At 39.6% G+C, this 144,179-nt stretch overlaps 1 protein-coding gene and 2 long non-coding RNA genes across 4 annotated transcripts; all 3 read right to left on the bottom strand.

The window, feature by feature from the left end:
- Window positions 1–8,524: 8,524 nt before the first annotated feature.
- LOC131239923 (uncharacterized) lies at window positions 8,525–11,062 on the bottom strand. Its single transcript, XR_009168488.1, has 2 exons — window positions 10,709–11,062; window positions 8,525–8,781 (listed from the first exon to the last, which is right to left on the bottom strand). It is a non-coding gene; the product is annotated as an uncharacterized LOC131239923 (long non-coding RNA).
- A 14,103-nt stretch (window positions 11,063–25,165) lies between these two features.
- Window positions 25,166–137,946, bottom strand: LOC131239921 (regulator of G-protein signaling 1). 2 transcript variants are annotated; one of them, XM_058237856.1, is made up of 11 exons: window positions 137,765–137,946; window positions 113,711–113,831; window positions 113,572–113,635; window positions 113,126–113,210; window positions 109,504–109,577; window positions 74,117–74,308; window positions 35,519–35,607; window positions 28,258–28,496; window positions 27,729–27,853; window positions 26,023–26,144; window positions 25,166–25,671 (listed from the first exon to the last, which is right to left on the bottom strand). In XM_058237856.1, the coding sequence occupies exons 1-11, from the start codon at window positions 137,836–137,838 to the stop codon at window positions 25,450–25,452; spliced, it is 1,407 nt and encodes a 468-aa protein (XP_058093839.1). In that variant the 5' UTR covers window positions 137,839–137,946; the 3' UTR covers window positions 25,166–25,449. The 2 variants fall into 2 exon arrangements, with proteins under 2 accessions (XP_058093839.1, XP_058093840.1); XM_058237857.1 differs by having other exon boundaries at window positions 25,549–25,685.
- Window positions 54,040–54,710, bottom strand: LOC131239922 (uncharacterized). The gene is made up of 2 exons (XR_009168487.1): window positions 54,426–54,710; window positions 54,040–54,088 (listed from the first exon to the last, which is right to left on the bottom strand). It is a non-coding gene; the product is annotated as an uncharacterized LOC131239922 (long non-coding RNA).
- Window positions 137,947–144,179: the final 6,233 nt, after the last annotated feature.

Below are 144,179 nucleotides of genomic sequence, written 5' to 3'. Positions count from 1 at the left end.
CAAGTGGAGAAACTCGTCCACTGATAGCTCGAGCTACTCAACTCAGCCCATAAGACAGGTTAGAAGACGCCGAACAATTCCCTGAAGTGGGAATCGTAAGCCACATTGTAGATCGACCTGAAAAATTGCCACTGCCCCCTCAAGAGATCCGTCCAAGAGTTCATCCTCCAAAGGAAGCCTGAGAATCATAGACTTGGGAATGTGATACCTGAGCTTGATCCGGACTAGCTCCTCCTCAGTTAAAGTCAAGGGCACTGGCCCCCTCGGATCCTCCTCGTCCGCTCCATCCTCGTCAGGTGGATCACGCGCTTCAGCGACTTGGTCGGTCATCGAAGGCACGTTCAATTCCTCCGTCTTAGGCATTGTCTCGTGCCTAGGAGATAGATCTAACACCCTGGTGGTAGGTGCCGGTCTCTATGCTGGGGACTGTTCCAATACTCTCTTTGATGACAAATACCGGAAAGCGACATTCACCATTACCACCAATGGCAAAGCTGGGTTCGACATCACCCTAAGGCAACTACTCACCCCACTTTCGCCACCGAAAACCCCCTCCCGCGAGCTCATAGAACCAGACATGATTGGATGGAAAAATGAAAGGAGGAGGGGGAAAGGAGGCTCACCAAAGTTGAAATCGACTGGATTTCGATTGGATTACGACGAGAACAGTCATCGGAACATACGTAACGGAGCAGGAGAGCAGAAAGGGGGAAGAAGATGAAATGCAGAAGAGAGGAGCCCTAAGCGTTAGGACTCTCCTTATATAGGCAGGCCACGTGGCAATCATTTAATATGTTCCTTAACTCTGCACCATACAACGCCCCATCAGCTACCTTGACTCTACACGTGTCACAACCCGACACGCTGTTCGCCCCTAACATCAAGTACAACACCACATGTCACAACCTCCTTGGACTGTCACTAAAGCGATGGCTTGACGCCTCACGTGACCTCAAGCCATGCAACGACACATCATGATTATGGGCTGACAATGCTTTGATTGCCATATTGGTTGTTATTCCTGGCATTAATAATAACGCAACTCGACCTAGCTAGCATTAATGATAACGCAACTTGACCTGGTCCATGCATAACCCGACCTAACGACAGCCGAGCTTACTTTCTGAACTTCATTCAAAAAGTAAGGGGGGCTTACTGTTGGGGAAAAATCTACAAGTCCATAAGTCGGCTTATGGAATGGACCAACTCTACTGAACCAGCCTGGGCCCATGGAGACTCGAGCCTGATGAGGTCTCTATATCCAGAAACAGAGCAATCTCCCGGGAGAGCGATGCAATTGTAAGGACATACAAAGAGCTTACGAGCTCACACAAGTGGTTGAAATACCGACCTAATTTATAGGTCGACTAAAGGACGATTATGGATCACCTATAAATCAGTCACATGTTGATTATGGATCGACCCTAGATCGATCATAGACCGGTCACAGACCGGCCATAGCTCAGTTATAGATCGGTCATACATCAATCACAAATCAGTCATAGATTGGCCATAGCTCAATCATAGATCGATTATACAATGATCACAAAGTGGTCATAAATCAGCCATAGCTCGATCATATATCGATCATAGATCAAGGATATCCCTGGCAAGACCTAAAAGTCTCAACACTTGGGTAAAGGAAACACCAACCTTCATTTGGATCCGACCTATAGCTGATCTACCAATTTATAGAATCCTCATGATATTCAAAGATCTCTCCTTAGATCTTTGGAGATAAGATCAAATCCCAATAATCTCAGGATATTACAATCTCGGGAAAATCCTGGATCATAGAAAATCTTCAAGATATTAGGAAAGAATCTCCATACTACGGGATCCTCTCTCTCCTATAAATATACAAGCACCTCCCACCATTAGAGGTACGATCACACAAATCCTAATATTTGACTGGTCTCTTTTCTAGAGATCCTACCCTATTCTAAAAGACCTCAAGCCTAAGTTAGGCATCAGAGAGTCCCCTGAGAAAACCAGGGCCTCCTTTGTCTCTCACCTTCACCTGTGCAGGTTCAAGAAGGTGTGCTGCAGAGGGTCTGTCAGAAAACTGCATCAACAATGCTTAATTAAATCAATTAAGCACCATCATGTTTATGAAACCAAGGTTTAGTTAAGTAGGGTTCCATTTTAAGTGACTTACGATGTCATAAGTCACCTCAGTGATTAGATGGACTTTGTTATGCAATGTTTCACCCCCAGCCTTCCTTTGCGCTGTTATGAAACCCTGCTTTCTTGAAGGACTTGCTACCTTCTTCCCTGAGCATAATGTAACCACCACCATTTTTCGGGCACTTTTTGGTGTAGAACTAAGTAGCTTTGTTACTGGTTTTATAATAGTTACATTACAACTTTCATAGGATCGTCTGACCAATACCCTTAACAAATTTTGGAGCGTTTCTAGAAACTCTATGCACCTCTGGAGCAATTCATACTTGAGGGTGGTTGCTTGGATACATTCTTTCACTACAGCCACCTCATATACAAGTAATGAGAGATAGTAGAATCATACATCCCACCACTGTCGAATGAAATCTAATACGTCTTCTTCATGGTACTGGGTAGTTCGTCTCAACCGTGTTTTTGGAATCCGAATGTTGTACGTGTAAAATCATAGGACGAAGGCTTCTTTAATTTATTCCCTAGATTAAAAGACTCCCACTAGCAAGGCCAAGTACCGTGCCATAGCCTCACCTGTTACTGCCAGTAAATATACAAAATTTCTTAATATGTAATCGTTTAACACATTTACTTGGAAATAAGTTACTTTCTCATAGGAGATCAAGTGTTCCAACGGTGACCGTGTACCTATTTATATAACATGAATTCTAAAAACTCGAGAATCTACCTGATTCTAGTAGACTATATCATCCTAAATGACTGAGATGATGTTGCGGTCACTACATGATGCACTTATTTCGCATGTGTTTCACCGAAGAAATAATCAACAAGTAGTATTTTATAAGATTTTAATTCTATAGTTGATGCTTCTTTCATCAAACTGAAAAAGTGTGTGAGGTTCATGTCTTTCCTCCATGTGCAACCCTACACTCTTTGCGCATGATTCAGCCATATGAATCTCGAGATATTCGAACGGTTTATACAAACCGCTAATAACATTTCTCCATTTTAATACATACCGATAAGGACACTCTTCTACATTGGTTTTCCATGTGATCAATTTGCTAAGGTTATAACTCTTATGGGCATAAAAAACTGGAGCAGGAACAAATCATAGGCTTGTTTCCAACTAACAACTCCTTCTAGTGCTCTTGATTCGAACCACAGTTTTACCAAACCCACTAGGAATTCGCCAAATCATTGCATCAAATGATTTTCACTGAAGTCTCATCATTTTTTCAATCTTACATACTGTATCAAATGCTCTATAGGAGATTGTTCCTAGAGAGCAAGATATTCTTAGAATGTGACTTTTATAGCCTTGCAACGCCTTAACGAGTGACTAGCTCTAACCTCCAAAACTACTTATATTCTACTTTGAAGACCGCGGCTATAGTCATGCTATTTTCTATGACCCTTCTAGCCAATGTCTTTATTATTCTTTCTTTTCCTTTCTCCTCCTTATGAGAAGTCCTTAAACTTCTATTCAACTTTATATTCATGTCTTCAACCTCTTCACTATGTACTGCTTGAATTACATGCATGTGAGATGTCTTCCACATGAACACCATGTTTTCCATAGCCTTCTTGTTCCACTCCTTATCCTTTTCTATTGCGATTTTGCCTCAATTCATCATCTTTTGGAGTATATTCTTAATAGTATAACAATTTTTGGTTGGGTGACCAAGTATATGGTGGTAATGACAATAATTCTTTTCTTTTCTTTTTCTCACCTCTTCTGGGTGTTTCATTGCGGCAATTTGATCATCCCTACAGCTAATAACTGGTTTATCACGGGGAGTACATCTTCCTTTTCAAACACATACCCCTCATGGTCGTCATATCGTCTAGGACGTTTATCAGCCATCCTACCTGCATAATGGCTTTGCCATCTTCCCTCTTTCTCTCTTTGGGGATCTTCTCTCTTTCGTCTAGGTCGTCATATCGTCTAGGACGTTTATCAGCCATCCTACACTTTGGGGATCTTCTCTCTTTCTCTCTTTGTTAGTGACATTTGATGATATCTTACAAGGGCCCTATCATGTTGTCTCTGTCTGAAAGGCATGCATTTTTCTAGTCATGATTTCAAGGGTGTGGACTTTGGTGGCAAGGTCATGGAAAGTTTGTATTCAGTACTTGTCAAGCCGAATGCCACCCTTGGTTCCATGGAACACAAACACATCTTCACCTTCTCGGACTCTCCCGGGAGCTGTTGGCATGACGCTCTTAAGGTCTTCCATCAGTCGATAAACTTCTCAACTATTTCACCTTCTCATTGCCAGACAGAAGCCAATTTAGTTAGGCTAATGTCTCTATCGGGTGAGAAAAAGCTCACCATGAAGGCATCTTGCATCTGATCCCACATACATATGGATTTTCCATAGTTGAATACCATCTAAATGCCTTTCCTGTCAGGGACGAGCCAAATAGCTGCAAACAGTATTGTGGAACTGCAGAGAAATTTCCCATGGTAATGATGAAATGCATTAGGTGTTCCTCTAGTGATCTGTCTCCATTAAAATTTTGGAAATCCGGATATTTGAAGTTCGCCATAAATGGTACGTCTTCAATCTCATAGGTATATGGCGTTTGGAATTGAAATTTTCCTATATGCTCTCTATCTCGTTTCATATGAACAACTTCAGCCACTACCTATCAGATTTCATCTTACATCATAGTGTGAGGGGAAGGTATTAACCAGTGTGACCCTACCCTCTACAACTGTGACCCTTCTGCTTGTTGTTCATTGTCATTTATTGTAGTCATCATTGGAGAGCCAGTAACCTGAGCTACATTGCAGATTAGTGTTACCAACGCCTCTCTAAGGTTTTTATATTCTTCTATTAAATTGTCTGCGTGCGTATCATCTTGGCTAAATGCTTATTTATGGACAACGACTAGGTTTGACTAGTTCCTGCCATAAAAACTATTGCCTTCTCACTTCTTTACTGCCCTGATGTTGAAGGGGAGAGGGAATAGGTTGTCATAGGGAATCTCAGAGAAAATTACCCGACGCTTGACTCAATATAGGGGTTTTATCGGTCCTAAATGGGATATGTCTAGTGTCGATGCTTATGGCGGAGTCGTCGCAACATACCTAGAGGAAGATGACCTATCTGTTAGGGTAGCTTTTCCCTTCTCTTTTTAGGTTTACAGCGAAGCTACGACTGGTAGGACGGGGAAGTCTTGTGGAGTAAAGAGAGTTATTTTGGCCTCTGGGATAGAGTAAGGGTAGAGATAAAGTGGAATTGCATTTAGAAATATTGCATGTAATCGGCCCTCTTACTGTTTGCAATGGAATCAAAACTCTTTCTAGAGGAGATCGAGACTTTCGTCTCCTAGATGTCACTACTGTCCATTCCTCATCATCTTTTTATGTTGCAGGTGAGGCAGAGATCACCCTAGACATTACTTGTTATTGTCTGTTCCCGGTTACAACCAACTTGGCCTTCCGATACCCTTTCAGGATGCGGTTAAACATTGCTAGCATACTCTACAACAAACTCATTGGGCGTGAAATAGATGATTACGTTGATCAGAAAAGAAGTCATTACGATTATATAAAAATGAAGTACCTGAATTCCAAAACAAGCTATTAGTTATTTGGATCGAATCGAACTACACTTTGTTTGGAGATGAAAGGGGGAATGTTCTTGTCAAGAGTTGCCATTTTGGCACCATTATAGTGCCTTTCGATGATTAGTATCCTTTAATTTTCTATTGTTAGTATTAAACATAGATATTCTAACCAAAGATTTTGAGTTTGATCCCCAACAGAGTCATCATTTTGTTTCGATCAAAAACATGCCTCGAAGATTGGAATATATATATATTCAATAATAACAAAAGAAATTCAATCAAAGGATACTCATCATCATTTTATTTCATTAATTTGAGTTCTTATTATATTCCTCACATTGTCATTAATTCTAAAATGAAGTACACTTAATTAATATAATAACTATTAACCAATGATGATTTTGGCAACATTTCAACTTATAAAACATCCGTAAAAATGATAAAAGAAGTGTGTGGGTTTGAAACCCTTACTTCACATCAGCATGCATATTCCATGCATAGGATGGTGAATGTATGATGAATCTACATGAAATACAAAACATATTGGTCACCTCTATTGCGTGGTTGCACAATCAGACTCTGTTGCACGGTCGTGCAACATGCTCTTCTTGTAGCTTTATTCATCTTACTCCTCTCATCTTCCCACACTATGATCTGTGAGATACCTTAATTTTATACCTCTTAATTCCTGTGCTATGACTGAAGCTCTCGAATGTTTCTTTGGTGATCAAATGAGAGGGAAAAGGGGTATTTATAGGCTTTCACATATGTGAAACCATAGATCCGCATAACAAGGTATGGTTGCGCGGGCACGTAATACATCCCTATGATGCGGTCAAGCAACATGTTGTTGTTATATGACTTGATTGTGTCATTGATCTTTTCCTTGTCATTCTCTTTCATAGCTTCATACAGAAAACATTTTCTTCAGTTGCATGATCGTGTAATGCAATATTGTTGCGTGTCCACACAACATATTCTTATTGCAGGAGTGCACAATGAATTTTGTGCTCCAACAAGCATGCCACTACTTAGGAGCCTATTTAAGACCATACAATGATTTAACTAATCTAAATACCTTTAAAGGTTGAGCAAGATCTACAAGCCCTTTGGGGTCTCCATGTAGATCTCCTCATCAATATCTCCATGTAAAAAGGCAGTTTTGACATCCATTTGGTGTATAATCAAACTATGTAACGAAGCAATAACTATCAACACTCTAATAGATACAGACCTAGATACATGAGAATCGGTATCAAATAAATCTATTTCTTCTTTCTATCTAAATTCCTTAGGTACTAGTCTAACTTTGTATTTATCTAGAGAACCATTGGGTCATAGCTTCTTTTCAAAAACCCACTTATAACCGAATGGTTTTTGACCATCGGATAAGTTAATTAGAATCCATGTATGATTAGCCATAATGGAGTCCATCTCTATGTCTATAGCCTCCTTCCAAAAGGAGGCATCATGAGAAGACTTTGCCTCGTTGAATGTAACTAGATCACTCTCTACATTGTAAGTAAGGAAATTAGATCCAAAATCCTTTGCTATTCTAGCTCTCTTATTAGATTTGAGTAACACATTAGGTTCATTAGAACTATAGGATTTGGTTATATCAACATATATAGTCTTAGAGTCTAAAGACTCACTCCCACTAAATTCCAACTTATAAGGAAATGTATCCTTAAAAAGTAAGCATTCCTTGATTCTATTATATAAGAATCACTTAACGTTAAGAACATATAGGCTTTATTGTTAAGTGCATATCCAACAAATACATAGCTAACAATTTTATCTCCTAACTTCGGTCTCTTAGGATCAACCAATCTTACATTGACTAGACATCCCAAAGTCCTAAAGTAATTCAAGTTAGGAGCTCTACCTTTCTATAACTCGTATGGAGTTTTATCTTATTTGCTAAATTGAATCCTATTTAAGACACAAGCTGCAGTTAGAATAGCCTCGCCCCAAAGATTATGAGGTAAACCTGAAGATCAGCTAAGCATTGCATTCACTAAATATATTAGGGTCCTATTTTTCTCTCAGTGACTCCATTTTGCTGAGGTGTATATGGTGTAATATACTAATGTATAGTCCCCTGGGATTCACAAAAGTCACTGAAGACTTGAGAAGTAAATTCTCCTCCCCTATCACATCTAAGAATTTTGACCTTACGAGTAAGTTGATTTTCTAGCTCGGCCTTATAAACTTCAAACATATTTAAAGCTTCAACTTTGGACATAATAAGATATATGTGACAAAACTTAGAATGATCATCTATAAATATAATCAAATACCTTTTACCACCTTTAATCTAGGTTTCTTTTAGGTCACAAATATCTGAGTGAACCAGGCCTAATAGTTCAAAATTCATTTCAACTTATTTGAAAGGTTTTCTTGCACTTTTAGTTTTACTATAGTGCACATTTTTCCTAATAGACCGCTATCATTTAGTTTAGGAATGAGTTTTAAAGAACTCATGCATTTCACATATTTTGTATTGATATGACACAACTTACCATGCCAAACATTCTCATAGCACATGTTAACGATGTAAGCAAAAGAAGAAAAAGCTTTATTACAGTCAACACAAAGTTTATACATCCCATCTACTTTATAAGTCTTCCCCACAATGTTTTTACTCTTGGTAAACACCACTTGTTTACACTCAATTACAACCTTAATGCCAATTTCAGAAGCAAGTGATGAGATACAAGATTTTTCCTAAGATCTAGGACGTGCAGAACATCCTTTAGAACCAGTTCTCGTCTATATGTGAACTTTAGAATCACAATTCTTTTTCTAGAGCCACATTCGTAGTTGCTGAACTAACAAGATGAATAACTTGGTGATGCTAGAAAGGTTTGCATGTTTTGAACCATATTCGGTCCAACCCTATGTGCCTCGTTGCTCCTGAGTTGAACCACCAGCTTTCAGTCACTTTGACTTCATAATTCTTTGTGATCATAGCCACCAATTGTTCCTCTTCCTTAGCTTTGTTAACTTCTGTCATATTGGCTTGATTTCTCCTTTTACAATGTCTGCAATTTCGAGTGCAATGGCCTGTAAAACCACATACAAAACATCCTGACTTAGCATTTGATTTCTTGAACTTTTTGTGTGGTTTTTTATGTCATGGTTGGGTTTGGCCTTTTGGTTAGATAGAGTAGTTTTCTTAAAGTCTGAATTTTTTGTCATTGTGGACCTTAGTACGATTGTCTTCTTTATGATCTTGCAGTCATGTCTCTTCTTCAATTCAAATGTCCACTATTAGCCTCTCCATTATGAGTTCATTTGTCTTACGTCTAAGGTATTTGTAAAATTCCTTCTCGAGGTAGCTTATCAATAACATAGACTATAAGATATTGTTCATCTACCTTTATACCTTCTTATAATGTCTCATTCAAGAGAAGTTGGACTTCTTTAGTTTGAGATATAACTGATTTCACTGTCTACCATCATGTAGCAGTTAAAGTGACTAACCGTATATTTTTTTTACATCCAATCTCTTCAGTATGGTACTTTTTTATTAAGGTTTTTTAGAGGTCCTTAGATGACTTGAAGTCAAAATATATGTTAAACATTGGATTGGTCATATAGTTAAGGATGTGATCTTTACATAATTTGTTATCCTCTTTTCATTTATTCAACTTCCAACTACAATACAGTTCCTACATATTCAAGTCAAGTTCCTCTTCTTTTAGTATATAAAAAAAATTTTCTTCCATTTTTAGGGTTTTGAGAGTTCGGTTATGGTCCAAAGTCTTTTAGTCATCTAAGGCTTGTTTATGCATTTAGAAGTTATCATCTTATAGTTTCAACTAAGATGATTAAGCCAAATAAGATAGATTAAAGAAAGGCTCTTATTATATTGAAATAAACAAGGAATTGAGCAAGATGATATGAAACGATAATTTAAACAGCAACATATTTGTTTTGCGGGAATTTTCAATAATCTGTGCTCCAAACAAATCTTAAATTTGTGCTAAAGATAGACGATATATGAAGCAGATAGATGTATTTACAGCATAGATGATGAAATATGTTATTACTACTAAACAACCCTTATTCCACTAATATAAATATATCAATAGATATTGAATATGGGGCATATCTAAATTAATATAAACAAAATCGTCAGGATGTATAGATCTAAAATTCAAACAGATATGAAAAATTAGATAGAGCTAAAAATCAGATGAATCTGAAAATAATATAAAGATATGATAGATTGCAATTAAATCAAGCACATCTATTTAATCAGATTCAAATAAGTAAACTGATATATCTAAATAAGCACAATATTTAACAGATCTAATTAGATAGACGAATCTGATAAATAATTGCTAACCAATTAACATATGTGATTAAATAGTTGGGTCATAATCCTTGCTTCAGTGGTAGACTCCCAAGAGTTTCAACACGAGGTCTGGGGTTTAAGTATCCATAGGTGGTGAAATTCCACTACAGTGTGTGTGTGTGCGCCTGTGTTTAAAAAAAAAAAAAAAGAAGATGTGATTAAATAATCGAATCTAATAAATATATGTAAAGTAATTAATAGTTATAATTCGCAGATCTAGATTAATATCATAATTTGAATTAAATTAGTAAACATATTCGAATTATCAAATAATTGGCATGCATATATGAATTGAATTAGATCGGAAACAAATTTGAATTAGGAATTAAATTTGTACGCAAATCTGAATTAAATCAGATATAAAATATATTCAAATTAAGATAGATCTAGAACGACAGTGGATTACAAAAGAAATTATACATAATAAATGTTTGTCTTCAGCTTGTTGTTCAAGTGCCTAAAGTATCAACAATTAATGTAATCCAAAGTAGAAAGCAAATTAAGATTTAATGGTGAAATAATAAGTAGGAAAGTGTGCACTTGATTTCTCCAGCAAAATAAAAAGGATAAGAGAAATGAAGAACCAGTGGAGGCATAGATCTAGGTCACTCTCTTGTAGATAATTCACACCTTATTTTGGAAGTAGATCAATCCAGACTCTTTGCCATTATTGCTTTCGGGATACAACCACTGATCGGATGAAATGGCTGACTCCAACACCACAGCGGCTTGATGCTCACTATATGATGGTAAAAAAGAATAATCGAAGAAGACATAGAGAAGAGAGCTTGCGGCTAAGGAGACAAGGAGGAGAGAGTTTGCGGCTAGAAGGTTTCTTGCTTTTTAATCACTTAGGTTTTCTCTCGCCAAGAGAGTTTATATGGCAATAACCAATGCCCAAGTGGTAGACACCTAGCCTTGAGGTGGTTGTCAACGTTATAATGAACGATCACTACACTGCTGTTGTAACATGACTAGCATTTGTAAGACTTGGTCAAAAGCCCAAAACAAAAAAAAAAAAAAACAAAAAAAAAAAAGGAGAAAAAAAATTCTCATATAGACAAGCCCAAGACCGACATGCTACGACACTACTTGACGAGCACGCATGCTCATGGTCGCAAGCATACCATACCCAAAAGAGATTTTTTTTAAAAAAAAAAAAGAAGTTATCCTCATAAACACTAATATAAAGGAGAAAAAAAAATCATAATTTCTATCCGATATGGAACTATTCCCACAAGCTACTTTTCAAAGACCACAAAGAAAACTTTTTCTCCCTTCTCTCTTTTGGTTTTTAAAAACAACAACCAAAACCAATAAATTTTACTTGTAGTAGAGTGATTCCACTCAAAATTTCCATACAAATAATAGTTATAAACCTCTTTTCAACTAAAGGATTTTATAGACATACAGCTAACCCATTAGCACTATTTTCTAACCTCAAGGGTAGCTCCTTTTGAAGAAAGCAATATTGGGTTGCTTTATGGCAATGCTACTAGCAAAAAGTCTATTTGTCTTTCTTCTTTTTAAGCTTTCAAAATGAAGGTTTCACTTGTATCATGCACACTCGCCATGTTCTTCATTTGGATTTGGATGGGGACTAACGAGTTACATTCCTAGATGAAGGGGCAAATAACATTTGTGCACATAGTTGAGAAACCCAATCACAACTTGATATTTGATTATTATAAAATTGAAAATATTAGGAATGTTGATAGATATTTAAAATTGTCAAATTTTACAAAGTAAGATAGAACTTATCACAGTAAAAACATTACATATTCCTTACACCAGTTAAGGCCGTTGTCTACTTGGTGGATGTTTAGGGGTTTAAATCTCTCCCAACTTTTTTATTTTTAATAAAATCATACCTCATGAATCAAGTGACTTGGTTAAGAGTCATGTCCTATCCACCCATTGAGCCATTGAGTCTCTCAGACTCCCAACTCAAATCAAGCCCAGTATAAAGTTTCCAAGTGACTTGGCTTGAAAATCTTGCTTGAGTTTTGAGATAAGAGTCAACGAGTCATAGAACTATGCACCTGGGCAGGCATGGTCCAAATTGATTGCCCTTTTTCTTCTTCTTCTTGTGGTGGCATTTAAATGGTTTCACCCTAACCACACAAGTAGGCAAGCTAACTACGAAATGGGTTGTCCTATACTTGGATCCTTCTGGACCAGAAACAGATCGCATGGACCACTTTCTCAATGTGGGGTTGAAGTTGGCAGTTGAAATTATTAAGATATCAGCCATTAGTATATGAGGATTCTTATTTTTATGTGCATGTTTCCCTCGAGCACTACTTGATAAATGATGATAAACCCTGTTGTGATTAGTAGAGCCCCACAAGATGAGCGAAACATCCTGACTTTCACCCCAAATCATCATCACGATGTTGTCAGTTTAAAAAAAAAACGAAACAAAACGAAACTAAAAAAAAAAAAACCAAATGTGTAATGAAAAGTTGACATTCAGTGCCTAATGTGGGATCATTTGTAACACCCTTAAAATTGGGGGTCGAGCAGAAGCTCAACTCCCGAGTTCCAACGCATCACTTATGCAACATAGATAATGATATTTAAATGTTGTCCATATTAGAGTATTAAACATGAGTGGGATTATACTAAAACAGCATATCATACTCCAGAGATAATTAAGTTAAACAAGCGGAAGACTGAGATAGGTATATAATGTATAGAGGTGTTTCTCAATCCCCAGAGTATGAGTATAATTCCAGGCTGAATATATACATGTATTGTCCCAAAATTTACAAAATACGAAAATGTAAATGTCTAACTAATCCTTATAGCCCCTGTAATCCTGTTGATCAGAACATGGTCTACATAGACCCGCCTGATAGATGAACATAGGAGAATTCCTCCTCGTCGATGAAATTCAAATCAGCAGCGTAGACATTGTCGCCACCTGCATCTACAACAGAGTCTGGTTGGTGTTTTAAAACACCATCCCAGGTGGGAATGAGTAGCTAATTCAGTGGAACTATAAAGCAAAGGCTAACATGTTATCAACTCAGTCAAGCAATAATGATAAAGCTGTACAATAATCATGTCCTAAGTACTCTTGTTAATGCATGGATGATATGCTATAATGATGCATGCCCTCGCCTACACTCCCTCAGCGACATTATCTCACGGTCGCACATGCAACACTCCCTTTGTGCTCAACTCCATCGCCAAAGGCACATGCAATGCGGTGCATGTGCGAGTTAGCCAAGTTCTTAATTAGAATTATTCATACAACAGGTTTGAGAAGCTAAGGTACCTCCCTTTATATCATTTACCCAAACAATGATCCATCTAGGGTCGTCAATCCTAGTTAATCACATACGATAAGCAAGTTCAAGAGTTTACACTCTAGGTCGCTACGAGAGGCTCGTCACCATCAGCGTAGGCCTATTTTGTACTCGAGGTCACACCACCAACGCTCTACCAACTGGCAATCTATTTTTGAAGGCTCGTCACCAACCCGACTAGGGACCACAGCCAGGCTACAACGGGGTAGGCCGACAGCTCGAATACATTGTCCCATACCACCGTATTCGGCTCATGAGTTTGGGTTGCTCATTGGTCACTACGGGGAGGATCGTTACCCCAGCGTAGGCCGACAACTCGACCATGATGTCCCATACCACCATACCCGGCTCATGAGTCTTAGCGGATCGTGGTACTTGAAACGGGTTTTACATTAGTAAGCGGTACCTTAGATTCAAGAAGTAGCGTCCAAACATGGTGAACATACATTAGGCCAATCGGGTTACTTGGATAAGTTCGACTGGTACGAGCGCATGTTGACTTAATCGACATGGAGCGCATAAGCACTCCGCATGGCCTAACCACTATCTACAAATAGCATACGACTCGGATTCATCGAATGTGTCTTGTGTGGTGAAACGATCTCGGTCACTAATTCAGGAATCATTACTGATTTCCTAGACTACGCAGTAGTCCCAATCATATTTATACACAATAGGCATTCATGTGTGATAGTCAAACAACATGTGACAACTAATTTTAGTATAAATCTCATTTGAGCATTTTTAACAAACACATTATACACATATTGTCATACATAGACATTTCATCCATAAAGCATGTAGTAGTAAGATAGGTTACATGAAGGAAACTATAACTATAGATAAGGTAATTGAGAATCCTATCTCAACACCCTCATTAAATACATTTTCACAAGAATTTTCTCATTCAGGCATTTTATCAAACACTTAGACTACACATATCAATATACATGTAATAAATTAGTTATAATGTATATTATAGCAAATCCTTTCACAAGGGAGTTGCCACACGTATAACAATCATATATTCTCAAACAACAATCATAGCAAGCACAAATCATAACCCCATATTCATACAAACATTTCAATAAATGCATGGAATGCATTAATTTCAACATAGTTCATATAATGATGTAATACGCGGAAAACATCGCATCTAAGCATATGTGATAGCAATCAAGTCAGTTATAAATCATTAACTGACATTGAAAGCCTTGAAAACCATAACCTAAATGTTTACAGTCCGCACCTTTCGTCAGTAAACTCATATCGTACTCAGTTTGAACACTACGTCTTTGTCTACGACACAACGGCAACCTATAACATGAAATAGGTTAGCAATTTCACCATTTACTCTATTTGAATACCTAACACAGATTAGGGTTAGAATTTCTTACCCAAGAACGGAGTCAAAATCGCCAGTATAGCGATACAGGTAGGATGATTCGGCACGTGGAGCGATGGGGTTGAATCTCGGCAACTATCCCTCACTTTCTCTCACTTCTCCTCACTCATTCCTTCTCTTTTCTCTCTTCTCTCTCCTAGGGTTTAGGGAATTCGTATGGAATGAGAGAGGGGTGGGTTAAGGCCCTTATATAGGCCCAGAACTGATGTCAATGGCCCCAGGGCCATGGTATACTTAGGTTATAGCCAAAGAGTGGCTGTTTCGGGCCAACGGAGCTCATTTGGAGGTCCATTTCCTGCATACGGTCCGGTGAAAGTCCCTTGACAATGGATCTATGTCAGGTTAAGTTTTTAGTCCGATCGGGTTTGTGGATCGACCACGGAGGACCAGTTTTAGTTCAACGGTCATCATCTCTCGATCAGGGCCACAAGTGCACTAACATGTGTAGGAAAATTTCCTTGATCCAAGGGTGTAGTTGGGTCAGAATCTGACGGTCTGAAACCTTAAATTTGGCCTGCAAGTGAACGGCTCAAATCACTTAAGTTTGAGTTCATTTTCTAAATATATTCGCATTTCTCACACACTTCACTCTGGGCTCAAGTTGTGCATTTTTTTATACTATTTGGACTTGATTTCCGAGATGATTTTCAAGCCCAGTAAGGCGGTCATAACTGTATAATTTCATGGTAATCGGACTTTTGACATGCAGTTCAGGTCCGATACGGAGTTTCGGTGTGCTCCCGAGAGCAACTGGGTTTTGATATTGATCCTAGGTTTTTAGGTAATGTAGAGTTAGCGATTCTACTGGTTTTGGGTCTTACAGTTCGTATAGAAAGTGATTCGAGCTAATTCGCTGATTAATTCAGTTTAGTACTTAATTAATTTTTGTCTAATTTCTAAAGGATTCGATCCTTAGTGATTTTTGCCTGAGGTGATACTTGGGTCTTTGTACGAATTTTTTCGAGATGTTACAATCTACCCCCCTTAAAGAAAAATTTCATCCTTGAAATTGCTGAAAGGTAATAAGTAAAGGTTTTATTATTTTATTTGCTCAATTCTGTTGGTTTTAGGTTTAAATACATGTTAGGGTATATAATGACTACACTAGCCTAGCTCATAATGGTCTACCCCCTTAAAAGTTTCTACCTTTGAGGTTTGAAAACAAATGTCCAAATCATTATTATCGTGCTAAGTGTTTGATGATAAAGTTCACCTAAGGGTGGTATAATCTACTCTTTATGATTGGGCTAATACGGAAAGACAATTGTGGTAGACTCAAATCCGATATGTCGATTGCTCGCCTGACTAGGGCAGACAACACGTTGTATCACTTTCTAATCCTCATGGATCTTGGTCTTGTGCTTGGTCAAAGCAGTGAGTCCTTTCGTAATCACCCAGGATTGAGAATTGAGTTAAGCCGCAAATGCCTTGTAGGGATATGGTTCTGAAATTCTGAAATCTGATCATCCTAAGTATTTAAGGAGTATTATAATTCATTAGGAGGTTCAAGTCTCATGTTTATAAGGTTGTCCTTCAGGTCTTGTTCAACAAGAGTTCTTGTTTAACCTATCTTTAACTTAGTGGATAATAAGTTCTTTCATGCTGCTCATAGTCAAAAGACTATACTAGAAGGGTTTTCAATCTACTAAATTTATATATGTATGTCACCGTTTCAATCATACGGCTAAGGGGTTATGGGCAGATTGCACTTCGGTTTCATTAACTTCGAGAAGGAAGGAAGAGTCAAGAGTTCTAAAATATTTCAGAAGTTTAGAATGTTAGTAACATAAGGTCGTGGGAAAGGATAGAAGAGGAACATCCCCTCGACGCGGTATGATCCTTGAATTTATAAGGGGATAAGAAACTTATAATATTTTACTGTAGTCCGCCTCTAACATGAGCTTACGGAGTATTAGACTATGAAACTCAATCCTACTCAAGGGCCCTAATTTAATTGCACAAAAACAACTAATATACACACACACACACACACACACACATACATATATATATATATATATATATGTATATATATGTATAATTTAAATTTAATCACAGGATGATTCCTAGTATGATTATAAATAATTCCTAAATAGACACCAAACACTAAACTTTAATATGAAAAGATATGACCAGTCTATTGGTAACTTGAAGTTGTAGATTTTTATTTTTTTTACCCTTCTATTATTTATAACATCTTTGTCATAGCTAGTTACCATATCATTTTTATAATTTTTATAGTAATCCATTGTTAGGCCTATTCTTTCATATGAATTGATTTAATACTTGAACCCTAATTGTTTTCCTTCGACGGCTTCATTATTAACCTTCTAAGGAAGATCCAGCTCCTATTTAGTGACCTAACCTCACGTATAACCTAGATCAATTTCCTTCGATCTTAGGCCAGTGGGCTATTAGTCCACCAAGCTTCCGTTGCGCTTATGAGTGGGTAGACGTGTATACCTACTTAACCCGACCGAGTTCATAACTTTTCTACCCCCCTTAAAATTGTTTCTACTCTCAGGGTTCAAGAATTTGTGTATCGATCTGTACGTCAGAACGAGTTGAAATTCGAGACCTATCCTTGATATGAAATGGGGAGCGATCTCTTAATACATTGGTCTTATTTTCCATCAATGATGTGTACTATGGCATTGGTACCTTGAATGTAGGCAGTGACTTCGGAGGCTAAGGGCGCCGCAACTGCTTTCCCAGATGCTCTAGTCGCTAGCGCATGTACACGTACTTGTTGAGGGCGATTTGGTTGCGCTGTCATAGGTCGTTGAGGTGGAGTTACTATAACACGTGACGGCTGACGGTCAATCCTTGGAGGTGGAGTGAGACTGTTGTCTTCCATCTTAGTAAAACAGAAGGGGTCAGTGTGTCCCCCTTTATTGCAATATGTACACCAATGGCCTGTTTACCTCTGCTAGGTTGGCGGAGCCATGGGCCTGGGAGGCGAGTTTACATGTGGCCTCTTACCTAGGATTGGGCGATGCCATAATTCGGGCTGAGGCCTCGGGCCCATTAATATACGTGCTTGAGAAACTCTGTCTCCATCTTGTTCAGTTCGTAGAGACATGTTGACTAGCTCGGTGTAATTGGCAATGCGAGCGCAATACATCTTAGTGCGGATATCTGGCCACAGTCCATCTAAAAAACGCCGCATTTTCATCAGTTCATCTGCCAGTATCGAAGGAGCGTATCTGGCTAACTCTGTAAATTTGTTCTCGTACTCTGACACGGTCATTCCTCTCTGTCAAAGGCAGAGAAACTCACCCTCCTTTTCATCACGGTAAGTGAGGGGAAAATACTTCCCATGAAAGTGAGCCTCAAAAGTTTCCCATGTCCATACATGCCCTATGGGAACTGTCTGCAGGATGTTATCCCACCACAAACTGGCCTCCATCTCGAACATGTAGGTGACCAATTCAACCTACTCCGATTCAGTGTAGTGCAGCGGCTTCAGCATCTTAGAGATACGGTCAAGCCAATATTCGGCCTCCTCGGGTCTGTGAGTATCCGCAAAAATGGGAGGTCGGAAGCACTGGAATCGCTCGAATAAGCCATTGGCACTCGTGTTTCCAGCAGGGTGCACAGGTGGTGCAGACGGGGCCACGCTCATATTCTAGGCAAAGGTCCTTGCTATGGTGGTCCAAATCTGTTGCTGCTGCTACATAAGGAGCATCATCTGTTCCAACCTATCAGGAGGAGAAGTCGCCTGAGGCATATGAGGCGTCGATGTAGACGCACGATTCTGCTCTGGAACCGGTGGTGCAAAAGGTGTTGGCCCATTAGTGGAGCCAGTGGCCAGCTATGAATCCGGCATCAACTCAAGGTCCGGGCCCAAGTTAGGGTCCGCATGGTTATTATTCAGGGGAGATGCCCCGTCAATCGATCCGCCAAGTACAAGACGTGTCATACTCCGAGTGATTTTTTGAGGCGTTCCCTATATACAACATAGGGTGCAATACGTGTAAGATTAGCATAGCAATACTCAACTTGTTAAGCATTCTACACATTCCATAACAAAATGAGCTTTACGCATTTCATTTAACCAAAATCGTCACAATACATGAGATGTAGTCTTACATGGATCATGACAGAAGATGCATGTGAGTTAATTTAAACAAGTTTTAACCACTAAAACATACTAACAACCAACCAAGCCTACAAAGGCTAGTACAAAAGAAGACTAACAGCAAAGCAATTTAAAAAACAACTACACATATGACCAGTTGTCCGAATCTGGTGATGGATGAGGGGTGCCCTTGTCCTGCATGCAGCACAAGAGAGCCTTCAAGGTGCGAGACACCTTCTTGAATTTTTGTTTCATGAAGGCCCGACTCTCTTCAAGCTTGGCCCAGGTCTCACTGACCTCCTGTCCCAGGGCGACCTGGCCCTCCTCAATCTGAGCCAAGCGAGCTCCTATAGCAGCTCGATCACGGTGGTGCTCATGTGTGGCAGGAGGGGAGCTCTCGTCAAAATCTTGAGCCTCCTCTTCTTCCTTTTCCTGCTCTTCCTCTTCTTCAATTTCTTCCTCTATCTCAACTCAGCCTTCTTCATCACTCTCTTCCTCTTCACTCCCCGTCTCATCCTCACTCTCATCGAGTCGGGCTTGACGTTATCGCAGCTCAATATTCATGTTGTTGAGAGTAGTGTCGTTGATGAAATGAATCGGCGCAAGCCTTTCTGAGCCAAGTCTGTAGCCGAATTTACGAGCAAGCTTGCATATAAGTTGGCCGAATGGGAGTAAAATGGTTGTCCTAGGAGAGCGCGTGGTTTGAACTATCTATAGTAGTACATACGTAGGCAGGCACAGTTTGTCTCCCTGCCCAACTTGGCATAGGAAGTCTACCATCAGACGCATGCATTCGCTACGATTGCTCCACTTAGGATACACGTTATGTGTGAAGATGTGGTGGAGCAGGTGGAAGTCAGGAGTCATCTTAGACACCGGGAGGTAATTGCTTGGATTCCAGTGGACCAGTCGGCCACAAAAAAATCGCGTGCGGCGATCTTTTTCATGTGCACTCCTGAGGTTCTTCTCGCTAGCATGAACCTCTCCACATGGTATCCCCATGATCTGGGCTATCAGGTCCGTATTGACAATGGCTTCCCGCCTTCCCACGGGGATAGAGAACTATAGGGGCTCCAGTAGTGGGTCTCGTATATGGGCGTAGAAGGCTCGGACAGTGCTCTCATTCGCACGAGACTTGCCCTCAAATACGGGACCCCAACCGGCGTCCAACAGGAGATCCATCGCAAGATAAAGCCCAAATAGTTTCTCATCCACGTGTGCTTCAAAGAGAACCCTATGGCCTTGAAATCTTTCATGTGCCATATCCGCCAGTAGAGCTCTTTCTCTCGAAAGCTGGGGATCGAGATCCCGCTTCGTCCTAATCTTTCGATCGATGCTTGAACTTGCTTTGGCGCCTTTCTACCCCCTCGAACGGGTAGGGCGGCTAGGCCCGGCTTCATCCATGGAAGCCCTCTTCTCCCCCATAAGGGAAAGGAGTGTGGAAAGGGAGAAAATCACTGCCACGAGCTCAAAAAGAGCCATTTGAGTGAGACAAGATGGAGGGATAGGATGGATTGTTGGGCCTTGAGATTTTTGAGACACCAAGGAGGGTTTGTGTGCTCAAATGGAAGTAAATGAGGGAGATAGGAGGTGGATTTGAAAGGAATGGTGGGAGGTGTGCGTGGAATGAAGAAAATGAAGAAGATATGAGAATAGAGGAAGAATTTGAGAGAGGAAAATGAAATTTTTGGAAGTTTGGAAAGCTTGGAGGGGTAGGAATGAAGGAAAGGGAGCATATGGAGGGCTTATAGGGGTCCCCACATGTTTTCGTGGGCCCCACATGTGTCCACACTCGTCGGCCCGACCGGCCAGGCATGGCCCTCTGTCCGCGGACGGCGAGGCCTCGCCATTGGGGCAATGACATCGCCGTTCGCTCGACAGGGGAACGATGGCATCCCCCCCCCCCCTTGAAGGTGCCGGAAATGCGCGAGGTCTACCTTGTTTCCCCCCGATTTGTACCGTTTAGGCCCCTGAGTCCATTTAAGCCGTTTTCTGAGTCTTTCTCGGGTATATTCACGCGTTTCGGGTTGTTTGAGTATGGAATATGCCGAATCGTCACCTAAACCCATCAATAGACAGTTTGGAAAAGAATTGGGATCATCTCGCATGATCATAGATGCCTATGGGTCCGATTTCAACGGTCAGTTTCACCTGTTGGCGAAATTGAAAATCCTACGATCGTTTCTACATTTTAACGCTCCCTTCTAATTCAAAGTACGTCAGTGTGCGTCGTGTGTCCATAACCCAGGTCCAGTTTAATCCAAATCATGCTTTGATACCAACTTGTAACGCCCTGAAAATTGGGGGTCGAGCAGAAGCTCAACTTCCAAGTTCCAACTCATCACTTATGCAACATAGATAATGATGTTTAAATATTGTCCATATTAGAGTATTAAACATGAGTGAGATTATACTAAAACAACATATCATACTCCAGAGGTAATTAAGTTAAGCAAGCGAAAGACCGAGATAGGTATATAATGTATAGAGGTGTTTCTCAATCTCCAGAGTATGAGTATAATTCCAGAATGAATATATACATGTATTGTCCCAAATTTTACAAAATATGAAAATGTAAATGTCCAACTAATCCTTATAGTCCCTGTAATCCCGTCGATCAGTACATGGTCTACATAGACCCGCCTTATAGCTGAACATAGGAGAATTCCTCATCATCTATAAAATCTAAATAAGCAACGTAGACATCGTCGCTACCTGCATCTACAACAGTCTGGTTGGTGTTTTAAAACACTATCCCATGTGGGAATGAGTAGCTAATTCAGTGGAACTATAAAGCACAGGTTAATATGTTATCAATTCAGTTAAGCAGTACAACAATCATGTCCTAAGTACTCTTATTAATGCAGAGATGATATGCTATAATGATGCATGCCCTCGCCTGCATTCCCTCAGCGATATCATCTCACGGTCGCGCATACAATACTCCCACTATACTCAACTCCATCGCCAAAGGTACATGCAATGCGGTGTATGTACGTGTTAGCCAAGTTCTTAATTAGACCTATTCATACAGCAGGTTTGGGAAGCTAAGGTACCTCCCTTTATATCATTTACCCAAACAATGATCCATCTAGGGTCGTCAATCCTAGTTAATCACATACGATAGGCAAGTTCAAGAGTTTACACTCTAGGTCGCTACGAGAGGCTCGTCACCGTCAGTGTAGGCCTATTTTGTACTCGTGGTCACACCACTAACGCCCTACTAACTGGCAGTCTATTTTTGAAGGCTCGTCACAAACCCGACTGGGGACTAAAGCCAGGCTGCGCCAGGGTAGGCCGACAGCTCGAATACAGTGTCCCATACCACCGTATTCGGCTCACGAGTTTGGGTTGCTCATTGGTCACTATGGGGAGGCTCATCACCCCAGCGTAGGCCGAAAGCTCGACCACGGTGTCCCATACCACCATGCCCGGCTCATGAGTTTTAGCGAATTGTGGTACCATGGTTGAAACGGGTTTTATATTGGTAAGCGGTACCTTAGATTCAAGAAGTAGCGTCCATACATGGTGAACATACATTAGACTAATCGGGTTACTTGGACAAGCTCGACTGGTACGAGCGCACGTTGACTTAATCAACATGGAGCGCATAAGCACTCCGCATGGCCTAACCACTGTCGACAAACAGCATACGACTCGAATTCATCGAACGCGTCTTGTGTGGTGAAACGACCTCGGCCACTAATTCGGGAATCATTACTGATTGCCTGGACTACGCAGTAGTCCCAATCATAGTCATACACAATAGGCATTCATATGTGATAGTCAAATAGCATGTGATAACCAATTTCAGTATAAATCTCATTTGAGCATTTTTGACAAACATATCGTACACATATTGTCATACATAGGCATTTCATCCATAAAGCATGTGGTAGTAAGATAGGTTACATGAAGGAAACTGTGACTATAGATAAGGTAATTGAGAATCCTATCTCAATACCCTTATTAAATACATTTCCACAAGCATTTTCTCATTTAGGCATTTTATCAAACACTTAGACTACACATATCAACATACATATAATAAATTAGTTATAACGTATAATATAGCAAATCCTTTCACAAGGGAGTTGCCACATGTACAACAATCATATTTCCAAACAACAATCATGGCAAGCACAAATCATAACCCCATATTCATACAAACATTTCAACAAACGCATGGAATGCATTAATTTCAACATAGTTCATATATATATGTAATACGCGGAAAACATCGCATCTAAGCATATGTGATAGCAATCAAGTCAGTTATAAATCATTAACTGACATTGAAAGCCTTGAAAACCATAACCTAAACGTTTACAATCCGCACCTTTCGTCAGTAAACTCGTATCGTACTCAGTTTGAACACTACGTCTTTGTCTACGACACAACGGCAACCTATAACATGAAATAGGTTGGCTATTTCACCATTTACTCTATTTGGATACCTAACACAGATTAGGGTTAGGATTTCTTACCCAAGAACGGAGTCGGAATCATCGGTATAGTGATACAGGTAGGATGATTCGGCACGTGGAGCGATGAGGTCAAATCTCGGCAACTATCCCTCACTTTCTCTCACTTCTCCTCACTCTTTCCTTCTCTTTTCTCTCTTCTCTCTCCTAGGGTTTAAGGAATTCGTATGGAATGAGAGATGAGTGGGTTAAGGCCCTTATATAGGCCCAGAACTGATGTCAATGGCCCCAGGGCCATGGTATACTTAGGTTATAGCCAAAGAGTGACTGTTTCGGGCCAATGGAGCTCATGTGGAGGTCTATTTCCTGCATACGGTCCGGTGAAAGTCCCCTAACAATGGATCTATGCCAGGTTAAGTTTTTAGTCCGATCGGGTTTGTAGATCGACCGCGGAGGACCAGTTTCAGTTCAACGGTCACGTCTCTCGATCAGGGTCACAAGTGCACTAACATGTGTAGGAAAATTTCCTTGATCTAAAGGTGTAGTTGGGTCAAAATTTGACGGTCTGAAACCTTAAATTTGACCTGCAAGTGAACGGCCCAAATCACTTAAGTTTGAGTTCATTTTCTAAAGATATTCGCGTTTTTCACACACTTCGCTCCGGGCTCAAGTTGTGTGTTTCTGGATACTTTTTGGACTTGATTTTCGAGATGGTTGTTAAGCCCAGTAAGGCGGTCACAACTGTATAATTTCATAGTAATCGAACTTTCGACGTGCGGTTCAGGTCCGATACGGAGTTTTGGTATGCTTCCGAGAGCAACTGAATTTTGAGATTGATCATAAGTTTTTAGGTAATGTAGAGTTAGCAATTCTACTAGTTTTGGGTCTTGTAGTTCGTATAGAAAGTGATTCGAGCTAATTCGGCAATTAATTCAGTTTAGTGCTTAATTAATTTTCGTCTAATTTCTGAAGGATTCGGTCCGTAGTGATTTCTGCTTGAGGTGATACTTGGGTCTTTGTACGGATTTTTCCGAGACGTTGCATCATTTCTCAGAACTTAGTATACATTGCTCAACTTTACAGCAAACAGATCCCTTTGACCAGAACCCTTTACGAATAGATGTACAGCAAACAGATCCCTTTGATAGGAACCCTTTAAGAATAGATGGACAATGAGAGCATAGAAAATAATAAATAATCTTATTAATTTTTTTTTTTATTATTATTTACTAGGAAACTTCAGCTCCAAGCAGCCTTGGGCCATAGGGGTGGGCATTGCCATATAGATCTGTTGGTCCTTTTCTTTTCTCTTTTTTTTTTTTGTCTTTTTTTTCAAGTCTCAAATAGATCTGTTGGTTCTGTTTGTCTTTGAAAATAAAATTCCACATGCCAACACAGACATCTTTCTTTCAAGGTTCATGGCAGAAGAAACATCCTTAATTGTTCGAATGCATGTTTTTCAATTACAATGTAATCCTTGAAAACATAATTACGCCTTATACCCGTAACAAAATGGCACAACAGGCTGGCAAGGTTGGCAGTTAAGAGGACCGCTCGTATCAATAGTACTAGTGCAACTTTCTAGCTGTGGCGTCTCCTCCACCATACACAAGCAATGACACAATCCAATCTGTGGCACCTCCTTTTTGTGTTAATACAAAATGGTCTGTGGTTTAACTGGAACAAGCCAACAAGATGGTTAACTTAAACCGGAACAAGCCAACAAGATGGTTAACTTCATTCGATCCATGTGGTGTTTGAGTTATTATGCCCCATCCACAGTGGGCTTTGTGAGTTGGACTTTTGAAAAAATGGTGGTGAACTATAACCATAGACTTTTCCCAAACATTATTGGGGAATCAATTGTCTAAACCAAGTGATATTTTTACTATAAACATAAGCAAGATGATTTGATTATACATGTGATTATATGCCATCATTAACCCCCTCGGATGGCTGGTTCCTATCTGAAAAAGCACCAACAATGGGAGTGTGTGCACAATTCTTCTTCTTCTTCTTTTACTCTTTTTTTCTTGTCACATAATACACTTTCCTGTCCAGCTTGTAGGCCAAAATCAACTCCTAAAAAAAAAAAACCATGTGCCCAGCTGACCCTGTTGAGCCGAGGAAGATTATCTTTGTGGAGACTACAAATACCTGTCCACATCATGGATGTCGTATCTGCAATCTGAACACTTGTTTGGATTCTCTTGGTGAAAGGGATCATCAGCACCATGAACTGAACTCAGTCTAGGAGAGAAGTCCCACCCTGACAAATGCTCCATGAATTCACTCCCATCAGTTTGCATCTGGGATTCGTCTTTGAACTTCATGAAGAACATGGATGACCAATAATCCTTCGCCAAATTCTTCAGAAATAGGACTATAATTAGCAACAAAATCATTACAAGGAATTAAACAATTTTCCACCCTGGATGGGCCATGCCCCAAAAATCGCATTGATAGGACAAACCTAACCCTTCAATTTGCATTCTTCAGATAGACAGTTAAGAAGAGAAATACAGCGTTGACCCACAGTCAGCTGAAAAAAAAAAAAAAAAAAGCCCAAGACTGGTGGCTAGGATCTTCCAATCAGGGAAATTTTGGGGGCCATATGATGGGGCCAAACAGAGTCCTATGATCTGGATAACTGAACCATGGACTATATTTGTACCCTAGAGAATGCATATGTTTCATCAGAATATCCAAGGACAACATACCGTTTTCATCAACTGCATCAGCTCGCTAATTGCATGATCAAATAGAATGGGATGAGCAAGATCAAGAGTGCCTAGTATTTCCTGACGGGTTCTATGAGATATGTTAACCTCCATTTCTGCACCTGTAAAATTGCATGATTACAGACTCAATAATCAGGTTATAGTACTGAAGGGTGGATTGTTCAAAGTGGAACAACAAACAGATCAGAATGCACTGAGAAATGTGAGTGATTCATATTGCATATTACAACAGGCTCAGTGATTTTAATGCCGAAGAGGTAAGTTCGAATAAATGGGAAAAAAAAAAACACTGGGAAATGCCGGATGAAAATGGAAGTTCATACGGTTGGCACCTAATGATTTAGAATCCAATATCTACAATCTCTGATAGTTTATTATTTAAGTAACGGTAACAAACATCATTCCATATCAAATAGTCTAAACTAAATAATCTAATACACTTCAGATATCTATAACTTCTCAGTTCTAATAATTTATACCAAATCTAGAAAATATAACGAGGATACAATTTATTAGAATGTCGCTAAGATGACCTCTCTTGAACATGTACCATATGTCTAACTATACAATATAGTACATAGCTATGGAAATCATATATATAAAATTAAAGGAGAAACAATAAAGGAAAAACACTATTTTTGAGAACTAGCGGATAAAATATTAAAAACTACTGAAAGATGATATCTCCCTCATCCCCTGTGTTAGGCAACCCAAAAGACAGATTAAGACCCTCAAACAACTCAAAAGATTTAGCTATGAATTTGTCACGAAAAAAAAAAGAAGTAAAAAAGAAAAAAAGAAAAAGAATGAATGAATGAACCTACTAAGTTGACCTTATTTCTCAAAGTTTTGACAGTTTGTATGGTCACTCTAGGAAAGGTAGAAAGAAGTGTGGATTCTGCTTTATCACAATTTAAATGACCGAGGAACTCTAAATACTCCAATTTTATTTTATTTTTCATTCACACAGTTGCAACATATTTATTAGAGAGATTAAAAGATTTATATTCTCTAATATTTCATACAAAGGAACTTGCTAAGCCCACATGTGTGCAATAAAGCTCACATGCATGCCACACATATGCTAACATGGCATGATCATCCAAGATCCAATCTATCCATTGGAACAAAACCGCCAAATTGATGCCCTAGCCCAAGAATCAGGTCCATCCACTGGTCAGCGGGGCCAGAGTTTGCAAAACAAATGTACAGATGTAAAATAAATAAATAAATAAATAAATAAATAAATAAAACCTTTGCCGAAGCTTCCTAACCCATCCAATTGTTTCCAATATTGGCGCCCACATGCTGAATGGAGCAGATCTATTTTTGGGAAAGGATGTACAAGGTCAGACCAACCTGATGGATGGATTGGACCTCACAACTTTGTGACATGCTGGCACATGTGTGGTGTGTACATGAGCTTACTGCACATGGGCGTGCACTTAGCAAAACTCCATACATAAATGTTCCAACTCTGACAAGGCTATGATGATGACGACAATGACAACTTAATACAAAATGTGTCCCCCATAGAAATAAATTATCAAGAGTGCTGATGATACCAAAATTTTGATTTGTCATCAAATGTGTTTGACAATGAGTTGATTAAAGTGGGATGTAGAAAGTTTTAAAAAGTGATAGAACACAGTATCGTAGCAAATTCCATACTGAGAAAAACATACCACTGATTATATACTTTTCAATAATGTGACGTGCCATGTAGACCCTTCTCACAGAATCATCGACATGTATCTTACTCAGCTCATGGACTTCATCATAGAAATGTACACTCTCCCCAGCCAGACAACTGTAATTGAAGAAAATAACAACAGTAATACGTAATTCCTTCTGTTTCGAATCTGAGTTTTCTGAGCCTGCACACAGGCAGCTACACATGAAATCCAAGTGGTGCAATCAGGTGTAACGTCACCCTAAAATGGGATAGTCAACTTGTCAGTTCAGCTACATGCACAGATATAATGGATGTTTAGAAATATTTCCATTGTCTGGCATTCAATATATGCATGTAGCACACTTATGAGGAGCCTGATCTTATTTCTGGGTTGTTTATCTACACAGTGAGGCCCATCTAAAGCAAGTGTGCCAGATTTGCATGTTCGGACATGTGGTGTATGTGATTCTGGACAAAGCTCTCCAAGTATTCCATGGATGAAGCACATCGCTCAAAAAAAACTGAAAAGGAATACAAACCTGTCAGCAAAAGCCATGAATGAATGACGAAATCTTTTATTCAGAAGAAGCTTATCCAAAGGCTCATTTATGTCCATCTCCTTTGCCATTGTTCTTGGTAAGAGTAGTCCGCTATCTGGTATACCCAGAGCCCGACCCATTGTCTCAAACTCCTGGGCATCCCGTTTCCTCAAGCTCATTTGCGACAACAATGGTTGAGAGGTTGATATTGAAAAGAAAGAAAGTATAAGAATACTTGCCTGTGTGGAAAATAACAACAGCCTGAGACATGTCAGAAAATAGAAGCAGAAAACTCAGAAGAGGATCCAAAATTGCAACATGCGGTCAAGCGACAAAAGAACGGATCAGCATCAACAACATTTTTTTTATTTTTTTGAACAATGATAATTTTATTAAGGCCACAGCCAAAAAGAAAACAAAGGACTGAGTTCATTTCTGAAGAAACCGGGTGGACTTTAGAAAGCAATTGAAGCAGAACAGAAAGCTCAATGAACTCTTCATCATCCAAATGTCTCCTGCACGACGGAGCCCAAACAACTTGCTCCCCTAGAATCGAGAAACATTTGTCAACAAGTATTCCTCTGTCCAGCACTACACCCGCTAACCGTGGAAATATATCCGTTAGTTTTTGGTTCCCCACCCAAATATCCCCCCAAAACTTTATTCCCTTCCCATCTCCCAGATAGAACCCTACCTCTTCCCATACTTTTCTTTCCAAAGATGCCACCATTCTCCAAAGATAGGAGGCCCTATATAAAGAGGATGATCTAGTCCACCTGCCTCTTGAATCCACTCCATATTTCCTACCAATCACCTCCCTCCACAGTGTGCCCTCCACATTCCCAAATCTCCAAACCCATTTTACCTAAAAGGATTGAGTTTATTTTCTCCAGACTCCTAAGACTCACTCCCCCTTGATCCCACGGCTTGCATACTTCCTCCCACTTCATTAGATGAAATTTGTGTTTATCTTCCGCCCCATTCCCTAAAAAGTCTTTCCTCAGCTTCTCCAACTTATTGAGCACTGATTTTGGGCACTTGAATAATGACATGAAATACACTAGAAGGTTAGACATTGTCGCCTTTATAAGATTTAACTTACCGCCCAAGGATAAATATCTGTCTCCATAGAGAGTTTATTTTGAAATCTCTCCACCATTTTATCCCATAATTGTTTCAGCGGCCTACCAATGCATAATGGGAGGCCAAGATATGTTGTAGGAACGGATCCTTCTTTACATCCGAACAAACTGGCAAGAGATTTGACTTCCTCCTTAGAGATCCCCACCCCCAATAATTTGCTCTTGCTTATGTTCACCTTCAAACCTGAAACTGCTTCGAAGCTAATGATGATTGCTCGGAGAATGCTCACTTGAGAAGAGTCAGCTTCGCAAAAAAGTAATGTGTCATCTGCAAACTGAAGGTGCATGACCTTGAAATCGGAATTATCCACCCTGAATCCTTTTATTAAATTAACCTCTGCTCCTCTTTGAATCATTCTACCAAGAGCTTCCACAACCACAACAAACAAATAGCGAGATATTGGGTCCCCTTGCCTTAGACCTCTAGATGTTGAAAAGAAGCCATTCAGAGAGCCATTGACTAAAACTGAAAACTTAGCCAAAGAGACATTCTCGGATCCATGACCTCCATTTTTGTCCACAACCCATCATTCAAAGAACATAATCAAAAAAATCCCAATCAACATGATCGTAAGCTTTTTGGATGTCTAATTTGCAGACTACCCTGCTCAAACCTCGTCTATTATATGAATCGATGCATTTGTGTGCCACCAATGCTAAATCAACTATTTGTCTAACTTCCACAAATGCACCTTGCGAGAGAGATATAGCTTCCCCAATTACTGCCCTAAACCTTGACGCCAAGATCTTATCTAATGTTTTATATGGACCTCCTAAGAGACTTATTGGTCGAAAATCCCTTAATGATTCCGCTCCTTTTTTGGGGATTAATGCAATAAATGTGGCCCGAAGCTCAGGAGCAATTTTACTACTACTAAAGAATTCATTTACGAAGCCAATCACATTTGTCTTGACCATCTCCCAAAATTTCTGATAAAAGGCTATAGGAGAGCCGTTAGGTCCCGGTGCTTTGTCACTTCCCAACTCTTGAATTGCTTTTATAATCTCCACCTCTGAAATAGGATTTTCCAAAGACAACGCTGCTTCTAGTGATATGGAATGTCGAGATTGTCGAGCAATGGTCGCCTCCACCCATCTCTCGATAGAAGCTTCTTATAGAATTTAACAATAGCGCTGCAAACCTTTTCTTTGCCTTCAACTCTATTCTCGTCAACATCGACTGTCTTTATCCTATTGGTTCTTGCCCTTGCACTAGCCATTGTGTGGAAAAACTAGATGTTTTTGTCTCATTCTTTCAACCAAAGTGCCCTTGATCACCACCTCCATTTAATTTCTTCCTCTCTTAATCTGGTCACATACTTTGTTCTCAATAATTCCCGCCTTACTATATCCTCTTTCCCAAGGTCTTTGTCCTCTTCTTTTATCTCAACGGCCTAAATTTCCATGAGAATCCCGTCTATCTCCTCTTCTCAACCCTTCATAGCTCCTCTTTTTTCCAAGCATTGATTTTACCTTTCAGCAATTTCAACTTTTTGTATAAGACGTATCCTGCCTCTCCGTTGATGAAAAAGGATGACCACCATTCAATAACCTTTTCCGAGAATCCTTCTATCTCAAGCCATGCTAGCTCAAATATAAAAGGGTGTGGGCCCTAATCTTCTTTTTCCAATTCTAGGATAACAGGATAGTGATCGGATGTAGGTTTAGGCAGCCCCCTTTGGTGAATTAACGGAAATTTATCAATCCAATCTGTGGAGAGCAGATCAAAAAACAATCCAACTTAGATTTAGAAGGTTGAATCCGACCATTTGACCATGTATATTTGGCTTCCCCCATTGGCAAATCTATTAATTCATTCTTCGCTATCCATTCTGAGAAGTCCTTCATACTCCAATATATCCTGCCCCCACTTGATTTCATAAAGGAAAATCTCACCACATTGAAGTCTCCTTCCATGCACCACGGCCCACCCCATCTATGTTGACAATCATTGAATCATGCCCTAAATTCCTGCCTAAACCTTGGTCTAGTTGGCTCGTAGACTACTGTGAATACCCATTGAAACCCTAACGATCTATCCTTGAACAAAACTAACACCAAGTGTTTGCCTTTCCAACAATCTACCTTGTTCTAGTGAGCAAAATTCCAAATGACCAGTATGCCCCATGCTGAACCGATTGCATCAAGCTGCTCCCATTGTTTATGTTGCCCTTCTCCCCATACAAAATTAACTATATTCTGATAAATTATCTGCAGTTTAGTTTCTTGGAATGCAACCAACTGCACTTTGTACCTCTTACACATATCCTTGACTAGTGTCTGCTTTTGCGGGCACCCCAAACCCTGACATTCCAGGATAAAATCTTCAATAGAAACCAATTTCTCCCATATTCCCCTTTGTCTATACTCACTACTGGCCCTCTCAACTCATTGACCTCCTCAATTTGTTGATGAAGATCAACCAACTCTCTGTTAGTGACTAGGTCTTCTCCCTAAGAAAGTTGGGGATTTGTCTGCCTGTTCCTCCACAAAAACAACGCAATGTAATCTTCCGACCATCTCCAAACGTGACCCCCACTATCCGTGCAATCTCAGTTGTGACAACTTTTATTCGTTTCATGCCCTGGGCCATGAAGACCTTGTCTTGGCATTTTCTGGCTGAGACCGTTGCAAAATCATCAACTATAGGTACTGACGGGACATTGAGTACTGTTGCTAAGGCCATTTGATTGTCCACTACTAAGGTCATGGAATCCCTTTTTCTAGTTCTTTGTTACCTACATTCATCACATGTAGTGAGATTTCTGATGCTGCTTGATCTACCCTTCCATTTCGTAAGCCTCTGAAATTTGATCCTGCGAGGCGGATCGGTCGATCGATACTTCTGGAGAACCCTCCTGATGCTGACAAGGGATGTTCAGGAACATCGCTTCTGGTAAGCAAAGCTGATATTTTAATTTTATTTTTTTTTAAACATGCACCCGCCACACCGTAGTGGGATTTCACCACCTATGGGTTTCGAACCCAAGACCTCGTGTTGAAACTCCTCAGAGTCTACCACTCGAGCAAGGACTGGAACCCATAAGCAAGCAAAGCAAAGTTGATCTTGTTGTGTTACTTCCTCTTCCCCTTCATCGTATCCCAGTTCATCGCACTCCTCTTGAAACACCACCAAAAGCCCTTTTTAGATGCATCCCACCGACTTGCTTCGAAGCCTGCAAAATTCGAACCTTTTCCATGTTTCCCTTCAATGCCCTGCATAAAAAGGGTCGGGAACCTTGCTTTTATCGATATCCTGAAGGGCGTCTTGGTCGCACATGCCGCCTAATAAGTTGTTTTGACCGCATGCTTCTAAAGGGTTAGAAATCTCACGTGTAACTGAAGGACTTATCGACTCACGTGTGATTTGCTCCACTCGTGTAATTGAAGGGTTAGAAGCCTCACATGTACTGAAGGGACATATGTAATTGTCAGACTAAGCTCCTCACATGTGGCTCACTCCACACAATTGTCGAGAGCGTGGATAGTACGCGAACCGTCTCCTCGAACTTGGTCTCTCACTGACTCCTACAACAAGTGCTCACCACGTGTCAGTGGGCCTTCCTCTCTTGGACGGGTCTCCACGTGTTACACCATCCTTTAGCACCTCAAGCAATGCGACCCCTTGGCCAGTTGGATGCAGACACGTTCTTCCCATCGCTTCCAGTGGTCTGCTAGAGTTTGCAATTCGTGCTCCATTGTTCCTATCTTGCCCCTTCTGAAGCTTTTTTTTTGGGGGGGGCCTGTTACATGTCATATTCCCTAAACCCACAGAGATGCCTGTAGTTATACCTCAAGCTCTACAATGAGATCAATTATCTTTGGATGTTCACACCTAACCAAATAAAAATGTATTTATGCTTTTTACTATGCAGAGAAAACACATACTTTTAGGTTGGTTAAATAACGGAAATTTAGGATGTGATTAAAAAAATTGAGACTGTCAGAGTCAGCTATTACCATTTTGTTTTCATTGCCATTTCATTGGTTTCGTTAGCATCTTGATGGTGTATAAACAGAAGACATGAAGGTTTTCCTTTTGCTTTTGGTCCTTCGATGCATATGACGTGAATGTAATCTAATTATGGATTGTTGGATTATAGTAACAAGTGGTTCCTATCTATGAACTCTCTAAAGATTGCGTTAGCAATATTAATACCTACCTACCATATCTAGTGGCTGCTTTTATGTGACTTCTTCTTTTGCTTCAACTTGTGGTTCGGGTCTATATGTTTTGGACTTACAGATTACTCATAATTTTAGAAGAAAGGACCGTGTCATGTCACATGCTTCTGACACTAAAAGCTAGAGGACCTTGGCCTTGTGGTTTTTCATAATTCACCCAAACATAGTGAACCCATGTATTTTATTTTATTAATTTTAATTAATTTTTTTTTTTTTAATTAAACTGAATATCTACAATTCAATTTGCTTCTGCTTCCAAATGCACTCTAAACATTAATCATAATTCCAACAATTTACACATGAAGACTCATGAATTATGCATGGTAAGATATGGAACACCCAAAAACTAACAAATTATTTCGTTCCAATTGGTTAAACAAACACTTTTTCATTTGTGGAGGAATTATCTAATGCTATCTTTCAGACGGTAAAGGACGACTTAATGAAGGGACAAGATTTCACAAATTTGGGCCGGAGGGTCCCTGATTTGGCCAAAAGGGCTAATTGAGCGTATAATATGAGCTTTACGCCTGTGCCAATAACCAATGTTCATTCGCCCCCAAACAACTTCATAAAATTCAAACATTTTAGAGGTCAAATTAAGCGTTCAAGTTAAAACTTACTATTGGGACTCCCTACTCATGGCTCGATGTAGACTTTGTGAGTTTCTACACGGAAGTCATGGGTTCGAGTGCCCATGTGGTGTGTGGGTGTGAGTGTGTAAAAAAAAGTTAAAACTTACTATTTTTAGTAAGTTTCTTTAAAAAAATATTTAGGGTTTTAAGAGCCTGTTTGTGGTCTAGAATCATTATTTTGGTCATTCAAGAGTTGCTTACGAGTTTGGATAGGCTTAAGCATATTTTTTACTAATCTTAGTAACTTTTACCATACTAGGAAAGTTTCCTATTTCTAGTCAGATTAGGAGTCTAGGGTTTGCTTATATATAAGGCCATAAGGTAAGTTATATCACCTTTCATCACTAATATCCCTTTTATTTCTCGTTTAAGAGATTTCTCTCACCTTGTGAATTTGCAATTCTTGAGAAGACAAAGGTGATCTCCTCTTTATTCAGGCACCTGCTATGTTAGTGTCCTGCAGCACCCAATCCGTACGAATGGGGCACTTCATGGATTGGAGATGGCCCGAAAACACCTAGGAATAAAAATTCTCCACCTTATTCAATTGGATCTGGACCATTGCTACGATGTTTTCTTCATTAGCAGGTTCCCAGGCCACCTATCAAGCTTCCAATCAAGAAAATTTTGGGGTTTCACCATCCACAGAGTGACATATTAGATTGTCTTTGCGGCTTTTCCTTTTTCAGGTTGGGGGAAGGTTTTAGTCCCTTGTAGTTGTACCTAGTCTTTCTTCTTAATAAAAATAGAGGTGGTGTGCACCCACCCTTCATAAAAAATAAAATAAAATAAAATAAAAGGGCGATACATCAGGTCAATAGTCTGAGCCGTTGAAGCATGGACCCCACTCACATGGACCCAAGATATCGCAAGGCATTACATGTCATGTGGCATAGGATTACATAATTTCATTTGTTAGAGTTCATAAAAGGTCCCATTTGTTTCCATGTTTTTTCCAGAATTCACAATTTTTGAAACAGACATGAGACACTTGAGGATGAATAAATCCAATCAGACATAACATGAGCATCATCATTGGGCCCAAACTAGAGCTGGTAAACGGTACATGATTTGTGAAATTAAAGAGTCAAATTAACTGACTAAACTATAAACTTCTGATTTGCATCTGAAACCATTCTTTAGGAATTTACTAAGAACCATGAGATTGTCATGCATAGGTAGACAGCAAATTGTAGTACCCATGCAACAAATATTGCCCTCCATAGCTAAATGATGACAGATATGAACAGATTATTGCTACCTATAAGTGGAATATCAGGATGACCAACAGTAACATACCGTCACTAACAAAAAAAATCTTGAGATAACTTGAACTGTCGGAGTGTCTTCATGGACTTCATTCAAAATGTATGCAGCAATCCAAATTCCTGCACAAAAGGAACATCAGACCTCACAATGTAAGCTTGGCAGCAGGAGAACTGAATGATATTCTTGTAACTTACAAAGATGCAAAACAAACACCGACAAGGCGGCATTGCTTCATTCAGATGGTCAAACAACAGAGAAAGGGATAAAATCATGGCAATGGATGTCCTCTTCTTTTTTTTCTTTTTTTTCTTTTTTTTTTTTTTCTTTTTTTTTTTGAATGGTAAAAAATTGTTTTTGGAAGGTAAAGGCATGGATGTGCAGCATCAGGGATTTGTCAATATGCAAGTGTAGTGGCATCATCAAAATGAGTATCATACACTCATCATGTGCGATGAAAATTCTACCCTTCAACTCACATCAAACCTGATTGTTCTGTGTAAGAAAATTGAAAAAATAAAAAATAAAAAATAAAAAAAAAATAAAAAAAAAATAAAAAAAAAATTGTAGAATTTTCTCCAGCCATCTAGTCCTCTGCACCACTATATTTAGTGTGGAGCACCATACCATTTCCACATTTGGTTGTTTATGTAACAGAAAATTGTAACCTGGGATAGCTATCAATTTCAAATCGCATAGGATGCTTGTGTCTGACACAACATGAAATGGGATCTGCACTGGTGAGGCTTGGCCTTACCCAAATATTCTAGATAAAATGTTGAGACTAAAACTATATATAAAAAAAAGGCCCAAATATTAAGATTTAATTTCATAACCATCCCCATGCTTGACACCTAGATTATGCGTGCATGCATGCATGTAGGTATGATAGGTTGTCATTGTAACTTTTAGCACAAGCACCAGACCAAATTGCTGTGGTATCTCAGCATGGCCCACTTGAAGAAATATTGAAAATAAGTAATCTCGTATGCACACAACAGCAACCATCAGAATGACAGATCAAGTTAACAGCATCAACCAATGGTTGCGAGCATAAATATGGATCTTTATGGTGATGTGATTGAGGCATTCTATATGAAAATGTCGGGGTTTAACTTTTTTTCCCTAGATCTTATGATTATTTTTTTCTTTATTTGGAAACATCGCCATCAATATCTCCATCCTCCAGAATTACAAAACCAAGGTCATGAAACACGTTGCTTTGTAGAATTCCCTGACTAACGATTTTAACTAAGGGTTCAGATTTGTAACTACTAAAGTTGCATTCCAAACAATCAGCCTTATGCTAATTTTTAAGCCTCTGAATTCCATAGACTTCCTCCAAATCTAAACTTTATCATTAAACCTCACTCCATCTCGTGGACCAACACCACATCGCTCTCAACAAAATACACTGCAGAACTTCTTCCTAGTACTAGCGATTAATTCATTGATAGTAATGCAGAAGATGTGTAGCTTAATGCCGACCAATGATGAAACCCACTGAAAACAAAAAGAGAGAACAAATATGCAGTAAGGGAAGATGAGATTGGCACTGTGTTTTAAATAGCAAATAGCATGTAGCGTAGTGTTCACCCTTCTGAAAGCGTGAGGCGTAAGTTACATAGCACGTGGTGTAAGCTACATAGTATTTCATGATTTCTACACCAAATTAGACTGATAAATAATGAAATTTAACAAAATTTCATGATATTTTTGTGCAACCAAATGCAACCTAAAGTAATAAAAATGGGCAATGATTAAGTTTAAAGGTAAAGAAAGAGCACTGAAACCAATTCAATACTGTTAATTATATTATTTTATTAAAAGCATTAAAAAGATTAACTAATTTTTATTGATAATAGAAAATTGTAACAGATCATTGAAATATTAATTGATTTTAATATTGTAGTGAAAAATAACTTGTAATGTAGGCACAAGCTACACTTGACTCAAGCTATTTTCATGAGCTAGGTAGCATTAAGGCTATGCTACACTATGTAGCGTAAGCTACACGCTACATAGAGTAGCTATTTAAAACATTGAATGGACCTATACAAGGAAAAAAATTCTAATGAGATGAGAAATAGTGCAAGACCTTTTCCTTTACGCAAAGAAATGGGAGGATCTGATGGGAGAGGAAGACGGACCCTAGGACTTAGAGAAGTCGAGGGTGATAGGTGGTGATCAGTGACTACTTTACTAGATGTCAAATCCCTCCATGTGTAAAACATCAACTCCTTTTCAACTGTATGAAGGTTCAACAATTATGGGAAGAGGAAAACAATAATCCGAAGTACCATTTGAAGACATCTTGTCAAGGGAATAGAAGTACGATATTTTTTTTTTGAAGGTAACGTCTTTGGAAACATACAATTTCCTCATGACACGACAATAACACATATGGACATACCCTTTTTTAGAATGCGCATATCCAAGGAAAATGAATTTTATAGATTGGGGACCTAACTTGTACCAAAGTCCCAGCACATGCAAAAAATAGTAAGCGAAATTTTAAGACTTCTAGGAGGTACTGGCCATTAAGAATTGTAGTTGGTATCCTATTAATCATATAGGCAGCAGTTAAAACTGCTTCATCCAAATACAATTTAGAAAACTTCACACAATCACACCTACCATAATGGAATTAATAACCTCCAAAAGATGACAATTCTCTCTCAGCCACCCCATTTTAGTAAGGTGTATAAGAGCAGGTTAGTTGACTTCCTATCCCGTTTTCTACAAAGTACCTTTGAAACTCTTGTCCTCTCTTTTTTTTTTTCTTTTTTTATTATTATTATTATTTTTTTATATATAGTGTCAAAGAATGCAAATTTAATTGCATATTGCCTCAATGCAGCCCTAAATGGCGTGGCATCTTCAAATCTAAATCTAATAGACAGAGTTAGAGAATCCATTTCTAATCGTGGATCAAATTAGCTTGACCCACCATCTTCAACACTACTATAATCTGTACTACCTGGCTTCCATGCCTATATTTTCAAATAGATGTTCCTCACAATCTTTCCCAACACCACATCCTGTCCCAACACACCATACATACCTCCCACATGTTCCTCATCTCTGTAAAATGGATCATCCATGCCCTCAGATTCACTCACTTCATTGGTTAAACTGACATAATGTCAATCTCATCCTCCTTCCCCTTCTCTACATTTCCTGCACAAATCTCAAACATATATAACAACAAAGCCAAATCTTGTAGTTCAAGATGATCTTATCCCGTGGCAACTTAGTATGCCTCTCCTCATCACCCAACAATTCTATGTATGAACATTTATCCTACTCAGTAGGAAAATACCGAACCAAACCACCAACATATTTTTTCCCATTCATTCTGTAACTTACACGATTGCCTGCGACCCCCGACCATAGGAACTTCCTATGATAGGAAGCTAGGTGGGGCCCACCATGTTGTTTGTGAGAAATCAACCCCGCTCATCCGTTTTGCCAGCTCATGCTAGGACGTAATCCCAAAAACGAGGCATATCCAAACTACTTTTTTTTTGAAAGGTGATGAACATTTTATTAGAAAACTTGCAAAAGCGAGGAAAGAATACAAAGAAGCAAACGAAAACAACAGCTCCCACTGAAGGACAGCCTAGGCTGGCTTAACAACCGTAGCCCAATTCCCCAAAAGACCTTCAATCCTCGAGATCACTTTCGCAGCCTCAAAGCTGCAGTTTTCAAAATAGCACTGGTTCCTAGCCCCCCAAATGGACCATACGACTACCATAAGGGTCAGCCTCCACTTGGATTTCCCCACTTTACCACTTCCGCCACCATGCCATGCCCAGAACAGCTTCTCGACGCAATTTGGCATCACCAAATCCATGTTAAAGACGGCGAGAAAATGACTCCACACCTTAGTCACAAAGGAGCAATGGATGAAAAGGTGGTTGATAGACTCCCCGTTGTTTCGATCAAAAACGTATTTTGGAGATTGAAATATCTCTATTCAATAATAACGAAAGAAATTCAATCAAAGAATACTTGTCATCATTTTATTTCATTAATCTGAATTCTTATTACATTCCTCACATTGCCCTTGATTCTAAAACAAAGCACATTTAATTAATGTAATTCAAAGTAATTCGATAATGATCTCAGCAACATCTCGACTTGTAGAGTATCCGTCGCAATGACAGAAAAGTTGTGTGGGTCAAACCCTTGCTTCACGCCAGTATGCATGAGATGCACATAGGATTTATAATCCATGATGAATTTGTGAAAGTTGCATAGTGCGTGGGTCATTTGGAACCTCAGTTGCAGCAATATCCCAATTTACCAAACATGCTTAGCAGTAGGAGGTTCATTGCAGAGCCATTATCTAGCATTACACGCTTGACTTGTTTCTCATGGATGTATCAAGCGATCATAAGCGATCTGTTGTTTCCTTCTAGCCTAACATCTAGTTGTCGTCAGAAAACGTAATAACAGACATACAATTGGTTGCCTCCATCTCTTTGGATATGACATTCCACTCTGTATCGTCATTCTTTTCTGTTTTTGCACTTCCCATTTCGGTGAGCAATGCTTCTCTCGCCCCACCATCTGATAGTGCTTGAATCAACGTTTGGCAGAAGTCCCTGGACAAACGCAACGCGTCATGTCATGTATACTTAGTCGAGCATCTGATAGTGCCTGAAGTGCCTAAATCAACGTTTGGCAAAAGTCCTTGGACAAACGCAACGCGTCATGTCATGTATACTCATCCTAAACAAGTACGACGTTGCGATCACTACTTGATGCACTTGTCTTGCATGCGCTTCACTGAAGCAATGGTCAACAAGCGGTACTTTACAAGATTTTAATTCCACAATTGTTGTTTTTTTTCATCAAACTGAAGAGTGTGTGAGGTTCATGTCCTTCATCCATGTGTGACTAAACCCTATGCTCCTTGTGCATAATTCGGCCATATGGATCTCGGGACATTCGAGCAGTTTATACAAACCGCTGATAACATTTCTCCACTTTAGTACATACCGATAAGGGCACTCTTCTGCGTTGGCTCCCCATCTGATCAATTCTGCTAAGGTCAAGACTCTTCTGGGCATAAAGGACCAGAGCATGAACAAATCGCAAGCATGTTTCTAACTAGTAACCCCTTCCAATGCTCCTGATTCGAACCACAATTTTGCCAGACCCATCAGGGATTTGCCGAATATTTTTAGCAAATGATTATGACTGCAATTTTGTCGGTTGCTTAGCCTTATGTACTATATCAAATGCTTTATAGGAGACTCTATTCTAGAGAACAAGATATTCTTAGTCTTAGGCATCTTTTTAGCCCTACGGCACCTTAACAGGTGGTGGGCTTGGACCCCTAAAACTACTTCTATTATGTTCTGTTGATGATCATCAAAGTTCGTGGCTATAGTCATGTTGTTTGCTACGAACCTACTGGGCGGAGTCTTTATTATTCTTTCTTTTCCTTTCTCCTCTCTGTGAGAAGTCCATGAACTTCCATTCGGCTTAATTCCCTTGTCTTCGGCCTCTTCATCATGTACTACCTAAAAAGCATGCACGCGATGCATGTTCCACATGTATACCATGTTGGTTATGGCTTTTTTGTTCCACTCCTTGTATTTTTCTATTACCATTTCACCCCGGTTCATCATATTTTGGAGTATATTTTTAATAGTGTAATAGTTTTTAGTTGGATGACCAAGCATACGATGGTAATGACAATAATTCTTTTCTTTTATTTTTCTCACCTCTTCTGGGCATTTCAACTAGGGCTATTCGATCGTCCTTGTAGCCAATAGCTGATTCATCATGGGGAGTACATCTTCCTTTTCAAACATGTACCCCTCGTGATCGACATACCGTCTGGGCCACTTATTGGTCGTCCTTCCTGTATAATGGCTTTTGCCCTCTCTTCTGCCATCTTTCTATCTACTTTGGGGATCCTGTTTCTTTCTCTATCGGTGATATTTGCTGACATCTTACTCGGGCCCCAGCGTGCGTCTCTGTCTAAAAGGCAGGCATTTTCCTAGTCATATTTGAAGGGCATGGGCTTTAGTGGCAAGGTCACGGAAAGTCCGTATGTCAACACTTGTCAAGCCGAATGCAACCCCTAGTTCCATGGAATTCAACACATCTTTACTTGTTCTGAATCTCCTGGGAGTTGTCGGAATGACGCTCCTAAGGTCTTCCATCAATCGATGAACTTTTTGATCGGCTCACCTTCCCGTTGTTGGACGGAAGCCAATTCAATCAGGCTAACATCTCTATCGGACGAGAAAAAGTTTGTCACGAAGGCATCTTGCATCTGATCCCACGTACGTATGGATTCCGGTGCCACAATTGAATACCATTTCAACAACTTTCCTGTCAAGGACGACCCAAACAGCTGCAAACAGTACTGTGGAACCGTAAAGATATTCCCCATGATAGTAATGAAGTGCATCAGGTGTTCCTCCGACAATCCGTCTCCATTAAACTTTTGAAAATCTGGATATTTAAAGTTTGCAGGAAAAGGTATGTCTTCAATTTCACAGGGGTAGGGGGTTTGGAACCAGAATCTTCCTATATGCTCTGTCTCTTTCCATACGAACCGCTTTAGCCACTACATGTCAGATGTCATCTTGGGTCATAGGGCGAGCAATGAGAATTGATCCATGCAACCCTGCCCTCTGTGGTTGCGACCCTTCTACTTGTTGTTCATTGTCATTCGCAACAGCCATCATCGAAGGGACAGTAACCTAAGCCACATTGTGGCTTAATATCGCCAACGCCTCTTTAAGGTTTCTACGCTCTTCCATTAATATTGTCTGTGTGCATGCCATCTTAGGTAAATGTTCGTCCGTGGACAAAGGTTGGGTTTGACTAGTTCCTGCCATGAAAACTGCCGCCTTTCCACTTCTTGACTGCCCTGATGCCGAAGGGAGGAGAATAGGTTGTCAAAGGGAATCTTAGAGAAAATGATTCGCTACTCGACTCGATACTATCCTTCTGTGGTCCTAAGGATTTATCGATCCTGAACGGGATGTGCTTGGTGCCGACGCTTGTGGCAAAGTTGTCGCAATAAACCTGGGGGAAGACAGCTTATTTGTCAGGATAGCTTTCCCTTTCTCTTTTTGGGTCTGTGGCGAAGCTACGACCGGTAGGGCGGGAAGTCGTGTGGGGCAAAGAGAGTTATTTCAGCCTCTCCAGGATGGAGCGGGGTCAGGGCTAATGTGGGATTGCATTTCGCAATGTTGTGTGTAATTGGCACTCTTACTCTCTGGAACGGAATCGGGCCTCTTGCCAGAGGGGATCGAGTCTCCAATCTCTTAGACGTCACTACTGTCCATTCCTCATCGTCCTTTTGCGTTGTCAGTGAGGCGGAGATCACCCCAAACATTACCTGTTGTCGTCTATTTCCGGTCATAACCGACTTGGCTTTCCCCGATACCCTTTTAGGTGGCGATTGAACACTGCCAACATAATCCACAACGAACCCATTGGGCGTGAAATAGACGATTACGTTGACCGGAAGAGAAGCCATCATGATTATGTAAGAACGAAGTATCTGAATTCCAAAAGAGATTATTAGTTATTTGGATCGAATCGAACTACACTTTGTTTTAAAGATGAATGGGAGAATGCTCTTGTCGAGAGTCGCCATTTTGGCACTATTATAACGTTCTTTGATGACAATTATCCTTTTATTATTCTATCGTTAGTATTAAACATAAATATTCCAACTAGAGATTTTGGGTTCAATTCCCATCAAAGTCGCCATTTTGTTTCGATTAGAAACGTATTTCGAAGATTGGAATATATATATATATATATATATTCTATAACAACGAAAGAAATTCAATCAAAGAATACCCGTTATCATTTTATTTCATTAATCTAAATTCTTATTACATTCCTTACATTGCCATTGATTCTTTTTAAAAAAAGTACATTTAATTAATGTAATTAAAAGTAATTCGACAATGATTTCGGCAACATCTCGGCTTGTAGAGTATCCGTCGGAATGATAGAAAAGTTGTGCGGGTTTAAAACTCTTACTTCACGCTAGTATGCATGAGATGCGCATAAGATTTATAAACCATGACAAATCTGCGAAAGCTACATAGCGCGTAGGGCTTTTGGGACCTCAATTGTGCAGTTGCGCAAGTAGATCCTGTTGCGCGGTCACGCAACAAGCTTCCTACATCTTCTTTCTCCCTTTCACCCGTTCTTCAATCCATAGGATACTTGAATTCTGAACCCCTTGATTCTGAAAGCTTCCAAATATTTCTCTCTGATCTCTCTGATCTTCAAATAAAAGGGAGAGGGGGTATTTGTAGGCCTTCACACGTGTGAGCTATCAAATCCGCACAAGATGTCGTTGAGTGGCCTCACAACGTATCTTTGTTACGCGGTCGTGCAATCATCTTCTTCTCTGCGAGTTGGTCAGGTTTGTGCTATGCCAACATCTCTCTCATTGTCTGTCTTAAGTTGTGCGCCTACGCAATTCATCTCTATTTTGCGGCAATGCAACACAGTAATCTTGCACAGGTCTTGATTTTTGTGCTCCAACACCTGTCCTCCATACACATGAGACAAATGTTAGGGAGGATAATGGCCCTCCTCTGAAAGTTTTCTATCGTGAGGATTCTTTTCCTTGCCACCATCCACGCAAAGGTTGAAACATGCGAGGGAGCCTCGTAGGACCACTAGTGGAATGAAGGCGACAAAGATCTAGGGTTAGAATCCCCAATCAAGCTAACGAGCGACTAAACCAAGAAATTCCCATTGGAGTTCTTAATGCAGATCATCGAGTCCTCTTCGTTGGCAAAAGTGACTGAAGAAATCATCTTCAGGAGGGAGAAGCAGTTTGCAACCCAAATGGAGCGATCAATAGCAATGCGAGCAATGCTAGGAAACTATTCTGCGAGAGAGTGTTCTCCACACCACAAATCCTCCCAAAAGCGAACCTGATGCCCATTTGCCACTAAGAATGCTAGCCCCTGACAAACAAAAGATTCAGTCGCTGCTACTGCTTTCCAAATGAACCATGCTCTATAAAGGGACAAGTGCTTCGTGAAACACCCGCACTCGTTGGTCCCATATTCGAGGGCTACTATCTCCCTCCACAATCTGCCCTCCTCTTTCCTGAATCTCCAAAACCATTTTTCCTAGTAGGGTTGTATTCATAATACCCAAGGGTTTGATGCCAGCTCCTCCCTATACGGTTTACAAACCTCTTCCCATTTGAGCAAACGGAACTTCTTTCCTTCACAAGCACCTTTCCAGAGGAACTCTCTTCTAATCATCTGGAGTCTGTTGACCACCACCTTGGGGCACTTGAATAGGGACATAAAATACAAAGCTTAATGAGCATAAGCCGACCCCCTAAAGATAGATAATGGCATTTCTAAGAAGTTAGCTTCCTCTCGATCACCTTGTCCCACAAATGTTTAGGCAGCTTCCCGATGCAAAGAGGAAGCCCCAAATATGTAGAAGGAAACACACCCACCTTGCAACCGAAAGTTTCTGCTAGTATGTGAAGGTCGGCTTCCCCCACGTTGATCCCAAGCATCTCCGATTTTGCCATGTTGATCTTCAGACCTGAAACCGCTTCAAAGCAAACTAACATCTTCAAGATTCATGTGGGCCACACGACAAAAAGCAGTGGGGATTGAACTTCCACAATTGAAAATTTCGTAGGGCCACAAATTTTGGATCAGGCTAATATTTTTGTGTTCTCTGTTCATCTGAGTGGGAATGACTTTATTAATGGTTTGGACGGCATGTAAACATCACGATGAACCATGGGAAGGTTTCAACGATAGGAATTTCCCTCCCCTCTTTTTCTTGTCATGTGGCCCACTTGAATTTTGGATCTACCTCATTTTTAGGCTCATGTCCGAACATAAGCTGGCAAACCGAATGGACAAGGTAGATTTCTAACAACATCACGATGGCCCCACCTAGCTTCCAACAGGCAATCTGCATCCTTCTATAATTGTCAATTATAATAACACCAATGGAAGGGCGAGATTCTTCTAAGTTGTGGATTTGTGTGGCACAGTCCATGTTATGATTATCTCAAACTTAAAAAATGGCCAATTTAGTGACCATAAAAACCCAAAATTAGTGACTCCCACTCTCCAAACATAACCCACAAAAACCCAAAATTAGTGTGGGTCCCACCTATACAACATTTTTAATTAATCTAAAAAAGCACTTACAAGAAATTGGCATTTAATAAGAAACAACATGCTAGAACCAAACCATAACCTAAATTAGAGTGGTTCCCACTAGTATTGCATGCTCGAATACTTAAAAAAAAAAAAAAAAAAAAAAAAAAAAAAAAAAAAAAAAAAAAAACTTTACAATGGGAAAGATAGGGCTTATTGGGTTTCTCTGGATGTTTTTGTGTATGGGTGTGCAAGAGAGGGGAAGGAGAGAGAGAGAGAGAGAGAGAGAGAGAGAGAGAGAGAGAGAGAGAGAGCCTTATTGGTGGGAGATTTTTCTACTTCGACTACGTATGAAGCCTGATATGCAGTAACCGATGTTATATAAATCGTACGATTCATGATACGCCTCGAACAATACAAATCGTATCATTGGGGTGTACGATTCAAATCATATCATTTGTATGTAAATCGTACAATCATAATCATGTGATTTGGACGATTCAAATCGTAACATCGGTGTATGATTCAAATCATAACATTCGTAACATCGTGAATACTCTACCATTTAATCTTGTGAAAGCTGATGACGATGAAAGTTGTTATTGCATTCATATCAGGGTTAAAGCTTCCCAAAATAATTATATATTATTTTCTATTTCCTTTGTTCCCTTTCTAGGGTAACTTGAAAATATTCAATATTTGTCTTTTTCTTTTGTTTTTTGTTTACTTTTAAGATTCTTTTGAATCTTAAAGATTTTTATGCTTATTTTTAGGCTAATAATCATTTTTTCCCTAATATTTGTCTTTTGATTTCATTTATCTTTACTCTAGGGTTGTGTGGATTGTTCTTAAACATGGTGAAGTCTAAGACAACGGATAATAATCCTACGTGGAATTATTGTTCAAAATTGGATGAAAACAATAACCTTCACCTCAAATGCAACTTTTGTGGGAAAAATTATCGAGGAAGTGTATTTCAAATGAAATATCATCTTGCCCGAACAAAGAAGAACGTAACGGCATGTTCACATGTAGGTGATGATGTAGTAGAGAAGTTTAAGAAATTGTTGGAGACTAATACTAGTTAAAAGAAACAACAATAGGAAGCCATGCATGATGTTGGAAGAGTTCCAATCGTACATGACATGAAAGAATTGGATGATAGAGATAAAAGGAAGACTATGATTTATTGGAAGAAATAGTGAGGGAAGAAAAAAGCAACAGGCCATTCTAAATAGAACTTGGAAAAAAAAAAAAAAAAGAGAGAGAGAGATAATGTTTGCCTTTCTAATGCTCGCTTCCTCTACGTGAATACTCTACCATTTAATCTTGTGAAAGCTGATGACGATGAAAGTTGTTATTGCATTCATATCAGGGTTAAAGCTTCCCACTTACCATTTAGTAAGAAACAAGTTTTTGAAGTAAGAAGCAGTGTTTGAAATATCGGTATCGCGTTACGTATCGCACCCTTGGGATATGGATACGTATCAATTATCGCATGGGATATATCGGTTGTAACGCGTAATGTATCACTTTTGTTGGAAACATTGGAAATTGGTTGAAATTTTCAATGAAATTTTAGTGGTTGTTAAAAAAGACATCAAACACACAAATCAAAACATTACAAAAAACAAGTGCACATAATAGGTTTTCTTTGTATAGGGCTCTAATCTATGTGTTGACTAACTGAATTGATGCAAGTATATTCGAAGTATATTCATGTAATTTATAAATGTAAGAAGACGTGTGGAAACACAAGCAACACATTCAAAAGCAAAAGAAGAATCACTAGATTAGGTTACATACATGTTTGATTTTGATTTATTTTTTTTTAAATTTCCGCAACTTGGTCCTCCTCCAAATCTCTAAATCGAAGCTCCCAATACATGATTTTTCATGTTTTGGATTTGTAACAATTTGACACTGATTTAACATGATTTACAGCAAAAATAAAATAAAATAAAATAAAAAATAAAAAAATCGAAAATATAAAATGCTCACCAGATCGAACATGTGGGATATATCCCACTACTTTGTGTTTCGTATCGCACAGGTGGGATACAAGATATATTGTGGGATATATCAGCCAATATCGTCGATATTTAAAACACCGGTTAGAAGTAATAGAGAAGGCAATTGAGGTGTACAAGAAAGAATAGACAAAAACAAAATGTAAAATCATCCTGGATGGGTGGACGAATGGAGTGAATCAGTATATTACCAACTTTTTAATTTATAGTTCGAGTGCCATGGTTTTTTTTTTTTTTTTTGAAATCTGTTGATAAATCCAGCATTTCCAAGCATGCGGACTGTTTAGCATTACTTGAGGCATTAATGAGGTCAATGAGGAGAATGTGGTACAAGTTATTACAGATAGTGCATCCGTGTATGTAAAAGCGGGTTAAATATTGATGAAAAAGAGAAAGAAGTTATTTTAGTCACCATGTGCAGTCCATTGCATAGATCTTATGCTTGCAGACATCAGTAAATTGCAAGTTCATGTGTAGACTATGGCAAAGGCAAGGGTTATAACTATGTACATTTACAAGCATTGTTGAGTTTGAAATTTGATACCAAAGCATATGAAAGGCGAGTTGACTAGATCAACCGTGACACAATTTGTTACATGTTATTTAACATTGAAGAGCATACTCGAGCATAAGATTAATTTAAGGTCAATGTTTACCTCAAAGGAATGGGAAGAGAGAGCCATTTTTCCAAGACCCAAAGGGAAAGCACATGCATGATACAATCTCACCTGATGCAGACTTCTTGTCATCCATCAAGAATTGTTTGATGACCACTCTCCCCTTGGTTAAGGTACTAAGCTTAGTTGATTCGGATGAGAGGCCAACCATGGGATACATTTATGAAGTAATGGACCAAACAAAAGAGACTGTAGAGTAGAATTTGGAATAAGTTTTATTTAATTAATTAATTATTTTTTGATACTTTGCAAATGTATTAAAACCTGGCCACGACTAGAAAAGAAAAAAGAAAAATTTTACGACTCTACCCAGCTATCAGGAAAATGAAAATCCGCCTTAGATGCTTTCAGTGTTCGAAGCATCGGTATCGCTACAAGTTTCGCTGGCTAGGAATACGGAAACAATATCGATATCACCGATTATATCGCTGATAACCAGAAATGTGAGGAAACATGGGAAAAACGGTGGAATTTTCATCGAAACTTTAGGAGATATTAAAACGTAAATATTTGCATATTTAGAAATAAAATTTTTTAAAAAGAATGTATACATAACAAGTTTCCATTTAATGGGACCTTAAAAGCATGTGTTGTTGTAACAAATCAGTCTAACCATCCCATCCAGCCTATTTAACCATCCAACCTTCCATCCAAACATCCATTGATATTGCAAAATATCAACAACACATGATATTCAACAAAGAAATCATCAACAATTGTAAAGGAAACGAAAGATTGTGGTCTCAATATCGCGCGTATTGCGATATCGATAATATCAAGATATTATCAATATTATCAATGAAAAATTGAACATTACATACAACCATGTACCCATGAAAAAAAAAAAAAATGAAGTAATTTTTTTTTCTAATAAACAAAATTTTGATGATATCAATACATTGGCGATTCTATTGAAATATTGTCGATACACTTATGATACAAGCATTACCTATAATTTACATAGTTGAAAATATTGGTGATACATTGGCGATATTGATGCATTCGCAATACAAGCGACACCTAGAATTTACATAGTTGAAAATATTGGCGATTACATTAGTGATATTGATACATTGGCGATACTTAGTGATACATTACTAATACTTGGAATTTCTGATACTACTAGCATTATCAGTATCGCTACCAGTGATATCAGTATCGCTGAGCTGAAGATAAAGATAATATCGGAGATAATTCGAACACTGGATGCTTTAACCCATTCCTCTACTAACATCTTTGCCTTCGTAAAAACATCCTCCGCTCGACTTTCACGATTCCTGAAACATCGATAACTCCTCTCTAACCATATAGATCAAATCCCTGCCAAAAGACATAATCGTCAAACTCATGAACCATTGCCCTATTGATTTTGGCCCAACCCACATGACTCTAAATAGATGGCGAAATTTTTGCCACACTTGGCAAGCAAAATCGCAATGGATGAATAAATGGCCCACTGATTCCTCATCATGAAAACACAAGATGCACACATTTGGAAGAATCATGTTTCTCTTACAGAGATCGTCCACTGTGAGCACCCTGTTGCCTCCCACTAGCCATGCAAAAGTTGCCACCTTCGAAGGAGCCCCATAAGTCCACACAAACGCCATTGCTAGCACCCCAGAATCCAACCTACCACTATTAAGCATTGTAAAGAAACTTCCTGGATTTCTCTTCTAACCACACCATTTGAATCTAACTCAGATGAAATCGGCTTGACCTTAGCTAAGAGATTCAACAGGCTAACAAATTATTCTGCTTCATCATCATTTAAATTCCTTCTACAAGGTGGCGCCCATATTACCTCCTCTCCCTGCATCAAGGTGTTCCGTATCGGTATCGGTTGGCGTAACGATGACCTCCAAAACCGATACGGATACGGGGGCGTAATGGCGATACGGGGGCGTAACGGCCCGTAATGGCGCAAAATTTTTTTTTGCCAAAAAAATATGAAAAAATATGGATTAAATCTGAAATATTCTAAGCATTCCAAATATGCATTCATTTATAAATTGGAACATGTTTATGGTGGTGTAACGGTCCACTCTTTGGTGAGAAGTTGCATCGGACTGTCTGATGAATTTATGAACCAGATAACCTGAATTTGAATACAAAATTCATATATTTAATTTTCTAACTATCTACTATCAATGATAGATATATTAGAATGAATATAATATGAAAATATCTTACATTAGGTGTTTGCAATTATTTTTGAGGAATTTCTCGAACATACATGTGCACGTGACTGTGATTCCTGTCTATAACCTGTCATCTTCAAGTCAAGAATATTTTTTTAAAAAAAATAATTAGTAGTGTCCAATATACTCCCCTGCAACTTGATTAAGGATTACTTGATTGGTTGTCAGGGGAGCTATTTTAAATACAAGTTCAGCAGTGTCAAGTGTGCGCATGACTGCATGGCTTCTTGCAATAATACTGCTGTGAGCTGTCTGCTGCAAATACTTACCTTAATACAAATATATACTCACAATCACAAGTCACCACCAAAATGAAAATCTGTTTTTTTGTGGTTGCTCGACCTCCACATCATCAACATCGTCACCATCAAGCTGAGGCTGTCCAATAGGTGTAGGTGCTGCATATCCATAATATCCAGTGCCAGAAGGAAATACTAGATCAACGAAACCAAAGGATGACTGATCCTGACTAGGCAACGACTCTGACCCCAAGTAAGGATATCCACCAGTGCCCGTCGAATAGCCATACTAGTGCCCATACTCAGGCTATTGAGAATCTTGAGATTGAGAGTGCGTCTGCTGTGATGAGTAACTTGGATTTGGATCTGGATATCTATAATCATATGGATATTGATCGGGAGGGCTACTCCAACATGAATGTGATGGAACAGGCTCAGTATAATCATCATAATCCAATTGACCATAAGAATATCCATCATAATAACCAAGACCATGAGCCTGCTGATGTACCCACCTCCTGCTGGCTGTATCGTGACTCGGTATACTCATAAGTCCGACCTTGTGTACAGCTTGTCGATGTTCATCGACATCGTGATCTGTAGACGGCTGTATAGGGCGCTGAGCAACACCAAAAGTGTCAACACCAGGGGCAGAGGGGTCATCGTCATCATCCGATACGGTCACACTACCACTACTTGTACTCTTTTGTTGATCTTGAGTCGTATCCGTACGTGGCATAAACGTTGCCCCTTTTACTGGGTCCAACACATCTGCACGACTCTCTTGTTGCGCTCTGCGTATTTCTGGGTCATCAATTTCCAATTCTTCACTATCCTCTTCAATTTGCTTTTCCCTTGTTTCCAACTAAGGTAGAAGTGGGTCATCCTCATCATAAATATTGTCCAAGTTTATTGGACAGTAGTCTCCATCATCAGCAGCTGTAATGCTCCTATGATGTCGTCGCATTCTTAGTTTTATATTGTAGTGCATGAAGACAAGTCTATCTAATGTTCTAGTCTGCAATCTATTCCTATTCTTTGAATGAATGAGCGCAAAACAACTTCAATTCCTTTCGCAGCTAGAGGAAGATGTTGTCTGGCTCAAAACTTTTACTGCAATTTTTTGGAGAGCCTTCGTACTCTCTCCGAAATTAATCCACCATTTGGCCAGTTGCAACCTAGATACTGCATGCTGTGCAAGAGCATCTCCAAAGCTACCAAGGCGATTTCCAAATGTATCTAATTCCTTCAACGCCTTTATTTGCAGATCTAAGTCAGGTTCTAATCTCTTTATCACATTTTTTAGCCCGACACGAACTTCATCATCTGGAACAAATGATTGGGCATATCTATACCTAGGATTTAGGTAGTAACCTGCTGCATGAAGATCGTGATGGAGTTGTTTTGTCCATCTCCTGTCGATCATCTTCCAATAAGTCTCCCAACTTCTACAATCACGTTGAATTGCAAACTTTGCCTTATCCATGGCATCATATAGGCAGCTCATGGTAGGTGCTTCATCGGTTTCAACAAGACGGAGTACCCTCATTAGTGGCTCCATCACCTTTAGGATCGCCTTGACCTTCTTCCAATATTTGTTGTCCCGTATGGTGTTCGCAACTTCGACCGGTGTCCCTGATGTCTTCTTCCCATGTTTTGTGTTGAGTCATTCTCGGGAAGCGAACATCTCACTCAACTCTCCCCTATGCTGGAATAAACTCTCTAATGCTATAAAGTTTGCTGCGAATCTAGTCACTGCAGGCCTCAACAACTCTCGTCCTTTCGTGAACTTTCTCATCAGTGCGACTACTTGATTATGGTTGTAAATAAACATCATCACTTCCCTTGCCCTTTTGACCATTTCCTTAACATTCTTCTTCTCAATATCTTCCAATATAAGATCAATATAATGGGCAGCACATGGTGACCAAAAAAGATGTTTTCTCTTATCCATTAACATATATCCTGCAAGCTTATATGTTGCTTCATTATCTGTCACAATCTGCACTATATTCTCCTCTCCAATCTCGTCCACAACTTTATCCATTAGTCCATTAATATAAGTAGAATTTTTTGTTGCCTCTCAGGTATCAATTGACTTGTGGTATATAGTTCCTAAGTGGCAGTACACCATGAAGTTGATCATACTAAGTCTGGTTGGGCCAGTCCAACCATCACACATGATCGTGCATTCTCTGGCTTGCCATACAGGTTTAAAGGTAGCCACGTATGCTTTCACATCCGCATACTCTGCATTTATCCATTTCCCCCTAATCTCCTTAGCTGTGGGAGCTTTTATTCCTTCACCTGCTTCTGCTGCTGCATCAATTACCACCTACCAATATGGAGAATTGGCTGCGTTAGGAGGTATGTTGGCATGTATAAATAACTTTGCTGCTGCTCTACCTAATTTCTCAACGGAAGTTCTACTCCACATTTGTTTTATCTTCTTTTGTTTAGTTGATTCTTTCCTAAATAGGATTGGATCAATAGAGGGTCTCCTAGGCTCATTTACTTCATCCAAACGTATAGGGGCATCACGTGAAGATGTCTGTCGTCGGCTCCCAAACATACGTCGTAACCCACCAAACCTACCCCCACCCCCCGCAGAAGCAGTTGCACTCCCACTCCCACTGCCCCCCTGTATCACGCAGTGACCCATGCGTGCCAAACATGCGGCGACGTTCTTCTTCACAAGCTAGACACAAGCTCTCTCCTAGCTATAATAAATTCTCGATCTGAATCTTCGTCAGAATCAATAATATCTTCATCACGAACGCTCATATATTTAGGACCAAACACCTCTTGTCGAGCTGCATCCAAAATATCATCTTTCTTCTTTTGTACAGCAACACGTTTACCCTTCGACTCATCCAGACTAGCTCGCATTAAAAGCATTATCTCTTTCGGTACTCTACTACATGGCGCAACTTGACGCTTTCGATGTGCCAAATGTTGTTTGAGACGAGTAATTCCACCAGTCACTAGTCTATCACAATACTTTCACTTCATTTGGTGCCTAGTACCACCAACCCTCTCACAATGTTGCCATCCAATATCCTCACTTGTTGTTGGCCAGACCCAGACATTTCTTTAGGTTTAGGTAGATACTAGATAATTAGATATGAGTATGAGTGTATGACCTATGTTAATAAAGATGATTTTATGTTCTAACTAAACCCTAAGAAGCTCCAAGGCAAAACCTGTCCAATATAAGCAAATAAAAACATAAAGTAACTAATTCGAAAATAGAAAAAAAAAATTTATAAAATGACACCACAAATCTGTAAAATGCACATTAACATGTTCTACTATAATTAACACATCAAATTCTATGATTAAATCAGCAAACTATTCATTAAAAAATGAATTTTCGAATTTTAAAAAAAAAAGGCCAAAATTAATGCGTAAATAGAAAAAAATATAAAAATATATATATAAAATGGCACCCCAAATCTGTAAAATGCACATTAACATGTTCTTCTATGATTAACACATCACATGGCATGATTAAAACAGCAAAATAATCATTAAAAAATTATTTTTCAAATTTTAAAAAACAGGGCCATAATTAATGCGTAAATAGAAAAAAAATATTTAAAAAAAAAAGATAAAATGGCACCCCAAATCTGTAAAATGCACATTAACATGTTCTACTATGATTAACACATCATATGGCATGATTAAAACAGCAAAACAACCATTAAAAATTGATTTTTCAAATTTTTTTTAAAAAAGCCAAAATTCATGCGTAAATAGAAAAAAATATTTAAAAAATATAAAATGGCACCCCAAATCTGTAAAATGCACATTAACATGTTCTACTATGATGAACACATCATATGGCATGATTAAAACAGCAATACAAGCATTAAAAATTGATTTTTCAAATTTTAAAAAAAAATGGCCAAAATTCATGCGTAAATAGAAAAAAATATAATATAATATGGCACCCCAAATCTGTAAAATGCACATTAACATGTTCTACCATGATTAACACATCATATGGGATGATTAAAACAGCAAAACAACTATTAAAAATTGATTTTTCAAATTTAAAAAAAAATGGCCAAAATTCATGCGAAAATAGAAAAAAATATTAAAAAATATAAAATGGCACCCCAAATCTGTAAAATGCACATTAACATATTCTACAATGATGAACACATCATATAGCATGATTAAAATAGCAATACAACCATTAAAAATTGATTTTTTGAATTAAAAAAAAAATGGCCAAAATTCATGCGTAAATAGAAAAAAATATAAAAATATATAAAATGGCACCCCAAATCTGTAAAATGCACAGTAACATGTTCTACTATGATTAACACATCATATGGCATGATTAAAACAGCAAAACAACCATTAAAAATTGATTTTTCGATTTTTTTTTTTAAAAAAGGGTCAAAATTCATGCGTAAATAGAAAAAATATAAAAAAATATTAAATGGCACCCCAAATCTGTAAAATGCACAGTAACATGTTTTACTATGATTAACACATCATATGGCATGATTAAAACAGCAAAACAACCATTAAAAATTTATTTTTCGAATTTTAAAAAAAGGGTCAAAATTCATGTGTAAATAGAAAAAAATATAAAAAAAATAATATTAAATGGCACCCCAAATCTGTAAAATGCACACTAACATGTTCCACTATGATTAACACATCATATGGCATGATTAAAACAGCAAAACAACCATTAAAAATTGATTTTTCGAATTTAATAAAAAAGGGTCAAAATTCATGCGAAAATAGAAAAAAAATATTAAATGGCACCCCAAATCTGTAAAATGCACATTAACATGTTCTACTATGATTAACACATTATATGGCATGATTAAAACAACAAAACATATTAAAAAAGTATAAATACCTATTTTTGACGAATTTCTGAAAAATGGCCTACCGAGCTTTGATTCAACAAAATCCGTAATATAATGTGTTTTTTTCTCAAATACCTAGCCGAGGTTGGTCGAAATTAGTAATAGGAGTGAGAAATAGTTTGGAAGCAAGAAGTTTCAAAAAAACAGCAAAAACAGAGCTTAAGATGAAAAAAAAAAAAAAAAGTTACCGTTTTTTTACCGTTACGGGTCAGTAACAGCCGTTACGCCCGTAACGGGCCCGTATCGGCAATACGGGCACAAAAAAACGATAACGGCCGATACGACCCCGAAATGCATATTAGCCCTTACCGTTACCGTTACGTATCGGCCGATATGGCCGATACGTAACCGTTTTGGCACACCCTGCCCTGCATGGAATAACAACTAACCACTAGAATCCCATCTTCTCTTGAAAGTAATGCAGCGGCATTTTCACACCAGGCTCAAGTGGGGTGGCCTGTGGGATGCAGGGGCACAGTCAGGGTGGGCAGCCCGTGTGAGGCGGAACCCATGTGAAGTGAGGCCCACGAGTGGGGTTCGGCCAAGGTCCTAACCCATGCGATGTGGGGCCTGGGCTATGAGATAAAGGGATTAATTCGCCATGCTCTATCAATTCGAGCTTTTAGAGCAAGTGGTTAATTGTCCTACATCAAAGTGTTATCAAAGCGGGAGGTCTCGTGTTCGAGACTCCTCACTTAGGGGATTAATGCAGGGGCACACTCGGGGTGTGAGGCAGGCCCCACCCGTGTGAGGCGGGTGGCTCGTGTGAGGCAGAACACATTTGAAGTGGGGCCCAGGAGGGGGGTTCGGCCGAGGTCCTAACCCATGCGATGCGGGGCCTGGGCTGTGAGATAAAGGGATTAATTCGCCATGCTCTATCAATTCGAGCTTTTAGAGCAAGTGGTTAATTGTCCTGCATCAGAAAGAGTTGCTAACCTAGGAAAAATATCCCCCAACTTCCTCTCCCCCACCCATATATCATCCTAAAACCTGATCTTCAACCCATTGCCTAATGAAAAACACACCCCTTCCCATACCTTCTTATGGAACACACTATTTTCCACCAGAAAGAAGATTGATACGAAGATGAGGACCATGTCCACCAACCCCCAGAATCAGACCCATACTTTCTCAATATTATCTCCCTCCATAAACTCCCTTCCTCTACCCAAAATCTCCATTACCCATTTTCCTAGCAATGCTTGATTAGCCGCCTCCAGATTTCTTAACCCTACTCCCCCTTAACCCTTTTGCTTGCACACATCTTCCCATTTCATCATATGAAACTTTTTCTTATCCTCCACTCCTTTCCAGAAAAAATCTCACATGATTATTTCCAATCTAACCACTACCAACTTTGAACAATTGAAGAGCGACATAAAATATATAGGAAGATTGGACATCACTGCCTAAATCATTGTTATCCTACCCCCTAAAGATAAATACTTGCTTCTCCATTGTGGTAGTTCCTTTTCGAATCTTTCAATGACTTTATCCCAAACTCGTCTTGGAGGCTTACTTATACACAATGGAAGCCCAAGATATGTAGACAAAAATTACCCTTGCACCCAAATAACCTTGCAAACATCATTGTCTCAGCCCTTGATATCCCTACCCCCAACATCTTGCTTTTGCCAATATTAATTTTCAATCCAGACACCACTTCAAAACAAACTACTATCATCCGCAAATTATCCACAGTTTTTTCATCCGCTTCACTCAACAACAACAAGTCATCCGCATATTGTAAATGAGTTGTCTGTTTGAAAGCCTCATATCAACCGCTCCTCTACCACTCTCTCTATCATCCTGCTAAACGCTTCCATTACGACCACAAATAAATATGGAGATATATGGGGACATCATGCGCAAACGCACGCCCCCCACCCTACGCACGTACTCAAGGAGGAGGAAGGCCCCACTATCGATCTGAATCGACGATGACATCTATGGAGGATCTTTTAGTTGGGGGGTTGTGCTATGGATCATTGGAGTGGACCCGACCATCATGTGGATCCCACCATTGGATCTCATTATCGTGGCCTACTACCCTAGATGATCTAGGATTTTGAGTTTTGGTTATTATCGTTATTAGAAACATCATGAACGGTTTTGATTGCATTGATTAGTTGTTATTTTTGTTACTCCGTCTCTAAGTATTAGTGTGCGCACATGGCGCGGCTTTTGGGGTTTAGGGTTTTCTTACAGATAGGCAACCCCATGTAGGTTTTTTTTCATTGAATTTTATGAATAAAATTATGAGTTTTTTTTTCTTCTCCATCCCTCCAAGTTGAAGAATCTAATTGGGTGCGAAACCCTCCCTTCTTCGAAGGGCTAACTACAGTGGTGCGAAGCTAAAACCATCCCAAATCGTCCCCACCTCCTACACCCCACATCCATCATCTCTCACGGCCATCCCATCTTCAAATCCACCCCTTTTTGTACCCAAGTTCTCCTCTACAACAGATTTTCAGATTCTAGCCCTCCAAGGGAACTGAAACTTCAGCGGATCACCATGCACAAACCGAATAACGGATCGACGTGATATTTGGTGTGTGAGTGGGCCACCCCTGGCAAACCGCACGCTAGGTGGCCGTTTCCAGTTTCGTGAGCCTCACACACGTGCGGACAGGAACCCATGCACGTGCATCTAGGCCGGACTGTTGTCCACACATGTGGACTGTCTCAGGTTCTTCTCTCTCCTCTATTTCTCTCCTCTCTCGCCTTACATCCCTAACCCTAACCCTAAATAATCCTCAATTCCAAGTTCTTTACCACTTTTGCAAACCCTAGACTATTCCCGAATCGAAACATGGTGAATCTCTTGAATTGGGGAACAATCCTTTACAAGAGTGGATAAATCTACACTCCTTTGGGCATTGTTTAGTTTATAATTTTTTATTTGATGCAGCCTTAACGTGTGTAGGCTTGTACCCCCGTAGATTCCCCTTGTTGAATGTTTGATAGTATGTGGGACGTGGAATTTTGTGATTGTTTAAAATTGGTATGATCTAAAGCTTGAAATCTTGCATGTCATATTTAATTTCATGTCCTGCATCAAGATAATGGATCCCCTTGCCTCAATCCCCTTGATGAAGAAGAGAAACCATTTGGAGAACCATTAACTAAAACTAAGAACTTTGGCGATGTCACACATGCTCTCATCCATCGACACCATCTAAATCTGCAATCCAAACGGTCCGACATATAATCTAGAAAGCCCCAATCAACATGATCATAAGCTTTCTCTACATCTAGCATACAAATCACTCCTTTCCTCCCACTTCTACAACACATATATACCCTCCTATGCCACTAGAACAGTAACCGCAATTTCTTTTCCTAAAACAAAAGCTCCTTGTGATTTTGAGATAACTTTTCATGTCCCTAAATCTAGTGTCAGTAATCCGTGATTACTATACACCAAATTTTGGCTGACAGCCTCCGTAGAACTCCGATTTTGGGGCTTCCAACTATCGCATACTAAGTCCCATAAGCGGGGCTCCACAAGGAGGATTTCTGAAAGTAAAGACGATAAACACGCATCATTTCTCAAAATTTCATCATATTCAACATGTGTTACTGTGTACAACTGAGCACATCAAGGCAGAACCAAAACATAAACTATGTCATATTTACTATACCTAATGTAGGGTACTACAAAAAATATATATACACTAATATGTACAAAACAAAAAGGACAACTAGAGTCTGTAACCTCTACTCCTGCAGCTCCCTACTTTCACCTGTATAAAAAAATAAAAACAAATAAATAAAAAGGAAATCTTGAGCTACTAAGCCCATTGAGTGCGTGTGCAGTGAAAATGCATGTTTCATGTCATGCTCATATCATGCACAGGCCTACTGGGCCGATAACAATAAAATAAAGATACAATGCATTATGCCACTTTTCATGTTCTAAATCATTTTTTTATTTACATCAATTTTCTGTTACAGAGGTGGGACTTCTACCCACTTATAACATACATACTCTTTCAACATTTCCACAACTTTCCACATTTCCCAATTGGATCACCAAGGTCTGAAACAGAGGTGGGACTCACATATGATTGCTACCCACTTGCACAGGCTTTTCCACCGTGGTCAACTACAGAGGTGGGACTACAAAATTCATGGGCCGAACTACTCTAACCCACTTGTGTTGAACCTCACTATCTGCCTAACAGCGAGAAGTCATAAGTCGCCTGGCAAAACAATTGCGGACAATTTACGAGCTCGTCACACACAACCTATCTTTGCTTGCCCATAAGCAGGTTAGGTCAAACCTCTCAACCAATCGACACGCGTCGGTGGGAGTCGCCGCTTAGTATTTCAGCATTCCAGCACTCTATTCTTCCACCCGGTCTAGGCATTGGTTGCTCCCAATGGTACCAATCGGGGTTTAGAGACTTTCACCCAGGGACCCTCTAATCATGTCCTGTTGAATTACACATTTCTGGTGTGGTGTCCAACTCAAGTCATAACAAAGTATGTTTCATCGCATTTACAATCACCGTATGCGTAAGTCCACACACAATCACAATATATCATGTTTTTCAAGACAAGCATAGGATGACCATCCTCATGTGGTCTCCTCATGAATTTAAATTCCTCATAGGGGTCTCATGTAATGCATCCTGTATCTAGACGGTTCACATACTAATCATAGACACATCGTGTGTCGCGACACAACCCACTATGATCACCATACCATGATATGAATCATTTACTCTCAATCATACAATGATACAACAACTATGAACCATGCATATGCTATGCACATAACTTAGCCAATCTAAATCCAACTCGGGATTCATTCCGCTATAAGACTTCATACCACAAGCATGTTTTTTTTCTCAAGAGTTGGCTACACCAAAAGGAGGGATGACTCTTTCAAACGTTTTGTCAAACAGGTAGCGGGCGGACTTTGTAAGGGACAATGATGGAAACCGATGGAAATACTTATGAATTTAAACAAAACTAAAGCATATGAAGCCCTTGGGTGTGGGCCACATGGATGGTTTAATTGATGGTGGAGATGAGGCCATGATGGGTTGATCTTGCATAGCTTCTCCCATAGCCCTTTTCTCAAGTTCATCTCAAACATCCAATCTTCCATCAATAGCCTAACCAACTAAATCAGAAAATTCAGCATCATAGCCATTAGTGGGGCAATTCAAAGCTCTCTCTCTCTCTCTCTCTCTCTCTCTCTCTCAACAACCATGGACTAGAAAATCTATTCTTTTATAGGGCTTTCAAGTAATCTAACGCACTTATATGCGTGCTCCTAATCTATGCACTCACCTATAACAATTAGAGGATTGGATTTCAAACTTAGCTTCTACTTCCTTTTCTCCTTCTTCTTCGTCTCAACTTCAAACTTAAGCTACTCTTTTCTTTTCTTTTCTTTTCTTGTCTTTTTTGTCTCTACACTCACCTTAGGCTTCCCATGACACAAGGAAGAGAGTGCTGGAAATGGGTTGTTGAAAGAGGGTTTTTATGTTTATGGACTTGAAAATGGTTTTAAAATTGGCTTTTATCTAAAAAGAAGGGTTGGGGGGTGTTTTGTGATGTTTTTTGAGAAGTTTAAGCTTACGATAACAATAGAAAAATGTTATTTAAGTGATTTGAAATAAGGCATTCCAAGGATTTTAAAAAAATGGAGGTCATTTGAGTTATTTTATCAAAATATACATGTGCATATCTATTCATAACTTACAATCCGGGTGTCATATTGACATGCCGTTTTCGCCAGTAATTCCGTAACCCGACTACAGTCACAACGGTTAGGCTCTCAGACCTAACGGATTTTGAAAACTCAATGATGGCCCACCTCCAGATAAAAAAAGGACATAGTTGTCATTTCTCAGATTGTTTAATTTTAAGTCCGTATATTAAAATTCGGACATCGGGTTGAAATGCAGCTTGCGGCTCGATAACAGAACAACATTATGATCAAGTCAAAATATTCTCGGGGCCAATGGACCTACAGTCAACGACTATCCAGTGTACGAACCAGATTTCGGGGCCTCGGGTCTTACATTACTCCCCTAATAGTCGCTTTAAATCTTGAAGCTAGCAATTTTGATAGAATTTTGTATGGGCCCCCCAATAAGCTTATCAACTTGTAATCCTTCAGGCTTTCTGCACCTTCCTTTTTAGGGATTAGTGCTAAGAAAGTAGCACAGTAGCACCCATCTTCGGGGTAAGAGAACCTATTCCATAAAATGTGTTAATAAAACCTATTACATCGCCTTTAACCAACTCCCAGAATTTTTGATAGAAAAACATGGGAAACCCATCTGGATCAGGCGCCTTATCCCCACCAAACTCTTCAACTACACTCTCTATTTCTTCCTCGGAGAATTCCTTTTTAAGAGATTCTGCTACCTATAACGACATGGAGCCAAACTCCAGATTGTCAATCGTTGGCAGAATCCATGCTTCCCTTGTTAGTAATTTCTTATAAAAGTCAATTGTTGCTGCACAAACTTTCTGTTTCCCTTCCATCCTTTCTTCTCCAACCATCACTAATTTAATCTTGTTAACCCTAGCTCTTGCACTTGCCATTGCATGAAAGAACTTTGTATTTCTATCCACCACTTTAAGCCATAGATCTCTCGAACATTGACACCATTTGATCTCTTCTTCCCTCATTCTTGCATTATATTCGGCTGAATGAATCTCCCTCCATGCCCTCCTCTTTCGACAAACCTTCTGACTCTTCTTTGACATCCAACTTTTGAATTTCATTTAACATAATCGTTGTTTCCTCCTTCCTACTCCTTGAGACTTCTTTTTTCCATCCATTTATCTTAACCTTTAACTTCTTAAGCTTATGGAAGAGGTTAAAGCCCCTGCTCCCCCCTTGGTTCGGAAAAGAATTCCACCATTCCTTAACCAAACTGAGAACCCCTCCACTTCCATCCATGACAACACAAAATGAAACGACTTTGGACCCCAATCCTCCTTATACAATTATAACATTATCGGACAATGATTTGAAATAGGCCTTGGAAGACCATATTGAAGGACAAGAGAGAATAAATCTATCAACTCTGGCAATAACAGAAACCGATCCAATCAAAACTTTACTGGTATAACCTGACCATTTGACCATGTAAATTTTATCGAACCCAAAGGTAGATCCACCAATTTGTTCCTTATTATCCATTCTAAAAAATCTTTCATACTTCAATTAATCCTGCCACCATTTGATTTTTTTGATAGAAAGTGAACTAAATTAAAATCACCCCCCACCAAGGTACCCCGTATCAGTATCAGTTGGCGTAATGGTGCCCTCCAAAACCGATACAGATACGGGGGCGTAACGGCCCGTAATGGCGCAAATTTATTTTTTTTGTCAAAAAAATATGAAAAAATATTGATTAAATCCAAAATATTCTAAGTATTCCAAATATGCATTCCTTTATAATTTGGAACATGTTTATGGTGGTGTAACGGTCTACTCTTTGGTGAGAATGCTATATCGGGCTGTCTGATGGAATTATGAACCTGAAAACCTGAAATTAACTGCAAACCTTTTATATTTAGTTTTCTAACTAATATATATATATATATACACACACACACACACACACACACACACACACACACACACTATAATGAATGTAATACCAAAACATCTTATATTTTCAAGTTTTCCTTTTATTTATTGTGCTAGTGCATTGCATACTTGGTGACTCACATACATTTCAATTCAATATATAGATTTAGAGACTTTTGTATCTTAGTTTGTAACTCATATACCTAACAATTTGATATCATTTTCCTCAATAGATCTTTATAAAAAAATAATAATAAAAATAAAATAAAATAAAATTAGGGTAAATAGTATTGTCAATTCGGAGTTGATTAGGGGACCGTTTGATGCCCTAAACTAGCCTCAAATTAATGCAATCCATTGACACTTATCCCACTAATGGATTGGTGGACATTTATTGGACAATGAAAAATGAAAAATATCAAATGGTCCTATTTAAAAAAACAAGTGTCTACAAACTAATAGTGAAAATTGTTCAAACAATTTAATTTTGGGATTGTGACTTAGCAACAATGGGCCTAAAATTTAATTGGTTAAGTTTGAGTTGATATATACCTCATGTATAAATTTTTAGGGCCATGTACATGGGGTTCACTCGATTATGTATTATATATACATGTCATCCATCCGTTTTGTCAACTCATTTAAGGTATTGGAAAATATATATATATATATAGGTAAATCCAGATCTTAGGTGGACCACTAGTGGGCCAGGCGGGCCACCTCGATATATTTGTATATCCATGCCGTCAATCCATTTTGCCAACTCATTTTAAGGCATGGTCCAAAAATTCAGGTAGATTTAAATCTTCAGTGGACCACCAATGAGCATGCCTTTGAAAGTGGGGCCCACCTCAGTGCATTTGTTGTATATCCATGTGGTCCATCCTTTTAGCCCACTTATTTCAGGGCATGGACCAAAAAATGAGGTTGATCCAAATCTTAGGTGGATCACAAAATGGGCCTTCAGAAGATTTTAACGGTGGGCATTCAATCCCAACTGCGTGGTCCAATTGAGATTTTGATCCCTTCATTTCAAGGATCATGCTTTAAAATGAACTTGAAAAATTATGAATGGCATGGATTTACCATACATAAATCAAGGTGGGCCCCACCGCATGCAATAAAATAGTGAGTGTGCACTATGCAGCGTGCACTGCAGATTATACAAAAAAAAAAAAAAAAAACAAAACTGCGTGGCCGTTTTTCCTGGAAAAAGAAAAAGAAGAGAGAGGGAAATGAAAAGAAAAGAGGGAAAGAAGAGAGGGGACCAAACCGAGAGAGAGAGAGAGAGAGAGAGAGAGAGAGAGAGAGAGGAAGAAGAAGAAGAAGAAGGGTAGCAACTGCTGCCGCCGCAGCCCCATGATAAGAAGAAGAAGAAGAAGAAGAAAAGGAAAAAAAAAAAAAAGAACCTTTTTTTTTTTTTTCATTTTTCGTTAGGGTTATGGACCATAACGGCCGTTATGGGCCGTAATGATCGTTACGGTCCCGTAACGGCCGTTACGAACCCAAAAAACAGAGGTGCCCCGTTTCGGGGCTGAATCGCGTAACGGTTGATGCCGTTACCGTTACGTATCGGCTGTTACGGCCGAAACGTAATTGATTTGGGATACCTTACCCCCCACACACCATGGCCATGACCACTTTTTCCGATAATCATCCAACTCTGCCCAAAATTGATTCCTATTTCGAGCCTTATTTGGACCATAACCAACTGACATTACCCATCTGAAACCTAAAGCCTTGTCCCGCAACAGTACAAACATGGAGAACTTCCCTTTCACACATTCTTCTATATCCCATACATTTGAGTTCCATGTTATTAACAAGCCCCCTGAGTTTCCTTTTGCATCTAATGATTCCCACGATTTAGCAACACCTTTCCATAACAAATCCACTACTTTCTTGTCTAGATTATGCATCTTTGTTTATTCAATAGCTATCAGTTGTGCTTTAAATTTTCTACACATATCTCTGATTTGTAACCCTTTTTTAGGACATCCCAGCCCCTGCACATTCCAACTTATGAGCTTCATTATTCAAACAAACTTTCCCTTTAGTCCCGAAAACCAATAAACCCGTGATTATCGATCCACAAGAAGTAATTCCTTCTCCCATCCCTCTGCCTCCTTGCCAAAACTTAATTCCACCTCTCTTTGTGCCAACTCCATATTCTGCCTACCTCTTTCCTCCACAAACTCAAAAAGCACAACATGGTCTTCCGAGTTATCCTTGAAAGTCACCCCCACCAATCTTGCTATCCCCATGGAAACCCTTTTCACTCTTCTCATACCTTGTGCCATTGATACTTTTTTCCCCTTCTCTTTCCATTTAAAGGCAACCCTACATGTCATGTTCGTTGTATAAGATACCGTCCGATCATTTGTACCTAACCCTCCCGGGCCCATTGTCATTGCTAATGGCATAACATTGTGGATCACCGCTCCTAGATCCATGTTCTACTTTTGAAACACTTCTACCTGACATCCATCTTCCTTCTCATTGAACCTTAGAAGACAGTCTTGTTGCTTGCTCCTGCTTTGTTCCTATATCACGATTTTGAATACTCAGCCTTTGATCACACTTTTGTACCAACTGCTCCAATACCCTTTGTTCTTGAATTTGTAGAGGATTTGTCATTATCGTCAACTCATCCTGCTTCCACTCGAGACAATTTGCTCTCAAAATCGTCAAAGACACTACTTTTTTGCTAATGTTCCTTTCACACGTGGGATAACTTATTCAAAAAGCCACGTGTGCACAGAAAGCCACATGTGCCATAAATATTGCTTTTGCCACACGTGTTTTTCTTCACATTATTATGATCCTTTTATCTTACCTCGCACGACTCTCTGATGACATTATCGGCATTGGCATCGATATTTCTTCTCTCATCATTTAATACGACACCACATGTCGCCTGGAGATTACTGCAAGCACCACTAAAGCCACATAATCCTCTCTCTTCATTTAATACTACTCCATGTAATGGTATAAGAGGGTTGCTGACATCGTACCCTCTGCAACACTCTTTAATGCTCTCTAGGAAAGACAGCATACTCGGTCAATCTAATCTAGGTGTCAACCAGTCCTTGGACTCCTCTCGTATGCCACCCTGGTGACCACTCTACTTTAGACACACCATCTCCGCATCTTTCTGTGCTCTGTCGAACCACCCATCTTGCAGTTCTTCTTCATACGAATCGAATTCCACCATTGTTATCTTCCTTTGGGTGCCTGGAGCCACTTTTAAGTCCATCCTCTCAACGAATCCCCACCGTAGTCTTCTATCCCTACTCGGATACTCACCTTTTTTAGACCTCATAGATTCTCCTTCTGATAAGGATCCTAGCGTTTTGTATGAATTCCCATTCGGCGATTGAGAATCGATTCCCACTACAAACCCTATGCATTCCCCTATCTCTCGAATTACGCTATCTATCCAAAATTCAAGAGGGAGGTGCCAAATCTAAAGCCAGCACATCTAAAGAGTAGTATTTGGCGATTTGGGACATAATCAACAACGGTGGAATCTTTGGCTCCGTTAACCCTTCAATGCAATGGCGTACTTTATAAATCTAAGATTTCAATATGACAAGAACTTTCATGTGGATTTAGAAATAAAAGCCAACCTATATGATTGTATTAAAAGAATGGTCCCAAATTCAAGGTAAAGGGTATTGATGAGCAGAGTTTAAAGGGCTTATGGCTTGTTTGGAACAAAAACTGCAAAGTTGAGAAGAACAACAGAGCAACAACCTGTTAACTTTTGAATTATTTTGCTTGTTAATTGTTTGTTGACTTTAACTAGTTAAATATCTATTTTGATTTCGAGTTATTAGTTTAATATTTATTTCTTTAATCTTTATATTATATGATTCATGTTTATGGTAGGAGTTTTAGAGATGTGTCCATAATTGCAAAAGTTGGTCATTCGCGTTTGAGTCTAACATGTAGTGCTTCTTGTTGTGAGCACAATCGAAGCACTCCTGAGCAGGTGAAAATTTATCGAACTCATCTCATGAATCTCACCGTTGATTGTTTATATGGTTAATTAATAATTGTATGCTCTAGTTAATTACAAAACTATACGTTCATACAGATACATTCTAAAAATAGAAATAATCGAGTAACAGAGATTGAATGCTCTCATGTTTGTAAAATACAACCTTCAACTTGGAAGTCTGTCATGAAAAGAGAGAGAGAGAGAGAGAGAGAGAGAGAGAGAGAGAGAGAGAGAGAGAGAGAAATCAAGGGCTTGATCCAATCTGCGTATTGGATCTAGAATTTGTTGATGAGTGAATCATTGAGAAGGAGAATCCTACCACTCCTATAGATAACAGTTGGATGAATATGGGTGAATGTTTTGTCGAGGCTTCATAGGGTGATGTAGGCTCTACCTCACAACCAGACGGACAACGTGGTAAGATTGCATGTTGTAGTGAAGTCTTATACTCTCGTAGACTTCCACTTAATGTGTTATTTAGTTATGATAAACTAATAAGCATGAACTATTTGTAGGTCCTAAAAAATTTCAATTAGAAGGTAAATAGAAAAGCAAAAGTGAGAGAAGAGGAAGATGAATTTGTTTCGATATCAAATTCTAAAGAAGATAATGCTACTGCTAATATTGATGTTAATATTAGTGAAGAAGATGATGGTGTTGACTCAGATGGCTAGAGAGAGGGCCAAGAATAGATTTCTTAGACATTTTTGAATTATAGAATACAGAAGAATACATGTACATTGGCAAATGGTTGATGTTTTAATCTTAATTATGACAGAATGACACATTTATACAGTTACACTGTATACAATTGATCACATGATAAAATCATATGATTAGTATTTTTTTTATGCACATTCATGAGAAAATGGTGATTGATTATTATTTTTTTATCATTCATCCACAATTTTTTAATTTTTATGATATGAAAATTGGACAAAATCTTACGAATTATGATAGGATTCACAATATGATACAATTTATCCCTAATCACAATTCATGACAAGATAACGATTACGACAACATTGGCAAGCACTTAAAAATGGTACATGTACATATTAACCCAAATTAAACGGTTTAAATTGTATAACTCATTGTTGTTACTTTATAATATCAGTTGACCAATCATAACCTCTGATTAGTGGACAATTTTTATTTTTTTATGAAATAAGACCATCAGTTATTTTCAATTTATAACCAACCAATAAATGTCCATTAATCTAATTTTTATAATCAAATAAGAGTAATTTTTTGTTCATGATACATCTTTAGCCAATGGCAAGAACCTGGATGGTTTAGTATGATTTATTTATATGCCACGCTAGAAATTTCTCAATAATTGCTAACTGCCTGCATATCATCCACCACTCTGCCAGAGCATCAAAGTTTATTTCTTTGCAAGGGTTTCTTTATTGAGGTGGTCTCAAGGCCAAGCAGTTGGATGAAAAGTTATGGTCCACTCACAGGATAACTTCCAAGCTCTTAAGTGAATGCAAAATCCAACACTTCCAACAGGTAGGCCCCACCATGACGATCATCTAGTACAAAAATCAGCCCCATATATTCATTAGATGGGCCACACCGTATAAAACAATGTCTAGCTACTAATAAATAGCAAGATACAAGTTTGGTCCACTCAATGAGTGGATGTGGGCAATTTTTGCATAAGGTAATCCCCATGGTGGGGCCAAACCAATGGACGGGTCCTATGTTGCACGCACCTGAAAGGTTGGAAGTTATCCACCAGTAGATCGTAACTTGTGGTCCGACCAATTGGAGTTGAGACCTCTTCTTCACTATACTTAGCCATGAATGTGGAAATTTCTGTCATTTCCCCAGCGAGGGCATTTCCATCATTTCAGTCCAAGAAAGGGATGGCATCCATTTTAAATTTAATAGCCATTAGATGTGACTAGCAATGGGGGGAATGTGCAAATATCAATGAACAGTAAGGAAGTGTTTTCAGTATATCACTGATATCTTCAAAACTATGGTTATAAGCAGTGTTTTCAGTATATCACCGATATCTTCAAAACTATGGTTATAAGCAGTGTTTTTAGTATATACTGATATCTTCAACACTATGGTTATAAGCAGTGTTGTTAGTATCTTGTGAATAGTTTGGGGTATCCCCGATATTATCGAAATATCCTTGATATTATCTATATCTCCAATTCGGTGATACTGATAACACCGGTAACGATACCGACAACAATGATACTATTAGAAATTCTAGGCATCGACGATACATCACTAAGTATCACCAATGTATTGACATCGCCAATATTTTCGATTGTGTAAATTCCAGGTCTCTTGTATTGCCAATGTACTGCCAATATTTTTTACTATGTAAATTCCAGGTGTCACTTGTATCACTAGTGTATGGAAGATATTTCGATAATATTAGCAATGTATCACCAATGTATTGATATCGCCAAAAATCTATTTATTATATATATATATATATATATATCATTTCAAATTTCTTTATGGATGCATGGTTGTATGATTATATGCATGTTTGTATGTGTGTATATGTATGCATGCATGGATGATGGGTGGATCATGGATGGATGGTTGGATGGTTGGATGTGTATATGTGTGTGTGTGCACGCATGCATGGATGGATGGATCATGCGTGTTTATATGTATGTATGTATGTATGTGCATGCACAGATGGATGGTTGGATGGATGGATGGATCCACCAATTTCCCCATGTTTCCCTAATGTTTCCCTAAGTCAACAATTCATGCTTTTAGGCATCATTAAAGGGAAACTTATTATTTGATCCCTAAATATGCAAATATGCAACTTTTTTTGCTATTATTTGATTCTTAAATATGCAAATATGTGTATTTAAGCGTCTCCTAAACTTCCGCTGAAAATTCCCATCATTTTCCCCATGTTTTCCCACATTTCCGGGAATTGACAATACTATCGATATAACAATATTGTTTCCGTATCCCTAGCCATTAAAACTTGTAGTGATACTAATACTTCGAGCACTACTTGCGATATCACTAGTATATTCCATAAATATATGTTACCCCAACTGGGCAATACGAAACTCAGCTTTAATATCCATCTTTCATGGCATCGTGCAATATATCGTATAATATCATGATCATCGTTCAAAGTATCCTCGATATTATCCATATCTCTAGCTTGGTAATATCGAAAATACTGGTGGTACTGGAAATTTCAACTATACGTGATATATCACTAAGTATTACCAATGTATTGCTAATATTTTTTACCGTGTAAATTCCAAGTGCCATTTGTATTGCATTGTATTGCCAATATTTTCAATTGTGTAAGTTCCAGGTGTCACTGGTATTGCCTATGTATTAGCGATATTTTGTTAATATCACAATGTATTGCTAGTCTATCAATATCGCCAAAAAAAAAAAAAACTGTAGTAAAAAATTGATGGGGACATCACGCGCACATGCACGCCCCCTACGCACGTACGCAAGGAGGGCCCCACCATCGATCTGGATCGATGACGACGTTCAGGGAGGACCTCCTAGTTAGAGGACTGCATTTTGGTTTGTTGGAGTGGACCCGATAGTCATGTGAATCCCACCATGGGTTCTCATGATCGTGGCCAATTATTCTAATTGATCTAGTACTTTGAGTTTTGCTTATTATTGTTATTAGGAATATCATGGACGGTTTAGATTGCTTTGATTAGTTGTTATTTTTTATTACTTCGTCTCGAAGTAATAGGTTGCGCACATGGTGCGAGTTTTGAGGTATAGAGTTTTATTATAAATAGGCATCCCTTATAGTCTTTTTTCTCATTGAAGATTAATAAAATTTCTGCGTTTTTTTGCTCTTCTAAATGTCTAGATTGTGGAGATTCAATTGGGTGTGAAACCCTCCTTTCCTCGAAGGGCTGACTACCGTGGTGCGAAGCCACACCTATCCCGATTCGCCCCCACCTTCTACCATCCATATTTCTCTTCTCCTACAATCATCTACACTTCAAATCCATCCTCTATTGCAGCCATTTTTCTCTTTACAGCAGATTTCCAGAATCTGACCCTGCAGGAGGGCTGAAACTTCGGCGGAGCACCACGCACAGACTGTGCATCGGATCAAGCTGAAATTTGGAGGTTTTGTGGCCCACTCCTAACCAATCAGGGCCAAGTTGACCGTTTTTCGATTTGTGGGCCCCACACACGTGCAGACACCTCCAACGCACATGCGTCTAGGCCTTCACCGCTATCCACGCGTGTGACACTTCTCTGATTCATCTCTCTCTTCTCTTTCGCCCCAAATCCCTAACCCTAACCCTAAATTACTCAAATCCCCAATTTTATGCCCTTTCTTCAACCTTAGGGTTCTCCGAATTGAAATCTGTGAACCCCTTGGATTAGGGAATATTTCTGTGCATGTGTGGATGAATTTACCCTCCTTTGATTATTGTTTGGTCTATAATTTTGATTGATCCAACCCTAGCTTGTGTAGACCTGGGCCTGCATAGATTCCCCTTGATTGAATGCTTGAACTTTTGTGTGGGATATGGAATTTTGTGTAATCGTTTCTGAACTAACGTGATCTAAAGCCTGAAAAGCTTGTACATCATATTTGAATTTCATGTCCTACATCAAAAATGGTTGGATTGATAGATGGATGGGATGATTGGATGCTTGGATGGATAGATGGGATGAATGAATGGATGTTTAGATGGATGAATGTTTGGATGATTGGATGGAATGGATGGATGGGTGGTATGGGATGGATGGAGGGATGGTTAGATGCTTGGATGGATAGATGGGATAGACTGGTGGATGTTTGGATAGATAGATGGGATGGATTGATGGATGTTTGGATGATTGGATGGGATGGATGGATGGATGGTTAGACGGGATGTATTGATGGTTGGATGGTTAGATCATCATGCATGTGTATTATGTTTATATACTTATTTATGCATGAATGCATAATGTATGAATGCATTATACATGTTTGCTTGCTTGTTAATTGATTTCATGGGATTTAAGTGATTGTTGTGTTACTGTTGGACTAATTTCTTACGACAACACATACTTTCAGACCCCTTTAAATTGAAACTTATTATAAATGCATTAGTTTTGTAAATTTTTTATTCTTAAATATGAAAATATATGTATTTTAGCATCTCCTAAAGATTTATAGAAAAATTTCCATCGTTTTCCCCATGTTTCCCTCCATTTCTAGAAATTGACGATATTATCGACAACATCAATATTGTTTTTGTATCCCTGACTAGAGAAACTCGTAGCGATACCGATACTTCGAACACTAATCGCAACCTATCTTCCTAATAAAATGTAAAGTGATTTTGACCAATCCAATCTAGTTTGTTGGAAGAAAATCTTCGAAATTTCTTCAAAATCACGACCGAAAGCTTTTTGTGACTGAATTTTAACAGGTACATATTTTTTTAATTTTGATTTGTTTTTTTCATTTTTATACGTTATAAAAAAATGCAAAATGGTAAGAAATCTTTTATTCTTTGTTTTGCATGAAAATTTATGGATTTGGAGCTTCGATTTCAAGATTTGGGGGAGATGAGCTGAGTTGCGGAAATTTGGGAAAATTTTGAAATTTCCCTAATTTCTCCCAAATCAGTTACAATCTTAGTGTCCAAACAGAATCAAACATGTACATAACCTAATTTACACATTCTTTTTTCTTTCTTTTCCTTTTCTTCTTCTTCTTTTTTTTTTCTTTTTTTTTTTTTTTTTTACATGTTCTTTCCAATTTGGGGATTTTTTGAAAAAAAAATTAATTAATTAAAGATAATTTCATTTTAAAATCCATAGGTATATTTTTAGTTTTCTACTTCTTTTTTTGCTAATAAATGTAATGCTTGTGTTTTTATACATGTCTTCTTATATTTATAAATTTTATGAATTCACTTTCAATATAGTTACATCATTTCAATTAAACAACGCATTGATTAGGATCCTATACAAAGGAAACCTATTATATGCACTTGTATGTTGTGATTTTTTTTTTCTAACTATATTGGTGTCTTTTTTAACAATTCCTAAAGTTTCATTAAAAAATTCAACCAATTTCCCAATATTTCCCCATAGTTCTCAACAATAGCGATGAATTACACAATACAACCGATATATCTTGTGCGATAACCGATATATATCCATATCCCAAATTTGTGATACATTACGCAATAATGATACGGAAAACGTTCATTATAAGAACCTTCTACATGAGGTGTTGCTTCTACTCCCACTCCCACTTTGGAATCTCACACTCATCGCTATTTCCTAAGCATTCAAGCTTCTCGGCATCTCGAGAATATCCAATGTCCTTCTCCCACACTTGGATCCACTCATGCAATGTGCAACTACGTGACCAAATTGTGAATGGTATGCAAAGATGTGACGGGAATTTGCGGTATTTTAGTCATTATTAGTAGTAAGTCTATTTATTTCATTGCAGTGAATGGTTAGAATTTCATTAAACATGAGGTTGATTTATGGTTAGATTTTTATTATAAATAAGTAGTTTTAGAGCCAGTAGTTTATAACAGATGTAATTGATTTTCTGATGAATAAGAGCTTGAAGCCTTGAAGTTTGCTTGCCTTTTCCCTCTTCCATGTAACATGTCACCTCTTTTAAATCTTCTTCATTCTTAGCAAACAAAGCCCTTGATATTCTTGCCTTTGTCATGGCATGAGCAATCAACACGAAAATTTCATAATGAATCACACCAAATGGATACCAACCGAAAACTATGAACTAGTGACCACACCTCATAGCCCATGGAAAAAAAAGAAGGTTTCTTCTAGAAGTTCACAAAACAGGTATATAAGCAGTCAAATACAAACTGCATAGTCGAGAACAGAACTAAAAACGAACCTATACATGTGCTGGACATGATTATTCCCAGTAACAGGTCTTTGAATTCACGAAACCTGAACTCGATGTGTCTAATCGCCCGGGTAATGCCAACCAGTGCCACAATATACAAGGCATGAAGGCATATGATTGGTATGACCCACTGACTCCTCATATGGCACCGAGAATTTATAGGTTTCCGTATATGTATAGCTGCATGATAAACAGTTCAGACTTTCATTATTGACAAGATACTTCCAGGCAAAACACAATGAAGGAAAAATAGAGATTATAATATCAATGAAAAACAAACAAATCATTGGTAGCAAAAGAGTTCATATAATTCAAACTAAGAAACCAAGAAGACAATGTTAAATATTAAGTCATTGACAACAACAACAAAAAAAGACAAGATTAATCTTATAACTCACAACAAACAAAATGCCCAATAACAGTATTTTGGGTTAGCTTTCCAGGAAGTGCTCTCTCTTCTTTAGGGAACCTATTGTCAACTTTCGTTGAACCATAAACATTAAATATAAAGTTATTTGAAATTTCACTTACATAGATACAAAGCACTGTTTCCTAAGATAGCTGGCCTATAAAAATAAGAAAGTAATAGCAGCAGATGCCCTTTGACTTGATGCATATAAATTAATGTTTGGGTCATCGGAATTCTGAATTTCTCTAAAGTCATACCTCTACCAAGAGATTTGGTAAACATGTTAGCAAGTTGATCTTCAAGTTTCATGTAAGAAATCAAGATCAACTCGAAGACACTTTTCTCTCATAAAATGACAATCAATTCAACATGCTTCGATCATTCATAGGGGACTGGATGAGCAAAGATGGAAATCGCATCTTACTTGTCACAATGCATTTCCATAGAGCTTAGGTCAAGAAACCCAAATTGCAGCATGAAGCTACAAGCCAAATTGTTCGACAAGTCATATGTGGCATTGCACTATATTCAGCATTAACTACTTGATCTTTCACTGGAAATCCACTTCTTGCGCAAAATTGAAAGGACGTTTCCAACATATGCCTCCATCTAAATTCCTCAACTATTGTGATGGACCTCTTGAATATAAGTATAGTGTCAAAGACAATGTTCAATCAATTGAAGCTCCAAATAGAAAAGTATCAACACCCTTCACATATTGCAGAGTTGAGTGGGGAATTCATGTCGATCAAGCACCAATGTTTGTTGACTTATCCACTGGGGCCACACTGCATGGAATCTGTTTGGTGTGAAGCTGCTCCAATGAAAGTTTGTCAAGTATTGCTGGGGTGAGCGTAATTATACAATCATCGCAAGCAAGATTGTGGGTTCACCAACACCTACATGTTTGTTTACGCATTAAGGGAAAGAGATTTCTTCCACACAAATACTATGAAGAATGATCCACTTCAGGAAGGTGTATGAATAGATATAATTGTTGCCATGAGAGAGAGCAAAGAAAATTATGATGAGGCCATCAAGAGTGAGATAGGGTAAGAATGAAGCGTGTTATGACAAGCAAAACGAGGTACAGACCTGTCACTCAGAAAGGCATTCCAGGACATAGTATACACATGAGCACACAAGAGAGAGAACACATCATTCAGTCAACAGCAGCATGGAAGCCTTCATCATCAAAGTCCCTCAAGGCAATGGTCCAGATTTAGAGATCAATGCTGGCTTCAAACTCGTGGACAAGTTTTTCGAAGCTGTGGGGAATTGATGCAGTCTAAGTGCAGCCATACATACGATACGGGTAAGTGTGACAGGCATCTCAGGAGACAAGCAAGACAAGTTACACCATTGTCACTAAGGAAAGCGTTCTAGGACGTTATACCCACATGAGGATACAAGAGGAAAGGAACACATGATTCAGATAGTGTGACACCTGGGCCACTTGGCGATCTCCATCATCAAGATCCTCAAGGCAACTGAGAATGTCCTACAGTGAAGCTCCAGATTTAGAGACCGATGACAACTTCAACAGACGAGTTTTTTGAAGCTGAGGGACTGTTGCAGTCAAAGTCCAGCCATACGTGTGAATTGTCTCCAAAGTGGCCCCATGTAAATACACGTCTGGCCAATTTCTTTAAAGATTATTTTTCATGCCCATGCATGAAGGTATTTTATGCATAGCAGTGTTATTTACCAGTTTATAGGTTATTTCCTCATTTTTAAGAAAGTCCTGTTGGTGAATTATTAAGGAAAGTAGAGTTTGAATCCAAAAGGGAAATTTGGGATCTTTGCAAATGTAAGCTTTGCATTTCACAATAGGTCATGCATGTTGGGTTTTTTTTTTTCCTAATGTTATGATGAATTCTAAATAATTAAAATTTAAAAAAAAAATTTAAAAAAAAAAAAAAAAAAAAGTCAAAACGTTAACTTTTCTCATACAGTCGCATTTTGGGAGGGTTGTCATTGGTAGCCAAGTGAAGGGAGACTAATCTATTCGTGCAAATTCATACATATTCTTGGAGGATTATTAGTGAATTATTTTCCTCTAAATTTCTATATTTTTTGGTATGATATGGAACACAAATCCAGATGAGATCTTCTCTTGCAACTAGTTTTCTTAGTTTGAATCTAGTGGCATTATTCACCTCTTCAACCGATCCTTGCATGAATTGCCATAGCACTTCTGTTGGAATTCTGGATAACAACTAGGTTTGGCACAGTGTTTTGAATAGCACCCATAACAATGCGGCAGCATCCGTAGCATAGCTATGATGCTACACAGCATTAACAAACAGCATAAATTCCCTGTAGCATATGCTACAAGGGTCGTAGCGTATGTAGCATACGTAGCATATGGTACATTTTTTTTTTATAAATGATAATTGTATATTTTGTACTTAATCTCAACCTATGGGATTTTAATTCCTTTTTTATACTTGTGACTTGTGGTTTCAATTAGACATTATTAATTAAAATGGTTTTATTTTAAACATGATACTTGGTTTTTATACTTAATAATCTCAACCTGTGGGATTTTAATTTCCTTTTATACTTGTAACTTGTGGTTTCAATTAGACATTATTAATTAAAGTGGTTTACTTCGAAAGTTGTTGATGTGATAATGATCTAATTAGGCTTACATATCTAGATTGGCTTTGGATAAATGATAATTAATAACTTTATTTAAACATGATTATACTTGAAAAAATATATCATATTTTAGATATTTTTATTTTCTTACTATGGATCATTTTTTTCCTATTTTTAAATTAAAAAATAGACGTATCATGTAACTTACACTAAATGCTACAGAGGACTAAATGCTAGGCAAAATGCTACCGCTATTTAAAACACTTTGGCGTGTGAGATGCACATATAGGGTGAGGAAAGAAGCCATCAGTCTACTTTAGCGAGCCGTTGCATGATTGATTCTCTGCAAAGACCCGCTAATGCAGCACGTGCGCGAAAGATCTGACCCATTCATCATGATGGTATCATTTGGTATGTACCGTGATCCAAAAACCAGACTCATCCTGTTATCATGTGTGCCATAGTTTTATATTGGATTACAGTCCACTAGTCAATTGTTAAATATATTTTAAATAAAATATATGCGCCACCCCCAAAAAAAAAAAAGTCCATTACGGTAAGGATTCATGCTTTTGGGGGTTTTTTTCTTTTTCTTTTTCCAAAAAAAAAAAACAGAGAGACTGTAATGGTCCATATCGTAAAGGTCACTAGTCCATTACAGGGCCCGATACAGTCTTTTTGGGGTTTTTTTTTCTTCTTCAGAAAAAAAAAAGATACCATAACGGTCGGTATCGTAAATGTAACTAGTGGTGATAACTGTTACGAAATACCTTGGCAGCCAACCTTGCAAACAGAACAACATGAGTTTTGGGAGACAAAACACACAAGGTGATAACCATCATATGAACCACCTGGGATCTCAAATATGCGGGACTAGTTTGCACGTTTGAGTATGATTCAATTGCTACTCTAGTAAGTGGACACCGCATTTTCCACAAAAGTGCAATACAATGATTGTGAAGGCCAAATTGGGTGCATGTAGGGTACATGAGACCACGTTTGGTAACACATGACATTGGCTAATCAGTCAACCAATTTGGATTGTGCTAGCATGTGTTGGTGTGCAACAATGGTGTGAGATCCAAGCCACGTGGGTCCATCATGCATATGTTACTGTCCAATTCCAAAAATCATGGCAATCCACCTATCAAGTGGATCACAAGGTTACAAGCAATGGTCAACTTAAAAAGGCTACTTCATTTTTGAGCCTGGTAATCTGCATGTGGAACCCCCCCTAATGGATGGCCTCATCTTTGACTTTGTATGAACTAATGAGCAGCCTAGATTAACGTAAAATGGGTCCCATTACTACAAACTAATAACACAAGGATTCAATATAGTCAAGCTGAGGATCATGTAATTCCTTACGAAGCACTTTTGGTTCTCTTAAAAAAGGATTGAGGTATCACCATGATCCGACTCTTTGCGTGATATATTTTTTTAATAGATTAGTTATGACAAGTGGGCCTTCATGTTTCTGTGAACCCGACCATTTGTCAAATGGTTCTTGTCATGGATGGGTTATACTCGTGTAGAATTATGTAGAAGCAAAAGGAAGGGAAAAGAGATTAGAGAGTGAATTAGGGCTACACAACCCCCGTCTCTTCCCTTATATATATTAAGTCAAAAACGCAAATATCCCAAAAATACCCCTCACCAACTTATAATATGACATGTGTATCTTAAGTGTACCAAATAGACCAAGGGTCACATGGACAAAACACAAGACCAAGTGGTTCATATCACGTACGGCCCCTTATTTCATTCATCACGCTAGGTCGTACATTCATACGGCCCACATCCACAATCATCGATGTCTAGCTTGGAACAAATACACATCCACAATCATCGATGTCTAGCTTGGAACAAATACATGCAGACTAACTTCAACCAAGAGCATTGATGAAACCAACCCCCCCCCCCCCCCAAGCTGGAGCATAGATGTTGTCGATGTCTAGCTTTGAATAAATACGCATAGTCAATCTCAAACACATCAACAAGTTGATCCTAAGACCGAACAAACAATGTAAAACTTTTCACCACTAGCGACCTTCTCTCATATGAAATAACAATTGACTTCAATATGCTTGGTTCTCTCATGATAAACTGGATTTTCTACAATATGGGAGTTGCTTGATTATTACAAAATAACTACATTGGTAAGTTCACTACAAAATCCATTTCCAACATTAGTTTCTTGATTCACACGAGCTCACAAGTGGTATGAGTTGTCGCCCTATATTCTACTTCAACGCGTGATCAAATCCATGTAAGGCACCCTAGAAAACCCCATAAATTGACTTACCACACTCGCAACATATGACATATCTAGCCTAGTGATTGTTAGGTAGATAAGTTTTCCGATCGATCTAGACATTCCTGGGTCTTCAACCGCATCTCCTTGATCACCAACTAATTTATTATTTGGATCTATTGATATATCAACTGGCTTAATACCAAGAAGACCTGTTTCCGTGAGGAACGATGATGAATTTATTTCAGAAAAGCCAAAAGCCTAAAGAAAACAAGAAAACAGAAAAAACAAAAGGAAAAAAAAACAAAAGCTACAAAGCTAACCAATTGTCAAGAAACTAATCCACCGGTATCATTTCAAAATCGATCATCCATTCTGAAACCAGTTCTATCATTGACTTGCAGACTTCCGAAGAGAGACCTAAATAGTTCCTGAAGCACCGATTGTTCCTTTCCCGCCATATAATTGATGGGGACATCATGCGCACGCGCACGCCTCCCACCCTACGCACGTGCTCAAGGAGGAGGAAGGCCCCACTATCGATCTGGATCGATGATGACATCTATGGAGGACCTCTTAGTTAGGGGGTTGTGTTATGGAGCATTGGAGTGGACCCGATCATCATGTGAATTCCATCATTAGATCTCATAATCGTGGCCCACTACCCTAGATGATCTAGGATTTTGAGTTTTCGTTATTCTCATTATTAGAAACATCATGAACGATTTTGATTGCATAGATTAGTTGTTATTTTTGTTACTTCATCTCTAGGTATTAGTGTGTGCACATGGCGCAGCTTTTGCGGTTTAGGGTTTTCTTATAAATAGGCAACCCCATTTAGGTATTTTTCATTGAAGTTTTATGAATAAAATTCTGCATTTTTTCTTCTTCTATCTCTCTGAGTTAAAGAATCTAATTGGGTGCAAAACCCTCCCTTCCTCGAAGGGCTAACTACCGTGTTGCGAAGCCACAACCATCCCAAATCATCTTCACCCCTACATCCCACATCCATCATCTTCTACAGCCCTCCCATCTTCAGATTCACCCCTTTTTGTACCCAGGTTCTACTCAACAACAGATTTTCAGATTCTGGCCCACCAGAGGGCCTGAAACTTCGGCGGAGCATCACGCACAAATCAAGCAGCGGATCGACACGAGATTTGGTGTGTGAGTGGACCAACCCTGGCAGATCCCACCCTCGGTAGCCTTTTCCAGTTTCGTGGGCCCCACACATGTGCGGACAGGGATTCACGCATGAGCGCCTGGCCGGGTTGTTGTCCACGCGTGGATCATCTCAGGTTTCTTCTCTCTTCTATTTCTCTCCTCTCTCGCCTTAAATCCCCAACCCTAACCCTAGATAGTCCCAAATACCAAGTATTTCCAACTTTTGCAAACCCTAAATTTTCCCCTAATTGAAACATGGTGAATCTCTTGAATTGGGGAACAATCCTTTACAAGAGAGGATGAATCTTTTGGGCATTGTTTGGTTTATAATTTTACTTGATCTAACCCTAAACTTGTGTAGGCTTGGACCCCCGTAGATTCCCCTTGATTGAATGTTTGATCGTATGTGGGACGTGTAATTTTGTGATTGTTGAAAATTGGTATGATCTAAAGCTTGAAATCTTACATGTCATATTTAATTTCATGTCCTACATCAATAACCTAGATCCTAGCCAAAAGACAGATACCATATCTTCTTTCCTATCTTTCCTTTGCCCCCTTCATGCCAAGACAAAAAGAAAACAACAGTAGAAGCCGGCATAACCCATTGAGCTTCAAATTTACCAAGAAAAGTATCCCACACCCTTGCAAAGTCGAAATGAAGGAAGAGATGAACCACAGTTTCCTCGTCTTGATAACATAGTAAGACACGTTCAGAAGGGGCATTCTTCTCTTGCACAAATTGTCGATCGTAAGCACCTTATTCCTTCCCACTAACCAAGCCAAAGCAGCTGCCTTCGAGGGAGTGCCATATCGTCATAGATAAGCTATGTGACTCACCTCATAAGCATTTAAACCGCCACTAATCCTTCGTGCTAAGTTTTATGCAAGGTTGAGGGAGGAGGAAATCAATTGATCTGATAACTTCTAATCCAAGGAAATATCAAAGATGACCCAAAATTTTTGTTAGGATGTTGAAGATACTTCTTAAAATCCTCAATTCCTTCACTATCATTCCCTGTAACCACAATGTCATCTACATATACAACTAGTACAATCAAACCAGGGGCGCCTCTTCTTATGAAAATGGAATAATCAAGGTAATAAAGCTCACATGTTCATGACCTCCACCAAACTTCGTCTTTAGATCCTAGAAAACAATGTGAAGAATAGAAAGTTATAGAGCAGTTAAGTGATTTTGTGAGTTTAATAATAAAAATAAGACTAAAAGGAAATTTAAGTACATAAAGAACATATGACAATGAAAGAAAGGAACTTGATTGAACAACACCAATTCCACATACTTTAGATTGGGTACCATCTGTCAAACTGTCCGATGAACTTAACAACAATATATCAATAGAGGAAAAGGCATTGGTTTCACCTGTCAAGGTCAGAGGCCCAGAGTCAATGATCCGTGGAGTAAAGGACTTGGACCCTAAACAAGTCATACCAGAGTTCACGAATGTGATTGCAGAAGTGGGAGTAGTAGAAGAAACAGGTTGATTCTTCAATATCTTAGAATACTCATCTTTCATAAGATGACTCTATCACTAGATGTACTTGGCCACTAAGTTGTACGAGTAGCACTAGCAAAACAAGAGCCACTGCTTTCTTCAAAATAAGATACATGACTTTTCCAAGATAGCTTCCCATTTATGTCCCAACATTTCTCAACATTGTGATTTGTAAGCCCATAGTACGTACACTTCCTAGGTCCACGACCTCCTCTCGTATCACCACGACCACCTTGATTACATTTGACACCTCCTTAATTACCTCAGCCACCACGACCATCACCTCCACCTCATCCAACAAATGATGCCAAAGCAGAATTATCACTAATTCCACACGTAGAGCCAAGAGATACACATTGAAGGTGAGCATAAGCTACATTTAGATATAGAACATCGTTGCCACTCAAGATCTGCACAAGCATTGGCACACATTTTGGTTGTACTCCAAATAGAAACTTATCCACACAGAACTCCCCACATTTGTTTCTTTAGATCACTAGTAAGTGGCGGATATACAATCAACTCCCCTACATTCCTTTGATTTTCGAATAATATTCACTGAGGGACTTATCTCATTTCTTTTAATGAAAAAATCCCTTCAAAAAATCAGTATGTACGAGAGATGTTTTTATTGAATGAATGCATCTATTGTAATGCATCCCACACTTCCTTTACAATATCTAGAAACATCATATTCCCACTAACAGACATTTCCATACTATTCTAAAACCACATCATGATCTGAGCATTTTCCTAAATCCACTAATCATACGTGCAATCAGTGTTCGAGCTGTCAGTATTGCTATAATTTTTGTTTGCTGGAGATAAAGGAACAATATCGTTATCGCCAATAATATCGCCGATAATCGGAAATGTGAGAAAAACAGGAAAAACAGTGGAATTTTTTAGCAAAACTTTAGGAGATGGCTAAATATGCATTTCTTTTTCATATTTAAGAATTTAAAAAAATTACAAAAGGAATGCATGCATAATAAGTTTCCATCCATCCTCACATCCACCCATCCATCCATCCCTCCCATCTACCCATCAATCCAACCATTCACTACATAATCCATAGAAATAGATTTTTTAATTGTTTTTCGTTATACATATTATTAACTTATTTTTCAAAAATATTTAAAAATAAATAACTTAATCCTTAATTTTTCTTTAAATAGAACCAATGGATCCTAATGGACCACTTTCGGTCAACCCATCCTCATCATATGATAAAATGGGCATCAATGAGCCCCATTTAAAGAAATAAATAAATAATTTATTATATCCCAAAAACATATTTATTTTAATATTAAAAAAATACAAAAAAGGAATTTTATATGCAGGCTCTTAGAAATTGCACACATGGCACACAAGTAGTCTAATTAAATCGTCCAAATTATGGTACCTAGTGTACTTATATAATAAATCCAAAGTTAAGTATCAGATTGGTGGACACTAATTGGATGGTTAAAATACAAGAAATCCAATGGTCCTATTTTCATAAACAAGCATCCGTGATTCAGAGGTTATGATTGTCCGATCAATTTGTCCATGAGATAGTGACTACGCTTGAGAGGGTTGCTCACATGTAATTTAAATTAATACATTTTACGGAGAATTAGTTGGGATGTGGATTGCCTAGGAGAGCACAGGAAGCTAGGTGGGGCCCATTATTGTAAGTATTTTGGATTGAATGTCCTCAGTGTGAGGTTCCTCTGATTATATAGAAACTCTAGGCTCATTACAAGGCTGAATTGCAGCCATTAACATCAATCTAGGCTAACAAACAAGGAAACAATAACTGTACAAGATATATACAATCAGTAACTGTACAAGATTGACACAATCATGCCATAATTAGAGGACCTAATTATAGCAAAATATATGCTAATGTTGTCCTGATTATGCTGTCCCTGCTAAATATATGTTGTTGTCCTGATTATGGCTAAATGTATCTTGTCCCTGCTAAATGTATGTTGTCCCTGCTGTCCCTGCTAAATGTATGCTGTCCCTGCTGTCCTGATTGACATCCCCCCTTAAATTGATGCTAGTTGATCAAGAAGCATCAATTTGCCCACAAGGAACTGATGGCGCGGTCGTGTCATGGCTTTGGTAAACACGTCAGCTATCTGAAGGTCAGTGGAAACATGAGGAAGAGAAATGATACAAGTGCCTAATGCTTCCCGAATAGAGTGACAGTCCACCTCAATGTGCTTCGTTCGTTCATGGAAAATGGGATTAGCAGCAATCTGAATGGCACTAGTATTATCAGCATGGAGAGGTGTAGGATCAGACTGGGAAAAACCAAGCTTAGCCAGAAGCCCACGAAGCCAGACAATCTCAGAACAAGCAGCAGACATGGCACGGTATTCGGATTCAGTAGAAGATTTAGAAACACGAGATTGTTTCTTACTCTTCCAAGAGATAAAAGAAATACCAAGAAACATGCACCAACCTGTGACAGACCGTCGAGTATCAGGACATCCAGCCCAATCCGCATCACTATATGCAACAAGGCGAAGAGGAGAGCCGGTTGGAAAGAACAACCCACGGCTAGGGGATCCTCGAAGGTATCGGATGATACGACGAACAGCAGCCAAATGTAGATGGCGTAGAGTTTGCATGAACTAGCTAACCTGCTGGACGACGAAGGAAATATCAGGCCGAGTAATAGTCAAATAGTTTAAACTGCCTACCAGCTGTCGAAACATAGTAGGATCAGACAGGAGATCACCCTCCTCACGACGATACTTCGTGTTTACTTCTAGAGGAGTATCCACAGAAGAAGTATCCTGAAGACCAGCTAAAGCAATCAAATCCTGTGTATACTTATGTTGATTCAGAATGATACCAAAAGGATCCATGTGAACTTCCAACCCCAAGATGTAAGAGGACCAAGATCCTTCATATAAAACGAGGCCCAAAGATGCTGCTGTAGACAAGTGATCAAGTCTGAATCCGTCCTGGTGATAACAATATCATCAACGTAAACAAGAAGAACAATACCAGCAGAGGTCTTACGAAGAAACAAAGAGGAGTCATATTGACTCTACTTAAAGGAAAACTGAAGTAAGGTAGACCGGAACTTATCAAACCATGCCCGGGGAGCCTGTTTCAACCCATACAGAGATCGCTTCAATTTACATACATCAGAAGAGGAGGTCAAGCCAGGCGGCAGGGCCATGTAAATTTCTTCTTTGAGATCACCATGAAGAAATGCATTTTTAACGTCCATTTGATGAAGTGGCCAGCCTTGGGACGCTGCAATAGAAATAACCATCCGTACCGTAGTCATCTTGGCGACTAGAGCAAAGGTCTCCTCATAGTCTACCCCATATTCCTGTTTGTTACCAAGTGCAACCAACCAGGCCTTATAGCGATCCAGAGTACCATCAGAACGCAGCTCAATCGAGTAAACCCATTTACAACCAATAGCTTTAACATTCGTCAGACAAGGAATAACATCCCATGTGTGATTGTCTTGAAAAGCCCAAAGTTCTTCAGCCATCGCCTCACGCCAACATTCATGCTTAACAGCCTCGAAATAACATGATGGAATTGAAATAAAGGACAAAGTGACATGAAGAGATGTATGAGAAAAGTCATACCAATCAAGAGGATGAGAGACTCTAGTAGACCGACGAGGAACAATATCAGAATCTAGATCAGCCACAGAAGGAACAGGCTGAACAGGCTCAGATGTCGAGTTAGGCTTAGGAAGGGGCAAAGTCGGTCGTCGGCGTTCATACACAAATCCAGGTTTGAATCACTCAGGAATATGAGTCAAGTCATCAAAATGAGGAAGAACATTGATCTCAGGCAAGGAAGCAACATGAGTAGAAAAGAAAGACTGATTTTCAAAGAAAACAACATGACGAGAAATACGAAATCTGTTAGAGCATGGATCATAGCACACATAACCTTTGTGTGAATTACTATAACCCATAAAAGTGCACTTAACAGAATGGGCAGAAAGTTTGTGTCATTCATGTGATGGCAAATGAACAAAACAAACACAACCAAAAGTATGCATATCAAGATAGTTGGGATGCTGATGATGAAGACGATAATAGGGAGTTTCAAAATGCAAGACACTTGAAGGCAATCTATTAATTAAATAAACTGTTGTGGATAAGGCTTCCACCCAAAATTAAGGAGCAGCTGAAAATTCAAGCAATAACATTCGAACAACCTCCAACAGGTGGCGATTATTATGTTCAACAACACCATTCTGCTAAGGTGTATAAGGACAAGAACGCTCAGAAACAATTCCTTTCAGCTTGAGAAAGGCATGAAATTCATGAGACATATATTCACCACCCGAATCGGACCTTAACACTTTAATGCCCAAAGATGATTGAGTTTCAATATAAGCCACAAATTGTTGAAACACAGAAAATACCTTGGATGTAGAACGAAGAAAATAAATCCAGGTATACCTACTATAATCATCAATGAATGTGACAAAATATTTATAATTTGCATGAGATATAATAGGAGTAATACCCCACACATCACTATGGATCAAATCAAAACAGCTTTCAGCACAACTACCATGAGCAGGAAAGGAAAGAGATTTACTCTTACCTAATTAACATGTTGAGCAATCAAAAGAGAGATGAGAGGAAAATTGATATTTATTACCCAACAAACCAGATTTCACTAAATGATATAGAACAATAGAGTTAGGATGACCCAAACGTTTGTGCCATACTTCACCCTTATTGTTTACAATAGTACAAGCCAAAGAAATGCAAGAAGGAATGAAAAAATGTAGAGGAAACAATCGTCCAACTTTAAGCCCCTTCGCGAGTATCTTCCCCAATACCTAATCCTGCACAATACAACCATCACGAGAAAACCCAACATTACAGTTGTTATCAACCAATTGTTCGACGGAAATGAGACTAGTAGAAAGCTCAGCAGATACAAAAACTTCTTTAACTAATGAATTAATATCCCCAACAGCATGAATATGTAACTGACTACCATCAGCAATCTGAATGTACGATGAGCCATGATAATGCCGAACAATGGTAAGAGTGTTGGAGGAATTGGTCATATGATTAGACGCAGCAGAATCAACAAGCTAAGGTAAAGATGGTAGTGTACCGTTACCTTGAAGCCCTAAGGCTAAAAAGGCTGAAATAATCATTTGTTGAACAGTTTCAGGAGTAAGAACAAAGGGATCACCAGCTATAGAGGAATTAGTGGAAGCAGAAGTACCCACCACAGCTTGATAGGCATTAGTTTGGTGATTCTGGGGACGAGTCGGACAGTCTTTGATAATATGTCCCGGCTTCTTGCAATAATTGCAAGATTTCTTAGCACAGTGAGCAGCAATATGCCCATATTCCTTGCAGCTGAAGCATTGGACCTTCCGCATATCCCGACCCTTGCCTTTCCCGTGAGTTGCATAAGCGACGTCATTAGAGGTCATGCGGTTCTGCTGAAAAGTAGCTTGTGTTGCAAGACGCTGCTCTTCACGAAGTAATTCCCCAAAGCACACATCCAAAGAGGGAGGAGGATCACGATTCATCAAATTGGAGCGAGTTGCCTCAAATTCCAGCCGTAACTTCATTAGAAACTGATCTCTCTTGCTCTGTTCATGAACCTCCTGAACAGCAACGAGAGATGCAGCTGGTATCTTAGCATAAATAATGTCAGCAAATTCACCCCACAAGTTCTGAAACCCAGAAAAATAATCTTGTATGGAGAGATCGCCTTGAGTGTAATTGGCGATCTCATATTCCAACTGAAAGCGTGTAGCTGCGTGGTCCCAATTGTAAACCTTCTTTAAATACTCCCACATCTCGTGCAGTCTTGTATGGCCTCAGATTTAGGACAATCAAAGGATCAACAGATCCTAAAATCCACGTCATGACTCTAGCATCTTTCACTTTCCACTGAGCCAATTTAGACAGTTCAGTAGGAGCTGGATCACTTCCATCTGTGTGACCCCATAACTCTTTCCGCAATACAAATAGGCGAAATTGAAATTCCGAGGCAGAATAATTTTTGCCCGTGAAGCGCACACCAAAAGAATCCGAGTTGCTAGTAGACATGGTGCCCGGAACACAGTAATAAAGATTGATAATACTAAATCCACCTCACCCCTAGTCCAAAAACAAGCCTACAACCAGCAAGTCCAAAATAAAAGGGGACCAAAGTAGAATTTCCAGTAAGAACTGGACACACCGAAAGCCACTAATCACCCCAAAATGAAAATTTCCAACAAGAAAAACTTCCTACCCTCGATAGAAACTGCCAAACAGCAGTTTATAACCCAGCAGAATTATCTACACCTTCCTTTGAAGGTATCAACAGCCAAGAAGACTAACAGATTAGTCCCAACCCAACCCAGAAATCTCGGAACAGGTAATAAAAGGCTCTGATACCATGTAAGTATTTTGGATTGAATGTCCTCATTGTGAGGTTCCTCTGATTATATAGAAACTCTAGGCTAATTACAAGGCTAAATTGCAACCATTAACATCAATCTAGGCTAACAAACAAGGAAACAATAACTGTACAAGATATATACAATCAGTAACTGTACAAGATTGACACAATCATGCCATAATTAGAGGACCTAATTATAGCTAAATATATGCTAATGTTGTCCTGATTATGCTGTCCCTGTTGTCCCTGCTAAATATATGTTGCTGTCCTAATTATGGCTAAATGTATGTTGTCCCTGCTGTCCCTACTAAATGTATGTTGTCCCTGCAGTCCTGATTGACATCTATGTTGTCCCTGCTGTCCTGATTGACAACTATGATGTTTATGAGAAATCCACCCTATCCGTCTGTTTTTCCAGATCATGTTAGGAAATGGGAAAAAAATGAGGCAAATACAAAACTCAAGAGGGCCACACAACACAAAACAGTGAGATTGAATGTCCACCATTGAAACATTCGCAAGGCCACAAAAGTTTTAGATCAGGCTAATATTATTGTGTTTTCAGTTCATCCCAGCAAGAATGACCTTGTTAATGGTTTGGATGACATATAAACATTACAGTGGAGCCCAAGGAGGTTTTAACATTAGGCATTTCCCTACCCACTTTTTCCTATCACGCGGCCCACCTGAGTTTTGGATGTGCCTCATTTTTTGGTCCCATTTCCTAACATGATCGGGCAAAACGGATGAATGGGGTGGATTTGTGACAAACATCATGATGGGCCTCACGGCCCTGAACTAGCTTCCCCATACAGAAAGTTCCTGCAGTAGGCTTTGTGTAGACCCTGAACCAGCGTTATGGGTGCGATCTATAGAGAATGTTAGCATATAGTGCGTGCGGTTAGTGGCTCTTTTAATGTAAGTGCAAGTACACACTTTCCTCCTCCTGTAGTGTATTATATGCTCTATTCTAATAAAACATTGTGTGTTAGGGCATCTTTACTAACACACAAAATTTCCCCTAGACTCTTCTATTTCTTCTCCTTCTCTCTCACTCTTCTCCTCTTTTCTCCACACTATAATCATCAAATCACTTTCTACATGGTATCAAAGCATAGATCAGGGTATTCCGCATCCAACAAGTTGAGAGGCGACACGTCACCTTGCTGACGTCAGCATTTTACGGACGCATGGACCCTATTGGAGCTAAAAGTTTAGGGGTTTAATAGATCTTGATTTTAGAAGATTTTTCATAACTTTTTTCAGAATTTTTTGGACCTCTTTTTATGGTGTTTTGGCCGCAATAGAGAAATTCGAAAATTAGGTCCCTTACTCGTTTTTCTTTGATCTACCTCAAATCAGTAAGTTTTTATTTGGTTTCTTTCCTCAAGATGGACCAAAATCTTCCTCCCAAGCTACTCATGGAGATTTTTTTTTTTATATAGCTAAGATTCATGTTTGAGTAGGTTTTAACCCCAAATGGACGTGCGACTGGGGCATTTTTCACTCGGTTGTGTCAGATTTGACTGGATTTCTTGTTATTTTGGACGATTATTAATTATTTGAGGCTTATCTCATTCCCTTGAAGGATTGAGTAAGAAAGAGTTGTTTGAATCAATCCTTCTTACTTAGTCTCCTATGGATGACAAAGGGCCTTCATCTCTTGGCATGGGCTCTCTTGAATCCATCCCCTTGCAAATTACCTCTATCAAGTTGAATGGTAACAACTATCTTCAATGAGTGCAATTTGTAAAAGTGTTCTTAGGAGCCTGTAAGAAGTTGCCGTATATTTTGAAGGATCCTCCAAGCTCTACAGATGCTACTTACAAGTCTTGGACAAGGAGAATTATCAAGTTATTGCATGGTTGTTGAATAGTATGGATTCTTCAATTAGCCATTCAGTGATGTTTTTATCCTTGGCTAAAGGCATTTGGGATAAGCTTCATGATATATTCTCGAAGTCTCAGAATTTTTCACGGGTATTCCAGCTTATTCAAGAAATTATCGATTTCAACAAAACTCAAGATCATTAAAAGATTACTATTCGACACTTCGGGGCATATGGGATGAGTTGGACCTGTATCAACTTCTTCCTTCCAAATGTAAAGAAGATCATGAGCATGCCCATAAGTAGTAGGATGATACTCGTGTCATGCAGTTCCTAGCCGGGTTGAACTCTGATTATCTTAATGTTTGAGATCAGGGTGTTACGCAGGATTCTCTTCTCCCATTGACGACAGTCTATGCCATGTGCTAGCGCGCTACTATCTCCACTCTCTCTTCTCATTCATTTGTGCCACCAGAGCATTCGGCACATCTTGTTGGCGATCAATACTCTCTTGGCCCTCGGGCACCATTCTTGAGTTCAAGGCGCATTTCTGGTTATAGTGGTCGTGGTAGAGGCCGCGAGGGAAATCGCAGTCATGGCGGTCGTAATCTTCTTATTTATAGTAGACGTGGATGTGATGGTTCCCGCATTTGTTCGCATTGCGGTGGAACCAATCACACTGTTGATTATTGCTGGCAGTCGTCCTACGTGTGTTGTTCCTTCTGTTGCCTCCACAGTTGCTCCTGAGGGACGGCTTTCCACACCGACAGTTGAGCAGTTGTCTTTAAGGGAGTCTCTCATCATTTCTCGAGCTACATATGATGCCCTGATGCGGCTTCATGTTCGTGATATTCCTGAGCCTTCTCACGCAGCTTCGACCTAGTCAGGTACTGCTCTTCTTGCGTCATCCACTCCTACCTGCCCTAATGCGGCTTCATGTTCGTGATATTCTTGAGCCTTCTCACGCAGCTTCAACCCAATTAGGTACTACTCTTCTTACGTCATCCACTCCTACCTCCTGGGTCATAGACTCTGGAGCTTCTTCCCATATGACTGGTAAATCACAATTCTTTTCCTCTTATTCTCCTTCTCCCCACACTCAGTATGTCACATCGCAGAAGGAACCCAAACTCCCACCTCTGGGATTGGTTTCATCTCTCTTTATTCTTCATTGCCTCTGTCCTCAATCTTGCATGTGCCTCATTTTCCATTAAACTTATTGTCTGTTAGCTCTCTTACTAAATCATTAAATTGTTTAATTACTTTCTTCCCTTTTTATTGTTTTGTTACAGGACCTACAGATAAAAAGAGTGATTGGTGGGGGGCATAAGCGAGGAGGCGTTTATCTTGTCGATGATACACCCGTTGTCGCTTCTAATACCCTTTCTCTGGATCGAGAATCCATGACACGGTGGCACTACCGCTTAGGCCACCCATCAATAGCTAGATTGAGAATTTTCTTTTCTTCCTTATCTGTCACTAAACCGTTATGCTGTGATATTTGTGGACTGTCTAAACATCATCGTACTATGTTTCCTCCTAGCTCTTCTAGGAGGAAACCACAAGATTTTATTCTGGTTCACTCGGATGTCTGCGGACCAGCTTCAATTACCTCCATTTTTGGATTTAGATATTTTGTGACCTCTATTGATGATTATTCATGCATGACTTGGGTTTATCTTTTGAAATCTAAAAGTGAAGTGTTTGATGCATTTAAAGAGTTTTATCATGAAGTGTGTACTCAGTTTCAATGTTCCATCAAAACCCTACATTCTGATAATGGGGAGGAATACATATCTACTGCCTTTCTGTCCTTCTTGCAGGAGCATGGTATTTTGTCTCAGACGTCGTGTGCTCGCACACCTCAACAAAATGGTATCACATATGAAAGAATCGTCATCTTCTTGAAGTTGCACGCACCCTTTTCCTTGGTATGCACCTACTTAAACGTTTTTGGGATGATGCTCTTCTAACTGCTATTTTTCTTATTAATCATATACCCTCACGTATCCTGTCTTACAAATCTTCATTTACTCCACTGTATCCTCGTGATAATCCATTTCCTCTGCCACCTAAAGTTTTTGGTTGCACATGCTTTGTTCAAATTTTGGATGGAAGTAATGATAAACTTAACCACAGGGCAATTAAATGTGTCTTCTTAGGGTACACTCGGAGTCAGAAAGGGTATAAATGTTATGACACCTTGACTTGCAAGAAATGTCTCTGTCAATGTAACCTTCTTTGAGGATGTTCCTTTTTTCTTAACTTCAGGTCAATCCCTCTGTGATCCTCTTGCGAGTCAGGGAGAGCATGACTCTTATCCTCTCTCTTTCTACTAGTGATCACAGGAAAACTCCTCTCCCCTCCATTCAGCATCCTGTTGGTGATTTGGGTGACCCTAAGCCTCTGCGGGTATATTATCGTTGAGATAAATCTTTACACGCTCAGTCATCCACCCTTCCGCTCACTTTAGATGTTGGCTCAGGTAATTCTCCTACCTCGAGTTTAGATCTCCTCATTGCCTTGCGCAAAGGGTCCCGATCTTGTACTTAATACCTCATTAGTAATTTCATTTCATACATCATGCGCACGCACACGCCCCCCACCCTACGTATGTACGTAAGGAGGAAGGCCCCACCATCAATCTGGATCGATGATGACATCCATGGAGGGCCTCTTAGTTAGAGGGTTATGCTTTGGTTCCTTGGAGTAGACTCAATCATCATGTGGATCCCACCATTGGATCTCATGATCATGGCCCACTACCCTAGATGATCTAGGACTTTGAGTTTTGCTTATTATTGTTATTAGGAACATCATGAACGGTTTAGATTGCATTGATTAGTTGTTATTCTTGTTACTTCGTTTCTAAGTAATAGTGTGCGCACATAGCGCGGCTTTGGGGTATAAGGTTTTCTTATAAATAGGCAACCCTTTATAGGTTTTTTCTCATTGAAGATTATGAATAAAATTCTGCATTTTTCTACTTCTCTAATTCTCTGAGTTGTGGAAATCTAATTGGGTGTGAAACCCTCTCTTTTTTGAAGGGCTAACTACCGTGCTGCGAAGCTACACCCATCCCAAATCACCCCCGACTCCTACCCTCAATATTCATCATCTCCCACAGTCATCCAATCTCCAAATCCACCCCCTTTGCAGCCAATCCTTCCTTTACAGCAAATTTAGAGAATCAGGCCCAGCAGGAGGGCTAAAACTTCGACGGAGCACCGTGCACAAACCGAACGTCAGATTAGCCTGAAATTTGGTGTGTGGGTGGCCCACCCCTGGCCGACCAGACCCAAGCTTTCCCTTTTTAGGTTCGTGGGCCCCACACACGTGCGGGTAGGATCCCACGCACGTGCGTCTGGACCCGGCCATTGTCCACACTGTGGATCATCTCAGGTTTCTCTCCCCTTTATTTCACTCCTCTTGCTTTATTTCCCTAACCCTAACCCTAGATAATCCTAAATCTCAAGTTTTATTCCACTTTTGCAACCCTAGGTTTTCCTGAATTGAAACATGTGAATCCCTTGGATTGGGGAATAATCCTTTGCATGTGTGGATGAATCTACTCTCCTTTGAGCATTGTTTGGTCTTTAATTTTTAATTGATCCAGCCCTAACATGTGTAGGCTTGGACCCTCGTAGATTCCCCTTATTGAATGCTTGACTTTATGTAGGATGTGGAATTTTTGTGATTGTTTCTAAATTAGTATGATCTAAAGCCTAAAATCTTGCATATCATATTTAATTTTCATGTCCTGCATCAAATTTAGTATCAGATCTTTAAGGTTTTCAGAGGGGAATGCATTGCATGTTTAGGGTTTAGTCTCTTCACGTCTATTTTGCATCAAGTCACATCATATAAGGCTGTTTAGGACCCATCATTCACAACATGGACTGCTGAATTTTCTGTTGTCATAACATCCCCAATTTTAACGGCTGAATTTTTTGTTCACAAACTATTTGGGCAGTTATGTTGCTGGAATTTCAGTGGCGTTGTATAGTTTCGCTCATATAGAGTCCTATAGGATCATTTAGTCCCATTTAGACGCATATAGTTGTATGATGGGGACATTACGCGCACACGCACACGCACGCCACCCCCTATGCACGTACGGAAGGAGAGGGAGGGCCCCATCGTCGATCTGGCTTGATGACGACATACAGGGAGGGCCTCCTAGTTAGAAGACGGAGTTTTGGTTCATTAGAATGGGCCTGATAATCAAGTAAAGCCCATCATGAGATCTCATGATCGGGGCCCACTAGTCGGATTAAGTTCGTATTTTAGGTTTTACTTATATTATTTAGAACATCATGAACGCTTTAGATTTCTTTGATTGGTTTTTATTTTAGTTTACTTCATCACCAAGTAATAGGTTGCGCACATGGCGCGAGTTTTGGAGTATAGGGTTTTCCCCTACAAATAGGCACCCCTTGTAGTTATTTTGATTCATTGAAGTTGAATAAAAATTCCTGCCTGTTTTTCTGCTCTCTGAGTTTCTGAGTTGTGAAAAAAATCCAAGTGGGTGCAAAGCCCTACCTTTTCGAAGGGCTAAATTCAAGTGGGTGAGAAGCCCTCCCTTTTTTAAGGGCTAACTACCGTGGTGCGAAGCCAAGTTTATCCCAATCCGTCCCTCCATCTCATTCCATCCATCATACGATCATCTTCACTCCAAACCCGCTTGTTTTGCAGTTGTTCTTCTTTCTATAGCCAGTTTTCAGAATCTAGCCCTGTAGGAAAGCCGAAACTTCGACTGAGCACCACGCCCAGGCCATTCGTCGGATCGACGTGAGAATTTGGGGTTTTGAAACCTAGGGCTAGCCGACCAGACCCAAGGGAGCCCTTTTTCGGTCCCCCCCCCCCCTTCCAATCCACGCACGCAAGTTGGTTCCAAGTTCTTCTCTCCTCTCTTTCATTCCTCTCTCATCTGATTTCCCTAACCCTAGACCTAGATTGTCCTAAATCCCAAATTTCTACCCCTTGTTCTCACCCTAGGACTCCTTGAATTGAAATTGGTGAAGCCCTTGGATTAGGGACTGATTACTATTGCATGTTTGGTTGATTTCTATTTCTCTTTTAATATCGTTTGGCTTATAATTTTTATTGATCCAACCCTAGCCTGTGTAGGCCTGGACCTGCATAGATTCCCCTTAATTGAATGTTTGGACTTTTGTGTGGGATATGGAATTTGTGTGATTGTTTTTTAACTAACGTGATCTTAAGACTGAGATCTTGCATATCATATTTGAACTTCATGTCTTGCATCATTGTATTAGAGGGTCTTTGAGTTGAGTGAGTAGTTGTATGCCCACACGTACTGGTCGTGGATTTAGCTTGCACCCTACACTAAACATGGAGCAATTGCAAGAGTCAATAAAGAATATAACCCGACAGTTTGAGTCCTTTGGTAGTCTCTTGGAACAACATATTGACCAACGCTTTGAACAACTTAACGTGCACGTTACCCAACTAGAGACCTCCGCCCGGGCAAACCCCACCATTGGGGAAGAGCCCAATCTCAAGTAGGTGGTCAGGAGGATAGACAAGGGAATAGGGGTGGCCAAAGAAACGGTCATGGGCGCGCACCTGTGCACCCACCCCGCGAGGGGCATCATGATCACTATGACCCAAATGCACAGCTCCTCCAGAGAGTTAGAGTAGAGGCCCCTACATTTGATAGCCGCTTAAACCCTAAAGCTTTTCGAGATTGGGTGGCGGATATGGACCACTATTTTGAGTGGTACGACATGTCAGATGCTCGTCGAGTCTGATTTGCCAAGATGAAGCTTGTGGGCCAAGCAAAGAGGTTTTGGGTTACTGTGGAGCTAAAGAAAGAAAGGTCGAGGGAGCCCCCAATAGTCCATTGAGGAGAAATAAAAGAAACCCTTAAGGAAAAGTACCTCCCTTTCTCCTATCACTTGAAGTTGGTTGATGAATGGCAATCTCTTCGACAAGGTTCCATGAGTGTGGTTGAATACATTGAGAAGTTCGAAAATTACTTGACCCGGTGTGAAGTCGATGAGGATCCCGTACTCGCTCTTACTCGATTTAAGACGGGCCTCCGTTCTGACATTAGAAGAGAGTTGCTCGCCAAGGACATAGACACTCTTGAACAGATGTATCAAGTAGTGTTGGAGGTCAAGCAATACCTCAAAACACCTATGGAAAGGTAGTTTGAGCCTCGCAATTCTAGCACTAAGGCCAACCCTTCTGGGCCTAGCACTGGATATCAATACAAGCCTTCCAGTAGTGCTTAATCTGGGCCCAAGGATGATAAGGGTAAAGGAGTCGTCGAGTCTAGCTCACGCAAAAGTGATGGGACTAGGTGTTTTAAATGTCAGGGGTTTGGTCACTTTGCCCACCAGTGTGGCACGAGAGAGGGCACCAAGGTGTTCCTTTTGATGGGCAAGTAGAAATAGTGCACCCAGAAAGTGACGGTGAGGAGGAAGAATATGAGCCAATAGAAACCCCTAGTGATGAGGAAGAGGGAGCGCAAGAGTCTATGACCCTTGCAGTTGTGCATTGCGCTTTTGCACAAGCAAAGAATACCAACGATTGGCGCCGAAACACGACCCTCTATACTCACGCAAAATGTGGTGATAAGAGCTGCAAGATGATCGTAAATAGTGGTAATTGTACCAACGTGGCATCAACTGGCACTGTGAGCCATTTGGGCTTGAAGTTTGAAGTCCATCCTCAACCCTATAGAGTATCTTGGGTTAATGAAACTTCCAGCCCAGTCTCATACCATTGTCTTGTTCCTATTCAGTTTAGATCATATAAAGCCACGCTTTGGTGTGATGTTGTCCCTAGGAAGCCTATTAATCCTGTCACTATGTCCCTGTCCCATAGGTCATCAGAGTCTGCAGAGTCCTTTGCACATCACATCTATTTATTGCATCAAGAAATTAGGCGAAAGATCAATACTAGTAATGAACATTACAAAATTTCTACAGACCAACATAAACGATTCAAGGAATTCAATGTAGGGGACTCTGTGATGGTCCGCAACAGCCCAGATCAGTACCCTCGGGGAGTCGTTCGTAAATTACACACGCGTAGCGCTGGACCATTCAAAATTATAAAACGAAACAGTCTCAATGCATATGTGGTAGATCTCCCACCTTCCATGGGAATTAGTTCCACATTCAATGTGGAAGATCTAGTTGCATTTCAGGGGACCACTGATACATTGTCCAGCCTTGCGTCGAACCATCCTGATTCTCCAGAACTTTCCCTTGATTCATGGCCTCTTCCTAACCCATTTTCCCAGCCTCTGCCTCCCATACCTACCCTTCCAGCACCCAGAGAGGAGATAGAGGATATTTTGGACCATCAGATAGTATCGACGTCAGACGGCGGATTTCAAAAGTTCCTGGTCAAGTGGAAGTCACGCCCAACTTCAAATAGTGCGTGGCTCACTGAGGAGGAGCTTCAAAGACTTGATCCTGACATCTTGGAGCGGTCCAAGAGTTTTGTTTCGCTAGTGGCAAAATCTTTGCAGCCGAAGAGAGTTGATGGGGACATCATGTGCACGCGCATGCCCCCCACCCTACACACGTATACAAGGAGGAAGGCCTCACCATCGATCTGAATCGATGACAACATCCACGGAGGGCCACTTAGTTAGAGTGGTTGTGCTTTGGTTCCTTGGAGTGGACTCGATCATCATGTGGATCCCACCATTGGATCTCATGATTGTGGCCTACTACCCTAGATGATCTAGGACTTTGAGTTTTGCTTATTATCATTATTAGGAACATCATGAATAGTTAGATTGCATTGATTAGTTGTTATTTTTGTTACTTCGTCTCTAAGTAATACTGTGCACACATGGCGCGGCTTTTGGGGTATAGGGTTTTCTTATAAATAGGCAACCCTTTGTAGGTTGTTTCTCATTAAAGATTATAAATAAAATTTTGCGTTTTCCTACTTCTCTAATTCTTTGAGTGGTGAAAATCTAATTGGGTGCGAAACCCTCTCTTTTTCAAAGGGCTAACCACCGTGGTGTGAAGCCACACCCATCCCAAATCACCCCCACCTCCTACCCTAAATATTCATCATCTCCCATAGTCATCCAATCTCCAAATCCACCCCCTTTTGCAGCCAATCCTTCCTCTACAGCAGATTTGCAGAATCAGGCCCTACAGGAGGGTTAAAACTTCGGCGGAGCACCGTGCACAGACCGGATGTCAAATCAACCTGAAATTTGGTGTGGGTGGCCCACCCCTGGCCGACCAGACCCAAGCTTTCCCTTTTCGGGTTCGTGGGCCCCACACACATGCGGGTAGGATCCCACACACGTGCTTCTGGACCCGGCCACTATCCACACGTGTGGATCATCTCGGATTTGTCTCTCCTTTATTTCACTCCTCTCTCACCTTATTTCCCTAACCCTAACCCTAAATAATCTTAAATCTCAAGTTCTATTCCACTTTTGTAACCTTAGGTTTTCCTGAATTGACACATGTGAATACCTTGGATTGGGAAAAATCATTTGCATGCATGGAGGAATCTACTCTCCTTTGAGCATTGTTTGGTCTATAATTTTTAATTGATCCAGCCCTAACATATGTAGGCTTCGACCCTCGTAGATTCCCCTTGTTGAATGCTTGACTTTATGTGGGATGTGGAATTTTTGTAATTGTTTCTAAATTAGTATGATCTAAAGCATGAAATCTTGCATATCATATTTAATTTTGATGTCCTACATCAGGATTACATCGAGACATTCTATCTGATGGCTAAGCTTAATTCGATTCGTATTGTGATCTCTTTGGCTGTTAATTTATCATGGCCCAATATGTTAACAATGCATTTCTCAATGGGGACTTTGCAAAGGAAGTCTACGTGCATCAATCTCCTGGCTTTGTTGCTTCCCACAACCCTGCACTTGTATGTTGGTTGAAGAAGGCTCTTTATGGATTCAAACAAACCCCGTGTGCATGGTTCAAAAAATTTAGTGAGGCTCTTTTAGAGTTCGGTTTTGTGCATAGTCATGTCGATCATTCCCTCTTTATATGTCGTCGACCAACAGGCATCATGGTTCTAATTGTATGTGTGGATGATATTGTTCTGTCCGGTAGTGATTCGGTTGGAATGTGGGAGGTCAAAGTTTTAAGACCAAGTTCGAGATCAAGGATGTTTTTCCTCTTCGCTACTTCCTAGGAATTGAAGTTGGTCGATCCTCATCCGGGTTGGTCTTGTCATAACGAAAATATGCGCTTGATCTTCTCATGGAGAACGGCATGTTAAGGTACAAACCCACTACCACCCCCATGGATACTCTGCAGAAGCTTCGGCCAAATGATGGTGCTCTCATTTCTAATCACGAGATGTATCGACGACTTGTAGGCTAGCTTATTTACCTGATTATTACTCGCCCAGATCTCTCCTTCGCAGTGGGCATTATTAGCCAATTCATGCAAGCTCCCTATGCTTCACATCTCACGGCTATATACTGCATACTTCGGTATCTAAAATCAACCCCGGGTCCTGACCTCCGCTTTCAATCGCATGGTCATCTTCATCTTTTTGGCTATTCCGATGCCGATTGTGCAGGTAATACTTATGATCGCCGCTCTACATCCGGCTTTAGTACCTTCCTAGGTGACAATCTTATCACATGGAAGAGCAAGAAGCAACCGGTTGTTGCTCGATCCTCGGCTAAAGCAAAATATCGTGCCATGGCTCATGCGACATGTGAGCTCGTGTGGCTTCGCACCCTTCTTGAAGAATTTGGCTATCCTCTTTCGGCTCCTATTCTTCATTGCGACAACCAAGCGGCCATCCCTATTACTCGTAACCCGGTTTTCCATGAGCGAACCAAGCATATTGAGGTTGATTGTCACTTTATTTGGGAGAAAGTTGCCTCTACGGAAATCATCACCCTTTTTGTTTGATTGGGGGATCATCTTGCTGATGTTCTAACAAAATCCTTGAGTCGAGATGCTCTTCAGCATGTTCGCAACAAGTTGGGCATGATCAACATCTATGCTCCAACTTGATGAGGAGAGTGTTAGTGTATAGTGTGTGCGTGGTTAGTGGCTCTTTTAATGTAAATGCATGTACACACTTTCCTTTTCTCCTGCAGTGTACTATATGCTCTATTCTAATAAAACATTGTGTTAAGGCAACTTGACTAACACAAAATTTTCCCCAAACTCTTCTCTTTCTTCTTCTCTCTTACTCCTCTTTTCTCCACACTATAATCATCAAATCACTTTCTACTCGACCTGGTAGTGGGGCCCACCTCAACATGTGTTGTATATCTACATTGTCCATCTGTTTTACTAACTTATTTTAAGGTATGGGCTAAAAAATGAAGTACATCCAAATCTCAGGTGGACCATTGACCACACCACAAGAAACAGTGGTCATTCACCATTAAAAACCTTTTGTGGGCTACAAAGGTATTGGATCAAGCCGATATTTATGTTTCCCCTTCATCCAAGTCTATGTGACCTTATGAACTACTTAGATGACAAATAAACATGACGGTGGACACTAGGAAGTTTTTAACAATGGGTGCTTAGAGACCATTGTTTCTTACGGTGTGGTACACCTGAGATCCGGATCTGCTTTTTCGGCCCATGCCATTCAATGACATGGAAAAACAAATGGTAGGCCTAGATATACAACGTATGCATAAGGTGGGCTCATAGAGTCACACGCATGACACATTGCACATTTTGAAAGTCGCAACTTAAGTTGAGTCCGGAAGTTGTAAACAAAAGGGGAAAGTGGGAACAAACCCCAACTATTTTTCAAACCCTAAAAAAGGATGTTTGGAGGCATCCTCGCCAAGAAAACAAAACTCGGCGATTCTTTCCATTAAAGCAGAGGAATATTCGACGGAAAATCCCAAAAAGATTATTCTCCAGTCACCAAAATCTCTGAAATCCCTGAAATCAAAGATTTTTTTAGGTTATTAGACCAAATGTTGTGTTGAAACTCCTTGTAAGGTGCCGAAAAAGATTTTTTTCAAACAAATTTGAAAGAAGAAAAAAAAATGAATTTTTGTTTTTCTTTTAATTTTTTTATTTTCCAGTTTATATGCTGGACGTTCACTCGATTTTGTCACTAAAAATCAACAAAAATGTCAAAATTTTGAAAATATCGACGAAATCTCGCCAATATCTAGAAGAGAAACGATATTTGTGGTTTCAGGTTTCGTTGAGCCAGTGACAACAAAATTATCGGCAATAATTCGATAATTTCGCTGACAACTTAAACACTACGTGCAATCACTTTCATATTGCTTATCCACGGTCAGACATTTTACTTTACCTTTAGTCATTAAAAGAAAAAAAAAAAACACTTGGATTGATTTAGACCACTGGAGATAATTTTCCCCATTTAATTTAACACCTAGAAAATCAGATGGATTTAAGAACATAATTTTTAATCACCCTTCATCTCCATTAGAAGAAGAAATTAAAGAGAACACCACAATGCTTACACAAATGAGGGTTGACTGTTCCAGATATAAGAACACTCCAATAGCATGCTCCACACGATTGACATACCACATGATGAAACAATCAACCCACACGTTCCAACCAAACAAGAGAGGAGCGATGATCAAGAACACAGCATTCACCTTTTCACACGCAAATCATTACAAAGGCCCGGTACACCAAAAGAAGAAACCCTAGGTTTCTTAGAGAAACTTCAACACAAGGGAGATATGAAGAGCAAAGAAGAAAAGAAAACGAAGAATATTTATGAAATGGAAGAGATAACATACAAGAAAGTTGTGTAAATCATAATGAAATCCACTCTGATACCATGTAAAATTATGTAGACACAAAAAGAAATACAAAAGAGAAAAAAAAAAAAAAAAAAGGGGGGGCAGAGAGAAAGGAGAGAGAGAGAGAGAGAGAGAGAGAGAGAGAGAGGGGGGGCTACACGCCTCTATTCTATTCCTTTATATTTTAAGTCAAGAAAGCAAATATCCCAAAAATGCCCCTCACTAATTTACAATATGACGTATCTTTAGTATATTGTGTACCAAATGACTAAGGGACAGACAAAACACAAGACTAGGGGGGCAATACAACTATATAGCCCTTATTTCATCCATCCAGCTAGGTCGTACAATTGTATGGCCCACGTTGATGTAGAGCGGGTCACGGACACTTTCATGTCCAAGATGGACTAGAGAAGGCCCGATAGAAGGCAGAAGTCATCAAGACCGTCAGAACCTTAAAACAGGCATATCTTGCAAACCGAAATGAGTTACTCGACGTACCATATATGATTTTGGGGTAGGACGAGCTACTTTAGCCAACCAACCCGGCTATGCCGGGTTCCCCATGCCGAATTTGCGAGATTCCATCAGATCGACGGTCGAATTCCATGTTTATTTCCGTTTTTACTATTTTTAGTAAGTTTTGGTTTGATTGTAACTCTTCATCCGTTGGGCTTTAGGAGCTATGTCCAACATGAAAAGTGCTTAGAATAATTAGGAGGATAAAGTGGTTAAGCCACGTAGGACGCTTACTATAAAAAGTAAATTTACTATTTATAGTAAGTTACGAATTTTAGGGAGTTTTAGTTGTAGTTTAATTCCATAACTTCTTCCAAGGCTTGGTATTCCTATTTGAAGGGTTGTAGACTCGTTCAATCAATCAATCAATTTATTTACGAATTTACATGAATACTATTTCTATTTTCTTGCTTTTTCCTCATGGATTCGAAAAGTCTCTGTGAGGAGTCCAGAGAAGCTTCGTGGATTCAAAGTAGTTATCCTTGAGGAAGATGATGAACGACCTCGTCACGTTCATTCCTGCGTCAATTGATATCAGAGCGAGGACTCCCCTCGGGCCGATGGCAAACAACGAAGGTATGAACCAAAATCCTGTGGACGATGATCCAGGGATTCGTTTATCTCTCGAAAAGAATGGAAGTTTTCCACTAGGAGAGTTAGTTGACCATGCAAGGGCTGCAGGCAACCCTCGGCCTTATTGCGGATGCGCTAATTCCGCCCCTAGCCCAAGGCAATGCTCAACCGCCTATGGTCGCTGTACGAAACAACCTCGATTTCCGCAAAGCACCCACCGATAATGGTGAATCGCAAGCCACCACTAAGAACATGAGGAAGCCATTTGTACGTGCCAAAGGTACAGATAAATTTACAACAGCACAACATCTTTCGAACAAGGTGCACTACATACCAAAAAGTCTGCAATGTGATTATCAATGTCAAGGGCGATGAGAATTTCGTGTCAAAAACAATGGTGGAAAAGCTACAACTGAAAATCGAAAGGCACCCATCTCCATACACAATTGGATGGATCAAGGAGGTCAACAAAACAGAGGTAGCAGAACAATGTCATATATCCTTTTCCATTGGTAAATATTATAAAGATGAAGTAATGTGTGACGTAATTGACATGGAAGCTTGTCACATGTTACTTGGTCGACCATGGCAATATAATATTGATGTTACACATAGAGGCCGGGATAACGTATTTATATTTATTAAAGACGGTAAAAAGATTATCTTTGCCCCTATGGGAATGGAGAACCAACCCAAGACTTCTAAAGTGGAGGGACGGTCTCTCCTAACCGAACATGATTTTGTTAAACATTCTAAGGAAATAGGAGATGTAGATGCGTTAGTTGAAAAAGAAAAATATATGGAGCCTGTGAACATTCCAGAGGATTTAAAACCAGTGTTGCAGGAGTTCAAGGCAATTGTGCTCATTTAACTCCCTAATAAATTGCTTGTCATACGAGATATACAAACCACTGAGGAAGGAGCTAGTGGCGAACGATGGACGACCAAGGATCGCGGCGAATCTTTGGTCATGAGACGATTACTGTACACCCCACAGAAGGAGTTACATCCACAGCGACACTATATTCCATACGTGGTGCACCGTCAACAACAAGGTCTGTGATGTGATCATAGACAGTGGTGGTAGCGAGAACATCATCTCGAAAGTGATGGTAGACAAGATGCAGCTACCTACGACAAAACACCATTCCCCTTAATTGGCTGGATTAAAAGGGTAAACGAGACTAAGGTAACTGAACAATGCACTGTCTCGTTTTCAATTGGTAAAACTTATAAAGATTCGATACTTTGTGATGTGGTTGATATGGAAGCATGCCGTATGTTACTCGGTCGACAATGGCAGTCAGACCGTGATGCAACCCACCAAAGACGAGACAATGTTTACATCTTTATTAAGGACGGTCGAAAGTTAGTCATTACCCCTATGACACTAGAGAAACACCCTAAAGCTTCTAAAGTGGACGGGAGCTCCCTCTTGACCATTAGAAATTTTGTGGAGGAATCCAAGGAAGCTGATGGGGTATACGCCGTAGTGATAAAGGACTAGGAATCGAAGCCCTTAGACATTCTTCCAAGTTTAAGGTCATTCCTGAACGAATTTAAAGAAGTCTGGCCCGAAGATTTACTTGATGAATTGCCCCCATAAAGGGCATCCAACATCACATAGGCCGTGTCCTTGGGGCTAGCTTACCCAACCGCCCTCACAGTCAGGTGAATCAGAAAGAATGTCAGATCTTGCAAGCAGAAGTGAAGGAACTGATCAATACTAGTCAAGTCAAGGAAAGCATGAGTACATGTATTGTGTCAGCTCAAGATCCTAATGCCAAGAATAAGAAAATGGCTAATAAACATTGGCATCAGAAGTTATCTTAGAATCATGAGCAGAGTTCCTTGAGTAACTCGAGGACGAGTTTTTTTCAAGTGGAGGAGTCTTACGTAGAACGTATCACATATACATTCCTAGCATGGTTGGACCAAAAGGTGGACCATAAATTGACTGTAACTTTTGATCCGGGTATCGTTATGGCGCACCTAACCGAGTATCAAGAACCGAAGCAGGACGAGTTCTTTTGAGGTGGAGGGGACTAATGTAGAGCAGGTCGTGGACACTTTCAAGTCCAAGATGGATCAGAGAAGGCCTGATAGAAGGCAGAACTCATCAAGACCGTCAGAACCTTAAAACAGGCATATCTCGCAAACTGGAATGAGTTACTCGACGTACCATATATGATTTTGGGGTAGGATGAGCTACTTTAGCCAACCACCCGACATACCCGGGTTTGCCATGCCGAATTTGCGAGATTCCATCAGATCGACGGTCGAATTCCATGTTTATTTCCGTTTTTACTATTTTTAGTAAGTTTTGGTTTGACTGTAACTCTTCATCCGTTGGGCTTTAGGAGTTGTGTCCAACATGAAAAGTGCTTAAAATAATTAGGAGGATAAGGTGGTTAAGCCACATAAGACACTTACTATAAAAAGTAAATTTACTATTTATAATAAGTTACGAATTTTAGGGAGTTTTAGTTGTTGTTTAATTCCGTAACTTCTTCCAAGGCTTGGTATTCCTATTTGAAGGGTTGTAGACTCGTTTACTTCAATCAATCAATCAATTTGTTTACAAATTTTCATGAATACTATTTCTATTTTCTTGCTTTTTCCTCGTGGATTTGAGAAGTCTCTGCGAGGAGTCCAGAGAAACTTTGTGGATTCGAAGTAGTTATCCTTGAGGAAGACGGTGATCGACCTCATCACGTTCATCCTCGCGTCACACATCCACAGTTATTAATAGCTTGGAAATCAAGGTTTGGGCCATGGATGTAAAAAAGAACCAACAATCCATATTCACTGTACATGGTAGCCTCAATGATGAGTAGTGGACTAACATGATTTTTGGGCCAGGTAATCAACAAAGTGGAATTGAACTGCTAAATGTCCCAAATCTTCCACACAAGCAAGTATGCAGTGCAATCCACAAATTAAATATAAGGCTTGTTAATGAGCAACATGCTATATTGCCAGTGCACAATCTATGTTCTGTTTGGATCATTGTATTGATCAGTCCTAGATTGGCTAAGAACAAAATGTCAACCAAGCAAAACAGTGTCCGGTCTAGGAGACCAATCTAGGATTGACTATCACTGACAAGTCCCCTAGTTTTGACCAATACAAAGATCCAAATGGGCCTTAAGCAGATCATTCATAAAAGTGAAAAAGCCAGCTGCTTCAGCATCTTCTACGCTGTTCTGCAATTTTCATAATGACTTTGAGCATCTACTAGTCTTAGGCAATGTTGTCAAAATCGTTATCGTATCGCAAATCGCAATAGGGGTTGAATCGTATCTAATCACAAATTGTATCATAAATCATGAGATTTTTTTATGATTTTCTTACAAATATAAAAATATATATAAATAAATTAGAAATATAATATATATATATATATATATAACACTAGGAATCATCCTTTTTGCCATCAATATGTACCAAGTAATACCATGTCATGATAGTGTTAATGGATTCTTATCTTTCCTTCTTATGTCTTTCAAGAAATTTTCCTTAAAAGACTTGCAAGGATCCTTTAATAGTTTATGTTCTTATTACTTTTCTTGAATCTAGAATCACATTGGAAAAGTGGCATTTGAGTCCGTAGACTGACGAAAAAAAAGAGGATATTTTGAATCTTTGATTTCTAACCACAATACATTATACATGTAAGTCAACATGATCGTAACCATTCATAAAATCATTCCAGGTAAATCATACATCAATTTGGTGTTTCGACCACTTAAAAAGTAACAAAACATTATATATATATATATATATATATATATATATATATATATATATATATATATATATATATATATATATATAAAAGGCTCTATAATTTAATGTTGAAGAGAATATATATCATTTAATCTCTTATAAAGAACACAATTTACCTTTTTCTAAACAATTTTTTTAAGGTTTTTTTTTTTTTTCTAAATGATTCTTAAAGCCTCCTCCAATTTAAAAACACAAAATGAAAGCCAAGTGAAGCTTAAAATAGAAGAAAACAAGTATGATTTGAATCGTAAATCAGGATTCAAATCATAAAATCATAGGATTCATATGAAAAGGGATTCAAAGGTGGGATTCAAATCGTTTCTCTTAAGATTTGACTCAAATCATAAATCACAAATCGTAGAATTCTAACAACACTGTTCTTAGTCTTCTTTCCTACTGATGGCAAAGGATGTTGAATGACCAGTGTTTGAAATATCGCTATCGCGTTACGTATTGCACCCATGGGATACGAATACGTATTGGTTATCGCATGGAACATATCGGTTGTATTGCGTAATTTATCATTGTTATTGGAAACATGGGGAAACATTAGGAAATTGGTCGAATTTTTCAATAAAACTTCAGTGATTGTTGGAAAAAAAACATCAATACACACTTATAAATCAAAACATTACCAAAAACAAGTGCATATAATAGGTTTTCTTTGTATGGGGTCCGAATTTATGCATTGTCTAACTGAATTGATGCAAGTATATTCAAAGTTTATTCATATAATTTATAAATGTAAGAAGACGTGTAGAAACACAAGCAATACATTCAAAAGCAAAAGAAGAATCACTAGATCAAGTTACATACATGTTTGATTTTATGTTTGAACACAAAGATTGCAACCTATTTGCGAGAAATTGGGAATTTTTTATTTTTTTTTTTCAATTTTCCGCAACTCGGCCTATCTCCTCCAAATGTCGAAATCGAAACTCTCAATCCATGATTTTAAATGCAAAATATGAAAAATCATGGGTTTATAACAATTTGACACTGATTTAACATGATTTACAGAAGAAGGAAAAAAAAAAGGATTGAAAATCAAAAATACTCATTGGGTCGAACATGTGGGATATATCCTACTACTTGTGCATTTTGTATCACACAGGTGGGATGAAAGATATATTGTGGGATATATCGGCCAATATTTTCAATACTTAAAACACTAGATATAACCAAGTGTACTAGCTAGGGGCAACAAGGTCACAATGGTTGTAGATCAACTCAAGGTATAATGGGTTGGGGGGATCTCAAAAGTTATTGATAAAAGTTTTGAAAAATGCAAGGACCCCAAATATGTAATTCTTTTTTGGTTCCGGACTTGTATTTGATGGTGGAACAGACCATTGATAGAAATGCTGTCTCTTACGCATTGTCAGCTACACACTTACAACTAATGAAAGTTGGCCAAGTAGGCCCTAATCAAACAAAAATCAAGCATGATTCGGTGGATTGGGACACATTACCCAAAAAAAAAAAAAAGAGGAAACTAATAAAAAGTGATGGTGGTATTTCTTCCGATATTTACCGAAATGGTCCAGTCTACTTCGGTTTATCATATCCCACTCAAATTGTGTCTTGATCATCAAAATAAGCATAGATCTATAGTTTAAAATTAGTTTATAAGCATCCTTCAGGGTTGAAATGAATAAAAAAGTCAAAAAACGGAGAAATTTTGAAAATAAAAAAGTTTCATAATTGGCCCTTTATGGCATTAGCAGGGCCCCATAACGATGTTGATACAGCCCATTTTTTCATAATGGACCAATTCACTCTCATATCGCGTAACGGGGGTGACCGTTTCCTTTACATAATGGCCAATACGGCAATAACGTAACCATTTTTTATATCATGGATCCACTTTTTTGGCACTGCTAATATTCCTCCCGCATGAGATGAAAACAGGTTTCTGCTTGATTTCTGAAAGAGATCGTGAGAGGGAGGAGGGGGAGATGGATTCGTACAAAGGGATGAGAGGGATAGTTACAATTGATATTTTATGATCTCCAAGTTAACAGAAGGTCGGGAGATTGGGATAAAGAAGCTGGAGAGTGCTAATCTATTAAACGATGACCTAGGTGATGGATATCATTTTTCTGATAACCTGCACATTTTTATCCATTTTCTAATCGTTAGGTTGTCCATGCACATGTAAATTTCAAGCCTTGTTTGGAGAAATGTGAGGCCTGGAGAGAGTCAAGTGCAATTTTAAGTAGCAAGGCTCAGAAAAACATGGAATATAGAAGCAGTTGCACAAAAAAAAGGTGAGGGGATAAAATGTGGGTGTTTGAAGAGAAAGGTTAGTGACCATTAAGATTTAAAAAAGCATGGCTGGAAAAACATAAAATCAAGAACAAGAAATGGTGGTATTTTCTCTTCAAACAACAAATTTTGCAAACAACAATATGGTGTTAGAAATTTGACTATGAAAGAAAGAAGAAGAAGAAGACAAGCAATTATATGAAACAAAACTGAATGAACCATAAGTTTCATATTAAAATAAGCCAGTTCAAGTTTCAAGCAAAACCAGAGGTGTGAAAATGTAATAACCTTACATGCAGATGCGCCAATCCATGGCAAGAGAATCATTGGAAGTAAGATACATGATTTGATCGGTGGTAAACGCCGCCTAAAAAATCAACAGCAGGAAAATGAGCTTTGTCAGTAATACACGAGTGGCTATAAATACTATTATAAATCATGTTAAATCAGTGTCGAATTGTTACAAATACATAATTTTCATGTTTTGCATGAAAAATCATGGATTGGGAGCTTCAATTTCGAGATTTGGAGGAGATGGGCTTAGTTGCAAAAAATTGAAAACATTAAAATTTCCCATTTTCTCACAAATCGGTTGCAATCTGTGTCCAAACATACAATCAAACATGTATGTAACCTAATCTAGTGATACTTCTTGTGCTTTTGAATGTATTGCTTGTGTTTCCACACGACTTCTTACATTTATAAATTATATGAATAGACTTTGAATATACTTGCATCAATTTAGTTAGACAGCGCATAGATTAGGACCCCAGACAAAGAAAACCTATAGTGTGCACTTGTTTTTTGTAATGTTTTGATTTATAAGTGTGTATTGATGTCTTTTTTAACAATCACTTAAGTTTCATTGAAAAATTCGACCAATTTCCTAATATTTCCAACAATAGTGATACATTACACGATACAACCAATATATCCCATGCGATAACCGATACATATCCGTATCCCAAGGGAGTGATACGTAACGCAATACCAATATTTTGAACATTGTTAATGAGTAGAGAGTGGCACAGCTAATCCTGGGACTTTCTGACAACTTCCAGATTCACCCTTACCAGATGAATATCCTCCTGCATATTTTTCCAGGCCCTATCATCACGTGACTTGCAGTTTGGTAACTCCAGGTGAGACTGAGATGGCATCCCAACATTAGCAATGTAACTCTAACCTCTCATTGCATTTGCGATAGGGATCCAGATTTTTTCAATTACCCTCTTTCAATAGGCTCTCTTTTCCTAATCTTCTTCCCCATTTCGATCTTATGCGGTCCCATGAGATTGGATTTGTTTTCTGTCAATGACGCCCCCCTTCTCATCAAGACTTCCCCTATGGATGGAGAACCGCGTGCCAGACAAATAGCATCAGATACCCTCTCCGGTCTAAAGTGCACTTTCTGGACCACCATTGAATTCCCTGGAAAGATCTTCCATTAAGATTTTCAACTGTAGCCCATAACTCATCCTCCCATTTCATCCGAACCAAATGAGCCAAATTCGCTTCTCCCCATTCTAAAGGAAAATTTTCCACAAACATAGTCAGATAAGCTTGTTTAAAGGGGCTCGATTTCTTCTTTCGAAGGGATTTTTTACTCTCTACGACTGTCCATCCACCTTCTTCATCTGGTTCTTCAGCTGGGGGTTTACCTTTCTCCTCTCTGCTTGCCTTACCTCTTTCTTTTACAATCTGCACCTCACGAACATTCTCCTGCACTTGCTTTGATGATTGACTGTGATTAGGGATGAAAATCTTCTCTCAGATTTGAAGGTTCCTTCTAGCATTCATCTTTTCCCCTTCCTAGAGCATTCTAGAATTCTTTTGAAATAGAATTAAAAGGGAGACAATTCTAACACAGGGAACAGTCGCAGGAAATGAATTGAGAGGAGCGTTGTGGGCTGTGGCCACCTCTTCCCGCCTCTCCCTCATCCGCAGCGTAAGTAAGAGGCCTCGGAAGGACCCGCTTCCAGCCCTCAGAAAACCACAATGTGATCATTTACCAAATCTGATAATTCCCAAAAAAAATGCAGGCCTTCCTACAAGGGCCAGGTTTAGAGTCCGTCCAACTAATTGCATTGAAGGAATCTCCCTCCACGATAACCAGGAGAAAACTATATGCCAGGGCCACTTTGATCACTTGGAAGACTGCTGCCCCTTCCGCAACATTTGAGTTGGAGACGCCAATAGGTGGCCGGAAAACTCCATGAAAACAGTCGCACTACTATCATGGACAACCCCTTCCACGCCCGCAGGCCCAGGATCCCCGATAAACCAACCGTCAACATTGGTCTCAGATTACCTCTCCAGAGGGGCTTTCTACCTTGCTGCATGGGAGGAGTTGCGCGTCTTGCAGAACAACACCACAGGCCAGCTATAATACAGCATCAGGCTCAAGAAACATGTGAAGTTGCAGGCCATGCACACCCAATTAATACGCATTTTGAAGATCCTGTTTATCAGAGATGAAGGTGGCAAATCCTTCAGGAAAGCATCATGTTCATAGGATGAGTGGGAAATGAGGATGTTGAGACTGATGAGTGACAAGAGGAAGGATAGAATTAGAAATGAACGCATTCAAGGGAACTTAGGAGTAGCATCAATAGGTATTAAGATGAGGGGAAGCATACTTAGATGGTTTGGTCATGTGAAACTGAGACCAAGAACCTCCCCAGTTAGAGGGAGTGAGCGGGTACAAATTAAAGGCTCTAAAAGATCAGAGGAAGGCCCAAAAGGACATGGATGAAGGTAGTAAGAAAAGACTTGATGACCTAAGGTCCAACTGAAGGTATGGCCAATTGGCCATTGGTAGAGTAGAATGGTAGAACAAGATTCATCTAGCTGACTCCAATGAATTGAGATATGGCTTACATGATGATGATTATTATTATAACTGCATAAAACATCCCAGACCATAGCGCCTTTTCTGATGCTACCCCAGGCCTCCATGACCCAACTATTGAACAACTGCAACACCAAAGACTGGATAACACCCCGGCTGAAATTTTCCTGGCAACATCACAATGAATAAAGAGGTGATTGACATTTTCTTCCTCTTTGTAACACATTAAGCACCTGTTAGGCATTGTCCGTCCTGTTTTTTGAAGCTGGTCAACTGTCAACGGCTTCCCAAAGCAAGCCAATCTCTTTGTAACACATTGTTATGAGCTTTGCCTATTAAATCTAAACTATATCTCAGTTCGGTTCACAATCCATTTTAGGACATTGATCAGTTGGTACCATATTCAGATGCTGTTTAAGGGATATAGCATCTACAGGTGGCCCATGAAATCTACGTTCTGATTACTACTCACAAGTTTGACATGTCCAAGATAAATGTTTCAGTGCCCTCTTCATGGAACCCAATGAAGTGTATGTGTTAACGAAGCATTACTCATGATAGACACATCAAAATTAATGTAACCATAAGAACAATATAAATGAGCTTTGCTAAGCCACATGTGCATGCTACTAATGCACAAGCCACCACATGTGCTGAGCGTGACTGACGGGTCCAATATCCAACCATCCATAAGGTGGTTCTGACTGTGCAGATGTTTCTCTCCTGAAAATAAATCTGGTCCACTCAGCAGGTGGGCCACAAAGTCAGAAAAGGTTGAACAGTTAAAAATTTTCAGCAACTATTTTTCAGCCATAAAATTGTTTGTAAATTGTGACCCACCTGAAGATTGGACCAACCTGATTCTAAGACAAGCATCTAAATAGTGGTACGTCTCTGATGAATGCAGTGGATCTTATACCAATGTGCCAGTCTGGCAAGTGTGCATTAGCAGCCTTGTACATGCGTGTAGGCTTGCCAAAGATCTGATATAAACAATATAACAGAACATTGTTAAAAAAAATAGTGTCCTAGGGAAACTTATGTAATACAAGAAAATAACTTACTTGACAAACAAGTGATAAAGTTGGAAAGCCTGTACAATGCGACAGCTCATCAACAGACCAAACCCTAGTGGACCTTCAACCCAGACTGGAAACAGAATCCAATCAGAGAAACCTCAAGAGACTAGTATTCACAAATCCAGTGAAACGAAATGCCATGGGAATTACGGCTATCAATGGGCAGACTGGAAATTGGCGTTTCTAGGCCTAGCCCATTTTAGGCGTTAATTTTAGACCCCAGTTGGGTTCTGGGCCATACACACAGCCCGTATGGCCATATACACCTGATTTTCAGGCATGTACACCAGGCCACACACCCATGCCTGAATTTCAGACCCAGACAGAAATGAGCTAGGCTCATGCTGACCCTGTCCTCAAACCAGACCATTGACAGCCTACTTAGAAGTCGTTATGTTAATAAAAGAATAAAACCATAAAGAAACAATAACCTGCCCAAATATAGCACGACTGCCATGTATGTTTGCGTTTGAACTTCAGTAAATTGACAGACATCTGCAATCATTAGAGCAGCTTCCACTAGTAAAAATCCTGTGAAGTTATTAAACATAACAAAAGAGGAAAACATACCACCATGGACAATAGAAAGGTGACGCTTGCGAAAGTTTGAATTATCAGAAGCCATAAGCCACTAGCTTTCCTTGTAGGAATTTTGTAAAGAAGAAATGGTAAGGTTGCCCGTGCAAACAGCCTGGAAAAAATGTTATTATCAGTATGAGAAAAACAGATTGTTCCATAACATAACATCATCTAAAACACATCATGCTCCATGTCTATAGATATCCCACATATGGAACTCCAAATAAATGCCCGGCAAAACAGATTTTCTGATATGTAGCCAATCACATCAACTTTGCCCAGCCCAATTACTTAAACTATGTAATGCATTTGGTGGAAAAACTTATACCATTTCCTTCCTTGATCTTGAACAACAAAAACAGAATGAGGAATGAGGCAGCTTCTATTGTTCTTGGAGTAAAAGAAGTTTGAGAAAAATAAGGTGATCTGGACAAAGAAAGATGGATTTGCAGACTTGTGCCAGCTCAAAAAACTTGTGTGGGATCCAAGCCACTTGTCAAGTGGGGGCCACAGGGAGCATGCACAACCAAGAAATCAAGTGTTGGACATGGGCTCATGGGGCCCACTTGTGGGCAACCACTAAAGCTTAGGTCCCACACAATTAACCCTCAGAAGATTCCGATTGGATAACCCTTTTTTCCAACACCCTTCTCTTGAAATTCAAATTCAAACAAGAGAGGATTGGGATAAGGGAGAGAGATCGGATACGATCGGGACAAAAAGCCCTATCGTATCCGAACTCCTCTCAATCCTCTCGGTTCCTCCCTTTAAAAAGGGAGGCATTCCCTCCATACTGCATCCCATCCAAGAGATTCTCCAAAAAGAAAAATGAGAGAGGAATAACAAGAGAATATCCATTGTCCAATATCCCGCCTCTAAACAATCTAAATTGTTGATCGTCTCTGGGGAACATCCTAACCACAGGATCGGAAGGGTGATTAGATCCTTTTCGCTCCCGTAGTATTTAAGAGATCACTGGACGTGGAACATCCGTCTTCGGCTTTGTTAGGTCCCTAAGATCATGTGGATGCCATCAGATCTGATGAGCCCACCTATCTGAGCCTTTCAAATTGGTGCCAGAGCGAACTTAACGAATCTTCGATTTTCCTGAATCGTGAATGCAAAGTGCCTTTTTCACATATGAAATTTTATTTATTTTAATGTTTTTTTTCCATATATTGATCGTCATAATGTACCCCTTTTCTGAGCATAACCCAACTGACTACTTTTTTTCACAAAGATGCACAAAATGTATTGACAAACATGACCACCAACTAATGAGAAATGGAAAAGGGAAATGGGAAAAGAAAGGAAACTAAGTCATGAAATAAAAATAATAAATAAATATGGTGAAGAAAATGGAAGCCGTTGCTACTCACCTAGCCTCCCCTACCTCTATCTTTGATGCAGGACATGAAATTAAATATAACATATAAGATTTCAAGCTTTAGATCATACCAATTTTAAACAATCACAAAATTCCACGTCTCACATACGATCAAACATTCAACAAGGGGAATTTACAGGGGTCCAAGCCTACACACGTTTAGGGCTGGATCAAATAAAATTATAAACTACACAACGCCCAAAGGAGTGTAAGATTCATCCACTCTTGCAAAGGATTGCTCCCCAATTCAAGAGATTCACCATGTTTCAATTCGGGGAAAGTCTAGGGTTTGCAAAAGTTGGAAAAACTTGGAATTTGGGATTATCTAGGGTTAGGGTTAAGGATTTAAGGGGAGAGAGAAGTGAAATAGGAGAGAGAGAATAACCTGAGACAATCCACACGTGTGGACAGCAACCCAACACAGACGCACATGCGTGGGTCCCTATTTGCACGTGTGGGGCCCACGAAACTGGAAACGGCCAGCTAGGGGTTGGTCGGCCAGGGGAGGTCCACCCTCACGCCAAGTTTCACGTCGATCCGCAGTCCTGTGTGTGCGTGGTGCTCTGCTGAAGTTTTGGCCCCCTGGTGGGCCAAAATCTGAAAATCTGTTGTAAAGGAGAATTTGGGTGCAAAAAAAAAAAAAGATAAATCTGAAGATGGGAAGGCTATGGGAGATGATGGATGTGGGGTGTAGGAGGTGGGGACGATTTGGAATGGTTGTGGCTTCGCACCACAGTAGTTAGCCCTTCGAGAAAGGGAGGGTTTCGCACTCAATTAGCTTCTTCAACTCCGAGGAATAGAGAAGAAAAAACGCGGAATTTTATTCATAAACTTCAATGAAAAAATCCTACATGGGGTTGCCTATTTATAAGAAAACCCTAAACCCCAGAAGTCGCGCCATGTGCGCACACTATTATTTAGAGACGAAGTAATAAAAATAACAACTAACCAATGCAATCAAAACCGTTCATGATATTTCTAATAACAATAATAACCAAAACTCAAAATCCTAGATCAACTAGGGTAGTGGACCACAATTATGAGATCCAATGGTGGAATCCCTATGATGATCGGGTCCACTCCAATGCTCCATAGCACGGTCCCCTAACTAAGAGGTCCTCCATGGATGTGGTCGTCGATCCAGATCAATAGTGGGGCCTTCCTCCTCCTTAAGTACGTGCGTAGGGTGGGGGGCGTGCACGTGCGCATGATGTCCCCATCACTCTTTCTCATCTCTTCCTCTCCTCATATTGTCGCCACTGGCAGCTATCATAATAGCAGCAACCCTTGCCACCGCTGCTGCCAGTAGCAACCACTGCCCCAATCCTGCTCCTCTACCTTTGGTTTGATAAATGGCAACCATGGCTGCTTACTTTGGGAGATGGCTTTTCTGAAGCAAGGGAAGGAGAACAGGAGATGGGCCTAAATTGCATTTGGGCTTAAATAGTCAGTTTTTCGCCCTCCCAAGAGCCCAATATTGTTGTAAATAGTGGACCCCAGTCTATGAAAACCATGGACAGCCACCATTGCTATTTAAAATGTTGTCCATAGTTCTTTTAATCATGTGGACACAGAACAAGGCTCGGGCCCCTTTGCACTAAATGTAGCCTTCTAATGGGTTATGTGGCACCATTAAATCATTATTTTTGTGTCATAATATGGGGGCCAAAATAACTTTTCATGGGCATCTGGAAAGTGTTAGTGGGTCCAACATTTATTCATGAAATTAAGCGAGCCTGAATGCAAACCCAAGTCCTTTCTTAGTTAAAGATTAAGCATATCTTGATGATAGCGTTTAATCGGCCATTTGCAGGCTGATTTAGGCCAAGATCTGAGAAGTGATGAAGGATTTTTCTGTGAGATCTATCCAGTGGCATGGTCCATTTTTGTGATCAACAGGTCTGGATCTCTGTGCTGATGATGATCAATGTATGAATCAAAAGAAAGGTGTTTAAATAATAAAGTAAAGAGATATTCTATTTGGTTATGGATTTTGATATTGTGATCATATCCTATTGATATAAGTGGGCCACACATTTTGCCTAGATGCCTAAAACGTGTGTCCCATCATATTCTAATTAGTATTGCATGTTCTGTGTATTATCTTTGTGTGTGTACTTGCATTTTGATTGTACACGAACGCACATCTTCCTATTTAACCCATCTATCACACTGATCATGGATTTGCTAGTGATCGGATCCTCTCATCAATGGTGATGATCATATCCATCATCATCATAATCGGTGATCGTCAACACCAATGATCGAATACATCATCAACAGGAATTGATGATGGATTCCATTAGCGATATTAGTATTAATTTTTCATTATTTTTTAAACTAATTATGGTAGAGAATTGTAAGTGATATAATTTTTCTTTAATGTGTTTAAATCACTGCTCCATTATCATTAGAACCTTGAAAAATCTAATGCTAAGAGCTTTCCCCATTAGCAAGGTTGTGCCTGAGTGGGAGCTCGTCTTAACCACCTAACGAATTACATGTACCCATAATGGGAAGTTGCATATGCTATACAAATAATTGTTGTAGAAGCATCTCGTTCATCTTATTTTTTAGAAGCTGATTATTCTACAACCATCACTCCAAATAAGCATATTTTCAAATCTCATTAAAGATGGATTAGTTACTTCTGTAACACAATTATTTGCGTAACATGTAGAAATGTGGATAATTAATGCCAATACATTAGACGTAGCTAAGTAGCGATAATTTTGTTATGTATATATCGCCACCAAAGTTTTCATCGCTAAACAACTTAAAGATCAAAAGTACAAAAGTAATAACTATTGACCACCAGTCCTATAGCATGAAAATCCTCCTAAGTGAGAATAACATATCACATACTTTGGATGTAGCTGAAGTAGAACCTACTTTAGATGGCAACATAGCCAACTATAGGGCTGCAACAAACTGTCATACCAAGTGGTGTAAGGAGAATCACTCGACCCGCAACATCCTGTTGAGCAACATGCACAAGAGCTCATAGCTACATATGAGGTGTATGTAGAGAGGTGTACATGAGTCAAACCGAGTCAAGCTTGGCACAGCTCAACTCGGCTTGGCCACTAGCTGACCCTAGCTCGAACTCGACTCGGCTCGGCTCGGTCCTCGAGCCTGACTGGCCAGCTCGGCTCAGTTCGTTCAGCAGCTCAGGCCAGTTCAAGCCCAGTTCGAGCCAAGATCAAGCCTCTGTGGCATTTTCTCAAACACATGGAGTGCACCTTCAATTTCTCACAGAATGTAAAGCGGCAGTATCGGTTTACAAGTATTTCATCAAACACTTAGTAGGAAACATAAAAATCAAGATACAAGGGTATTTGTTTCATATTCATACCTTCCTCACCACCAGCCGACTCTTCGTTGAGCCATTTCATCAAACAATTGTTGAGCAACATCAATATCAAAATAACCAAGTCACCGAACTGGTTCGATTCGAGTTGGGGTTCGATCCGAGTCAACTTGAGCTCGGGCAAGCTCGAACTTGGCTCGAAATTTTTTCGAGCTCAAAAATCAGCTCGACTCGGCTCAAACTCAGCTTTGAACCGAGTCGAATCGAGCTTTTTCGAGTCGAGTCAAGCGAGCTAACCGAGCTAACTCGGTTCGTGTATAGCTCTAGGTGTATGAGACCACTAAAGAGATATGGGACGCACTGGCTAATGAGTACGCAAAGAAGTCGAATGTATGTTTTAAGGTAATGGAACTAGAGTTCCAGGAGTAGAGGATGTCATTCGTTGCACCATCAAGGATCATATCCGAAAGATGGAGTAAATGATAGGCAACCTAGGAACGTTGAATGCATATTGTCAGAAAATTAGAAGATCATTGCAATGCACCGTCACTTGCCTGAGTAATGGGCCATTATCAAAAGGATTCTAAACCACAATGATTCTATCACAAAGTTCAAAGACTTTTGTGGCCACCTAGTAAGTGAGGTTTATATGAATGTCATTTAGCTAGGTGAAGCAAGGTGCTTGCAACAGAGTCCCGCAAGCAGAAGGCTCCCAAGAGACAGTCAAAAAGTCGCAAGACACCAAAGAAGTGTTAGACAGGCTCACATGCCTTGTATACCTTGTATAGTTCGTTTTCATAGGTAGAGGATTCTGATTTTATTAATTTTCTTGTATAGATGACTGTAATCTCTATATATTCAACCCCTTTGGGTTGTCTCAAATACAGAAAACCTTTTGGCTTCTCTTTGTTTTCATTGTTTACATGGTATCAGAGCCCTACTGATCCAAATCCGGCACCACATCCTGACAGATCCGACCGCCCCTGCAGCGTCACACAGCCAGTCCGGCCATTCCTACTGCGATTCCTGCTGCGTCCGGCCACCCTTGCTGCGTCCGACTGCTCTTGCTGCTCGTCCGCTCACCCCTGCTGCGTCGTCCGACCTCTCTTGCTGCTCCCTCAGCCCTTCCACATGCCCCTCTGCTCTCAGCCCTGTTGCTGTTGCACCAAATCCAGATCCAAATTTTCCAGATCCAGCAACCCCTGTTGCTGTTGCTATTGCACCAAATCCAGATCCAGCAACCCCTATTGCTGTTGCTATGGCACCAGATCCAGATCCAGAAATTGCAATCCCTTGGGTATCTCCTTCTGCTGCCTGCTGCGATCCTTCTGCTACAAGGTACATCCAAAACCTTCTTCTACTGTGACTCTTCGCGTGGTTTACATTACTTCAGATCTATGGACAATGACTCATCCCATACAGAGGCCCCACGTTGTAGTTTTGATGGTACCAACTACTCTTTATGGGTCATCCATTTTCAGAGCTTTCTCAAGGGTCGTGGTTTGTGGGGACTAATTGATGGATCTGTTACTATCCCCACTTCCACAGATGCCGACAAATTAGCTGATTGGGAAATGAAAAATGGATGGATTATTACCTGGATTCTCGATTCGGTCGATCGGTCCATTGTTGTTGGCCTCACACCTCACCGCACTACTAAGGCAATGTGGGAGCATCTCTAGACAATTTATCAACAGAATAATGCGGCTCGGTAATACCGCCTGGAACAAGATCTCGTTAACCTTACTCAGGTTGACGACAATATTCAATCATTTTACTCCAAAATTGTCACCATATGGACAGAGATGGCTATAATGGATCCAAATTTCCTCATGACTTTAAGATATTCCAAATTATGCGCGAGAGTGCGCAAGTTCGACAGTTTCTTATGAAGCTGCGTCCGGAATTTGAGCATTGTCGGGCTGCTCTCTTGAACCATAGCCCTACTCTTTCATTGAATTCGGTTATTAATGATCTATTGGCTGAGGAACAACGACTAAAAGTTCTCTCTCGTTCTTCCTCAATTCCGGGATCATCTGATATGGTGCTTGTTGTGTCCACCACTACACCAACTTGTGGTTCCACTCCTTTGACTTGTCGCGACTACAACAAGGTGGGTCATGTCATCGCTCAATGCAAAGAATGGTGCGCTTATTGTCAACGGACTGGTCATGGTATTCAGGACTGCCGTACACGTGCCTATGCATCTTCTTTCAGTCGTGGACGTGGTGGTCATGGTCGTGGCCATGGTCGTGCTCTTTCTGCTGCTGCTGTCACTATTTCTTCCAAACCGTCTGTTAGTGATACTGCATCTACTATTTCTGCTGAAGGTCTTTCATCACCTTTAACTCCTGCGATGCTCTAACAAATCGTTCAGGCCTTTCTGCGGCCGGTATGTCAGGTATATCCCCATCTTCTACATGGTTCTTCAATTCGGGGGCGTCCAATCATATGACTGGTGTTGTATCCCATCTTCGTGACATTCGTCCCTACACCGGAATCAAGCTATTTCTACTGCGGATGGCACTAGACTACCCATTCAATCCATTGGATCATTGACTCTCTCCTTCTGCCCATCGCTAATTCACCCTTCGTGATGTGTTTCATGTCCTAACCTCTCCTCCAATTTAATTTTCGTTGGTCAACTCACATCCAATAACTGCTTAGTTATATTTCTTCACAACTGTTGTTTTGTGTAGGATCTGGCAACAAGGAAGGTGCTTGGGATGGGTAGGCAGCATGGTCGTCTGTACGTGCTGGACTTTGATCCATCTGTCACTCCGACTCATTGTTTCTTTTCTCCATCTTCATCAGATATTTGTTCGGCAAATAAATTGTGGAAACTGTGGCACTTTCGCCTCGGTCATCCACATTCCGATCGGCTAATTCAGTTATTTTCTTTTGCATGTTAGGGAACGTTTCTCTTAATAAAAAAAGATTTGGATTATTCTTGTTCATCTTGTTGTCTTTCAAATAGTAAGTGTATTCCTTTTCCTCTAAGTACTACAAAATCATCTTCTATGTTTGAACTAGTGCATACAAATGTTTGGGGTCCTTCACCAATTATGTCTCTCTCTGGGTTACGATACTATGATATATTTATTAATGATTTCACACGTTACACCTGGATTTACTTTCTGCACTTGAAGTCATAGGTTTTTGAAAAATTCAAGATATTTCACTCTATGGTGGAGACTCGATTTCAGGTTCCAAACTCTCCGCTCTGACTCAGGGGGAATATCTCTCAACAAATTTTCGTACATTTCTACAGGGTCATGGGATTATTTATCAGACCACCTGTTCTGATACTCCACAACAGAACGGGGTGGCTGAACGAAAAAATCGTCATATTGTTGAAACTGCCATCACCCTGATGACAGCTATGAGTGTTCCTCGTTCTTTCTGGGCGAAGGCAATGTTACATTCAGTCTACTTGATTAACCGGATGCCAACCAACGTTCTGAATAGTAAATCTCCATACTTTGTTCTCACCGGCTTACCTCCTGCATATTCCACATTTCGTGTTTTTGGTTGTCTGTTATATTCACCTGGCTTCACGTGAGCATAACAAACTATCTCCAAAATCGATCGAATGTGTGTACTTGGGATTTGGAGAAACTCAGAAGGGTTTTCAATGTTATGATCCGGTTTCTCGTCGTGTTCGGGTTTCACGACATATTGTTTTACTTGAACATGTTGTCTTTCATTCATCTCTTCCTCCTCCGCACGCCCCAAACTCTCCTGGTCTAACCACCTTTCCTGATATTCCTTTTGCCTCGAGTACTCTCCCTTGTCCGTTGCGGGTTTACTCAGGTTGCCCACGTACAGATCCACCACCTATTACTCAACCCAAACCTACTGTACCTGTTGCAAATCCTGAACCTACCTCGATACGTCGTTCCGCTCGTGTAAATTGAGAGCCCGATTGCTTGATATGCTCTATGTCTGCCATGAATGTTACTCTAGATAATGTCTCCATTCTTACTTCATACACTCAGGCAACCACTCATGATTGTTGGAAGAAGGCTATGGCAAAAGAACTTGCGGCATTGGATGATAATCATATGTGGGACATTGTCACTCAACCCACTGACCAACAACTAATTGGTAGCAAATGGATTTATTCTGTCAAGCTCAAGTCTGATGGATCATTGGATCGATACAAGGCTCGGCTTGTCGCTCAGGGATACAAACAGGAATACGGAATTGATTATGATGAGACATTCACTCCCGTGGCCAAAATGAAAACTGTTCGTACTCTTCTGGCAATATCTTCCGTTCGCTCTTGGCCACTTGCTCAGATGGATGTGAAAAATGCTTTTCTTCATGGAGACCTCCAAGAAACAGTATATTTGAAACCTCCTCCTGGCTCTTTAATCCCTGACAATAAGATATGTCGCCTAAAGAAAGCCTTGTATGGCCTCAAACAGGCACATCGGGCATGGTTCCAACGCTTTCATGATGTTGTTATAGGTATTGGCTTTACTCAAAGTAGTCATGACCCATCCCTATTTTTGCGCACCACTTCTCGCGGAATTGTCATTGTTCTCGTCTATGTTGATGACCTACTTCTAACTGGTAGCGATGCTACTGACATCTCGGCTTTAAAGGAAGTTCCGCAATCATCCTTCAAGATGAAAGATCTCGGCCATCTAACATACTTTCTTGAGCTTGAAATTTCACGTTCTAAACGTGGGATCTTGGTCAGCCAGCGTAAATATACCAAAGAACTTCTCGCCTTGGCATCATTGACAGATCAGAAGATAGTTCAGACTCCCTTAGAACTTAACGTTCAATATGGCCGTGACGATGGTGAACTCGTTGCGCAGCCCAACCTATACCGCCATTTGGTTGGGAGTCTGGTTTACTTAACTATGACTCGCCCTGATATTGCCTACGCTGTCCAAGTCGTCAGTCAGTTTGTTTCTACTCCTCGAACTCTTCATATGACTGCGGTGTTGCGCATCCTATGGTACCTACGTGGAACTCTAGATCGATCACTGTTCTTCTCCTCCACGATGACTCTGGACCTTCGTGCTTATTCAAATGCTGATTGGGCTAGTTGCGCTCTCACACGAAGATCTACCACTGGCTACTGTGTTTTTCTCGGCACTTCTCTCATCTCTTGGAAGTGTAAGAAGCAGGCCATTGTTTCCAAATCGAGCACAGAAGCCGAGTATCGGGCTATGTCCGTTGCGTGTAGTGAGCTTGTCTGGTTATGTGGACTTCTTTCCGACTTGAGCATTCCTCTGCAGAATCCTACTCCACTCCACGTCGATAATCTAAATGCCATTCAGATTGCCTCTAACCCTGTTTTTCATGAACGGACGAAGCATATTGAAGTTGACTGTCACTTTGTCCGCAAGAAATTTCAGTCTGGGCTTATTTCTCTTCCACATGTTGCATCCCATGATCAGATTGCCGACATTCTCACCAAGTCCCTCACTTCTGCACGTCACTCATTTCTAGTTGGCATACTATTACTTGTCGATGACCAGCATTAGTTTGAAGGGGGATATTAGACAGGCTCACATGCCTTGTATACCTTGTATACCTTGTATAGTTTGTTTCCATAGGTAGAAGATTCTGATTTTATTATTTTCCTTATATAGATGACTCTAATCTCTATATATTCAACCCCTTTGGATTGTCTCAAATACAAAAAATCTTTTGGCTTCTCTCTGTTTTCACTGTTTACAAGAAGAACCACGAGCATGAGCTCAAAATGCTACCTCCTAATCCTAAGAAGGGGAAAGGGAAGAAAAAGCAGAAGACGTTCAATGTCATTTGCTTCTTCAATGGTTACACCAGCCATTATGCTCATAAATGCATCGACAAAGAGACTATAATTCCACAATCATCCTCTGTTTACAGGCATTTGTTCTGAAATCCTTTCTGTTGATACTCTATCTAATGAGTGAATTTTGAATTCAAAAGTAATAAAGCACATGACACACGAGATTGCAGAGGACTCGAGGAATTCTAAGCCTATAGCCACGGAGAGCTACAAGGTGTACATGGGGAACAAGGCCATTGAAGACATGATAAGGATTAGCGTTTATCATCTCCATATGTGTGTTAGGCGAATAATAATCCTTTGTGATACTCTTTAGGTACCAGGCATGCATCGAAGTTTGATATCTATTTCTAAATTATTAAGAAATAGTTTTGATATTCATTTTTCCAGAACTAAAGTTTCTTTAAGACTTAATAAGCTCATCTAGGCATGAGGAAATTTAATTTCATATTTATTTATTCTAGACAGATGGTGATGATGCATATCTTGCTATATCTCCTATGTTAAATGAATCGATTGTATCTAAATCCATAAAATGACACGCAAGGTTAAGTCACATTGAAAAGGACTATATGTTAAGACTAACTCATTCTGGTCTTTTAGGTTCCTTATCCTGAATTGATCTACCATTTTGTAAATATTATGTCTCGAAAAACTTCTAAGAAACATTTTCTCAAAGCAGCTAATATGTCTAAGGGTCTATTAGATTTAGTCCATTCTGACATGCATGGACTCCTAAACGTACGTGCCAGAAATGGATGCTAATACTCGCGCTATGGATATGCGTATTTCATCTCACAAAAATATAAGGCTTTAGGCTATTAAATACAAAGCTGAAGTAGAAAATCAGCCAAAGAAAAAATTTGAAGTCCTTATATCTGATGGAGGTGGCGAGTATACATCTGAAACGTCCAAATCATGGCAATGTCCGATAGTGCACGATGGCATATACTCCACAGCAAAATAGAGTTGTAAAAAGAAGGATCCTTACTCTTGATCCGGTGGTAGACTCTCCGGAGTTTCAACACCCGGTTAAGGGTTCGAGTATCCATAGGTGGTGTAGTCCCACTACAACGTGAGTGTGTGGGGGTGTGTGTGCGTGTGTAAAAAAATAATAAAATAATTTTTTTTTTTTAAAAGAAAAAAAGAGTTGTAAAAAGAAGGAATAGTACACTGTTAGATATGGTTATATAGATGATGACACATGTCAATCTCTCTACCATATTTTGGGGAGACACCGATCAAAGCCGTCTATGTTCTGAATAGAATCTCATCTAAATTCATTCTTAAGACCCCATATAAGAAGTGAACTGGGAGGATTCCTTCTCTAACCAACCTATACCCTTAGAGACCCGTGAGATACATTTTATCACCTGCTCCTAGAGGTAAAACTTAGTAAAACTATTGCATGCGTGTTCACCAGGTAACCTACGCACTCAAAAGGATACGTTCTAGTTCATGAGGACCGTAGAAGATAAACTGAGATAGAATCTTGGGACGTGATTTTCATCGAAGACAGAGACGCCAACAAAAGATGCATAAAGTTATTATAAAGCTTTTTAAAATCCCCGATGTATCTTAGGAAAGTGAGAGATCCTCTCCTCACAATGGAGATACTCCCATAGTTCATTAAATAATGAAAGTACACTCCAAAGGCTCCTGAATTACGTTAAAGTGAAAGAGGATTAATTTTCCAAAAATACTTTCAAATTGAGAGTGAAGTATACTCTTGCATTGAGATTGACAATTTAAACATGATTCTTATCATAATGCATTGTTGTCTCCAAATTCAATTAATGAAGTAACTATCATTGATAAGGAGATCGCTTCCATGAAGAAAAATATTCTGAGAACTTGTAGATTTATACCCAACCATGAAGCGATAGGAAATAAATGAGTACTCAAGATCAAAAGAAAAGAAAATGGTGGAGTGGACAAGTACAAAGCATGATTAGTTGTTAATATTTCACACATATTGCATTTGTTAATTACAATGAGACTTTTTTCACCAATTACAAAATTCCCTTCATTCTACATGATCTTGTATATTTTCATATGTTTAGACCTAGAATTGTATCAGATAGATATAAAGACTGTATTCTTAAATGTGATCTAGATGAAGAAATATACATGCAACAACCAGTGGGATATGTTGATAAAAAGGACCCAAAGAAAGTCTCCAAGATGTTGAAATTTATGGGCTAAAACAATCTTTAAGGCAGTAATACATGGGATTCCACTTAGCCATCACCACCTTCGGGTTCACAATGAATCCAATAAAAAAAGAAAAAAGAAAAAATCATTGTGTATATGTGAAGCGGTCTAGAAGATATTTTCTAATACTATCTATTTCTATAGACGACATACTACTAGCTAGTAATGATTTGCAATTGTTAATTACAGCTAAAGATTGACTTTTCTCGAACTTTACAATGAAAGATCCTGATGAAACGAACTTTATTCTCTGGATGAAGATCGTCAAGGGCCACCATAGAAGGTTCTTGGGTTTGAATCAAGCTACCTACACACACAAAATCTTCGAGCAATTCACAATGGAAAACTCGAAACCTATTGAAACCCCTATGGAGAAGACTATCAAGGTAAACAGGAAGTCACGACCCCAAAATGATGTTAAAAAATAAGTTATGTACCCAGTGCTTTATACGAGAGCAATAGGTAGCTTAATGTATGTCATGCTTTGCTCTAAATTAGATATTAGTTATGCAGTTAGTGTAGTTAGTCGTTACAAGAGTAACTCATCTCATTGAAAAGCCGTCAAATGATTATTCCGCTATCTTACAAGAACTTAGAACCTAATGCTATGTTATGGAGGCATGAATTTCAAGCTTCAAGGATTTTCTGATGCCACCTAGGATAATGACCACGATAAAAGAAAATCAACTTAGGCTATGTATTCTTGTTCGGAGAAGGTGCTTCTCATCATCGAGAAAGAACCAAACATCCACAACCCTTTCATCCATGTTGGCCAAGTACATTACTTGTTATACTGCAATTCAGGAGCGTTTATGGGTCTAGAGATTCTTATAAAGCCTAGTTGTTGTACCGAGCATTTGTGAGCCTCACATTTGCCATTAACCTAGCTAAGGACTCCAAACACCACCAAAAGTCCAAGCACAACGAGATGTATCATTATGTTCGTGCTCAAGTAGAAATAAAAAGGTTCTCCTCAACTACATTCCCACCTAAGAGATGATAGCGGATCTCATGGCGAAACCTACAGCTAGAGACATATTCTATGTTCATGTCTGGTTGACAGGATTGATAAGAGCTTGAGTAATGTAGTTCTGTACCTCTATCTTTTATAATGTACTTTAAATGATCATTCCTTTTATCTCGCATTGTACATTATTTTTTTACTAACGTAGATTCATCAGCATTTACCTTGAGAACTTGAGAGATCTTTATCTTTGTCGGCATGTCGGTCACCCACTTGCACAAGTAGACCAACCGTGAATGTAAAAGAGAGATATAATTGGGGTGATGTTCATACATTGGCATGTGTACCACCCTCTATTGTGAATAATAGATGATGGGGATAAGAGTGATGAGACATCGTATCCACCTTCGGTCCTTAGAAATTGAAGATAAAACTAATTAAAGTTGAAATAACACAACCGCTCCATTGTTGTTCAATGCAATTAACGTTGTAGCCTGATTTAAAAAGCCAGGTCATGAGGATATAAGATGTGTGATGACTTGCGTATTGTAGACCTGACATATGCCCAGTATTGTCTACTTTACGGCGTGGATTGTAGCCGCGGGCATGGCCTATTACCTACAGAATGCTTTGACCAAGAAGGTCAATCAATCAATGAGGTAGGCCACACGTGTACAATGAATAAAGAGTGTTGGTCTTTTTTTTAACCATCCATCTTTCTCAAACATGTGTCACTCGCCTAATTTGTGGGACCAACCAAATTTTAGGCCAGGGCATGTTCAAGGAAGCCCCTATCTAATTATGAGTGAATCATGCACATAGCGTAGTGCAATCTATCCTCTTTGTGGGAATCACCTTATTAAACAAAATATCAGCCATAAAAAAAGGTCCACAAAGGGGAACTTCAAACAAAAAAAAAAAAAAAGAGTTTATCAAACTAATAGCTACTTTAACATAATAATAATAATAACTAATGCAGGAGAGTGCTTTTCTACCCTAGGATGATAATAAAAATCAGATTATAGTTAATGTGAGCAAGAACAATTAAACTTCAGCGACTACATGCAAATCCAAATAATAACAAAAAAAAATTATGCTAAATCCTAGGCTAATACATGCACGGCATTAGGAACTAATAAGAGATTGGAGAATTAGGTCCCAATGGAGTTGAGAAACTCCACATTAACATAAGGTTAGGCCATAAATCAAAGGGACTCACGCACTAATTCCCTAAAGGAATTAGGTGTAGGTTAAAGTATAGGTTCAAATATGTTTAGGGATTTGAAGGAAAACGGGGAAAACTGAAATTAGGGTTAGGGATTTGGGGTTTAAAGGAGAATTTGGGGATTTAGGGTTTGGGTTTTCGATTTGGGGAAAATTAGGGTTCTAGGGTTAGGGATTTCGAGGGTTTTGGCCTAAGAGGGATGGGAAAACAAAGGGGAACAAGAGGGATTCAATAGGGCAGCCGCACATGGCTGCTTGTGCATGTGGACGTGATAGGGACATCACGCGCACACGCGCACGCGCACCGCCCCTTACGCATGTACGCCAGAAGGATGACCCCACCGTCAATTTGGATCGATGACGACGTCCTCCCTCCTAGTTAGGAAACGAAGTTTTGATTCAAAAGAATGGGCCCGACAGTCAAGAAAAGCCCACCATGGGATCTCATGATCGTGGCCCACTAGTCAGATTGATTTCATATTTTAAGTTTTGCTTATTGTTATTATTTAAAACATCATGAACGCTTTAGATTTCTTTGTTTGGTTTTTATTTTGGTTTGCTTCATCACCAAGTAATATGTTGCACACATGGCGTGAGTTTTGGGGTACAAGGTTTTCTTATGAATAGGCACCCCTTGTAGCTTTCTTGAGGGATTGAAGATTAATAAAAAATTTGCATTTTCATACTCTCTGAGTTGTGAGGCCTAATTGTGTGCAAAGTCCTCCCTTCATTGAAGGGTTAACTACCGTGGTGCGAAGCCACATCTATCCCAATCTGCCCCCATCTTATACCATCCACCCTTCTCATCTCCCATAATCATCTGCGCTACAAATCTGTCCCTCATTGCATCAAATTCCCTCTCTTCAACGGATTTTCCGAATCTAGCCCTGCAGGAGGGCTAAAACTTTGGCGGAGCACCACGCACAAACCGTGCATCGAGCTGCAATTTAGGGGTTTTGGAGTCTATCCCTGGCTGACCAAGGCCAAGGTAGCCTTTTTCTAAATAGTGGGCCCCGCACACGTGCGGCTGAGATCACACGCACGTGCGGCTGGGCCATTGTTGTTATCCACATGTGTGGTACTTCTCTGGTTCATTTCTCTCCTCTCTTTCACTCCACTTTCACCCAAAATCCCTAAACCTAACCCAAAATTACTCAAAAACCCAATTTCATGCCCTTTCTTCAACCTTAAGGTTCCCTGAATTGAAATTTGTGAACCCTTTGGATCGGGGAATGATTTCTATGCATGTGTGGATGAATTTACCCTCCTTTGATTTTTGTTTGGTCTATAATTTTGATTGATCCGGCCCTAGCATGTGTAGGCCTGGATCCGCATAAGATTCCCTTTGACTGAGTGTTTGCACTTTTATGTAGGATGTGGAAATTTATGTAATTGTTTTTGAACTAACGTGATCTTAAGCCTGAAAATCTTGCACATCATACTTGAATCTCATGCCCTACATCAGGACATGTGCGTGTGTGCGTGGGAATGGGTGAAGGAGATAGGTGCATTGGTTAGTGGGGAATAAGAGAGGGGTAGGTTAAGGTTGATGGATTAAAGAAGAAAGAAAAAGAAAAAAAAAGATGGAGGAAGAAAAGATTAGGGATTATGGAAAATACCTTATAGGAATGAAGAGAGAGAGAGAGAGAGAGAGAGAGAGAGAAAGAGAAGTTTGTGGATGTACACCACGTAGTGGCCCTGGATTCACCAAGGAAGGCTTCACACCTATAGGGTGTGTTTGGGCAGTGGGATTAGAAGGGATTAGGTGGGATGGGATTCAAAAAACATAATTATTACCCATGGTAGGGATTGTCCCCTGTTGCCATGGGATAAGATTAATTCCATGCTTTTTTGGTAATACGGTGGTACATTGAATGGATATACCCACCATCATTTGAAATTACTATTCATTTGTTTTGTAGCCTCATTTTATGGCATGGGCCTAAAAATGAGGCAGATCCAAAACTTATGTGGCCCAAAAGAAGTTTTCAACAGTAAGTATTCAATCCCCATTGCTTTCTATGGTGGGGTCCACTTGAGCTTTAGATTTACCTAATTTTTTGGCCCATGCTCTAAAATAATCTCAAAAAAAGGGTGGACGGTGTGGATATAGCCCACACATTATGGTGGGACCTACACAACTTGCTAACATTGAGTGAAATTGGCACAAGACCCAATGCAATTCCATCTAATCTAATTCCAAACTTTTCCATTCTTCCCAAACATGGAGTGGAATTGGCACAGGACCAGATGCAATTCCATCCCACCTAATCCCTTCTAATCCCACTACCCAAACACGCCCATAGCGAAAGAGAGAACTTTTGTTTTTTTTTTTTTCTTAATTCAATATGCTTCATAGAAAACCACAATGACCAAAATGTCATCTCAGTTGTTTTTGTTTCCAATTACATCCCATCTCTCAAATAATGTAATAAAACCCAAAATAAAAGCAAATAATCACAATATATGTAATCCAAACCACTAAAATAACAAAGAAATGCAAAATCCTAAAATTTATTATGGCCCATGATGACAATGGCCCACGATCAACGGTCTGATCAAGTCATCCATGCAATCCAACAGTCCAATCGTCGTGTCCATCAAATCCAATGGTCCAAATGTCATCGTTTAGCAGCACACATGCATCTTCCCAGTGTGGGGTCTTCTAAATGCGGGTACATGCCATATGGGATCTTCAAAATGGGTACTCGCCAAGCGACAAAGAGACTGGGGCCCGCCTCCTCCTTTGATGTGCGTAGAGGCGCACGTGATGTGATGTCCCCATCAACTCTCCCCAGCTGAGAAGATTTTACCTCTTTTGAAATAAAGCTCTAGTACCGCTCAAGTAAGTCCGAATCGACACTCTATAACTCCATCTTTGTCATCCATGTACTATCTGAAGTCGGCATGTTCTTCCACTTGACTAGGAATTTCTAAAATCTTCCTTGATATGTGGAAACTACTTGGTGATCCAAGATTTCTTCAATCTCTTCTTGCCTAGTATGTATAGATGGCAAAGGAGGCAAAGGCTGGGAAGACTAATTAGGCAATGGCCATGGGTCTTCGGACGGATCTAGGTCACTGTGAAGGTCAGAGGAAGTGCAGGAAGAGGTATCTAGTGTCCCCTTAAAAGAAATAAGATCCTCCACATTGAATTTAGGACTAATCCCATGGAAGGAGGAAGATCGATAACATACGCATTAGGACCAATTCACTTTAATATCTTAAAAGGTCCAGCACTACAAGCTTGCAATTTCTTAACGGCTCCATGTGGAAACTGTTCTGACCTAATACAGACGACCATCGCATAATCACCTACCTGATACTTTTTTAATCTACAATAAGTCAACAGAAAGTTTATATCGTTCATTGCTTGCATTATTCCTTTGTCTGATTTTATTATGTAATGCATGAATAAACAGTGGAAAGGACTCTACAGACTCTAATGGCCTATGAGATAATGACATGGGAATGAGGTCATTGGGTTTCCTAGGCTTAAAACCATGTACAACTTTGAACGGACTCATGCCTATAGACCTATTAACCGAACTGTTATATGCTAACTCTACAATAGGTGATCACCCACAAGACATTTTAACAAATTACCGAGGCTCCTATTAACCACCCTATCTGGCAGTCCGTTTGAGGATGGTAAGCCAATGAAAATTGGAGCCGCGTACTCATCAAATGCTAGAGTGTCGTCCGAAAATAACTCATGAACCTAACGTCCCAGTCAAACACAATGGTTTTGGGTAGACCATGAAAACGAACTACCTCATTAAAGAATATCTTCGCAATATTAGAGGCATCCGATATTTTGAAGAAAGGGAGGAAGTGGGCCATTTTAGAAAAACAGTCCACCACAACAAAGATGGAGTCGTACTTCTTGATGGCCCATGATGATGATGGCCCACAATCAACAATCTGATCAAGTCATCCATGCGATCCGACGGTTCGATCGTCATGTCCATCAAATTCAATGGTCCAAATGTCCTCTAGCAGCCCACATGCATCTTCCTAATGTGGGGTCTTCCAGATGCACGTACGTGCCATGTGGGGTCTTCAAAACAAGAACTCACCAAGCCATAGAGAGACTGGGACCTACCTCCTATTCTGATATGCGCGTAGAGGCGCACGTGATGTGATGTCCCCATCAATAACAATAATATCAATAAAAGGGAACATGAAGGGGGTAGTCAAAGCTAGAAAGCAAGCACATGATCCGATATCATTAGGATAGTATAATTAAATCCAACCCACGTTTGCTTGTTGGACAAAAAATGAAACATCACTGGACAATAGCATATAACAAATGTTAATCGCATGGACTTTGAATATCACAATAACTTCAGCACAATGTCATAACTGCCACTCTCACTGAATATTTAAACTTCTCTTATTAAGGATTACATGTGAACTTAGTGATGATGACTAATCACCTACAAGCAGTTGTATGCTACAACCCAGTCTTTATGCCTTCAAAACTTTGCTTCTCAATTTCCCTAGAAAAATATCATTGATTTTCAAGGGCAAAATGCCTATAAAAGGGTTGCAAGTTGATTTCACCTACAGGCTACAAACCAGGTGTGGGTGATCATATGTTCCAAAATGATCAAACTACCATTCCAAATGCATCACGCCTTGTCATCCATGAGAGGAGTAAGCATATTGAAGTAGAGTGCTTAATTGTGTGCGAATAAATATAAGCTCTCCCTACATTTCTACTCACAGCTTTCAGTAATGAATGGATCCAATCATCCAGCTTGCAAGCTACAAATCTTTTGACCCTGAGGAAGTAGGAACGTTTGAGGTTTCAGTGACAGGCCATTTTAAGGTTATTTTCAGCATTTAAAATTCTAGAAGTATCATACAATGCTCGACCCAGCCAACCCCAAATAGTTGGGACAAGGCTATGATGATGATACAATGCGTGACTCGAGAATGCCTAAAACATCATTGAGTTTTCAGTTTGAACAAGTAGGGGCCATGATTCAAACTGCCATATGAAGGGCCTCACCTTAGATGGGCCACACACACACACACAACATAAAAACGGAAAAAATAATAATAATAAATAAATCCCATAAGAAAAAACTCTAAACCTTCGATGGATGAATAAAATGTCAACAATTGAGAACGAAAACACAACTAAGGTCCACACTCAACCAAATAAAGGTCAAGAATTCAATGGCTAGAATCTTCAATTCTTAAAGATTTTTTGTTCATGGGCCATCATATCAATGGTTTGGATCACTGAAACAAGGGTCCCACCAATACAAAGTTATCTGAATGTATCATAGACATTCTATAGTCAAGCATATTATTGAAATATCATTGATATTATTGGTATCAACGGGTCAGCAATACCGAAACTAATGGCATTTTAAATTTTTCCAAATTTCGTCGATACTTACGATGATATTAGCAATATTTGGTGATCTTATTGATACCAATGATATTTTGAGAACAAATCCCCTATAAAAGTTCCCCAGCATCGGCTATGCCATTGGTAATATTCTCGATACAAGCAATAATATTCCTAATACTTGCAATAATATCCCCAAATCAGGGAAACATCTACAAATAGTCGAAAATACACAGAAAAATGGGGGGGGGGGGGGGGGGGGCGGGAAACCCCAAAGCCCAAAAATCTCCATTTTTGTGGATATTTTTAAAATTTGTTCTTTAGCTGATTTCGATCACTACTGGTTTTTATTGAATCAAAGTTTGGATTTGGGGGAGAATCTCAGTTTGAGGAAAAGATGAACCAGAACTCAAAGGTGACAAAAAGTCTATGGAAACTTCCTTTATTTTTCAAATGTTAGCATGGATTGTAATGGAAATCAAATGCATGATTTCCATGGATTTGTGGCGAAAAATTAACATTTAAGTGGAAAATGGGGGAAATTAGGGAAATCCGAATTTCTCAATTTTATAGCGGAAAATGGGGGAAATTAGGGAAATCTGATTTCTCAATTTTATAGTGGAAAAATACATGTTTTTCACTATTAATTAATGTGGAAATTTTGTATATTAATGAGTGTTAGTTGATCTATTGATTGGCTTCTAATTTTCTATAGTTATTTTGTATTGAATTTTTTTCTACAACACATGGTTTACACCCCCTATAAATGAAAACTTATCATCTGTAGTTGTTTTTGCAATGTTTTGATTCCTAAATATGTAAATGTAATCATGTGTCTTTTAACATCTCCTGAAGTTTTACTGAAAAATTCCACCGTTTTCCAACATTTCCCCGATGTTTCCCTTTGATAACAATATTTTTCCGAGTATCTAATACATATTTCCATAACCCCAATCATCAATGCATGTAATTGTACCGATACTCTAAAGAATGAGCAAGTATGGTACTGATACCTCTAAATTATTTGTATGATTATTTTATTGTCCACCTCTCTTTTGAGGTCTGATCAATGATATTTTTTTAATGAACATGCATTCCAATTCCTCCCTTTCGACAATTGTACTAGCTTCAACCCCAAAATTTAATCACTATCGCCAAACAAAATTTATGCTATTATTAGATAACATAAAATAACAACCATCATTAGAAAGTGTGCATCATCTTAAAAATTATGGTTGTGAGATTATCTTTGGTTGTCTTTCAAGGTTTGCCAAACATCGAAGAGGGCATTTTCAATCCCATTAGCACCCAACCACTCACAGTATTAAAAAATGGTTACATTATAGCCGTATTGGCCATGACATAAAGGAAACAGTCACCTCATTATGTGATAAGCGAGTGCAGCCTGTTACGAAAAAATGGGCTCATATAGGTCATACATTCTATATCGACATCATTACAGGGCTGATACACCCATTACAGGCCAATATGGCCATAAAGGGCCATTATGAAAGTCTTTAGTTTTTTTTTTTTTTTTTTTTGGAAGGCGAGGAAAAGTTTTTACTTTCAATTTCTCTCTTGTATTTCCACTTTTTTATTCATTTCAACCATGAACGAAGCTTAGAAACTAATTTTGAACTATATACACATATTTTGGGGATCAAAACAAAAACTTTGAGTGGGATTCAATGAACCGAAGCAGAGTAGACCATTTTGGAAAATATTAAAAGAAAGGGTAAACCATCATTTTCTTCATTTTTCCATCTCTTCTTGGTACATATATGTAGCTGCCCTAATCCACCAAATCATGCTTGATTTGTGTTTGGTTATGGCCTATTTGGTCGATTTTCAGCACGTCAAGCTAACAATGTCCGAAAAACAACACTCTTACCAAAGCATGGCCCATTACACCTTTAAATATGTCTCTTAAAGAAAAGAATACATATTTGAGATCCTCACATTTTTTAGAATTTTACCAATGACTTTCATATTTTTTCCCACAAAAAATAATAATAATAATAATAAATAATAATAATAATAATAATAATAATAAAATAAATAAATAAATCCATCCATTTCAAGGCCATATCGTATCACCCAACAAGCTTGTCGTATTGTACCGGCTGACACTTTAGGGTTATTTGGGAGTGTGTTTTCAATGGTAATTGGTGTGAATCAATAAAGTTAGTGCATTTGGGAGAGTTTATTTGGTGTGAGCTTTTGGTGTATTTGGTGTGAATTGGAATCCAATTCACACCAAAAGCCTCTTGTTTTGAAAACAAACCAAGACCCTGTGATTCCAATTCACATAATTCCTATTTGTACGGATTCTAGTGCATAACAAATACAAGCTCCCAAATGACCCCTTACATAATACATTGTCAGAACCGGCTTCCGTAATGCCAACATAAGCCCCAACACATCATGGCAACTTTGTGGGAAATTCCACCTACCTTTACACATCTTCAGTTGCACACCTCCTTGCTAAAATCAAATATCATTGTTAAGAGTTGTACCACTCATCAAAAGGTTAAGATATTCCGATCTTGAAGATTTTGGGGCATACCCAATTCACTTTAAGGCCCATCAGATTAACGGTCTGGATGCATGAAATTCTTCCCCAGGGGCGGCTCTAAGGGGTAGGCAGGTGAGGCAATCGCCTAAGGCCTCCTAATTATGAAGGCCCTATATTATAGCAAAATTAAAATTACGAAGACGAAAAAAAAGCCTAAAATTTTTGAAATAAAAGTTATTGAAAGGCCTACAAAATAGGAATATCTAAAAATTAGTTTACAAATTTGAAATTGAAAATAAAAAACAAATCCTAGAAACAAGCACTATTAATAATAACAGTTTAACTCGATCGTCTCTTTTCAAAATAATAGCATCATTCCCAATAAATTCTTCTCCTAAAACCTAGGACCACAACTACCTACTTTATTGCTAATTAAGTTCTCAAAAAATTAAATTCTAAAGTTTAATTAGTAATTTTGCAACTAAAAAAGCAAGAAGCAAATTTATGGTTTAATTTTGAATTTATTAATTTTTTTTATTTTTTAAAGTAAAAAGCCCCATTTTTATGACTTGCCTAAGGCCCCCAAAAATGTTGAGCCGCCCCTGTCCTTCCCATCAGCAAAATATACAGCTACGGATGTTTTGAGGACCCCATGCACATCTAAGGTCCATCAGACCAGCAACGGGGATGACCACCATTGATCAGCAGTAGTTGGAAGTTGTGGGCAACTTTCACCTACCTTTACACATATTCGGCTGCCCACCTCCTAAGGTAACATTGTTGGAGTTGCCTCACTGATCGAAACGTTAGCATCTTCCAATGTTGAAGACTTTTGGGGCATCCCCAATTCACAGTGGAGCCCATCAGATTAATGGTCTGGATCACCAAACAAAGGGCCCCCACATACATGAAATCCTTCCCATCAGCAAAACATACAGTTAAGAAGGTTTTACAGGATCCCAGACAACGTGCGGGGCCCATCAGATCAACGGTGGGGATGAAATTTGTAACCAAGGACCCAACAGTCCTCTTGATTCATTACAAATATGTGTTGTGTGTGTGTTGAATCAACTGAGAAAGTTTATAAAAGTGTATGTAAAACAGCCATTCAAACCCAATCTTATCAACAAAAAAATTTTAATTAAATTAAATTCTAAGAAAGACCCATCACTATTAAAACCAGTTCTTGAATGAATAATAATGAGAAATTAAAATTACAAAAAAGAAAAAGAAAAAAAAAAGGTGAATAAGGGAGAGGTTTCGAAGTACGCAAGTATGGAGAGAATGGCTGTTGCAATGGCGATGTAGTCGCTTGGACAGCCTCCATCCTTTGCGCATCCCATCTCTCTCTCTCATCAATTGAAGGATATTATCCTTTTATGATCGAAGAGGATCTAATCAGACTCTGCTTTTACTAGTCTTTCTTCCGCCGCCGTTTGAGTTGTGGTGACCAATCCCCCCACCACGTTTTAAGCGGTAGTGTCTAATTCAGGACGCGGATTTCCTGCGAAAGCCTTTCGCAGGAAGTTCCTGCACTGGGAACCCAGGTGAGGCCCACTGTGATGTTTGTGAGAAATCCTCCCCGTCCATCCGTTTTTTGAGTGCGTTTTAGGATGCGAGGCCAAAAATGAGCCGTATCCAATACTCAAATGGGCCGAAAACGGGGTAATTGAATGTCCACAGTTGAAATATTCGTGGGCCAATAGAAGCTTTGAATCATGCTAATATTTGTTTTTCCAGTTCATCCCAGTAGGAATGACGTTATTAACGGTATGGATGGCATGTGAACATCACCGTCGAACCCAGGGAAGTTTCAGCGGTAGGAATTTCCCTAAACACCTTTTCCTTTAGTACGGCCCACTTGAATCTTGGATCCTTCTCAATTTTGGTCTTCTCTCATAAAATGAGCTCACAAAACATATGGAGGGAGCGGATTTCTCACAAACATCACAGTGGGCACCACCTGGGTTCCCAGCGCAGGAACTTCCTGCGAAAGGCTTTCGCAGGAAATCCGCGTCTCTAATTCAGGTACGCGTAGCACCGAATACAGTAATCCGCACCGTCCGTATCATGATCTCACCGTGGATGGAGCATCTGGAGAATTTCACTCTATCTTTTGATCTTAAACGCCTGATTTTCTCGATATATTTTGTATAGTTGGTCATTTTAATTTTATGAAGTCGGGTTGATGGCTCTCAATTCGTTCCAGCTTGTGGCCATACACGAAGTCCCATGTGATGATCTGGACGGTCTGGATTGACATGCATTGACGAGTGAGCGGTGGATTAGATAGCACCACCTGAAAAATGGTGATCAAACTTTAATCCTTATTTTGTAATTTTACTACGGGGTTTCTGGAAGAAATGGACTGAAGACCACATGAGTGCGTCTGTTATTAGTTGGACTTTGACGGGGTATTGCATGCTTCATAAACAATAGGGACCCAAATACGCACTGAACGATACAACCAAATGCATGTGGAAAAGTCCCAAAAGCATCCCATGTATTTGTTGAGGAAGGGCCAGCGCATCTTCTTGGGTTTGAGCCACAGACCCTACCTATCAAAAAGGATTAAAAAGATCCACGTTGATGGACCACCAAATTATTGATTCAAAAGGTTACCGTCTATTAGATATGATAAGACCCACCTGTGATACAGAGGATCTCAGGAGGGGGAAAAAAAAAAGTTAATAATAAGAATAAGAATAAGAAAATCAGGGACTTTGGAATCCGGGGCACCCAGAATTGGTAATCCCCTGGTTTACCATACTATTCCCTAGGGTGAAGGCGGCCCATGGCACGAAGATGCGCTGGCCTTTCCTCAATTTCCAAAACACTGCTTCTTCCTATTTATCTTCGGTTTGTTCATTATTATTCACACGTGCATCCCCCTGGAACATACCTCCTGCTCAAAATTTTCCGTTCCAAACGTCCAACTCTTGCTGTTAAAATAAATGTACGGCCACATTCAACGTGTCCACCCCCACTCGATAGTTCGACAAGGACACCTCAAACAAAACCAAGTCCACATCTGTTGTAGGGATGTTGCCTCCCGCGAAGCGGATTGCGTACTGAATAAGCTCTCTGGGGTCCAACGTGATTTATATATTTTATCCACTCCGTTAATCCATTTTAACAGATAAATTTATGGCTTGAAACTAAAAATGAAGTATATCAAAATCCCAAGTGGCACCGCCCGAAACAGTGTGAATTGAAATTCCACGGTTGAAAATTTTTTGGGGCCACATAAGTTTTGGATCAAGATGTTATTTTTCTTTCCCTTCATCATGTCCGTTTGATTTTATTAACATGTTGACAAATAAAAATCACTTTAGGCCCTAGAAAGTTATCAACGGTGGAAGTCATCACTTTAGGCCCTAGAAAGTTATCGACTGTGGAAGTCATTATTCCCAATGTTTCCTGTGGCGTGGTCCACTTGATCCTCGGATATGCTTCAATTTTTGGCTCAAGCACTAGAATGGGTTGGAGAAATGGTGGATGAGGTAGATAAACTATATACATTCACAGTAAGCCCAATTGAGTTTACTCAATATGATAAAACTGAACTGAATTACTCAGTACACAATCCGATTTCTGCCTCCCCGATGGCGGATTGGCTGGTATACCCCTCACACCAACTATATAGTTGTTGTATTGACGTCAGCAAGTTCTGTGGGTTTGATTATGAGGTGTGTTATATCCAAACCATCCATCTATTTGGCGAGCTTGTCTTAAGGCTTGAGACGAAAAATAAGACAGAACTAACTATCAAGAGGATCACACTGCAAAAAACAATGGGGGATTGAACGTCTACCATTGAAACCCTTTTTGGGGCCACGGAAGTTTTGGATTAATATGAAATTTGTTTTTCCTTTTCATTCAGGCCTTTCTAACCTTCTGAACAGGTTGGATGGAAAATAAACGTTATAGTGGGCCCTACGAATTGCTTAACGATGAAAATAATTATCTCCGCTGCTATTTGTAGTGTGGTCCAGATGATCTTTGGATATGATTCATTTTTTGGATAATGCTCTAAAATGATCTCTAAAAATAGATGAATGGTGTAGATATAATAAATACATCACTGTGGGGCCCATGTAACTTTAATCTCCTTTGAACCATTCGTACAACTCGGAGCTCAAGGAGGGTCAATGCTCGTCTTCATACAACACGTATTTATAGCTAGAGGTGTACACGAACCGAGCTAGCTCAGTTAGTTTGCTCGACTTGACTCGAAAAAGCTCAATTCAACTCAGTTCGAAGTTAAGTTCGAGCCGAGTCGAGCTGATTTTTTGTGCTCGAAAATGAGTTCGAGCTGGCCCCAGCTCCACTCGACTCAGATCGAACCTAGCTCGAATCGAACTCGGATCAAACCAGTTTGGCGACTCAGTTACTTTGATATTGATGTTGCTCACCAAGTGTTTGATGAAATGACTCAAAGAAGTGTGGCTAGTGGCAATGAAGGTATGTATTTGAAACCAACACCTTTTTTTTCTTGATTTTTATGTTGCTTAGAAGGTGTTTGATAAAATACCTGTAAAACCATTGTTGTTGTCTTAAATACAATAAGATTTTGAAGGTGCAGTCCAAGTGTTTGTGAAGATGCCGCAATGGCAAACTCAGCTCAATCTTGGCCCGAACTGGCCTGAGCTACTAATCGAACGGAGCCATGTTGGCCAGTCAAGCTCGAGGACCGAGCCGAGCCAAGTTCAAGCTGAGGTCAGTGGCCAAGTTGAGTTGAGCTAAGGCCAGCTCGACTGGGTTCGACTTAATGTACACCCCTACTTACAGCAGCTATATAGTTGGTGTGTGGTACACCAGCCAATCTGCTTCCCTCCCTAACGAAGGAACTGGACCCACTTTTTTCATTTTCGGGCATTGCATAGCAAGGCCTAGTTAATGAGCAGCCGAGATCTCAAATGTTGTCATTTGTATTTCTCTAGCTGCACATGTTAAAGGTTGTCACTTTTAAGCATCTATCTGAGTTATGCAATCAATTGGCTTCATAGTGGATGGACAAAGTTTTCATAATCTTACTTTTCCGTTTGTGTTACACCTGCCCTAATACGCCCAAACCAGTAAGCAAAATGCCACCACGCATAGGCATACTCATACTGAAGCCAAGGAACAAAGTTACTCATAGCTGGAGAAGATTGCATATGCATATCTGCATAGGACATATATTGTCACACCCCAATTCCGGTTCTCAGTACACATTTGCCATGATCCAAATCCAATGCTAATAGCCTTCCTGATCTTGGCACTCAGCACCCATACACCAAGTGCCGAAGGTGACGTTCTACAAGAAGGATTTCAGAAAAACTATGAAATCGAGTATAACAAAAATTACTCAATAAGCAACATACATCTCAACTATACAATATTGGATACAATGCTGATAAACGAAAATACATAGACTCACCAAAGCATAAATAAGGAATGTGCTCTAGCATTGCCAACAACTACACTCTAACATATCCTGGAAAAAAAAAAAAGAGCTGTCACGCCCCAAACTCAGAAACCGGGCTCACAAAATTCTCGATCGCCCAATTCATTGCTGACAGCCTCCGTAGTACCTCATTCTCGACTCCCAGTGTACATACGCCAAATTCTGATCCTGGGATCCTATAAGGAGGATTTTCCAATGTACATTTATTTCGTAACAAGCATAACCACAAGATTACCCGAAACACAAAGACAACATCATCATCACATATCCACTAATATAATCATTAGAGTGTAATGCTGAAAGGAAAATACATAAATTGAAAATCGAGCTCCAGAAGACCGCTACATGCTCCAAGCTCAACGCTGTTGTTACCTAACGCCACCTGCACGCATCTATCGTGCATAAGCTTATAGAAAACTTAGTGGGTGGTGAAAGTGTGTGCACAAGGTAAGTGCCAAGTAAGAAATATCAAAGTAATCAGAGTAAGCGGAGGTACTGACAAGTCCATGAGTCATATAATATCAGGGTACACAATGCAAATCAGTTATGCAAATGAGGTATCAGAGCGAGCCAAATATTAGATGCCGGGGATACAATGTCATAAATCATACAATATCGAAATAAACAGAAATATACTGATAAGTCTATGAGTGTCATCAGCCGTACCAAGGCTATGCGATGTAAGGCATGAGTACTAACGCCATATCAATGTAGAAATATGGCAACCCAAAATGCTAAATACTGCGGATGCAATGTGATATGTGGTGCGAATGAAATGACCAAGATGGAGTGAAGTCAGGATGATAGTACGTAGTATCACAGGCTATGGGGTCCATCACAAGGGACTTCTATCCAAACCAGTCCCATACCTAAATTTGGATTGTCAGACTCAATGTGGTAAACTCCTGATCTCAGGTCAGTCGCGCGCCCAACCGAAATCCTGGACATGCGAAGGTACACAACAATTAGTTGCGCACCACTAGCCCGAGTGGATAGTGAATGAAACAAATGCATGAGTAGGCATTCCTACTTAATAAGTCCATATATCAGTACGGTTCCTCTCTGGAAAATCACCGGGGTCTATTACACTCTGAACCAAATTGCCGCCCCATCGCGCGCAACAAGGTGAGTGGAAGAGACCTCACTATCCGCCTGCCAATATCGGGCCCGGCTTGTCGATAGCGAACCCATTCCTCGAGCTAGTCAGACTCAGCCTAGCATTGCCCCCTCCTCTCGGGCAGGTAAGGCCACACCCCCTTCCAAACGACCACAACACAGTGAGAGACGCGGCCTAACGGTATACGGCCCTCATGCGCTCATGCATCCACTCGGTCTAGACGTTAGAGCAACCTGTGGAACCAAGAGGGTTCTGCAACTTTCACCTAAGGATATCTATAACACCTCATGTAGAACAGATTTTCGGTGTCCCATCTGACCATCCATGAAATACATGTGGAGGATACGGCCCTGATGTCGCTAGGGCGTATGGTGGTCATGTCACACAAATGCGAGATGCATGAGTCACACAGTCCAATCATGCATCAATCATGTGCATGGCATGCTCTCATGTGGAGTAACTCCACCTATCAGGGAGCCCTATGAACAACCTCCCCTATGGCAGATGCAATGGTCAATCACATCTCATAACAAACATGCAGATGATGTGTATGAGCATGTATTATGATGTTATGCTGTCACATACTCATAATCGGTATCAATAACCGGCATCAACAATCGGCCTCGACAATGTGGACATTTAACCAACATTGCCCCTAAGGAATGGCCACATAGAGCCAAACATATAATGGGCCCACGACCTCACACAAAGGCCTAATATACAACACGATGGCCTTACTCAAGGGTCACATATACACAACAGGTGGACCCTGCTCATAGGCCTAATACATATCACAATGGGCCTGGCTCATAGGTCATGAATACATCTTAATGAGCCTTACCCATGGGCCATGAATACATCACAATGGGCCTTGCCCATGGGTCTCAAATACATGACATGTGGGCCTTACACATGGGTCTTGAATACATCAAATAGGCCATGCATCATGGGCCTAATACGTGTCACAATGGGCCTTGAATACGGGTCGCATGCATATCATATAGGTCATGATAATCAGCCTTGGCAATCGAAATCGGCCTCGACAATCGAGGTCGGCCTCAACAATCGGAATCGACACTCGAAATCGGTCTCGACAATCGGAATCGGCCTTGACAAAT

Source organism: Magnolia sinica, chromosome 3 (assembly GCF_029962835.1).
Source record: "Magnolia sinica isolate HGM2019 chromosome 3, MsV1, whole genome shotgun sequence".
Classification (NCBI taxonomy): Eukaryota; Viridiplantae; Streptophyta; class Magnoliopsida; order Magnoliales; family Magnoliaceae; genus Magnolia; species Magnolia sinica.
This window is presented reverse-complemented; position numbering and strand designations above follow the sequence as displayed.

Excerpts from the sequence above, each read along its gene's own strand:
- LOC131239921 (XM_058237856.1), bottom strand. The coding sequence starts at position 137,838 with ATGGGATGCGCAAAGGATGGAGGCTGTCCAAGCGACTACATCGCCATT. Across the intron at positions 113,832-137,764 it reads GCCATTCTCTCCATACTTGC|GCTGTTTGCACGGGCAACCT; the intron begins GTACTTCGAAAC and ends CATTTTTTCCAG. Across the intron at positions 109,578-113,125 it reads CTTTATCACTTGTTTGTCAA|GCGGCGTTTACCACCGATCA; the intron begins GTAAGTTATTTT and ends TTGATTTTTTAG.